Source organism: Bubalus bubalis, chromosome 11 (genome assembly GCF_019923935.1).
Source record: "Bubalus bubalis isolate 160015118507 breed Murrah chromosome 11, NDDB_SH_1, whole genome shotgun sequence".
Taxonomy (NCBI): domain Eukaryota; kingdom Metazoa; phylum Chordata; class Mammalia; order Artiodactyla; family Bovidae; genus Bubalus; species Bubalus bubalis.
The window spans coordinates 82,234,364-82,374,377 of NC_059167.1; the positions used below are offsets into that span (position 1 = coordinate 82,234,364).

Sequence of the window (140,014 nt, forward strand, 5' to 3'; positions counted from 1 at the left end):
GGTGGGGGCGGAGGGAAGGGCGGCGGGAGCCCGATCAGTCCCACCCCCGTTGCAACCCCTGGCAGGAAGAGATTGTCGCGGGAGCCGCCGCCGAAAGGCTCGGAGCTCCGGGGGAAGGGCGCCCGAGCCGCGGCGGGTGGGTGCGCTAGCCGGGGGTGGGGTGTGTGTGTCGGGGGGACCCAGGCCGAGGCGGGGGCGCGCCGCCCGGAGGAGGGGGCGTGGCCTAGGCGCCTCCGGCCCGGGGACGCCGGTGACACTGTCGGCTCCCTTCTTCCAGGGGCGGGCGGGGCAGCCATGCTCCTGTCCGGGGGCGACCCTCCGGCGCAGGAATGGTTCATGGTGCAGACCAAGTCGAAGCCCCGGGTGCAGCGGCAGCGGCAGCAAGTGCAGCGCATCTTCAGGGTCAAGCTGAACGCTTTCCAGAGCCGCCCGGACACCCCCTACTTCTGGCTGCAGCTCGAGGGACCTAGGGAGAACATGGGCAAAGCCAAGGTAAACAGCGTCTGGCCTCTTATCACTTCCAGCCAGACCTTTCTCCCTCCCTTCGCCCCACTTCCCTCCCCCCTCCCCACCAACCCGGGAGGCAAGGGTCCCCAGAGGCCCCCCGACCTGGACTGGGCAGTATGGCGGGCAGGTACTGGGCCATTCCCTGCCTCTCCACTTCTGCAGCCTTGGGTCCTTCCCTCTGGTTCCTTCTTTCTTTTCTGCCCCACCCCTCTCTTGCGTGTCACTTCAGTCCCTCAAGTGTGTTGAGAAAGGCTCTGCGTTGTGTGTCCCCCCCAGGAGCCCTCCCTGGCCAGGGGCCCGCATTTATAGCCTATTCCTCCATCGGGGGAGCAACTTAAGGTCTGGTATTTCTGTAGTCTGTGCAGCATATCTCTTTGTTCTCCACCCAGAGGCTGGAAGGCCCAGGTCTTTCTGCCTTCATGTAAGTCTCCTTAAATCCTGGGCTGCGCCTCGGAGCCTGAGTGCTGGGACTGGAGGGGCCATTAGAGACTCGGCTAGAGAAATGCTGGCATTTTACAGATGAGGTATTGGGGACTGGAGAGTGTCAGGGGCCTCCTGGAACACTTAGGGTAGGGTAGGTGGAGGTGGCAGGGGCTCTGGGCTCAGCGCCCCACACTCTTGATGCCCTAGGCGGCCTCTTGCAGGGGCTCAGGGGCAGGGGTGCAGCTGCTCTGGAAGGCAGCAGGCTTTGGAGATGGGTGGGAATCCTCTGGGAGGAGGGCTGTGGGCTTCAGATGAAAGGGCCTGCTGTGTGGGGCTGGATGCTGGGCAGGCCAGGTCACCGTGTGCCTCTCGCGCATTTGCTCTAGCTTCTCTCACCCGCTTCTCCTCCACTTGGGCCTCTCAGGTTCCCTCTGATCCCCCGTCATGGCCAAGGTCTCCCTCTTCCCCCAGATTCCTTTATCTTATCTTTTCCTGGTAGGAATACTACAGCCTTCCTCAGTCCCAGACCACCCTTCTCCCCCATGCACCCCACCCCACCCCAGCACACTCCCCTTCCCCAGCTAGGTCTCTACCAGTATCCTAATTGGTCAAGGCCATGGGTGGGGGAGGCCCAGAACACGCTGGCCAGTGGACAGGCAGGCTAGAAAGTTCCTGCCTCAGCCCCTCCGCTGAGCTGCTTCGTCAGCAGTTTGTCCAGTTCTGACAGAGGTGCTGGGGGAGGGGAGGGGTGCCTGCCCACATAGCAGATGTGCAGGAGCCCTGGAGATGCAGACTTTTCAGTAGCTGGGATAGGCGGGTTAGCCCAAGAAGCCTTCAGGTTCTTTGGAGGTCTTAATCTTTTTGTTAATTTGAAAGACACCCGCTCACCCTTTTGTGAGACTGGGATGTCTAGCTCCCCTGACTCCTACTTACATCCTTCATCAGCTTCTCCAGGCTCAGCTACTCCTGCTCCCACTGCTGCCTCAGGGTCCCTGGGGCCACTGACTTTCCCTCACACCCCAGGCCCTGCTAGTGCAGCCAGTGGCTTTCTCCAATCCCCCCCATCCCGCCCCATCCTTTCAGCTCTTTCCCACCTGTTTTCTTCTGGAGAAAAGCACAGTTTAAGATGGAAGCATCATGAGGGGTTTGGGTAACTCCCTTCCTTATTGTAAAGAATGAGCAGAAAGAAGAGAAGAGTAGAGCTTTGGAGCAGGAGGGCAGGGAACATGGGGAGGGTGAGGTTTTGTTCTAGAAATAGGAGATCTGGGCTCAATTTGCTGTCACCAAGTTAACTGCTGGGACAGAGGGGTGTGGTGGAAAGAGCTGGAGATTGGGGTTTGCTACCTTCTAACTGGCTGACCTGGGTCAAATCACTGACCTTCTCTTGAGCTTATTTCCTCATCTATAAAACAATGTAGTAATACTCACTTCATGAAAGAGTTGTTAAGAGTCAGCTGAAGTAATGCATGCTTACTTTTGCAAATGTGGAGAGTTATAGGGTAGAGATGTCAGTAAGTGTTGTGGTTAACAAGCTATATAACTTTGAATGAGTTCTTTTCCCTCTCTGAGTCTGTCTCCTTGTCTGTGAAGTGAGAGGCTTGGATGAAATGCTTTCTAAGGTTCAGAGATCTGATGCAGGAAAATTTCCCATGTATAAGGATGTCTTGAGCAGCTGATTGGTGGCTCAGTGGTAAAGAATCTGCTTGCAATTTGGAAGACATGGGTTCAATCCCTGGGTTGGGAAGATCCCCTGGAGGAGGAAATGGCAATCCATCCAAGTATTCTTGCCTGGAAAATTCCATGGACAGAGGAACCTGGCGGGTTACAGTCCATGGGGTCGTAAAGAGTTGGACATGACTGAGCACACAAGAACGATGTCTTGGAGTTTCCATGTAGAGGTGCTGTGGCTGACCCCAATCCCAGCTGTAAGGACACAGAACCATGCACCTTGATAGTGAGTTGATATACACAGCCAGCTGGCAGAGAGAGCTCAGTGAGACTGAAGCTTGTGGGATGGAGAAGGGGTGATGGATGTCCTGTCTTGAGGGAAGAAGGGGTCAAGAAGGGTACGGGCTTCTTTGGAGAAGAGCTCAGGTGTGTTTTTCTATTATATGCACTGGTTTTCTAGGAAATCTCTGTAGAACTCGAAAGTACCTTGAAGTAGTTTTCTTGTGGTGGGATTTAAAAAATAATGAAGGCATTGCTGGAAATCACATTTCCTAGGCAGCAAAAACAAGCCCTGGGGAGGTGTGGCCTTTCTGAGGTGAAAAAGTAGAAAGGAGAGTTCTTAGTTAATGATCAGAGTCTCTCAGAGACAAGCCCTGCTCAGCTTTTCTGTCCTCCTTGACAACGGTGTGAAGAAGGGTTGGGTGCTGAGAGAACAGGTGACCGTTCGAGATGATGGAATGAGGTGATGGGGAGCTCGAGATTGAGACGGGGAGCCGTGGGGCAGGGTGTGATCTGCTCACTCTGGGCTTGGCTCTCAGGTGCGAGTCTGCCTGTTCCTGCCCCACACTGACTGTGAGCGGTACCATGAAAGCTGGCAGTGGCCAGGGGTGTGCTGAAACTGGCTCCTGCTGACCCATTATTGCAAAGTCTTGGAAGTTTTTGAGCCAGTGGAGTCCTGTTCATAGTTTGAAATCAGCCAGGATGGGAGTAGTTACACCACGGAAACTGGAAAATGCTACAGATCAGGACTGCCCTCCTCACAACTGGCTCCCTACAACTTACCTGCACACATAATTGTGTTGTGAGCACCTGATCCTTTTCCTTTAATTACTTGTTTTTATTTATTTCTTAAAAGAGGTGCTTGCGCATATATTTATCTCTCTTCCTCTCGAGCTTCCCTCCCACGTCCTTCCCATTCAACCCTTCTGGGTCATCACAGAGCACAGAGCTAAGCTCCCTGTGCAGTACAGTAACTTCCCACTAGCGATCTATTCTACACATGGTAGTGTATATATGTCAATATACTCTCTCAGTTCCTCCCACCCTGCATACGTGTGGCTGATCCATGTTGTTGTACAGCAGAAATGACATTGTAAAGCAGTTACACTCCAATTTTAAAAAGAGGCTTATTTACATTTATTTTTATTTAGTTTTTGGCTTTGCGGCATGTGGGATCTTAGTTCCCTGGCCAGGGATTGAACCCGTGCCTCCTGTAATGGAAGCAAGGATTCTTAACCACTGAACTGCCAGGGAATCCCTCCTTTATTTTGAACTTAATTTTTCTTTATCAAAATAGTAAAAAGTCCAGTAATTTTTTAAAAGTCCACAGTATAATGCAGTGATTCCTTGCCTTGTCCTGCCAACTCCCTCTTCTGTGCTCTTCCCTGTAGAAAATATCTGTTCTGGAATTTATGCATCTCCACATTCCTAAAAAATATGTAGATCCTGTATCTTTGGATTAATTTTAGATACCTTTTTACTTCCTATTATTATAGGTGAGGGCTTCCCTGATAGCTCAGTTGGTAAAGAATCTGCCTGCAATGCAGAGACCCTGGTTCGATTCCTGGGTGGGGAAGAGCCCCTGGAGAAGGGATAGGCTACCCATTCCAGTATTCTTGGACTTCCCTTGTGGCTCAGTTGGTAAAAAAAATCTGCCTACAATGCAAGAGACCTGGGTTCGATCCCCGAGTTGGGAAGATCCCCTGGAGAAGGGAAAGGCTACCCACTCCTGTATTCTGGCCTGGAGAATTCCATGGACTGTATAGTCCGTGGATCGCAAAGAGTTGGACACGACTAAACGACTTCCACTTTCATTATAGGTGAGGATTTAGCTCCTTTATATTGCCATCCCTTTTTTCTTCCCAATACAACTATATTTCATTTTCTGTTAAATCTGTATTTATTATTCGCAACATTATGCCCATGCAAATATCACTCACGTCTAAACACCGAAGTGTACTATGATTAGATTTTCTATCTTACTTTTCAATTTTTCTGAGGTAAAGAGCTCACACCTTTCCTGTTTGTTTGTTTTCCTTTGAACCTATTGCTAATTCTTATATAACTTTCAGTAGCTGCTCACGACAATTTTCTGCAAGGATAAGATTTTGATTCAAGGTGGCCTGTTACAGATTTTTTCCTGGGGGCGCCCTTCTTTCTGTCTGGTCAGGCTTGCGTGGCTATCATCCTGAGACTCCTGTTTGCTGTCATTCTTGGCATCCTTTTGCCCTTTTCTTTGTTAAACGCCTTGTTTCCTGAACGCTGTGTCTTTGTCTTGGGTTGGTGGAGCACCTCTGTCAGTAGCGTCATTAAGTTAGAAAGATGGTGCTGTGCTAAAGATCATGCTGATAACTGAGGTCGGCCTTCCTGTTTCTGGAATTCCACTCTTCAACCTGAACTAGATGCCCTCTATGCCTCCCAGAACAATGCTTGATACATAGTAGATGCTCAGTAATGATTTCTTGAATGGATGAATACATTCTAAAATTTCTCTCCACAATCATTCTGGAGATTGTCTTTGCTTTTTTTCTGAGTTGGGTCTCCTTTCTTGGTTTTTCTTTTCTTGATTTGCTGGAAAATGCTCTTCAGTAGCTTCCTGAGAAAGGCTTTAGAGAAGGTAGATTCTTGGGGTTGCATATCTGAGTATCTCCATTGCATATCTGAAGGTCACTTGATCGACAGTTTGGCTGGTATCGAATTATACATGGAAGATTATTTCCCTTCAGAAGTGAGAAGGCATTAATCAATTGACTTCTTGCTTTGGGGACATCTGAAGCTGTTCTTGGTCCCTGGTCCTTTGATGTGAAGTGTTTTTTTCTCTCTGGAAGTTTGTAGTTTCCCCCTCTCTTCTGAGATGCCCCAGAGAGACCCTTTTGTGTGGGCATCTGTCTTCATCCATTGTTGGTTACTATGGCTGAATCTCTGAATGAGAAGAATGAGTTTCTCTGCACTCACTGCTCACCGTAGACCTCACTGTTGGCCTTCCTCTCTTTCTTCGTGATTTTGTATGGTACCCACACTCTCAAGTACACTGATCAGCTTCTGCAGAACAAACTTCATTGGGTAGGGTGGTAGTTGCTCAGCCTTTGTGTAGTGGAGTAGGTAGGCTCCCAGATCTAACTGCTCCTCAAACTACTTTATCTTAGTCCACCTTTTATTTAAATTTTTTTTTTTAATTTACTTGGCTGCACTGGTTCTTAGTTGCAGCTTGTGGGATCATCAGTCTTTAGTCGTGGGACGTGAACTCTTAGTTGAAGCATGTGGGATCTAGTTCCCTGACCAGGGATTGAACCCGGGCCCCCTGCATTGGGAGCATGGAGTCTTAGCCACTAGACCACCAGGGAAGTCCCCTGAGTCCACTTTTTAAAAAATGTTCTCCTTCACTCCTAATTCTGGAGTTTTTTGGATTCTCCTTCAGTCCTAATTCTGGAGTTTTTTGGTGCTGCCATTTTTTTTTTTTTTAACTTTTTGAGTATTCTACAGTGTAATTTGGTGTGCTTCTGGAAAGCAGACAATGAATGGTAACTGACTTATGAGAAAGAAGAATCCTAAGTCAGGACTGATAAAGTATACAGCAGTAGTAAGCTGTCTGGTGGTATTATTTTTATTTAACTTATTGACCGATGACTCACAGGACACTGGGCAATATATTTTAACAAATACACAACATTTTTCGGTGTGTACTTCGTTCCTGCCTCTTCTCTACTTCTCCTCTTGGAGAAAAAGGTCTGGGTAGGCTTAAAGCAGGAAAATTGCTCCAGATATTTTCTCGATATAAAGGTCTGGGTAGGCTTAAAGCAGGAAAATTGCTCCTGATTTTTCTGGATGTAAAGGTCTGGGTAGGCTTAAAGCAGGAAATTTTCTCCAGATAGTTTCTCGATGTAAACACCTTTTTCCTTATCTGTTTTTTCTCTAACGCGCCATTAGCTTCTTTAGTGGCTCCGTGGTAAAGAATCCACCTGCCAATGCAAGAGATACAAGAGACTCGGGTTCTCTCCCTGGGTCAGGGAGGTCCCCTGGAGTAGGAAATCACAAACCATTCTAGTACTCTTGTCTGGACAATTCCACGGACAGAGGAGCCTGATGGGCTACAGTCCATGGGGTCGCAAAGAGTTGGACACGACTAAGTGACTGAGAACACACGCGTATATAGACAGCATCGTGGTTAAGACCTCAGACTTTGGAGTCAGAGTGCCTGAGTGTCCCAGCCTCTGTGTGACCTCAGACATGTGTCCTTTCTTGCTCACCTAAAATGGGGAGGATAGTAATTTCCATATAGGTCTGAGAGAGGAATCAATGAGTTGATGTATGTAAAGAGCCTGGCACCTAGCAAGTACTCAGTAAATATCAGTTCAGATTTATTATTTTGAAAGTCACCTCATTTCCAATCTATATTTAAATTTTCTTTCTTTCCTTATTGGCTGCTCTGTGTGCAGGCTGTTCTCTGGTTGCGGTGGGTGGGGGCTAGTCTCTGTTTGTAGTGCGTGGGCTCCTCGTTGCAGTTGCTTCTCGTCTCTTGTTCGCACGGGCTCTGGGTGGGCCAGCTTCAGTAGCTGAGGTTCCTGGTCTCTAGGCCACCAGCTCAGTAGGTGTGGCACATGGGCTTAGTTGATCCATGGCATGTGGGATCTTCCCATGACCTGGGCCAGGTGGAAGAGGTAAGCTCAGACCTGAGCAACCTCGCTCACCCACCACCTGGCAAGGGTGAGTCTGACCAGGTGGAATAACTCTTACAAGTCTGAATACCGTGAACCCCATGTGGTCTTTGGGATGGCTGTTGGAGATCCAAAATGGAGCATTTGTTCCTTATGGATCTGTCAGGGGAAGGCAGGAAGAGGGATGAGATATCGCTGACACAGGGGTGAGGAGGCGCTTGAGGATGAATGCAGTCATCAGGGTTGGCCGATTAAGAGGGGATTCCCATGGTTCCTTGGAGCCCGTGGGGTCATGCTGGGGGAACTCAGTCAGAAAGTGGAAGAACCCAACCTCTTCCATCCCAATGCCCTCTAAAGACGGAGTGTGTGAGCCCTGGAAACATGAGGGTCTGGTGCCCAGACAGCCAGAGGCCACCCTTCCGGCTCAACCATTGTATATATCTGTGGGGATCCCTTGGATACCAGACCAGGGACTTATCTTCTCCTCTGTCCCGTCTGGGCAACAGAGTTACCATGGTTACAGTTACAGGTTGTGCCAGAGAGCTTCTGCAGGGGGATTAACCAGAATCTCACAGGATTACCCCGTAGTCACTGTGTAGTCAACCCGAGGAGGTGGAAAGAGCTCTGGTTTCAGACTCCGACAGATGGCAGCTGTGGTCTTCACCCAGTCACCGCTGACTGTGTGTCTCTGGGTCAGCGATATGGCCTTTCTGAGCCTGAAAAATGGGAATAGACTGTACCAGGCTCAAGCTAAGCACTTCTTTTGTATTAACTCACTGAAACTTCATGATAGCCTAATGAGGGGGAAACCATTATCCCCATTTTACAGATGAGGAAACCTAGGCAAAGGGAGAGTTAATAACTTGGAGGGTACTCAGTAATGTGCCGTCTCCCTCCCCTCAGCTATTTCACAATTCTAGAATGCCAGGGTAAGACTGGCCCTTGGGAGTGTCTCATTTAATCCAGCTTTTTACAGGTGAGGAGACTGAGCCCCTGAGAAGGTGATAGTTTTCACAGTACCCCTAACGTATTGAGGTCAGGTTGGAACTAGAACCAGAACCCTTGACTCCAAGCCCAGGTACTCCCCTCCCCCATTTGTCAAAGCTCCCTGGAAAAAGATGAGAGTGTGAGGAGGCAGGACCAGGGAGAGAGGGCTGGGTCCCAGGCAGGAGTTGGGGTAGGGGGATGGGTCATTTGGCTTATTAGTGAGCAGGGGGAGTGCACGTGCTTAGTGAGGGGAGTGAGCGCCAGTGACGGGCCCCTAACAGCTGCTTCCTTCGTGTTCTCCCCACCGGCTGCAGGAGTATCTGAAGGGCCTGTGCAACCCGGAGCTATGGAAGGAGGTCCGCTACCCAGCAGCTCTGCACTGCGCCTTCCTCGGGGCCCAGGGCCTCTTCCTGGACTGCCTGTGCTGGAGCACCCTGGCCTACCTGGTGCCCGGCCCCCCGGGCTCCCTAATGGTGGGCGGGCTGACTGAGTCTTTCGTCATGACCCAGAACTGGCTGGAGGAGCTGGTGGGGCGGCTGCGCTGGGGCCCGGCCCCTTTGCTCACTCCCCGTGGCATCTGGGAAGCCGAGGTGACCCGGGCCTTTGGGGCCCTGGTCTGGATCCGTGGTGACCAGTATGCTGGGGACCTGCTGCAGCTGCCCCCGGCGGTCCAGGAGCTGCTGCTGAGCCTGGTGCGGGATGCCGCTGGCAAGGAGGACATCATCCAGTGGCTCAGCCGCATTGGCACCTCCGACTCCCGCTCAGACTCTGAGCTCCTGATCTGTCCAACCCACCAGCAAAAGGAAGGTCCAACCATGGTGGCCATGGGAGACGGTCCTGGCCCCTTTGTGGAGATGGGGAGCCCAGAAAATTCAAAGAGATTAACCAGCCTGGGAGCCACAGGGGCCCTAATCTCGGGTACCCCAGGCCTGAACACCCAGCAGGAGACAGCAAACCAGCTGGTCCGGTAAGTTCTGGAGAATCAGTTTGGCTTCTCTCCTGTTTCTGCGCCCCAACCCCAGGGAAAGAGTTTGGGACCTAACTCACCTTCCCACCTTTCCAACAAACTTGGGTTTCCTCCAGGGTCACTTCCAACAACCAAGGTGGTGTGGACTGTGCTCGCGAGGAAGGGTCAGTGCAAGCTAGCAGCAGCCAGGACTCCGTGGATCACACCCAAGCCTCGTCCCAGCAGAGGCAAGTCCGAAGAGGGGAAGACAAGCTCCCCCTCCAGCCTCCAGTATCAGCCCTGAGTGTGTGCTCACCCTGGAAGGCCTGGACCCCAGGGCCAACCTTTGCACCCATGTGGCCAGGGGCTATTGCTGCTACCTTCTGGAGGATCAATGAACTGCACTCTCTTCACCTGGCCTGGCTCCTGTCTCAGGCATGCTTCAGTTTCCCTTTCTGGCAGAGGCCACTGGGCCCCATTCAGTTCAAGCTGCCAGGGCAGAATCCTTTGCCCTTAAATCTGGGATGGAAACAGAAGGAGCTGGTTCCCCTGCCCAGTGTGGAAAGCCCAGACTGTACACCAGACGGTGGGCCGGGAGGAGAGGCAGCCCTACAGAACTGCCCAAGGCCAGAGACCCCCAAAAAAGTCATGAGTTTACTGGTGGTCTCAGGAGGCTCAGGGGTAAAGGATAAGTCTATCCCAGGACTTCCACAGATAGGGCCACCTTTGACCTCTACACCCCAGCTCCAAGCCAGAAGTGAGCTGGGGGATCAAGGAAGTGTGCAGTGGGATTGTAAGGGGCCAGAAGAGGGGCCCGTTCCAGCGCCGCCCACTGGGCAAGGGGTGCCTGCTGCTCAAGGTAGGCTGACAGCTCCGTCGGGACCTGACTCTAAGACAGTGCCTGAAACTCTCAAAGTGCCCATGGCTGCTGCAATGCCCACAGCTCAAACCCCACCCACAAATCCAGTGCTGCCTGCAGCCCCCAAAGTGCCTGAAACCCAGATGATGGCGGCAGCCCACGAAGAACGTGCAGCCTCCGAAGTGCCTTCAGTTCCAACAAAGCCAGAAGCTCAAGTGGTGCCCACAGCACAAAAGGCCGCTGTGGGTGAACCAGCGCCTGCAGCTCCCCATACTCCCACAGCTCAGAAAAGGCAGGCAGCCAAAACATTATCTGCAGGTCCCCAGACATCCAGAGCCCAGACTGGGCCTGCCCCTAAAACCGGACCTACAGCTCCCAAAGCCCCTGCCGCCCCCCAAACTTCCAGAACTCTGAAAACGCCTGCGGCTCAGAAGGCGCCCGCAGGTCCGGGGTCCACCCTGGATGCAGGCAAACTCCTGAGTGAGAGCCAGCCTCTGTCAAGGGGCAGTGCTTCCTTCCTGAAGGGCCAGGGGCAGCCTGGAAGTCAGGGGCCACAGTGCAGTGGCACCTTGGCTCCCAGTAGCAAGCGCCAGCCTCAGGTGGAGGGACTCCTGGGGGCTGGGGAGGGGACCCCAAGGCAGCCGACTCGCCACCCACAGGCAAGCAACACAGTGACCAGTTTCCAGAGGTATCACGAGGCCCTGAATACACCCTTCGAGCTGGACCTGTCAGAAGAACCCGGGAACCCGGAGCTGCGGCGGGTGGTCATTGATGGCAGCAGCGTGGCCATGGTGTGAGTAGCCACGGGCCTGGGGTGGACTGGGACTGCCGGGGAGCTCAAACAGGCCGTCCCTGGGGGCACCCTGGGGTGCCATGGGGTTTGAGTGGGGGAAAGGGGAGGGACAGGCACGTGTTGAGCAGCTACTGCGTGCTGGGCGGTGCTCGCGGAATCGACATAGCAGCCTTCGAAGGTGGATTTCTGTTCTCCCTTAATAGAGACAGAAACAGGCTCAGAGAAGTGATGCATCTTGCCCAAGCTCCCAGAGCCAGTAAGGGGCCCCGCTGGCCTTTGGGTTCAGATCTGCCCAGGCCCAGAATCTTTCCCTTTCAGCCTGCCTCACATAGCAGGGGGCCTGTAAACCTGTTTTCAAATATTCAGTCCAACCCTTAAGGCCCAGCACTGATCTCAGTGAGGATTTTCCTCACCGTGCCAACCTGTAGAGATCAGCTCCCTGCACAGCACTTCCTGCTATATATGTATACGTCAGCATGAATACGTGCAAGGTGTCTTCATTTGCCCGCATCGTAGAATCTGTGCTGAGAACATTGCCAACACGCGGTCGTGGGCAGCAAATGTTTGCTTCCAGCCCTAAACTGAGCCCTTTGGTTGTAGAGGTTGCCCTCTTCCTTTTGCCCTGGAGGCCCCTACACACACATGCACACGTACACAGAGCAGGTGAGTGGACCCAGGAGGTGCTCACTATTTGAAGAGGGAGGGAAGGGAGAGAGCACGGTTGGTGCTGATGCTGGTGCCCTGGCATTTCTGATGCTCTGTGCTGTCCTGGGCTGGTTCTGAGGGAGGGTGGAGAGGCAGGGCCATTCCTAGGGCAGAAAATTGCTCCCTCATTGGTACCCCTAACCCCAACCCCACCTCCAGGCACGGTCTCCAGCACTTCTTCTCCTGCCGGGGCATTGCCATGGCGGTGCAGTATTTCTGGAACCGGGGACACCGAGAGGTCACCGTGTTTGTACCCACCTGGCAGCTGAAGAAGAACCGGAGGGTGAGAGGTGAGCTGTGCCCTGCCCCCCAGCCCCTCCGGTGTCACCACGCCTTCTTTTTCCTTGCCTTTCTGTTCCCATCATAGCCTTTTCCTCTTGGCGCTTCCTCTGACCCTCACTGTCTTCTGCCTTTCATTTCCAGAGAGCCACTTTCTGACAAAGCTACATTCCCTCAAGATGCTTTCAATCACCCCCTCCCAGCTCGAGAATGGCAAGAAGATCACCACCTACGACTACAGGTGTGTGGCTTTGCAGGCCTTCTCTTGTGGGGCCCCGGGCTTGGGCTTCACTGATGTGTGAGGCAGAGTCTTGCTTCATCTGCTCTGGGGAGGTGGAGGCGAACATGTCAGAGGGTCTTGTCAGAGAGGGAAGTGTGGTGCATTGGCCCTCTGTAGGCAGAGGGAGGAACACAGAGAGGAAAGGGCTCCAAGATGGTTCTATTCAAGCCCAGGGACTGTTCCTGAATTTGGGACTCTGCAGTCCCATTTCTCTGAGTTAATAGGCTTTCCTTTCCCATCAGCTATGGGCTGAAACCCTCTACTGTCTTTGGATGGGACTAGCCCAGGTGACTCCTGGTGCTTCAAGCAAGCTGCTTCCCCCAGCAGCTGATTTGGGTGCCAGTTTGGGTTGAAGCTGAGGTTTTCTCAAGGAATTGCTACAGTCTTTCCCTCCTACCGCCTTGGCTCTGGGAGGAGGTGTGTGTGTGGCTGGAGCCCTGGCTCTGAAAATGGAGTCAGACTGCCCCTGCCTCCTAGCTAAAGGCCGAATGACTCCCTGTTTGTCAATCCTGTAGCACGTGACTGCAGGTCCAATGTGCACATGGGATCCTGTGATGCTGCTTCTGTTGGGGGCAGAGAAGGCCCTCCCAGCTCACTGGCCCTGGGCTGGAGTCGATGCCCAGCAGGCACAGGTCTTGGCTTCACTTAGACACCTCCCATGCCAGGCAGGAAGAAGTTCGGTTCCTCCCTAAGACATGGTATCCACTCAGCCTTCAGGTTTGGGTGGGGTAGCTCAAGCATCCTTCCTTCAATAGCATAGACCCTAAGCATGCAGCTTAGATCCTACATAAGGTCGTGAAAGTGAAAGTGAAAGTGAAGTCGCTCAGTCGTGCCCGACTCTTTACGACCCCATGAACAGTAGCATGCACCAAGCTCCTCCGTCCATGGGATTTTCCAGGCAAGTGTACTGGAGTGGGTTGCCATTTTCTTCTCCAGGGAATCTTCCCGACCCAGAGATCGAACCCAGGTCTCCCGCATTGTAGACAGATGCTTTATCGTCTGAGCCACAAGGGAAGACTCTCAAGTGTTAGCTTAGCTGCTCAGTTGTGTCTGACTCTGTGTGATCCCATGGTCTGTCCATGGGGTTCTCCAGGCAAGAATTCTGGAGTGGGTAGCTATTCCCTTCTTCAGGGGATCTTCCCAACCCAGGGATCGAACCCAGGTCTCCTGCATTGCATACAGATTCTAATGCCTTTTAATTCAGGCCTGGGTTTGAGGGAAGATAGCTTTTCTGTGGGGCTTCCCAGGTGGCGCTATTGGTAAAGAACCTGCCTGCCAACACAAGAGACTTAAGAGACACGGGTTTGATCCCTGGGTCGGGAAGATCCCCTGGAAGAGACCATGGCAATCCACTCCCAGTATTCTTGCCTGGGAGATCCCATGGACAGAGGAGCCTGACTGGCCCCAGTCCATAGGGTTGCACAGTAGCGGACAAGACAAGCGACTTAGCATACACGGCTTTTCAGCAGAAGGGCCCTCTGCTGGGCACTTGTGGGATTGCATGGTCGGGGCTGCTGGAATTGCTTGCTGCCGCAAATGCTGAGAAGTAGGTAGCCTTTGCTTTCTTTCCTGGTCACAGCCCTCTTTCAAGGAGAAGTGATCCTTGGAAAAATGGATATGTTTACTCAGGTAGGTGTTTTTACATGTGTATAGATGCATACATATGTATGTCAGTGTGGCTTGGCATGTACATGAATGTTGTCAATTGGTGAAGAATAATCATGGAGTTTTGGATGTTAATATCTGCTGTGTAGCAGGCACTGAGCTAGACACTTAAGCACATTGTCTCATACAGTTTAATTCTCAAGGCAATGAAGGGTAGATCTTATGTTTGATCGACAGGTATGGAAACCGAAGCAATAAAGAGGTATGTGTGGATGTGGATAAGGCGTGGGTTTCTGTGTGTGTGTCTAAGCATGTGTATGTGAGTGCCTATGTGTAAAATAGGGGTCTTTGTTTGCACAGACAGCTGGGGGATGTGCATCTCAGGCTGCCTTTCCAGGGGCTCGTGGTTCTCCAGCTAGCTGCATAGACGAGGATGGGCCCTCAAGCCCTGGCTCCCTGACTATCAAGGGCAGGGTTTTTGTCCTGCACTTCTCAACAGGAAGCTACAAGTTCAGTTTCTCAGAGGACTGGGGAGGTGAGAGGCTGGGTACTGGGTCTATAGTGACCCCCCTCTCCCTGCAGGTTCATGGTCAAGCTGGCAGAAGAGACAGATGGCATCATCGTCACCAATGAGCAGCTCCACGTCCTGATGAATAATTCCAAGAAACTGATGGTCAAAGATCGGTGAGACGGCTTCCATGAGATTGGGCTGTTCCTTCCCTGTGGGTGCCAGATAGCCCCTGGCAGGGGACGGTTGGAGGCAGGGAGAGGGGCCTTGGACCAGTGCTCACCAGCACCTGCTGGGAGGATATATTGGTCTCAGCTCCAGCTGCCAACAGGGTGTGAGTGGTCAAGAGCTCCATAGTGACCTTTCTTCCTCTGTCCTGGGCCCAGCCTGCTGCCCTTCACCTTTGCGGGGAATCTCTTCATGGTGCCCGATGACCCCCTGGGCCGTGATGGCCCCACCCTGGATGAGTTTCTGAAGAAGCCAAACAGGTAATGGGCTGGACCTCCCCAACCCCCTGCCACCTCCCAGCTCCTCCTGGGACTGACCAGAAGCTTCCCCTTGGTGCTAGCCAACATTTGTTTAGTGCTTAATAGTGAGCAGAGTGATTTGACTTTTTTAGGTCTTTGTACTTCCACCCACATCTGCATCCATAAACTAATTACAGTATGGTTTTAGTTTACAATCTTGCACGCACGCTTGAGTACTGTACGTATCCTTCCACAGCTGGCATCTGTCCCCACGTTTGATTGTTTTTCCCAGGTGCACGCCATGTTAGTTCCTGTGGCTGGCTTTAACGTCCATTCTCTATTGCATTGCATGAATGCCCGACAGGTTTACGGGGTCTCTGATGGGAGGCCATTTGACAGTTTCCGTGTTATGCTGCGGGCACCCGTGCTGCAGTGAACCACCTCATTCTTGTTTCATTGCATGCAGGGGGAGCTATGTCTGGAGTATATACCAAGAGGAATTTTTTCCACGTGTCTTTCCCCCTTTGACCCTCAAAGCTTGAGTTAGATAGGTGTGACCACTATCCTTATTTTACAGATGAGGAATCTGAGACTCAAGTACTTTCCCCAGGTCACTGTGCTGGTGCCGGCAGAACTGATTTGCAGTAACTCAGTTCCTCTGGCTCCCACCCACTCTGAGCCTCCCAGTTCCCTGGGCCCAGCAGGGGACTGTGGTTGGCACCTTCTGGGCAGGGCACTGCTTCCTGGGTCAGGTCTCCCAGTCCCGTTTCCCCATTTTGAAGAAAAGTGCTGTGGCCGAGGCCTGTGTGCTGTGCCTCCTAAGCCCCTTGTCAGGCCTCCTTCCCTCTCTTGAGCTCCCCTGGCTTGCTCACCCTAGAGTCTGGTTGGAAAGACCAATCATCTAATTCTTATCAAACCATTGGCTTAAAAGTGCTTGGAAATGTCACTTGGTCAATGAGGTTTTGATTAAATAAGACTTCAAAGCCCAGATGAATATCTGACGTTGCGGTTTAGTGATGCTGGGGCTGGAGGGAGTATCTGGGCAGGTCGTGCTGTGTGGGAGGCTGACCTGGCCTCAGGGGCACTCAGCTGTTTGGTTTCGCCTCAGGTGGCCTCTCGGGCAGGCTGTCCCCAACCTCCTCCATCAGACCCTTCTGCTCTGCTGTTTTGCTGTAGGTTGGACACCGACATTGGCAACTTCCTGAAGGTGTGGAAGACCCTTCCTCCCAGCTCGGCCAGCATCTCTGAGCTGAGGGACGACACGGACCCTGGCCCCCCGGAGAGTCTGCAGAATGTGGAAGAAGTCAGGGAGGAGCAGGAGGAGGAGGAGCGACAGGACGAGGAGCAGAGAGAGGAGCAGGAGATGCAGAAGCCGGCTGAGGAGGAGGAGGAGGAGGACCTGGACTCTTCGCTGATGTCCGTGTTCAAGGCTGAGTGCCCTTCCCTCTCAGAGGAAATCCTCCGGTGCCTCAGCCTCCACGACCCCCAGGACGAGGCCCTGGACATCGATCTCCAGCCGGCAGTGGCCTCTCCCTCGCTGGGCATCCCCTGGGATGGAAAGGCTCCCTGCCAGCAGGTCCTTGCACAGCTGGCCCAGTTGACCATCCCCAGCAACTTCACCGCCCTCTCCTTCTTTATGGGGTTCACGGACTCCCACCGGGACGTCATCCCCGACTATGAAGCCCTTGTGGCGCCCTTGCACAGCCTGCTCAAGCAGAAGCCGGACTGGCGGTGGGAGCTGGACCATGAGAAGGCCTTCCTGGCCCTGAAGCGAGCCCTGGTGTCTGCCCTCTGCCTGTCGGTCCCCAACCCCCAGCTGCCCTTCCACCTGGAGGTGACGGTGAGCCAAGTGGCCCTGACGGCCGTTGTGTACCAGGAGCACTCGGGGAGGAAGCACCCTGTAGCCTATACCTCAAAACCCCTCCTCCCTGATGAGGACAGCGAGGGCCCGCAGTCAGGGGGAGACAGCCCCTACGCTGTGGCCTGGGCCCTCAAGCATTTCTCCCGCTACATTGGGGACACCCCCGTGGTCCTGGACCTTTTCTACGCCTCCCGGACCTCTGTGGACCCTGAGGCGTGGGACGGCCGCAGGGTTGCCAAAGCGTGGTTGATCAGATGGGCCCTCCTGGTACAGGACAAGGGCAAGAGAGCGCTGGAACTGACCCTTCTGCAGGGCCTGCTGGGGAAGAACCGGCTGCTGACCCCCACGGCTTCCATGCCTCGGTTTTTCCAGGTTCTGCCTCCTTTTTCCGACCTGTCCACTTTTGTCTGCATCCACATGTCGGGGTACTGCTTTTACCGGGAGGATGAGTGGTGTGCGGGCTTCGGTCTCTATGTGCTGTCTCCCACCAGCCCCCCTGTCTCCCTCTCCTTCTCTTGCTCTCCTTACACCCCGACCTATGCCCACCTGGCTGCCGTGGCCTGTGGCCTGGAGCGTTTTGGCCAGTCTCACATGCCCGTGGTTTTCCTCACGCACTGCAACTGGATCTTCAGCCTCCTCTGGGAGCTCCTGCCCCTTTGGAGGGCTCGGGGCTTCCTCTCCTCTGACGGGACCCCACTACCTCACCCAAGCCTGCTCTCCTACATCATAGACCTCACCTCTGGCCTCTCATCCCTCCCGTTCATCTATCGAACCTCCTACCGGGGCTCCCTGTTTGCTGTGACGGTGGACACCCTAGCCAAGGAGGGTGCCCAGGGGGGCGATCAGTGTTGGAATTTGCCAAACGACGTGCCGGCCCCCGTAGTGACTCCCCGTACTGTGTGCAAGAGGCCTGACTTGCTGGCGTTGCAGCGGAGCGACAGCACCCTGGCTGATATCATGGCCAAGCTGCAGGCCGGGCAGAAGGTATCCAACTCCTCACCCTTCAGTTCTGCCTTTAGCTCCCTCAGCCTCGACAAGGAGAGTGGCCTGCTTATGTTCAAGGGAGACAAGAGGCCCAGGGTCTGGGTGGTCCCGCGGCAGCTCCGGAGGGACCTGATGTTCGCTGTGCACGATGGCCCCATGGGGGCCCACCAGAGGCCCGAGGAGACCTATAGGAAGCTGCGGTTGCTGGGGTGGTGGCCAGGGATGCAGGAGCACGTGAGACATTACTGCAGGAGCTGCTTGTTCTGCATCCCCCGGAATCTCCTAGGCAGTGAGGTGAAGGTCATTGAGTCTCTGTGGCCCCTCAGGTCCACCGCCCCCTGGTCCAACCTGCAGATTGAGGTGGTGGGCCCGGTCACCGTCAGCGAGGAGGGCCACAAGCACGTGCTGATCGTGGCCGACCCCAACACCAGGTGGGTGGAGGCGTTCCCGCTGAAGCCTTACACGCACACGGCTGTGGCCCAGCTGCTGCTTCAGCATGTGTTCGCCAGGTGGGGCATTCCCGTGAGGCTGGAGGCTGCCCAGGGCCCCCAGTTTGCCCGCCATGTCCTGGTGAGCTGTGGGCTGGCCCTCGGAGTTCATGTGGCCTCCCCGAGCAGGGACCTCCAGTTCCCCTGCCTGACGAGCTCCGGGGCCTACTGGGAATTCAAGAGGGCCCTCAAGGAGTTCATCTTCTTGCATGGCAAGAAGTGGGCGGCTTCCCTGCCCTTGCTGCACCTGGCCTTCAGGGCCTCCTCCAGCCAGGCCTCGCCCTTCCATATCCTGACAGGGGCCGAGGAGAGGCTGACCGAGCCCCTGTGGTGGGAGATGAGCAGTGCGAACATTGAAGGGCTCAAGATGGATTTATTCCTGCTACAGCTCATGAGAGAGCTGCTGGAGCTCCACTGGAGGCTGGCTGAGAAGACAAGCGAAAAGGCTGAGAATAGGCGTTTCCAGCGTGAGAGGCAGGAGAAGGAGTGGAGCGTGGGGGACCAGGTCCTCGTGCTGTCCCTCCCCAGGAATGGCAGCAGTGCCAAGTGGGTGGGCCCCTTCTATATCGGGGACCGGCTAAGTCCGTCCCTCTACAGGGTCTGGGGCTTCCCCACCCCGGAGAAGCTTGGGTGCATCTATCCTAGCAGTCTGATGAAGCCCTTTGCCAAGAGCGTCACCCCGCTGTCCTTCAAGGTCTTGGAGCAGTGAGCTGGAGCGGTGGGGGAGCCCCCTCCCAGGGTCCTGGGCTGCTGCTGCTAGGTCTCCCCCTGCCCCCAGGCATGCTCGCACAGCCTCCCCACCCCTACTCCTGGGACTCTTCACTGTGCCTTTTGTAGAGAAGTTACTTCACAAAGCTTTGCTGAACTGCCTTGAACTGGGGACCAGCGTCCCTATGAAACATCCCCAGTATGGGGTACTGGGAGAATCTGCTGAAGGCTGTCAGATGTGGGCCTCTGGCAGTTCTACCCTGGGGAGCAGAGAGTTCCTTTCCCGAGGTAGACCGAGTTCAGTGTCTCTCCCTGAGTGAGAATGTACACGTACACACGCACAGCTCAGAATCTTACTCCTGGCTGTCCTTACCACGAAAAGGTGTGGCTCTGGACCTCAGAATTGAAACCACATTCCCCTGTCAAACAGAAACCCCGGATACGGGCTCCTCCCCCGTCTGTCCATTTGGGTAACCTTTGCCCTTGAAGCCGTAACAGCTGAGACAAATCCATGCAGGCTAAGGAGAGGCACCCATCCTCGGTCTCATGGACCGCTTTCTCAGGCCAGGCTAGGCCTGCCCATTGACCAAGGAAGGACTGGCAGTCCTGGGCCCCGAGGCTTAGAGCTGGGGTGGGAGGGTGGCCAGCCAGGTGGGCTCGTCCTGCCTGTCGGCTCCGGAAGGGCAAGGGGGAGCGAGTCAGCCTACCTCATTTGACTCCAGCCAATGGAGACACTCCCTGACCCTGGCTTTAAGGACATGGACCCTACAGGAGTCAAGGATCTCGATGCCAAGTGTGGCATCTCTACCTGAAGAGCTGCTTTGACTAGACCAAGGGGCCCAGGCCTCTGTTTCGGGTTGGCGGGGGGTCACTGAAATGAGCAGTCTGGCACAGTGTGGTGCTGGCGTGGCTCTTCATTCCAGCCCCACCCTGAAACCCACAGCCTCCTCCCACCGCCCCTGTGCGCTGCATCCCCAGACCCTACAGAGTGTGGCTGCTTTGTCTGGGTTCTCCCATCCCACCCCAGTCCCCTTGATTTGCCTTCTGTGTAGAGACAATCCTGGCCCTCCCCTGGCACCCCCCAGCCACTCTTTGCAAAAGATCAGTCACTGGGAGAGTGCATTTCCCACCGGTGTGTGTGCCTTCACTCACCCTCTGAATTGCTGCTGCTGCCAACAGAGAGGGTTCGAGGTGGAGGCCAGCACTGTGTCACTCTGGCTGAGCCTCTATGTCGTTTAATTTCTCTGAAGCTGAGCCGGTCTCCTTGCCTAGCTCATGTTGCCAAAACACTTGATATTGCTAGAGCCAGAGTAGAACTTGCCATCAGGTCCACTTTGCTTGTTTTACAGCCAAAGGAAAAGGCCCAGAAAGGGGACGTGACTTGCCCAAAATCACACAGAGTTGGTGGCTGAGCTGGGACCAGGATTAAGCTTCTTAGTTCTCTGTTCACCGTAGATAGGGGTTCAAGTGAGAGAAGCTCTTAAAATCCTATACCCATCTTCCATCCAACTCCCCATCTCCCAAATCTTGTAGACAAACTACTTAGGTGTTGCCCTTAAACCATTTCTAGCTGTTAATTCTGTCCAGGAAAGAACGATTGGGTGACAGCTGAGACACTGAAAGGTGAGCCGTGGGGTTTTTAGCAGATACCTCTTTCCCCTGCCTCCTCCCGCTGCATGTCCCCCTCCTCTTCCCTTCCTCGTCCTCCCTCTGATGGTCTGTTCAACCTCATTCTCCCTTCCCAGTGCTGTACCCATTCCCCCGTTAACCACATTTATAATACTATACCTGTTTGTGACCTTTTTTTTTTTCCATTTGATTTGTCAATAAATGGATCAAAATGGAGCTAATGTCCAGGTTTTTTGTTTATTTGTTTTAACTTTAGACTCAATTATGGGCTTTCTGGTGGCTCAGATGGTAAAGAATCCACTTGCAATGCAGGAGACCTGGGTGGAGAAGATCCCCTGGAGAAGGAAATGGCAACCCACTCCAGTGTTCTTGCCTGGAAAATTCCACGGACAGAGGAGCCTCGTGGGCTACAGTCCATGGGGTCACCAAGAGTCGGACACAACTGAGCAGGTGGGAATGAAGATGAATGAAGGCTGGTGTAAAAATGGCATCCATGCTAAAGCAACTTGACTGTGTTGGAAATACAATAGAACTAGGTTTGAATGCTGAATCCATGGCTGTGACCTATGTGGTCCTCTCCTGAAGTCTTGGTCTCCCCATCTGTCTAGTGCAGGCTAACAATTCCTAAATTTCGGATGGTGCAAGGATCTTATGAAATAATCCATTTAAAGAGGCTCCTGTGGGGATGGAGTAAGCCTTCATCACTGGGATGGACTGCATGTTTGCAGATTTATTTTGTCCCCTCAGATTTATAAGCTGAAATCTCAACCCTTAGTGGGATGGTATTAAGGTGTGGGGCTTTGAGGAGGTAATAAGGTTTAGATAAAGTAATGAGGGTGGAGTCCTCAAGATGAGATTAGTGTCCTTGTAAGAAGAGAGAGAAATTGGAGCTCCTCTCTCCACCACTTGAGGATACAATGAGCAGATGGTCATCTGCAAGTGAGGAAGTGGGCTCTTATTAGACACCTGATTTGCCAGCCCCTTGATCTTGAATGTCCAGCTTCCAGAGCTGTGAAAACTGAATTTCTGTTGTTTTTGTTATAGCAGCCACAACAGACAAAGGCAATCACACAGGTCATATTTCTCTTCCTGTCCTAGAACGCTGGCTGTTATTGCCCCTCAGGCTCAGAGATCTTCCTAACCCTGGCCAAGCTTCCACACTTCCGGTGTCTACTTCTTGCTGCTCTTCTCACTTGTCCATTCAGCACTGGTCGGGGAATGGAGGGGCAGGAAGGAACCCTCCTTCCTGAGAACTCCCCGGCTCACGTGGTTATGGTCACTTAGTGTTTACAGAGCATATCTTGTGTGCCAGGCCCTGTCTAGTGTGGAGTGGGTGGAGGTAATGGCAGTGGCATGGTCTCTGGTCCTTTGGGGCCCACTACCAGGTGAGGGAGGCATATCAACAAGCAAATGCAGTGCGGAGTGGTAAGGGAAGGAGCATGGCGTAGGAGCCCACAGCACAGGAGCCTGAAGCCTCTGCTCACACATAATCCAGAGAGGTCTTGTCTTCCCTGACCCCCTTCACTGAAAATAATGCATGTGCTCTTAGGACAGGGCAGTAAGTGAAAGGTTCATAACTCCTAAGAGGAAGTTGATCCAGGAGGGGCTTGGCAAAATCACTACTTTCTACTCAACAGAACTTTAAGCAATACTCCTGTTTTACACACACTGGCTTATGAGCCTCCTGTTGGTGAGATTTCTCTTCTTCACTGTTGAACAATTTACAAGAATCTGATTTGAGATTCCCCCTATTTTTAGAGGGGCAAATAAAGAAGATGGTTCCACAGTTGAGCACTGTGGGCATGGCAAACCACTAGTCCCTGCTTCTCTCCTTTATACCATCACAGTTTCCTTTTCTCATTTTGGGCACTGGCAGCTGAGTTTGCCAAGTCTCAACCAGAGAAATTACAAAGTCACAGACAGTCCCAGACATAAACAAAATATAGAGAACATTCTATACTGTATCTCATTCTCACATTAAAAAGTACTTAAATTACTAACATTGTAAATCAACTAAACTGCAATAAATTTTTTTAAGTACATAACTATCTGGTGAGCTGGGCACCCCCTAAGCCTTGATGTACGGTGTTTTCCTAGGGACTCTTTATGATATCCTGTGTTTCTGGGTAGAGGTGAACACATCTGAAAGAAAGAAGCATTATAACAGGTAAATGGCTACAATAAAACAATACAAAAATCCTACCCCCTTTAAAAGATTGTCCAAGAGTCCTTGGGACATGCATCAGTTTTGACTTGTTTCTTAGTTCCTATGGTAACAGTAACTTACATATATTAGATACTTGGTCTGTGCTTTCCAATCCTGTGGGATAGATACAATGTTTCCTCTATTTTGTAGAGGAAGATAATAAGGCAAGGGGAGGTTGAATACTTTGCTGAAGGTCATATGCAGCCTCTAAGTGAGAGGCTCCAATACTCACCACCTTCACCACATTTACTGTTTCTCACACAAGTATATTCACTTTGTTGCTAAAGTTACTTTCTCCCCACTAATCTATGGCCTCTCCATCTTTTGTTAATGTAGTCTATGATTTCTCCATTTCAGCATGATTTCTCCATTTATGTTTGGTCCAGATTAAGACAATTCATAAACTAAAACAGAGCTGGTCTACTTCAGTTGGGTCCAAGAACAATTCTCTTGGCCCTGATCAATTGACTCAAATGTCATGCCCTTGCTTTCTGAGCTATAATGAGAAAAAAGCTGTTTCGAGTTGCTGTTTAGGCATTTTACAGTATAATGACCCAGAGTCTGGACATTTGGATAATGACTTGAGTTTAAGATTCCTGCCCCAAATTACCACTTGCTTTTCCTGGGGCACCTTTGAAAACGACCATTGAGAGTTGAACCTGTATAAAGTTAGTGACCTGCACCCCAATCACCTTATACGTTAACACGCTCTTGCTAGCCTGTTCACATGTGAACTGGGTCAGAGCACTGCCCTTCTCCTTGCTTATTGCCTCCCTTTCCCTGCTCCTGGTTTCTGGGATCTCTAAGTAATAAGTCTTTCAATTTTACTTCCTTTGTGGATTGTACTGTACCTTCAATCAAAACGACTGCAGGTTTTTACTTCCCTAGCTGGGCAACCGAGGGAGTTACTTGCTGACCCCATGTGGTGGCTTGTGCCTCCTCATTTAGCAGATCATAATCTGTATATCCTTAATTTAATATACCAGCTACATGTCCCCCAACACATAAGGGGTGCCATTTTCCCTCGGCTAATAAATGGTGCTATTTTTTAAGTTTCTACACTCCTGTAGACGGCGAAAAATGAATCAAAGGAGATTGCAGTATCTGGATTGCAAAGGACCTAAAAAATCTCATTAAGGAATATGGATTTAATCCTAGACCCTCTCTTTCCCCAACAGTCCCCTAAAGGGCTTTAAGGCAGTGAAGCTCTTTTAACTAGATTACTATGGCAACCCCAGTGTGAAGAACAGACTCACCAAAGGCCAAGGGGCCAGTTGGGAAGCTTTCATAGAACTCTACCTGTGATGTCAGTAGTTTGAGCCAGGATGGGTGGGAAACAATGGATGGAACTGATGGATGTGAGTGACTGGATGGGGGTCGTGGGAGAGGGAGGCAGGATTGTGGCTGGTGTTTCCTTGGGGCAACAGGGATGGTCTATTTTTAGACACAGAGAATGAAGGAGGAAACAGATTAGGGATGAAAGACTAATTTTAGCAGGTTTACTTGAAGGTGGGATGGGCCGTGTACAAGTCTGAGATTTAGGAAGGAGGTTGTGGACAGAGATTAAAAAATGTGGAAGTTGTCAGCACACGGATTGAGACTCGTGCTTTTAAGAGTGTGTCAGGACAAAAGGAATTCTAAGACAGAACCTCAAGGGAAACTAACATTTAGGAGACGGGCCGGGGTACAGGAGCCTGAAAAAGGCCTCAGCAGAGAGTTGGAGGGAGAGCCCGGAGCATGCACAGTCAGGGAAGTGGGGGCAGGGAGTGCTTCTAGAAGGAGCGGGTGGCCAACAGGGTCAAATGTTAGGGAGAGCCTGAGTGACAGAGGACCAGACGAGAGTGACATCAGTGACGCGGGCGTCCTGTGTGACCAGCTGAGGGCAGTTCAGATAGAGCAGCAGACGCCACAGTTGACTTAAGGGTGTGAGCAACCTGTGCGCATAGATACATGGCTCAAAAGGGGAGGAGAGGTGACGCTCACTAGCATATAAAGCTGAGGGTAACTACATGTCTACCACTGTTTCCACATCCATCTCTTTCTGTTTTAGATTTAAGAGACTTGAGTCTATTTAACAGCTAAACAGAAGGAGGGAGTGGGGAAGGAGACATCGAACCTACAGGAGGGAGGAGAGGAAAAGAAAAGGCTATGTTTGCAGGAAACGGAATCCACGACTGGTGGATGAAGATAGCCACCTTGACAGAGAGAAGGACAAGACTTCTACTGAGCCAGATAGGAGGGAGAGATGAGGAGGACGGTGAGTTTCCGGATACGCTGGTGGAAGGGTGTCTCCTGGGGTTTCTGCTTTCTCAGTGAAGCAGAGTGAAGAGTCTGCTGCGGGCGGTGGGGGCAGAGTTGGAGGAGTAAGAGGTTTAAGGAGAGAACAGAAGTCTTCAGCTGGATTCTGGGGAGGATGAGAAAAGAAGCTGGCTAAGAAAACCACAGAAGAACTGCTGGGAGGATAGAGGACCAGGGGCAGCTAGAGACCATGGATTTAGAACCACAGCATATCCTTCAGCAGGACTTTTCTTTGTAGCAATCAGCTGCCAGGGCGTGGGTGTAGAGAAGGTGGACAGTTGGATTCTATTCTTAGGTTCCTTAAAGTCCTAGGAGATTTTTGTGCCTGGAGAGGAACACTAGCCACCATCTGTGCTTTATTTGTTGTCTAATTTATTTACTTCACAAAACTACTTATGCAAAAATTGTCTATATATTTAAACACTATTTATATAACCAAGTCAAAATCTACACATTTTGCAAATCAAATTATCTAAACATTGATCACAAATTTAAATCTTCCTACACATTTCAGTAGAATCATCATTATAATATGTCAGCTTCTCTACATGTTTCAAACATTTTGGTAAAACACATGTATCTTATAAGGATTATAAACTTTTTTACACTTATACTCGTTATAAAAATGGGTTTGTAAACCCAAGAGAAGGACATTATCTCAATTCAGACCAATTATTGAATTTAGATATCCAATAGAAGAATATTATCTCAGTGAGACGATGTTTTGAATTGTTAATCAAATTATTAATTATTATAATTAATTATGAATTCTTGGTTGGGACCTGGGAACTACTTGAACTTCTAAGATGATGAAAATATGAGCCAGTGTTTATGTTATACATTACTGGAACTTTTCAAGTCCACACTTTTCCCACGAATTAGTGTATTGTGACTGGATACTTTCTCTTTAAATTATTTCATCTTTAATGATTATAATATGCAAATGTCCCAAAACCCAAACCTCCTGCGTTTAACGGTAAAGGGACATTTTCTATGTAATTAAAGTTAAAGGTCTTAAAATAGAGAGATTTCCTGGATTATCTGTGTGGGCCCAATCTAATCATATGAGCCATTATAATTAGAGAATTTTTAAAGTCAGAGACATAACCTAAGGGTAGGTCAGAGAAGTACTGTGAGAAGTACTTGGCCTGACCTTGTTGGCCCAAAGATTGATGGGTAGGAAACTTAATCCTGCAACTATGAGGAACTGAATTCTAAACGAGCTTGGGAATGGATTCTTTCAGTTAAGTAAAGATGGCAGCCCTGCCTACATGACCTAATGAAACCCCGAGCAGAGAATCCAGTCATGCTTTGCTGGACTTCTGACCTATAGAAACTGTGAGATAATAAGTCAAAGTTGTGTTAAGACACTAACTTTGTGGTAGTTGTTACAGGGCAATAGAAAACTAATACAATAACTTTACTGACATCATTTATAAATTTATTTAGCTCAATTCACATTTTTACAAACTACCCCAATATTGTTGTTTTCCCCAATATCCAATTTCCCCTTCTTTCTTATTACATAACTCCTGACATTTAGCTGGACATGGCTGCCTGGAATAAGGACTTATTTTCTAGCCTTCCCACCCGTACCCAATGTAGACATATATGACAAAATTCTAGCCAATGAGATGCAATCAGAATTGTTGGATGAACCTCTCAGAAAGATTCTTTGAAAGGAAATGGGTGTGTCCTTCCTTCCTCCTTCCTGGGGACTGTAAGGCTGATGTAATGGCTGGAGCTCAAGGAGCCACCTTGGGTCAGAAGGTGAAATGCTAAAGGTGGTAGAACATTAAGAAAGGAAACTGGGCTGTGATGCTCATAAAACTACCATCCACTCCTGGACTCTTTATTTGCAGATTCTTCTATGTGAGACAGAAATAATCTACCATTTCATTTAAGCCAGTATTATTTTGGGTTTTATTGTTACTGTAATCTGATTATAATTAGGGCAGTATAGAGGCTTTCTTTCCCAAGAAATGAAGGATCATGTTTGAGCAGTGAGCAGTTATCCTTTGGATGTTTGACTAATTCATCATCATGTAACACACTGCTGGAATTTCTTCCTTCCTAGTTGTAATATATGACCAGATGGTGCCAATCAATCTCTTTCATTTTTGGTACAGTTCCAATTTTTTCTGGAATTACTCCGAGCTCTCTTGAGCCACCCATCCCTACTTATGCAGATAAGAAAAATAAATGTGCCTTATAATATCTGCTATATTTATATTCTTCTACTTATCAAAATTAACTAAAAATATCCTATTATGGTCATAGTTCTTCAACTCAGTATATTAACTACATTTTTGTACATTGTATAGTTGCTTTTTTTCTTTTTGAAATTCACAACAGAGTTGTGGATTTTAAAAATTCACCTTGTTCCAATTAACTATATTATTTTCCTTTTGATGATCAAATTGTCACAAATGTCACAAAAGTCAATTTGTGGAAGCCTATTAAAATTTGCTCCTCTGCCTTCATAGATCTACCCTATACATTAAAAAAAAAACAAACCTTTGCTTTTTGTCTTCACCAATATATTTGAGGCCTAGAGTTGTTCATGGCATGGAACTATTCTCTGAGGGAGCCTGAATCCCTTTAAAGGTGAATAATATTTGAGGCAAAGATCCAGGTGCTAAGAATGCACATCAGATTTTTCCCTGATGTTGTTTTATGCTACTTTAGTGATAAAGTTTGAAAAAGTAATTTCTTTTGAAAACCACAAATTCACATTGGTATTTCCTATTTAACTCAAGCACTACCAAATCCTTTTTTATTTGACTTTAACATACAATTTTACATTTATTGTCTCTGCAACATATCTCCTTGTATCCTGTAATCCCTGAACCTAGCTGTAACAGCATCTTCTCTCTTTAGTGATCCTATACGATCTCACTGACCATCATTCTCTAATTACTTTACTGATAGAGTCATCCATGCTGGGCCAATGGGACAGAGAGGTGAGACAAAGTTTATCATACTGGCAGGAGAGTGGTTGAAGGGATGCACCATGGAATCCAAGGTAACAGGAAGTCTGAGAAGGAGGATAAGATGCCATAAATCAGGAGAAAGAAGAGAGGTTATGGGATGTGTGAAATAGGTACAGTGAAGGTCAATGAGAGAGCTGGGAGGAGGGAGGTGGTGGTCAGAGCCTGAAGTGATCGAACTTCAGACTATAAAGGTGGAGCAGTTCTAGGAGGCAGCTACAGTCACTGATGTGTTCCATGCCTGCAGACCTACCACGGCCTGCGTGTGACCTACCTCTATCTCCAGCTGCCAAAAGAAGCTCTGTATACCTGCTCTCGGCCAAAGCAAACATACACACCCCATGTCTTGGGTGGAGAGGTGAGGGCCAGAGTCCATTTGGGATCTGCCACAAATAGATGCCTGGGTTCACCGTCTGCTGGCTGCCCCGCTGTACACGAAAAGTGTGTACTGTGTTCAGCCTGGGTGCATGCCCCCTTCCTGTTGCAGTCACGGGCTCTCGGCTGCCCTGCCGCCCTCCCTACACTTCTGCTAGTGGCTGAACCTCCCTCCTGCCCTGGCCCACACAGTGCTGGCTCAGCTTCTGACTGCAATGGCTGAGCTCTGTGATGCTGGCACTCCTCACAGGAAGGAGCCTGCTGGGTATGCTGAGGCTGGTCCATCTGGTCCCATGCAGGGGCCTGTCAGGCTCACCTGAACCACCTGTTCCCAAATAGCACCAAGCAGGAAGCAGGGTTGGGGGGGGGGGGGACAGAGAGAGCAGAGTCTGCAAAGTAGCACAGGTCTCCCTAGCTGCCAAACCCTGCCCTGATCTGAGGACTGCAGGCAGGAGATGCAGTGGGAGGCTGGGGGGGGGGGGGGTGCAATTGTGGGGGTGGAGTAAGAAGGGCAGGTCCTGAGACACCAGAGCTCTACTCTTCACCTTGGATGTCGGGCACAGGGTCCCATGCAAGCAAGTGGAATAAAAATGCAGCCAGAGGGCATCTCTCTCCTGCCTTAAAGACAATACTTCTGGGGCAGAGGGCAGAGGGCAAAGATCAGGGGCTAGGTTTCCATCCTTGAAAGGCTTGAGTCCTCAGAGTGGGAAAATGAGGAAGCCAGAGAAGCTTGAATATTTCCAACCACCCAGCAGGTTCCCTCGACGCAGGCGCAGAGATACCCGGTCTCCAGGGTCCAGGGGCAGTAGCACAGAGCTGGTGGCCGCCTCCCGGGTCACATCTGGATCGTTGGCAAAGGCCGAGACGACAGGCCATGTGTTCAGCATCAGACTCACCTGGGGAGGGGAATCCAGTTAGCACCTCTCCCTGGCCCTTGTCCCAGGAATCCCACTTCCCTCCTTTTCTCCAGCCCCAGAGAGATACTCTGGAAGCTGGGGCTCAGTGTGCCCTCCTGGATGACTGAGAGGTGGCCAGCATTGGACTCTGTGCCTCCTTCCCAATTTCTGCTAAGCAGGCCCTCCCCCACCCTTGCTCCTGGCCCCCCAGGATGTAGGTTAATGGAGGTCTGCCTGGGGGTCCCCTGCGCTCCCCTCCTCCCTCCCCATCCTGAGCCAGGGATGGGACAGGGCCTAGGGTTCAGGTCACCTGGACAGTTTGGCGGTTGTACACCTTCACCACATGGAACCGGAAGCTGTAGACGCCCCGTACAGGGGCCACGAAGGAGCCAGAGGTGCGGTCAAAGCCACCTCCCTCGTTCACTAGGACCTGTGGGAAGCAGACGCTGCTGAGTGGGGCTCAGGGATGCTTGGGGCTCCGAGAAGCCATGGCATTGGGGGAAGGGGCAGTGAGTAAGGATAGGAAGGGGTGGCAAGTAGACTAAACAGGAAGAATGGACAGATTTAAAAGAAATGATGAGAAAGGGAAGGAAGGTATGGTGGGAGTGAAGGGAAAGGAGACGGGCAGCGGGCCCCACAGCAGGGCCATTTCCTTAGCAGCAGAGTGGGTTTGGACAGTGATTCCAGGTCTTTGCAGGGTAGGGGGATTACCTGGTCGAAGTAGATGGCTCCACTGGTGCCATTGCCGATCTCCCCTGCTGGCTCGTGGTGGTGGCTGCGGACTGCAGCAAATGCCACTCTTCCAGGGGGCGCCTCTCCCAGGGCGGCTCCCCCTGGCCCTCCTGCAGCAGCTCTGCCGGGCTCACAGACCACCAGGCACTCGCCTTCCAGGAGGACAGGTTCTGTCCCCTCCTGGGCCCACCCGGCCCTCAAGGCCAGAAGTGTGAGGACCAAAGGCAACCCCAGGCTGAGTGAGGGACCTGGCGGCCAGTGTCGCTTTGTTCCCAGCATGGCTGAGTGGCTCTGTGACCCACAAACCTTCTCTTTCTGCTCCTTGGTTCTTCCTGCCTCTCCCCCAGGCTCTCACCACCCCTCAACCTGCTTCTCAGCTCTCTCTCTGGGACTCCTGGTCACCTGGTCTTGGCGTCTCTCTCTCCATCCCTCTCCAGGCCCCACGACTCTGTCCTGCCTCTCACTCCTGCTGTCACTGCAGTTCCCTCCTCCTTGGCAGGGCACAAAATGACAGCAGCTGGGCTTTGGGAGGGAGAGGAGAAGTGAGACAGCCAGACAGGAGGGCTACAACCAGAACCCCAGGGCAGCCCGTCCGGAGAGCACCGAAGGCTGGAACTGGGACCACTGGGTGTCTGTGTGAGATTGTGAGCGCACGTATGTGTATGTGAGTGTGTGCCGATGTGTGACAGCCCCTTCCTCTTCACTCCTCCCCTCTTCAAAAATCCTTCACAAGTCAGCAGCCCTCTTAGCAGTATCTTTTCCACTGTTGGAAGAAAGGGAATGTTCTTGTATTTTCCCCACAATTGTTTTGGTGGAAAGTGCTTGGGTCAAGGGTGTCACTATCCTGTGATCCTGGGCCAGTCTTTTTCTTTTCTTGGTCTTCTACATCATCATTCGAAGGGACTGGATTAGTCCCTTTAAGGCCCTCTTCACCTCCATCTCTCCCTGAACTGGTTCCTCATTCCAGAGAAACAACTGAAAACTCTGAAAAGCGAGGAGACCTGACCCGGCAGGCTTGGAGCCAGAGCGGGCGAGTGGGCGGGGCGGGGGCGGGCCGGCCGAGGGCGGAGCCGGGGGCGGGGCCCCGATTGGGCCAGGGCCGGGGCCGCGGCCGGGGCTCGGGCCGGGGGCGGGGAGCAGCTGGCGGCTGGCGGGGGCGGGGGCGCGCTTCGGGGCTCGGTGCTGGCCCAGCCCCGGGAGGGGCCCAGCTGACTCCGCCCCGGCCAGGAAGTGACTCAAAAAACTGTTTGTGATGTGGGGAAGAGAGGTCCCCGTTGGGTGAGGAATCGGAAAGGCCCGCCCCGACTCGGGCCCCCCGCCCTTCTTCCCTGGGCCGGGGGCGCGGGCGAAGCTGGGGCCGGCGGGCACCGAGCGGCGCCGGCGGGACCGAGGCCGCAGCGGGCGGCGAGGCGGGTAGGCGCGCTCTCCCCCGCGCCCGGGCTGCGGGAGCCAGAGGGCGCAGTGCCGAGCGCAGGCAGGGGGCGGCAGCCGCCAGCGGCTGTGGGCGGGGCCCGGCTCGGCCCCTCGGCCCAGCTTGGGGCGCGTGGCGCGACCGAGGGGGGCAGCAGGGGGAGGGGGAGGGGTGGGAGTGGCCAGAACCTTGGAAATGGCCGACGAGGGACCCCAGAGGAGAACCCAGTTCAAGCCCTGGTGAGGATTCATCTCTAAGAGGCCGTCTTGGACCCGGAGGTTGCAGAGACCCGGAGGAGAGGGACTCTTTCGTCACCTGTCCACTCCTTCTGGCCTCCAGACCCAGCTAGATCCTCCTCCCCGTTACTGCTCAGGGCTGTGGTCGTCATTTTCCAAAGGCCATACGGCCATCCCAGATAGACAGCCTTGTTTATCCGTGACTTCGTCTCCGGGGAGAAGGCCCCCGTGTCCAGATAATCTGACATTCCCTCCCTATTCCAACTGGACTGAAGTGCTGGTTACCTCCTGGGTTGTTTACAGGTTTCATAACTAGGTGCGACCTGTTGATAGCTGGTTAGGCTAGGAGACCAAGATTTGGGAGGGGACATCAAGGCTCTGAGCTGCTTTCCCTCTTCCCAGGGTCGGGCGGCCAAGCAGCCATGCCTACCTGGGGGGCCGGCTCCCCGTCCCCTGACCGCTTTGCGGTGTCTGCGGAGGCCGAGGACAAGGTGCGGGAGCAGCTGCCCCGCGTGGAGCGCATCTTCAGAGTGGGGATGAGCGTCCTTCCGAAGGACTGTCCTGAGAACCCTCACATCTGGCTGCAGCTGGAGGGCCCCAAAGAGAACGCCAGCAGAGCCAAGGTGAATGCCTCTCCTTGACCCTTCCGGGGAAGCGATGACTCCCTCCCCCGAGGAAGCAGGAGAGAGGAGGGGCTGGGGAGGATCTTCACTTCTTGCTTGTCTCACTGGCTCTGAGCTTTGACGAACTTGCACCTTCTCTGTCCAGAGTTTTGGTTTCATTTCTGCTGTAATGACCCAGGTTCTGCCAGGGTTTGGAAATAAGTGATTCAGGTCGAATCAGTTTGTACTCTTGGGGAGAACAGAGATAATCTGGTTGGGCAAGCAGGCCCCACCAAGGAATTCACTGAGTGGTGGAAGCCCACACTGCTTTCTCTGGAGTTAGTCAGGGCTTCCAGTAAGGCACCGCCACTGAATACTATCCTTGTAGTTCTAGTTTCAGTTTCCTTATCTTTAAAGTATGAATAATAACAGTATCCACCTCACTGAACTTACTGTGAGTGAGATAAAGCACGTAAGGCGTGATGCATGAGCTCTGTAAAGGTTAGTGTTGATGATCATTATGATGAAAATATGCAACATACATACACATAAATGTTTAGAAGAGACAGCCTTTTAACCAATTACGTACAACAATATCTTGAGTCGAGTTCTAAATGGAAATTTAGCCACAGGTTGTCAACTGAAAAGGGAAAGGAGTGAGTTTCTCCATCCTCTTTTAATCCCCACCTTTTTCAGGATCTATAGGGCTCCATTTCTCTGCCCAGGCATCCTGGAGCTCAGGAGACAGCAGTGGGCCTGAAGGGGCTATCAGACCACTTAAGACTCCAGCAACCTCCTTTTTCTTCCTACCTCCCTACCCTCCCTTTTCCCCCAGGAGTACCTGAAGGGTCTCTGTAGCCCGGAGCTACAGAATGAAATCCACTACCCACCCAAACTGCACTGCATCTTTCTGGGAGCCCAGGGCTTCTTCCTTGATTGCCTGACTTGGAGCACATCTGCCCACTTGGTGCCTGGAGTGCCCGGCTCGCTGATGGTCAGTGGCCTGACTGAGGCCTTCGTCATGGTCCAGAGTCGAGTGGAGGAGCTGGTGGAGCGGCTGAGCTGGGACTTTCGTCTGGGGCCATCCCCCGGAGCCTCTCAGTGTGCTGGAGTGCTGAGAGAGTTCTCTGCCCTGCTGCAGGCCCGGGGGGATGCCCACACAGAGGCCCTGCTGCAGCTGCCCCAGGCCATCCAGGAGGAGCTGCTGAGCCTGGTGCAGGAGGCATCCCGGGGGCAGGGGCCCCAAGCATTCCCGTCCTGGGGGTGGGGGGGCCCAGGTCCGTTGGGTGCTCAGCAGCAGGGAGTCAGGACTCCCCTGGGTGACGGTGGAGTGTCTTTGGACACGGGACCTACAGGGTGGCAAGAGTCAAGGGGAGAGAGACATGCCATGGAGAAGGAGGGAACAAAGGGTGGTGCCAGGGAGATGGATTTGGGGTGGAAGAAGTGGCCCGGGGAAGAGGCCTGGGAGAGACAAGTGGCCTTCAGGCCACAGTCGGGAGGAGAAGAGGCCTCGGGAGGAGGAGAGGCCGGGCAGGCAGGGCCTCCGAAAGGGAAGGCCCTGGGGAAGGAGGGAGTGCCCCAGGAAAGAGGAAGGCTTGGGGTCCAGGGCCAGCCTCCTGGTACCCAGGGCCCCTATCAGAGGGCATCTCAGCTCCGGGGAGCCTCCCTCCTCCAGCGGCTCCATAATGGGGAAGCCTCACCTCCAAGAGTGCCCAGCCCCCCACCTGCTCCTGAACCCCCGTGGCACTGTGGAGACCGAGGGGACAGGGGAGACCGAGCAGACAAGCAGCTGGTTGTGGCTCGAGGCCGAGGGTCTCCATGGAAACGAGGCACCCGGGGGGGCAACTTGGTGACTGGCACACAGCGTTTCCAGGAGGCTCTCCAAGACCCTTTTACCCTGTGCCTTGCTAACGTGCCAGGCAAGCCAGACCTCCGCCATATCGTCATCGATGGCAGCAACGTGGCCATGGTGTGAGTATCTGGTGGGGCTAAGGGTCCCAGGGAGGGGATGAGGTAGAGATGGGCAGTTGTGTTCACCTTGGGGACATGTGCCAAGCGGAGGGCAGTCTAGCCAGGCTGCCAGGTCTCCACTCTAGGGCCCTTGAGTGCTGACCCCTTACCACTGCAGGCACGGCCTCCAGCACTACTTCTCCAGCCGGGGCATCGCCATTGCCGTGCAGTACTTCTGGGACCGAGGCCACCGCGACATAACTGTCTTTGTGCCTCAGTGGCGTTTCAGTAAGGACTCCAAGGTCAGAGGTGAGTTGGGCCTGGTCTCTTGTGTCTGGGGATGGACCCCGTGTTCACCTCAGGGATAACCCCATTGTGCTCCTCTGTTTCTCCAGAGGGTCACTTCCTGCACAAGCTGTATTCCCTCAGCCTGCTCTCCCTCACACCCTCCCGGGTCTTAGATGGCAAGAGGATCTCCTCCTATGACGACAGGTACTTGCTTCTCTCTTGTCCACAGACTTGACATTCAGGGAGCCTGGTGGGAGACTGAGCGGGGACAGAAGCTCTGGCCCCTTCACACTAAGACTTGAGTCGTGGGAAAAGGGCCACTTCTCCGTGTGCCCCTATGATTGGGGAGGTAAACCGGCCCTGCAGACAGGATGAGATGGATGGTGAACAACTCTGTTTCATCCTTCACTTTTTCACTGATCAAACTAAAGGATGCTTCGTGTTTATATTAATAGTGCCTTACCATCTAGAAAACACTGGTTTAATGGAAGCATGGGAAAGCTGGTGATACAAATAGCTAGCTGACAAATGCCTCTTACAACCTAGATGTCCAAACACATAGAGAAATTCTCCAACCTTCTGGGAAAACCAGAGTAAATGATCCAAATAATGATACAAAGAATGGATTCCATGCATAATATGGCTGTACAAAACATGGTATTTAAAAAAAGATAAGTGAAAGATCAATGGTCTTAGAATTTGAAGGTCTGAATTTGAGCCTCAAGTCGCATAGTCATTGTGGGTTCTCTTAGTGGATTAACCTCTTTGTCTCAAGTTCCTCTTCCATTTATTCGTCCTCCTTGTGAATATCAAAAGAAGCTAAGGTATGTGCTTTCCTCACTCAAGGTGCTCTGCTGGAGGACAGTGATATTCTTTAGTTTTTCACAGACTCAGTCAAGTGCGGCAGTGCGTCTTATCTGCACTGTACAGAAATGGAGACAGAGGGTCAGAGTAGTTACTTCTCTTGGCAAAGGCTATGACGTGGCAAAGGAAGAACAAGAACGTAAAGCTGCTAGATGGTTTAATTGAGGAACACGACACATTTCCTCCCTGGTGTACACACTGTGGGAGACAGGTGGATCTTACTTATTATTTTTTAATAGGCTTTTCTCCCTCCCTTTGGCTGCATTGGATCTTTGTTGTGTCATGTGGGGTCTTAGTTCCCCCAACCAGGGACTGAACCCTCATTCCCTGCATTGGGTGGTGTATTCTTAACCACTGGACCACCAGGGAAGTCCCATGGGTGGATTTTAAAAGCTAACTAACCAATTTGAAAAAACTGCAGTGATAAGTTCTTTATTCTCTAGGATTCTCAGTTTTAAATTAAAAAAGAGTTCCCAAGCTGTACTGATTATATATTTTGTTTTTTCAAATATTTAGCTTTTACTCCCTAACAGGTAAATGGTATTCTACAAAAAAGACAATTCATGTTCTCCCAATGCAGGTCTGTTTTATGCCTAGATTTCACAGGTTATCTGGAATACAGAACCTTCTTTACATGCCAGTATTGACACAGAATTAAAACTGAAGGTTGTCACTTGTAATAAATTTTGAAGGCACGTGTCTGTACAGTTGTGTAGGTCCTGATAGGCAGAGGTACAATATAAATTTTGTATTTTGCCTAGTTACAGTGGCATGTGGCACAGACCTATTGAATACTGTGGAACAACATATGATCTAATGTGATGACAGTACAATTATCCTTAATTTGAAAATACCTTTTGTTACATGGTATGATACCATATATATTTATAATGTCATCTGTTTGTTTCCCAGACAGAAGCTCAGAGCCAGACATCTGTCATTCTGAATCCTGATTAATGGTCCCCTCTATACCACACTAGGGCTTCCCTGGTGGCTCAGACAGTAAAGAATCGCCTGAAATTTAGGGAACCCGAGTTCCATTCCTGGGTCAGGAAGATCCCCTGGAGAAGAGAATGGCTACCCACTCTAGTATTCTTGATGGGAGAATCCCATTGACAGGGAGTGTGGCGGGTTACAGTCCATGGGGTCACAAAGAATTGGACACGACTGAACGACCAAGGCTATACCACACTGGTTTCAGATACTGACTGCCTGTGTGGTACTAGGTGTCTGGCCTGCCAAAGGAGGCAGGAATCAGGGAAGACTGGATTCATGATTTCAAATAGCCCAAAGAAACTGTAAATCAAACACTATAGAACTAAGAGGAAAGGGAATCTCCCTTCTGGCTGGGGTCTTGTGGGAAGGGAAGGATTTGGGAGTTTTTGTTGATTGACAAGGATATCGGATGCACTGGATATCTTGGTTTCTAAATCTGTTAAGGACTTATCTCATGAGTTCTACCCCAGTCCTGCGGAATCAGAATTATTAAAATGGGGCCCAGGCATCTGTTTTTTTGATGTTCCCCTTATGATTCCTCTCATCAGTGAGGTCTGGTTTCCTTCCAGATGGAGGAAATAAAGGGAACAGTTTGAGAAACATGAAAGTTGGACAGCGCAGGGCATGTTTGAAGAACAGGGTGAAATCTGATCATTAGTTTTTGGCAGGAGCTATAAGTACATTAGGGAGGTTGGGGAGAGATAAGGCAGTAAGAGTGGCTTGGAGCTGGTTGCTAGGCCATAGCTGCCAAGCCTGGGATGTGGAAACATTTGGCAGATAAAGGGCAAGTTTGGAAGACTTTTGTGTAGGGGAAGAGCATGTTCTATCAGGGGAGGAGAGGCTGGAGGGTGGTAAATGGCTGGGGGCAGGAGACCCCCTTATCAGGAGGCTATGCAGTGGTACCTCAGTTGCATTGTCCAAGTAGCGCAGGCGGTAATGGCAGGAGTGGAAATGAAGGAAGCGGAGTGGAAGGCCTCAAGGGAGACGCATGAGGGATCTGTGACTGATTCAAGGGGCAGCGGGGAAGAAGCCAGAGCCAGAGCCAGGTCTTTCTGTCTCATACTGACAAGACACAAAGTGTTGTGGAGGGTTGTGGTGACTGGAGGGGTTGCTCTTGGGAGGCCATGAAAGGGTTCATCTTTGTTTCCTTTCTAACCCATGGCGCCTGTATCCAGTCAGTCATCTGGTGGCTGGTTCAAGGTGAGGGGCCAGATCTCCATCACTAGAAGTGCGTCACGGGAGTCGATAACGCGCTCCGGGGTTGGGACCTTGGAGAATCCCAATATGGCTGCTGTGGTTTTCGAGACAGGTTCATGGTGAAGCTGGCTGAAGAGACTGACGGGATCATTGTCTCCAACGACCAGTTCCGGGACCTGGCAGAGGAGTCTGAGAAGTGGATGGCAATCATCAGAGAGCGGTGAGGGAACCCTCCCCTGAGAACAGGGCACAGACTCAGACCTTTCTCTTAAGCCAGCTCTGCCCTGCCACCGGGTGAGGACTCTGGGAAGGGGCTGACACTGCTTTGAAGGATGGTAGCCGACAGCTTCTGATGGTGTTGGTCTTAGCTGTCCGGGCAGCGGGCAAGGGCCCCTCTGTGACCACACATTCTCTGTGCCCATCCAGCCTGCTGCCTTTCACCTTTGTGGGAAACCTCTTCATGGTGCCGGATGACCCCCTGGGGCGAAATGGCCCCACCCTGGATGAGTTCCTGAAGAAACCAGTCAGGTAATGCCCTGCACGCTCCTAGGCAGCCCTGCTCTTGCTCTGCAGGGGCCTAGCAGGCCTGGAGAGTCGGTGAAAAATGACTCAATCCAGGCCAGCTTTATTCTATAGTAATTCAGGTTGCCTGGGCTTTGGCCCAAGGAATCCTGACGCAGACCCTTCTGGCTGGGAAGGAAGCTCCTGCTTCCTGTTTTCCCTGATCAGTGTGTTGGACGGAGTTGTTTGGTAAATGGTTGCTTTTACTCATAGCTGGTTGCATTCAGTACGCCCTCTGCTGGACAGAAAGTAATTATTAGACTAAAGCTGGATTCACCATCCGGTTCCAAAGGAACCGTCCATCTTCCCTTCAGAAGTGAGTTGATACTGCCACTCGGTGGTCAGTTTCTAGAACTTCAGGCTCACTCACTCTAGGATGCTTATCAGCTCTTTCTGCTCTCTGCTTCTTCCCAGGGCACCGGGGTCTTCTAAGCCTCAGCATTCTGCCAGGGGCATCACAGAACACAGTAATCAGCAGCAGGGGAGAAAAGAAGAGGAAAAAGGCAATGGCGGCATTCGGAAGACGCGGGAGACAGAGCGGCTCCGGCGCCAACTGCTGGAGGTGTTTTGGGGCCAGGATCACAAGGTGGACTTCATCCTGCAGCGTGAGCCGTACTGCCGAGACATCAACCAGCTCTCTGAGGCCCTGCTTAGTCTCAACTTCTGAGCTTCACCTGGCTGAGTGGCTGCCCCTCCGCTCAGCTCCAGTCTCACCCAGTTCAGCTCATCCTGTGAGGGTCCCTCTGCTGCTCACACCCTGCCCCAGTCTCCCCCTGAGTTGGTGCTTTGTGTCAGGGAAGTTCTGAGGAAGAGCATTCGTATGTGAGGAATGCTCTGGTGTGGAGCACTTTGGGGACAGGTCCATGACGTGACCTGATCTCATCTTGAGTCAGGACCTCGACCAGCTCTCAGGAGGTTCTTCTCAGCCTTAACTTCTCAACCTTGCCTTTTGCAGGGTTTCTGTAGGGAGTGGGGGCTGCTGCAAGGGGTGGGTTCGGGAGATTGGGACTGCTGGCCCCTGCTCCACGCCGAGCTGGGGGTGGAGGCTAGGGTAGGTGGGAGGGGAATGGAGAACAGGTGGCCGGGAAGCTAAGCCTTTCCTCCTCATGGCTGCTGCTCTGAAGGCCAGAGGACAGGGACGCTTCCCAGGCCTGGCTGGGCTCCTGGGCGCACCAAAGGGAATGCTGGCCCCTGGAAAGGCTAGTGTTCCAGGGTCTGGGTCACAGTGGGGCAGCAGCGAGCTGGTGGAGAAGGCAGAGGGAGACTTGGCTTCTGGTCTCAGCTGTGCCTGCCTGTCACCTTGACTGATCTTGGTCTTTACTTTTGCCTACAAGTCGGGGGTAAAAATGCCTGTTGGGAGGAGAGATGAGAACGTGGAGGAAAAACCCTTTGGACGAAAGGTACTTGGACCAAGTCTCAGGTGTGTCTGTCTGTGGTTGCACAGGCTTCTTAACCAGAACCTCACTTTCAGAGAGCTGAGGGTCCTCTGTCCCCAGGGCCTGTGCCCTGGATTTTAACACTGCATCCTCAGTATAATGTGCCCTGTAATGGCTGCGTCCCTTTTGGGCAACCCTCCCCCCCAATCCACATTTACAGAACAGGTAATTAGGGTGACTGCATTACCAGTAAACTCTCAGGGTTTGTTCCTCTCAACGGCAGCTCTCCTGTTGCATCCAGGTGTTTGTTTACAGATGAACGAATGTGTCGGCTAGTCCCAGTCTCTGGTTAACGCACTTGCTCGAGCGCTGAGCAGTCACCAAACTGATGAAGCTATGTTCTGTGAGGACAACGATCATGTGACCAGACCCCAGCATTTTCTCTATAGAACAGCTATGTCGCATAAAGTGAATCCCACTTCTGCTCTGTGTGTGTGTATGCGGATGGGAAGGGTTTATAGAGCTTGTACCTAGAGGAACTAATCTGGAAAACGAAAATGGAAGAATCAGAGTCGGACCAACTGCTGTCACCTCAGGACTTTCTCTGTCCACCTTGGTTCCTACATGTCATTGTATCTGAAGTCCTCCCGTGCCAGGGAATCTACGAGCTCCGAGGCAGTACATTCATCTATAGACAGTACTAGTCAGTCCTTCCTTTAGTGCAGTCCTAAATATGCTTCTGTTACTTCTACCTTTGAGGCCAGTCATTCCCTCAGGAACAGTACAGAGCCAGGCAACTTCCTAGAGTCCAAGACCAGGTAAAGAAGTAGGACAGGTGCCTCTGGGTTCAGTGCTGTCTGAGCCCTGCAGCAAGTCCCTAGACAAGGCCCTCTTTTTAGGCTCTGACTTTCGCTGCCTGAGTGATAGAGGGAGCTGAAATCACCTGAGACCCTCATACCAGCAACTAGCATGTGGAGGTGATGATGGAGGAGGCCCTTGGGTCCCCGTGGTGCCACCCCTGCCCATGGCTGAGGCACACCCCACTGAGCAGGGCTGGGGGCAGTCGTACTGGGGAGAGACTAGTTGGGGCTGTGACAGTGATTCAAAGATAACCCACAGTCCCCTCAGAAGAAAAGAAATTGGTTAACATGGTCTGAATTGGGAGCTGAGGGAATTACTTCTAGTCAAACTATGGCAGAAATCAGGGTTGATAGAGGGAGATGGTCCTCGATGAATACTTGGGACTTTTTTCCCCCGAAATGTTCAAGTTTAGTTTTTGACAGGTTCCTTGTACTTTTCACTTTCAGTGCTGGTGGATATGCAGTGGGCTTGAGGTAACATCTGCCCTTTTGTGCTAGGGACTCTGGTTGAAGTGGCCTGAGATGAGAGGCAGGTCCTTAGCTACCGACAGTCCTAAGCTTTGCACAGCTTTGTCCTGCTGCAGCTTGATGAACGGGCCAGTGTGTGATTGTTTATCAGTTCACTGCTGCCCAGTGACCAGAGGCTGTCCTAGACTCTGGCCTGTTTTTACCTCTGCTGGTACCCTAACAGCATTGTGTGAACAAGTAAGTATGCAGGGTGACCACACAGCCCACCGGAAATGGATCACTGTTCCTCTTGTCTTCTCGCCTCTGCCTTTGTTATAACCTTGTGCCTCAAATTTGTTGCCAGCTCTTTTGGCAGTCAAGGGACAAAGAAGGGAGATGTTGCCCGTTACCATTTTCAAAACTCCACGTAAAGGAAAGGGTCATCTCGGATGACATTCCTTGAAATAAATTTCAGGAGAATCTAGAACAAAGAGATGAGCTGAAGCTAGTCAATTAATTTGTTTTTATTGCCTAAACTGCAAAACATTCTCTGAATACCAAGGAGAAATGGGGCAGGAACAGGACACACAAGGAGACCAAACTGAGATATATATCTATGAGGAGTTGAAGAAGGTCCCAACTTGATGTGACTGTAACCCTGAAATAGCGGAAACCTCTCAGTTAAATAAGATGGAGCAGTGGGACAGTGAGCAAGAAAGGGGGCTTAAGAACCAGATGGTTTTCAGTCTCTAGAGGAGAACCCGAGCTTATGCAGGCTCTCACCGGCAAGCCCCTGCTGAGGAACAGGCCTCAGGCCCTGCCTTGAGCCTCCCTGTTTAGGCTATGACTTCCTTCAAGGCAGCCCCCAGCTCTGGGAAAGAATACTGGTAGCCAGCAGCCAGTGTCCGCCGTGGGACCACCTTCTGGCCCTCCAGCAGCATGACGGCACGTTCTCGTCCAAAGACAGCTTGTACCACAGCACTGGGGAGAGGGATGAAGGCTGGGCGGCCCAGGGCTGTGCCCAAGGCCCGGGCAAACTCAGCATTGGTAGTGGAGGAGGCAGGAGCCACTCCGTTCAGGATCCCCTGGACATGGCTTGTTTCAAGGGCATGGGCCAGGATTCCCACCAGGTCTCTGATGTGAATCCAGGGGAAGAACTGGTGGCCTGATCCAATGGGGCCCCCCAGGCCCAGGCGGAAAGGCAACAGCATATGACCAATGGCACCGCCTCCACGACCCAGCACAACCCCTAGAGCAGGCAAGAAGGATGGTACAGGGAGGTCCCTCAACCTCCAGGCACCCCCACTGTTCCTCTCCACTTTCCCTTCATCACTCTTTACCTATACTGACTCTGCTCTGTGGCAGGTGAGGGCTGTGGCTCTCTTTGGGCTGTCCTGTCCACCCTCCTGCAGGTCAGCCAGAAGTGGTGGCATCTCCTGTGAGCTCAGCTTCCCTTATCCCCACCCCCTCCTGGTCCAGAGAAGACATTCCAACTCTGTCTGATACCCAGACCCCTTGTTCTCACCGGAGCGCACCACCACTTGGCGTGTAGAATCTCCAGGAAGCCTGGCTGCAGCTTCCCATTTGGTTACGAGGTTGGAAAAAAAGTCGAAATCCCCGCCTGGGCTGTCCTCATCGTACTCCGCAGTCAGGCTGGGCTGGTAGTAAGCTGCCGGAGGAATAGCACTGGTTTGCCCTGGGTGTCCTTTGTCCCATCTGGCCCTTTGCAGTCAAGGCTCCCCTTACCTCGCCCTCCTTGGCACCTTGGGAATCTCTCCATGGGTAGTCAGAGCCGTGGATATTTTCCCCTACAACTTCTCCATGAGCTGACCCGTTCCTGCCTTGGAGTCATTCTTATCTTTCATTAGAGGGCTAAGCTGAGACTGCTCGAGTGCAGAAGCTAAGAACAGACTTTGGTGCCAGGCTGCCTGAGTTTTAATCTCAGCTCCAAAATTATTTGTCACTTTAGGCAAATTACATAACCTCTCTGCAGAATTTTTACATCTTTAAAATAGGAATAATACCTATCACATCGATTTCTTGTGAGGATTATATGGAATATGTGCAAAGCACTTAGAATAGTGACTAGTGTATATGTATGTGTAGTGTATATAGTGTGTGCGTGTGTGTGTGTGTAGATATATATATCTACCCTGGTGGCTCACTGGTAAAGAATCTGCCTGTAATGCAAGAGACGTGGGTTCAATCCCTGGATCGGGAAGATGCCCTGGAGAAGGAAATGGCCACTCCAGTATTCTTGCCTGGAGAATCCCATGGATAGAGGAACCTGGGAGGCTACAGTCTGTGGGGTTACAAAGAGTGGGACACAACTAAGCAACTAAACGTGTGTGTATGTATGTGTGTGTGTGTATATATATATATATATATATATATATATATATAAAATTTGGTCCCAAAGGCAAAATACAAAAACTGACAATTCTGTTCCTAAAGCTCTGTGCTATGAGAAATAAGGGGCCTGGGAGTAGGTGGGGCTTTCTCAGGCACTGGGAGCAGTGCCACTCCTCTCACTTTCTCTGAGGTCCCCATTTCTCAGGGAAAGTACACAAAAGTCAGGAGAAATGTGCGTGGAATGAGGGCCTAGGTAGTTCCTGTGCCTGGAAAAGACCACCACTCTGGAGCCTGAGCTACCCCTCACTGTACTCCCTCCTTTCCCTGGCTAGTCTAAAGGCTGGTGACGTGCGGGGCATACCTACACCTGTGACTAAGACCCAGGCCTGGGGGGGTTGTGGGGCCTTGGCTATGGCTCTAGCCAGCGTTTGGGTGGTCTCCAGGCGGCTGCTGAGAACTTCTTTTTGAAAGGCTGCATTCCACCTGCAGGAGAAACATGCGTGCATGCATGCTCAGTCATAGGAGTAACACAGAGGGGAATAAAATACCACTAAATATACACACATACCCTTCCTTCCCTCTTTCCCTGGAGCCCATCTATATCCACGCCTAGTAAAGCCCTTATTGCGGCTTAGAGAAACGGCCCACCTCTCCTGTAGAGGGAAAAGGCACAGGTACTTGGGGGCATCCTGAATGGGGAGTAAGGTCCACTGACTGGGAAGAAGGGTAAGTGAGTGTGGAGGAGAGAGGGTGAGGGAACGAGAAGTTCGGAATATGGGTTGAGTTCTCCATCTGCCAGCCCCAATCTCCACAGCTCACAGGTTCCCATCAGAATCGGCCCTCTGCTCTGAAGAATGTCAGCTTCAGGGCCCGGCTGACCTGCGGAGAGGGTTGAGGATGTTCTCTCCCGCCAGGTTGACTGCAGCATCGCAGCGGGGCAACCCCGAAGTCGTAAGATCATCCTGTGGGAGAAAGCACACAGTGGCCTTGAGGCCTCGCTCAGCGCCACCCAACTAAGCCTTCTTTCCATGCCTCCAGAATACGGACATACCCACGTGATCCGATCTGGCCCTGGCTTTCGGGAGATTAACGTCACTTCGTGGCCCCTGGCCTTCAGCAGCTGTGTTAGGGCTGTCCCAATGAAGCCCGTCCCGCCACCTGATCAGAAAATACGAGGTGTTTATCCGCCCGGGGGGGGGGCGTTCCGTCCTCGCATGTGGCCCCCTTCTCTGGTGCCCTCCCATCTGACTTCAGCCTTCTCCCCTCCTTCTTGCTCCCTCCCCGCGATGCGTGCAGGGTGAAACACAGGGTTTAGGGAGATTCGGCCCCTAGGGCCTGGAGGCAAAGGCCAAGTAGCCTGTGCACGAGACGGTACCCTCTCTCAGAAACAGTCTCCTAAGCCCTCAATTTCTGGCTGTATCTTCTTTTTATAAACCTGCCCCCTCCCGCGCCCACCCCCTTGTGGCCCTCCCTCACCCACAAGAACCCGCATCGCGACCACGACCTAACGCGCCTGCGCAAGATTTAGAGTGTGTCTTCTCTAGGAGGCCGCTATAGCCTTTTGCGCATGCGTTTTTCCGGGAGGCGCGCTTCAGTTGTGGGGCGGGCCTGATTGAGGCTGGGAGTGGCCGTGCCTGGCGACCCGGAAGAATTCGTAGAGAAGGAGGTATTTTTCATTGCAAGGCGTGGCTGGGACCAGGCAAAGAGGCGGGGCCGGGGAGTAGACTGAGGGGACAAGCCAAAGACGAGAGGAGGTGGAGGAGGGAAGATTTTAGCGTAGAAAAAACCTTTGACCTAAAGCCCGAAGCTACTCAAACCGCCGAATTCTGGATGTCTGTTCGGTTAGATGGATCAGTAGTCCAAGAGAATCTGTCCAGAGGTAGAATGGATTTCTTTCTACCCAGCCTATTATTTTACCTTTTCTTCTGCCTGTTCCAGCTCCTTGCTGTCGGCATTTAAACGTCCTCAAGTTCTCGTCTACTTAAAATAATCCTTCTCCTGCACTGTTCTTCCTCTGCTAATGTCTTTATAATCAAACTTCTTTAAAGAGTGGGGTCCGTTTTCTACTTCTACTTCGCATCCGCTGGCTTTGCCTTTATCATTCTCTGCCTCTCTCGCCAAGATCACCAATTTCCAATGTGTCAGCAAAACTAATGCCTGGTTTTCGTTTTTCTTGACCTCTGCATCGCTGGACACTTGCTGACTCGTCCCTCCCTCTTTTGCTTATCTTTGTTCAGTCTCTGTTGCTTGCTCTACCTCCATGTCTTAAAATGTTGATATTCCTCGAAGCTGGGTCCTAGGATCTTCATCTCTTCCCATTCTGCGTTTTCTCCCAGGTATGTATCTCGGGGAACTCAGTTACCAATTTTTAAAAATAAGACTTCCCAAATCACCTGCGAACCATAGGAGAGCCTGAGAGCTACTGAGTTCTATAAAAACTTCCCATTAGATATCTCTTCTTGGATATCTAAAACTATGTTGACTTTCAGTTCAGTTCAGTTCAGTTCAGTCCCTCAATTCAATTCAGTCGCTCAGTCTTGTCCAACTCTTTGCGACCCCATGAACCGCAGCACGCCAGGCCTCCCTGTCCATCACCAACTCCCGGAGTCCACCTAAACCCATGTCCATTGAGTTGGTGATGCCATCCAACCATCTCATCCTCTGTCGTCCCGTTCTCCTCCTGCCCGCAATCTTTCCCAGCATCAGGGTCTTTTCCAGTGAGTCAGCTGGTGGCCAAAGTATTTGGAGTTCCAATATCAGGTGGCCAAAGTATTGGAGTTTCAGCTTCAACATCAGTCCTTCCAATGAACACCCAGGACTGATCTCCTTTAGGAAGGACTGGTTGGATCTCCTTGCAGTCCAAGGGACTCTCAAGAGTCTTCTCCAATACCACAGTTCAAAAGCATCAATTCTTCTGTGCTCAGCTGTCTTTATAGTCCAACTCTCACATCCATACATGACCACTGGAAAAACCATAGCCTTAACTAGACGGACCTTTGTTGACAAAGTAATGTCTCTGCTTTTCATGTCCGATTCTTTGCAACCCCATGGACTGCAGCCCTGCTGCTGCTGCTGCTAAGTCGCTTCAGTCGTGTCCGACTCTGTGCGACCCCATAGACGGCAGCCCATCAGGCTCCGCTGTCCCTGGGATTCTCCAGGCAAGAACACTGGAGTGGGTTGCCATTTCCTTCTCCAGTGCATGAAAGGGAAAAGTGAAAGTGAAGTCGCTCAGTTGTGTCTGACTCTTAGCAACCCCATGGACTGCAGCCTACCAGGCTCCTCTATCCATGGGATTTTCCAGGCAAGAGTACTGGAGTGGGGTGTCATTGCCTTCTCCGGACTGCAGCCCTAACCATCACCAACTCCTGGAGTCGACTCAAACTCATGTCCATTGAGTTGATGATGCCACCCAACCATCTCATCCTCTGTCGTCCCCTTCTCCTGCCCTCAATCTTTCCCAGCATCAGGGTCTTTTCAAATGAGTTAGCTCTTCGCATCAGGTGGCCAAACTATTGGAGTTTCAGCTTCGACATCAGTCCTTCCAATGAACACCCAGGACTGATTTCCTTTAGGATGGACTGGTTGGATCTCCTTGCAGTGCTAGGGACTCTCAAGAATCTTCTCCAAAACCACAGTTCAAAAGCATCAATTCTTCAGTGCTCAGCTTTCTTTATAGTCCAACTCTCACGTCCATACATGACTACTGGTAAAACCATAGCCTTGACTAGATGGACCTTTAAGTTAACCTTAAGTTAAATAAGCAGGGTGACAATATATAGCCTTGACTTACTCCTTTTCCTATTTGGAACCAGTCTGTTGTTCCATGTCCAGTTCTAACTGTTGCTTCCTGACCTGCATACAGATTTCTCAAGAAGCAGGTCAGGTGGTCTGGTATTCCCATTTCTTGAAGAATTTTCCACAGATTGTTGTGATCCACACAGTCTAAGGCTTTGGCATAGTCAATAAAGCAGAAATAGATGTTTTTCTGGAACTCTCTTGCTTTTTCGATGATCCATCAGATGTTGGCAATTTGATCTCTGGTTCCTCTGCCCTTTGTAAAACCAGCTTGAACATCTGGAAGTTCATGGTTCACGTACTGCTGAAGCCTGGCTTGGAGAATTTTGTGCATTACTTTACTAGCGTGTGAGATGAATGCATTTGTGTGTTAGTTTGAGCATTCTTTGGCATTGCTTTTCTTAGGGATTGGAATGAAAACTGACCTCTTCCAGTCCTGTGACCACTGCTGAGTTTTCCAAATTTGCTGGCATATTGAGTGCAGCACTTTCACGGCATCATCTTTCAGGATTTGAAATAGCTCAACTGGAATTCCATCACCTCCACTAGCTTTGTTTGTAGTGATGCTTCCTAAGGCCCACTTGACTTCACATTCCAGGATGTCTGGCTGTAGGTGAGTGATCACACCATCGTGATTATCTGGGTCGTGAAGCTCTTTTTTGTACAGTTCTGTGTATTCTTGCCACATCTTTTTAATATCTTCTGCTTGTGTTAAGTCCGTACAGTTTCTGTCCTTTATTGAGCTCATCTTTGCATGAAATGTTCCCTTGGTATCTCTAATTTTCTTGAAGAGATCTGTTGACTTTACTTACTAAATATCTTCTAGATCCATCTATTTCTATCTGTGCCACCATTACTCACCTTCAAGTTATTAATATTATCCTCTTTGATCCATTTTCTGCAATAGTTTCTTTAATAGATCTCTGTTTTTGCATGTTTTTTTCCTTTCCAAACTGTTCCACACACTGAAAAGCTGAGTGAGTTTTTAAAAATATGTGGGAGGAACACTGTGCGGCATAAATTTCCGTTACAGAGTTCCTGAATGTGTGGATAGACTTGAACTCATCTTCACTTTAATGCATTGTTGAGTTAGCTAGAAAATAAATCTCTAGAGACCAAAAACAAAGTGTGTTTTGGGACTGAGGCTACCTTGTGGGTTGCCAGACTATCTTTGTAACCCAAAGGCTTGGTTGCCAGACAGTGCCTGGGAAGGGGCAAGGGTGAGGAGCTGTGGGGAGAAGCGGAGGAGTGTTTGGTAATCAGGTACCTTTAGACCACAGATTCAGAAGGGTGGAGGTCCATCAATAGCCTCATGGAGGTGAGGTGGGAATCTCTTCCAGAGCTTTATGCCCTTTGTAAGAGGAGATTTACATACAGAGTGGGACAGCACTCTGATCCCAGCTACCATTCCTCCCCTAGGAGGCTGATAGAGAGCAGGCTCTTAATGCCTTAAAGGTGTTTTTGTTTGGGGTTCTAGGGATTGGTGGGTCAGCTTCTCCTTCCTCTTCTTGTCAAAGCCTCTGCTTTGACAACTGATGTAGTTAGAGTAAACGGTTCGCAGATCAATGTGTCCATCTGACACATTGGCAGTTAAAACGTTCAAATCTGAGCCAGATAACAAGACATGAGAAATTTCCATCTGCACATCTGGGTGGAAGGGCAGGTGCAGCTGGTGCCCTTCAGGAAGACAGGGGTCCCTCCTGAGTCTGTTGTAATCATAAGGACTTCATTCATTGAAATGAAACTGTTTCCCTCACAGTTGCTTCCTGAAACAGCAGAAGGAGCTGAGCACAGTCCCTCTGGGTGGTCAGGCCATCACTGTGGGGCAGGACAGGAAGCCAGGACTCAGGGAGGTACCCTTCCTTTGGCAGGGACTAAAGGGATGGGGTGTTTGCTGGTGACTCCGCACCTTCCCCTGTGCAAGCTCTGTGTGAATGCCCTCTTCATTTTGTTTGGGCAACTTCTCTCAGGCTCTGGGATGTGACTTGTTAAATTCTATTCACATCATCACTTTTTTTTTTTAATCTGCACTTTCTCTCAGGCTCTTGGATGTGACTTGCTAAATGCTGTTCACACCATCATTTCACGTAGTTTCTGATTAAAATATGATAGAACCAATCAACCAAAATCCTTACATGGAGACCCAACAGATAGAGGACCCTAGAACCCCTCTGGTCTCCCTTTTTAACAGTCTCAGACCCCAGAGTTTGTGGTGATAGAAACAATGTCCTCTGAGCCTTAACCTCTGTGCAGATGCCAACTCTTCTCCCAGGGCCATACCTCCTCTTCTCTTCCCTCCATGAAGATTTCTAGATGCCACCCTCTCCAGCCAGACCACTATCCAGACATCTGTTCCCAGTGGGGCGTTACTCTGGAGTTGATACTTTCTCACCTCTGGCATCAGCCCCATGTCTTTCTGCTCTTGCTCTGAATCTACCATGAAGACCAAGTGCCCTTGAGATCTGTCTTTTTCTTTCCAGATGCTCCTGTGTGTTTGAGTACTGGAGTGTGTGTGTGTGTGTGTGTGTGTGTGTGTGAGGGATTGACCTTTGGTCAGGCTGAAGGGAAATGTTTAGCATGAGTAGCTCTTGTTGCACCACCAGAGGTCTCAGTAGCCCAGAAATTACACTTCCTAGCCATTCAAACGGAGAAAGCAATGGCACCCCACTCCAGTACTCTTGCCTGGAAAATCCCATGGACGGAGGAGCCTGGTAGGCTGCAGTCCATGGGGTCGCTAAGAGTCGGACAGGACTGAGCGACTTCAGTTTCACTTTTCCCTTTCATGCATTGGAGAAGGAAATGGCAACCCACTCCAGTGTTCTTGCCTGGAGAATCCCAGGGACGGGGGAGCCTGGTGGGCTGCCGTCTATGGGGTCGCACAGAGTCGGACACGACTGAAGCGACTTAGCAGCAGTAGCAGTAGCAGCCATTCATAGGAAGGGCTATGTTGTGATCTGAGCGCAGGCTGGAAAAGAATTTCCAGACACGAGGAAGAATGAGAAACGAATAGAGTTTATCAGAGTGGGACAGGACATTTGAAGAGCGCGCCCGGTCAAGGGAGAACTGAGCCTTTTAAGGGTTAATAGCAAATTTTTATACCTCAAAACAGAAAATTCCTGCTGCATTGGTGGCATTAGGTCATTGGTTAGGGTGCTATAGGGTGGATATTTTTATCTACTATGGAGTCAGGGAGCTGGCCAGTTAAGATTAGGGGCAACTCATGCTATGGGGCTTGGTCAGTTCTGGAAATGACCTTGGTATAGAGCTCCACATCTGTGACCTTGGTAGAGGGCTCCACAGGCTACAGGCTGCAGATTGTTTTCAGGGTTCTGGCTCTGGGCTGTGAACGGCCATCAGGAGACTTTTCCTGGTTTTGCTTCTCCCTGACCGATAGTACAGCAAATAGACAAAGGCAGGAAAAGCCAAGCCAGGTGAGAGATATGGTCCTCCTAGTTCATTGCTGGATCGTGAATCTTTTTATTTCTTTTGTGATTTACTAAATTTTGCTGGATGAAACACAAGCTGAAATCACGATTGCTGGGAGAAATATCAATAACCTCAGATATGCAGATGACACCATCCTTATGGCAGAAAGCAAAGAAGAACTAAAGAACCTCTTGATGAAGTGAAAGAGGAGAGTGAAAAAGTTGGCTTAAAGCTTAACATTCAGAAAACTAGGATCATGGCATCTGGTCCCATCACTTCATGGGAAATAGATGGGGAAACAATGGAAACAGTGGCAGACTTTATTTTGGGGGTCTCCAAAGTCACTGCAGAAGGTGACTGAAGCCATGAAATTAAAAGATGCTTGCTCCTTGGAAGGAAAGTTATGACCAACCTAGCCAGCATATTAAAAAGCAGAGACATTACTTTGCCAACAAAGGTCCGTCTAATCAAAGCTATGGTTTTTCCAGGATATGAGAGTTGGACTATAAGGAAAGCTGAGTGCCGAAGAACTGATGCTTTTGAACTGTGGTGTTGGAGAAGACTCTTGAGAGTCCCTTGGACTGCAAGGAGATCCAACCAGTCCATCCTAAAGGAAATCAGTCCTGGGTGTTCATTGGAAGGACTGATGCTGAAGCTGAAACTCCAATACTTTGGCCACCTGATGTGAACAACTAACTCATTTGAAAAGACCCTGATGCTGGGAAAGATTGAAGGCGGGAGAAGGGGACGACAGAGGATGAGATGGTTGGATGGCCTCACCAACTCAATGGACATGAGTTTGAGTAAGCTCCGGGAATTGGTGATGGACAAGGAAGCCTGGAGTGCTGCAGTCCATGGGGTCACAGAGTCGGACACTACTGAGTGACTGAACTGAACTGAACTGAACTGTTACATCATAGTGCCTAGCACACGTCATTCACCCATAAACATTATGTTTATAAGAAGAATAGTACTTTCAGCATTATTCAGTCTCTAAGTGCTTGGCACCACATAAGCAAAAGAAAGTGGAAATCCATTCTATTTAATTATTATTATCGGAGAAGGCAATGGCGACCCACTCCAGTACTCTTGCCTGGAAAATCCCATGGACGGGGGAGCCTGGTGGGCTGCAGTCCATGGGGTTGCTAAGAGTCGGACACAACTGAGCGACTTCACTTTCACTTTTCACTTTCATGCATCGGAGAAGGAAATGGCAACCCACTCCAGTGTTCTTGCCTGGAGAATCCCAGGGACAGAGGAGCCTGGTGGGCTGCCGTCTATGGGGTTGCACAGAGTCGGACACGACTGAAGCGACTTAACAGCAGTAGCAAAGCACTTAAAGCTTGACCACCATTGTTGTTGTTCAGTCACCCAGTCGTGTCTGACTCTTTGCGACCCCATGGATTTCAGCACACCAGGCCTCTCTGTCCCTTACCATCTCCCAGAGTTTGCCTAAGTTCATGTCCGTTGCATTGGTGATGCCATCCAGCCATCTCATCCTCTGATGCCCCCTTCGTGTTCTGCCCTCAATCTTTCGCAGCATCAGGGACTTTTCCAGTGAGTCAGCTGTTCGTATAAGATGACCAAAATACTTAAGTTTCAGCTTCAACATCAGTCCTTCCAAGGGGAGTATTCAGGGTTGATTTCCCTTAAGATTGACTGGTTTGATCTCCTTGCTGGCCAATGGACTCGGAGGCGTCTTCTCCAGCACCACAGTTCCTTCATGGGTCCTACTGCCCGCCCCCTCCCCCCCCCCGCCCCATGGTCCTAAATAAATAATCTTCAGGGCGATGGTCCTTAATTCTAGGCATCCCAAACCCGAGCAAAAACCCACCCCCTGCGGCCTGGCAGCCCCGCCCCTGCGGCCAGAGCCGCGCCTGCGCACTGCACGGCAGGTGTTCCGCGAGCTCAGTTACCAGCCGCCGAGCAAGCGCTTGAGCCCAGCCGGCCCGCTAGCTGTGTGCTTGGTCGCGTGCCATGCTCTCGCTGGGCACCACGGCCTCGTCCTCTCCCTCCGCCACTCTAGTCCGCACACCCCGGCAGGCAGCCCACTTTCTGTATTTAAAGATGCAGCATTCACGCCTCCCTCCGCAGGCGGCCTTTCATTGGTGTCCGGGCCAGAGTTGCCCGGCCGCCCAGGAAAGGAACATGGCGAAGTGAGAGCAAGTCCTGAGCCTCGGAGCGGAGCCGCAGCAAGAGCTCAAATCCTGAGGAAACGCCCCGCCTCTCCGCCCGGGCTGCTGGGTGGGTCACGAATTAAAAACGGAGGTTTGAAACCCTCTGTGGCAAATGAACAGCATAAGAGCGCTTATCTGATTTACTGGGACAAAACTCCAGAGTAAAGGACATGGATAGGCATATAGGAGTGTAGTGGCCTTGTATGTGAGGAAGGCGTAGATGATCTTGAAGTGAAAACTTACTAAATGTCTGGGAGGAAATAACATTCTTATGTGATTCTCAAAATCACACTTGCTTGTAATGTCTGCTGATTGTGTGATACAATATAGTCTTAGAAGTTACTTTAGAAGACATATCATTGCCAGATGAATAAAACTTTATGTATTCATTGGCTTGCTAGAACTATTTGGTATCCTTTTTAGGAACTCTGGAATGAGTGGGTGAGGTAGTGAGGGGCAAAGTATACTTTTACGATTCAGGATGGATGGAAGAGGGAAATGGGAATGTGAAAAAGCGGACCACTCTGTATTGTGGGCCCCCTAACCAGACCGGAGAGTGCAAAGTGAGATAAGAGAAGCTGTTAATTTAATACAGACTGGACTATTTGAGGAAACAAAGGATGGAAAATGCCTTTTTAGGGTGGAAATTGGAGGTGATGTTTTTACACAAGACTTTAGGTTTTAGAAATAGACTGCAATATAAACCATACCAGGTAATGGTGTTTACACTCAGTTAAGTTGGAGAAGGGAGGTAACTGAGATACAATAGGAAGATTTGTTAGTGAAAAGTTGAAAGATACAATATCAAAAGGCAACAACCCACAAGAACCCTACAAATTAAGAAATAAGTTTCTGGGTTACTGTTTTCAGGTACTTAAATTTTCCTTGGTGATTAACCAGCCTAGTCAAAAACGCTGCTATAGGTAAAAATACCCCTTTTAAAAATATGGTGAAATTGGCTGGTTGGGGAAAAAGAGAAGTCACTGAATAGTAAGAATTAGATGGTAACGAGAAATAAGGCAACCAAAAAACTTGGACTCAAAACCGACTTAACAAAAAACCCTCCTAAACCTTTAATTACAGTCTAACACTGCCATAACTCAATGTGAACACATCCATGTAACCACCCCAGTCAGAACGAGCACATCCACACCAACCCCCCCTACCCCCCTGCAGAAGGTCCCATATTCTCCAACCTCGGCCACTGTCTTGAATCCTGCCTCGTTGATCTTCACCAAAGGTAGCTGTCTATTTTGACTTTTAATACCATAGATTAGTTTTGTTAGTTTCTAAGTTTTATAGAGATGGACTGACAATAGGTCTTCTTTTAAATCTGCCTCTTTTCCTCCCCTCAACATTATGTTTTTGAGATTCGTCCAGGTTATTGTACATACCAGTGGTTAATTTTTATTGATAGTATCCCATGTGATATTCAGTTCAGTTCAGTTGCTCAGTCGTCTCTGACTCTTTTCGACCCCATGAATAGCAGCATACCAGGCCTCCTTGTCCATCACCAACTCCTGGAGTTCACCCAGACTCATGTCCATCGAGTCGGTGATGCCATCCAGCCATCTCATCCTCTGTCATCCCCTTCTCCTCCTGCCCCCAATCCCTCCCAGCATCAGAGTCTTCCAGTGAGTCAACTCTTCACATGAGGTGGCCAAAGTACTGGAGTTTCAGCTTTAGCATCATTCCTTCCAAAGAAATCCCAGGGCTGATCTCCTTCAGAATGGACTGGTTGGATCTCCTTGCAGTCCAAGGGACTCTCAAGAGTCTTCTCCAACACCACAGTTCAAAAGCATCAATTCTTTGGTGCTCAGCTTTCTTCACAGTCCAACTCTCACATCCATACATGACCACTGGAAAAAACCATAGCCTTGACTAGACGGACCTTTGTTGGCAAAGTAATGTCTCTGCTTTTGAATATGCTATCTAGGTTGGTCATAACTTTCCTTTCAAGGAGTAAGTGTCTTTTAATATCATGGCTGCAATCACCATCTGCAGTGATTTTGGAGCCCCCCAAAATAAAGTCTGACACTGTTTCCACTGTTTCCCCATCTATTTCCCATGAAGTGATGGGACCAGATGCCATGATCTTCGTTTTCTGAATGTTGAGGTTTAAGCCAACTTTTTCACTCTCCTCTTTCACTTTCATCAAGAGGCTTTTTTGTTCCTCTTCACTTTCTGCCATAAGGGTGGTGTCATCTGCATATCTGAGGTTATTGATATTTCTCCCGGCAATCTTGATTCCAGCTTGTGCTTCTTTCAACCCAGAGTTTCTCATGATGTACTCTGTATAGAAGTTAAATAAGCAGGGTAACAATATACAGCCTTGACGTACTCCTTTCCCTATTTGGAACCAGTCTGTTGTTCCATGTCCTGTTCTAACTGTTGCTTCCTGACCCGCATACAGGTTTCTCAAGAGGCAGGTCAGGTGGTCTGGTATTCCCATCTCTCTCAAAATTTTCCACAGTTTATTGTGATGCACACAGTCAAAGGCTTTGGCATAGTCAATAAAGCAGAAATAGATGTTTTTCTGGAACTCTCTTGCTTTTTCGATGATCCAGTGGATGTTGGCAATTTGATCTCTGGTTCCTTTGCCTTTTCTAAAAAGACCATTCCACAATTGTATTTTTTCCTCCTACTGTTGATGGACTTTTGGGCTGCTTTCAAATACGCTGTTGTTTTGAGCGTGCTTGTTTATGTTTTATGATGCAGATATTTCTTTAGGGCACATTCCCAGTAGTGAAATTGTTAGGTGAGGGGATATGCAAGTTTTCAGTTTCCCAACTGAGGCTGTCAAAGTGGTTGACTCAGTTTACACTCCCTTCATCACTTGAAGAGTTCCTGTGGCTCTCCTTGCCTAGACTTGTATTATCAGTCTTTCTAAGCCATTCTGGTGATTGTGTAGTGGTAACGATTGTAGTTTAAATTTGTATTTTCCTGATTACTGATAAGATTGGGTGCTTTTCACATGCCCAGTGGCCTTTTGGATATATGATTTTGTGAATGTCCTGTTCCAAGTCTCTTGTCAGTGTTTCTTTAGGGTTGTTTGATTTTTTCTTATTGATTGATGGGCATTATCTATAAATTCTGCACATGAGCCCTTTGTTGACATATGTGGTATAGATCTTCCTCCGTGGGGTAGCTTGCCTGTTTACTCTTTTAAAGGTCTCTTTTGATGAGTGGAAGTCTTTCTTATAATCTGATTTATCAAATCATTTTCCCTTTAAGACAGTAGTTCTCAACTGCCAGTGAGTTTCAGATAAAGTACAGGACCCCTAGTTAAATCTGAATATTAGATAAGTAGTAAAAAAATTTATTGCCTAGGAAATTTTTGGGAAACACACTATTTTTGTTGTTGTTGTTGGAGCTGAGATTCAGTTGTACCTGGGTGTTCTGTCTGCCTCCCCAAACAGCAGCAGTTCCCTCCAGGGGCCATTTGGCAATGTCTTGGAGACATTTTTGGTTGTCTTGACTGGGGCTGTGACGGTGGGGCTTTTGGCATCAGTAAGTAGAGACCAGGGATGCCGTGAAACATCCTGTAATGCACAGGACACTCCCTACAACAAAAACTTATCCCATTCCAAATGTCAGTAGTGCATGGTTGGGAAACTTGCTTTAAGTTTAGTGATTTTTGTGTGCCTCGAAGAAATCTTTCTAAACCCCAGGGTAATAGAGATACTCCTGTCATGTTGTCTAAAAGTTTTATTATTATTTTACCTTTAATGTGTGGAACACCTGGTGTTGATTTTTGTGTGTGTGTGAGATGAGGGTCAAATTTCATTTTTCTCAATAGATAGTCACTCAGTCCAGCAATATGCACCGAAATGAGTGTCCTTTCCCACTGTCCTGCACTTCCTCCTTTGCCTAAACCAAGTATCCATGGATAAATGTGTCTTTTTGCTGGACTCTGTTTCATTGCTCTGATTGTCTGCATCAACATCATATTGTACTAATTACAGTAGATTTAATAAATCTTGATTTCGAGGGATATCTTAGATTGGGTTTTCCGAGGAACAGACAGTATACAAAGATTTGAGCGCAAGTAATTTATTTATGATGTGATTCCTGGAAGGGATGTGGCTTTAGGACTGTCAACCAAAAATATGAGAGACAGAAACAGGCCAAAGGACTCAATGGAAGTTTCTCTTAGGAACTGGGCACAGACAGGAAAAAGCTCTATTCTCCACTCAGCTCCTCAGATCCACCCTCCACCTTGCTCTGGGACCCATTTTTTGCCCTGCTTCTAAAGTCCTCCTTGGCCTTTGGTTTTCAATTTGGATGGGCAAGTGGGGACACTGACAGGAATTGGGGGGCAAGGGAAGAGTGAGATGGTGGAATTTTCCACTCAGCCCCTTTGTGCCAGACCACCGGTTGTGAATCTTTCTTCTACCAGAGCCCATGACTCCTGCGCTGCAGCCACAGCTGGAGCTAGTGGAGGCAGAGCTTCAACTTCCCTTCTGAAGTCCAGGAACCACCCCTCCCCCAAGTGCCCTCATGCCCAAGGGCGGTGGTGGCTTCTCACTCTTGCCAAGTCTGGGGTCCGTCACCACTTACTATTGCTTTCCTGTAACTCTGCTCCCTTTGCAAGTAGAGCCTCCATTAAACTTTTCCTAAATTATTCTGTGCGACTGTGCTGTTGGACAGACACACCTGACAGATACACCCTTTGAGGATAAAGGCCCAAAGAACAGGTTGATGTGGTTGTTCCACGGCCCAGAGGTGGAGTTAGTGATGGAAACATTCATTTGGTGTGGTGTGCTTTTCAGAGCCAGTAGCCCCAGCAACGGAGAAGGCAATGGCACCCCACTCCAGTACTCTTGCCTGGAAAATCCCATGGACGGAGGAGCCTGGTAGGCTGCAGTCCATGGGGTCGCTAAGAGTCAGATACGACTGAGTGACTTCACTTTCACTTTTCACTTTCATGCACTGGAGAAGGAAATGGCAACCCACTCCAGTGTTCTTGCCTGGAGAATCCCAGGGATGAGGGAGCCTGGTGGGCTGCCGTCTATGGGGTTGCACAGAGTCGGACACGACTGAAGCAACTTAGCAGCAGCAGCAGCAGCCCCAGCAAAGATAAGCTCATGTGTGAGATGAAAATCAGAGAAGATCTTCATCAGGAAAACCATTATGAAAACTAGCAAAGATCTTATCGTCCTGTCTACCCTTGCTAATGGCACAGTTATTGATGAGAAAAATGAACCTGAAATGAACCTGAACTCCTCTTCTGGGGAGCCGTGGTTTTGAATAGCCCTAAAGCCATGTAACAGAAACAAATTCCCCAAACTACAGAAATTTCCAAATAAACTGAAAGCACTGTAAAGGTTGAATAAGGACAGAAGCTGTCCATCATTTAATAAAAGACATATACTTAGTAATTAATAGCTCCAGCTGCAAACCATGTAATCTGGCCAGAGATCCATTGGCCTGGTGGACTGAGATGAGATGTTCAGTCACGTGAGAAGAGGAAAAGTCCAGGGTCTTCCCAGGAAAAACAAACCCTGCCTTAGAACCCCCATACTAACACGCATTTCCCCCACCCTTACTACATACACGGTGCTGGATCTTGGCACATAGTCAGAAACAAGCAGTTTTTTAAAAAGTTTTATTTATTTTGTGGCTGTGCCTCGCAGCCTGCAGTATCTTAGTTCCCTGACCAGGGATCAAACCGGTGCCCCTTGAGGTAGAAGTACAGAGTCTTAACCACTGGACCGCCAGGGAAGTTCCTAGCCTCCTGACTTCTGTCCCTGCCTTTTTGGTAGAACCCAGGGTAACTGGCTGCTTTGGACTCCGATTGTTAGGATTTGTCCTGGGTAGGTCCTGGGTTGTTCTTTTCCATGGCATGGGGAAATCCTCTTATATCTGAGCTAATTCTACTCTAGATGTAACATTTTCCCTCCTCTTATCAAACCCCAGCATCTGATATCCAGAGCAATGGCTTTCTCTGCATCTCTGAATCAAATCTACACTGGTTGATCTTGTTTTTTATGGGTAAACTAGTTGATCAGTGTGCCATTAACAGCTTTTTCCACACTCTCTGTCCAAGAAGAGCTTATTTTTTCTGGACTCATGGCCCTGCAGAGCAGCCCTGGAAGAGGCCAGAGAGCCGACCCATGGTCCTCACGGAACAGTTCTTGGATGGCGGTTTCCTGCGCAGGGGAAGTGGCCTTGGATGAGAGCAGCTCCTGGGGAGGGACTGCGAGCCCCCAACAGGCCACGCTTACCGTGACCTTGCAGGGCTCCTCAGCTGTGCAAGGCACACCTCTCTGAGCCTTCTTCCTAGGGTCACCAGGCCTGGTACTTGGAAAACTTTGTAATATCCTGAGCTTCCTCGTCTACTGGGGAGCTCCATGGTGTGTCCACATCTCTCTATGAGCAAGAAATGGAGGCTTTTGTTTCTAGAACTGTCACTAAGTAGTATACACGTACTGTTGACTTTAATTCTAGGAGGAGCATTAGCTGTTATCCCCATTTTATGGATGAGCAAACTGATATTCAGAAAGGTGAAATGAATGCTCAAGGTCAGGGTCAGGATGTACCCTAGGTCTGCCTGGTTCCTTCACTGCCCTGTGACTTTGCCTCTCACTGTCAGGCGAGTCTATGCTCCTCGGTTCTTTGTCTTGTCACATCAAAGATTTGGAGTGACGGACATTAAAGCCCCCTCGGCATGTCACAGCTCTTGGGTCTTGGACAGACCGTATTATAGCTCTCAGGTCTTGAACGGACCATGTTATAGCTCTTAGACAAATCAGTGTTACAGCTCAGTGTTACAGCTCTATTTTGCTTAGAAGATAGCAGGAAAATCCATGTTCAAGACACGAGGGCACCTCGATCCAAAGACGCGAAGAGAAGAGCGCCCCAACGCACGGGGGAGGGGGAGAGAGAGCTAGCTTTGGCTCCTCTTTTTATATGTTTTTCTCTCCCTGGGCCTGTCCTATGTAAATTGGGCCAGCCAGGAGTGTTGTTTGTTTTACCCGAGGTCCTCACTCCGGTCCTCAGACCTTCCTTTGTTCTATATTCGCAGGCTTTTCCCTTCCTTATCTTTTAGCCACCACCATTTTGGACTCCTTTTCCCTAGTCTACCTACCTAACATCACCATTCACCATTTTCTTATTAGCTGTGTCATCTTGAGCAGGTCGCTTAACCTCTTTTGGCCTCTGTTTTGAAAACGAATTCTAGTCTCTGTTGTGACTCCCTCCGAGGGTTGTTTTTGTCTGACTTCCAAGGAGACAAGACATAGTAGACCTTGTGCCTGGGCCTGTGACCGTACTTCTCTGACTCCCTGGGCCCAGCCAGCTTGCCCCCACCCCATGCTCCCCCTCATCCAGGCCCCTGGTAGCTCTCGGCCCCTGATCCAGAAGAGGAGGAGGAATGAGGAGGGGTGGGGTGGGGGAAGATCTCATCTCTGGCTGCTTGTGGTTTTCAAGATTGACTTGTCACCTTTGTAGTTTCTCTTAATGCTGGGAATTATGCAGGACTGCTGTGAATGATCATATGGTGTATGTGCTGGGGCTTTGCCAAGGAAGAAGTGGGGAGTTGAAATCCAGCCCACGCTGGGCACCTCTTGCTTGGCTCAGAGGCACCATCTGCCAAGAGGATGCATCTGCCCAGAGGGGACAGACTTTTAAAACTCTTACAAAGGCTACACAGAAGTTCGCTGTGGGCTTGGAATGTGTTGGTTTTGCAGGAGCCCAGGGCTTGCAGCTCAGCCCTCAGACCCTGGAATCCAGATGGAGAAGGGGAGTAAAAAGTAAACCCCAGATGCAGGGGGTTTATAGGTGCAGTTCCAGAAGCCACTGGGATCCCTCCCTGGGAACTGCCCAGCCTCCCAGATACATGCAGAGGGGTTCTCAAAGCCTTCGGCTCACTGCTCTCTGCAGACCTGTGCATGGAGGGCCCCATTCCAGACTGAACTCCCTAGAGCAACCACAGTCAGTCACAGTCTATATTTTTACTTGCTCCAGAGAAGTTACTTCCTTATTCATCTCTCCCTTCCCAGTCCTTTCTGTATGGGCTCCAGATTAACATGCCTCAAACCCATACTTCACTACATTCCTTCCTTCCCTGGCTCAGAAACATGTTGAGCATTCATTGCACATGATCACACACACACACACACACACACACACACACACTCACACACTGTCCTAATTTTAATTTCCCTTCGACCTACCACCTCCTGTCCCCAGGTCTCACCTTCAGACCTTTGCCTCATGGATCTGTATCCTCACCCACTCCTTTTCACACTCTAAATAGCAACTTCTGCTATGGGCGACACAGAGCCCCCTCATTCTGGGCAGAGGACCACTGATTTCAGGGGGTGCTGTAGGCCAGGTAAAGCAGCTCTGGGGTGCAGCTCGGTGCCTCAAGTGTGTTGAGGACTGGATGTGAAGCAGGTGCTCTGTGGGGCCTGTACCAGACGGCAGCTTCCTGTGTGATGGGGGCTCCCCGGGCGGGACTCTGGGGCCTGAGGGTGCCAGCAGCCTTGGTTAGGGAGCAACAGGAGGAAATAAACTACAAGTGGCAGACTTTTTCCCCTTCTCTGTTGACACCTGGTTCCTCCTGAACTTTTCTCAAACTTTGAGCTAACCAATGCAGTTTTTCTTATGGAAATGTTTTTCTTAAGTTATGTTAATGAAGCTATGTATTTGCTTTGGAATCTGCCTTCAAAACGGTTCCACCTAAGGCTAACTTTTTTCTTTCCTCAAACCTTGGGCTGATAATGGCTCAACAAACCAGTATTCATGTCAATTGTTCTATGGCCAGGGATGACACACCAGGTGCCCTTCTATCTCAAAAGTGCATGCTGTGGGAGAGGGGCCTGGTGAGACTCCCGCAGCCTTGAGGTGTCCCTCTTATCTGATTAGCAGCTCGCTAACAGACGTAAACAGACGGAAAACAGCCTTGCTAAAAACTAGCAAGTGGGCGTTCTTTTTGCCCTCTTTTGATGTCTATGTCAGAAGCTTTCTCTATCTCTATCTCTATATCATACTTTAATAAAACGTTGCTACACAAAAAGCTTCGAGTAGTCAAGCCTCATCTCTGGCCCCGGATCGAAATCCTCTCCTCTGGAGGTCATGAATCCCGGCGTAGCACACGGCTCACAACTGCAACCTTTCAGGCCCTTCTAGCTGTGAGTGGGCTCCAGGTCCCCCAGAGGCGCCCAGGACCCCCTGTATGGGAGGATCCAAGGTGGAGAACTTGCAGTTCCCGGGGTCCCTTGGCCCCTACTGTTATAGTATCCCCAGGAGACCCCAGCCTGTAAGCCAGATGGCACACTTCTAGAGTCCAGAAGGTGACAGGGGCCAGTGACTAAACATGCTGCGCCCCCATATGCTCCACTCACTGGCCACGTGTGGCTACTGAGCACTTGAAATGTGGCTCATCCCAGTTAAGATGTGTGGAAAGTGTACTATACTAGTCCATAATAATATTATGGATATATTGGGTTAGATAAATCTTTTCACTTTTTTTTTTTTTTTACAGTTTTAATGTGTCTGTGAAAATATTAGAAAATACACTTGTGTGTCACATTGTATTTCTGCTGGTCTGGGTGTAGAAAACATAGGAGAGGGCCTTGGATGGCTGTTCACACTGTGAAACAGGTGATGTTTAGGTACAGGTTAGAGGAAACAGGCAACACATGGAGCCTAGACCATCGCAGCTGCCAGGTGCTGGCCCCAGTGCTGCTCTGGGGCAGGAGGGCATGGCTGGTGCAGCTGCTTCCTGCTCTGGGTGCATCTCAGAGCTGAGCCTCTGCTGGTGGGAATGGCAGCATCCTGGGTGTCTGAGTGCGTGGTGTGTGCAGACGAAGATCTGTGAGTCTGGGGAGGAAGCAGACAGATCCTTTCCAGGAGGCTCTTGTTACCATTCTGAGAGGTGACTCATCCAGACCCTGCTTCCCTCGGGCCACCCTGCGTAAATGACCACCACTCACAGCAAATCACTCTGAACCACAGTGTGTGGGGGGACTAGGGGTTGGGAGGAGAGGATTCCCAGCCAAGAACTAGGTGTGAAGGAGGCCGTGATGCTCAGTGCATCCACCCACGGGGCTCTGGAGCTGTCAAGAGATGCTTTCAGGGGGACCCTGATGGTTCATCTGTCCTAAGCTAGTTGCCAGTTCCCAGCAAATCTGCAGCCAGAGTGAAAGGCTCAGGACCTCTGAGAACCAACACCAACACCAGATTCCTTCCCCCACCCTCTTCCAGTCCCCCAGAGTGTCTCTAGCCCAGAAGGCTAGGATTCTTCCCCTGCCATCCCTCCACCCTAGCCAGAGCACAGGGATTGCAGAGTGACTCCATGGGCAGGCAAGGTGCCTTCTCCCTGGGGCAGCCTGGCCTTCCAGTGGAGTCCTGGTTTGTGGAGGAGGTGCGCCCTCTGCAGGACTAACCTGCAGGCGCAGGTTCCACAGCAAGGAGGTGGTGGCTGGTTCTAGAGCCCATACCTTGCAGCTGTAGGAAGACACAGTCTTGAAAAGGCCTTTCCTCCTGTGGCTACTGCTTCTTGGGTTGAAGAATAAAGGATCATTGTTGTTTTTGTTCAGTCGCCAAGTCATGTCCGACTCTTCTCGACCTCGTGGACTGCAGCATGCTAGGCCTCCCTGTCCCCCACCATCTCCTGGAGTTTGCCCAAGTTCAGGTCCATTGTAATGCCAACCAACCATCTCATCCTGTGTCGGCCCCTTATCTTCCTGTCCTCAGTCTTCCCCAGTATCAGGGTCTTTTCCAGTGAGTCAGCTCTTCGAATCAGGTAGCGAAAGTATTGGAGCTTCAGCTTCAGCATCAGTCCTTCCAATGAGTATTCAGGGTTGATTTCCTTTAAGAGTGACTGGTTTGATCTCCTTGCTGACCAAGGGACTCTTAAGTCTTCTCTAGTACCACAGTTTAAAATCATCAGTTCTTTGGTGCTCTGCCTTCTTTATAATCCACCTCTTACAACCATATTTGACTACTGGAAAGACCATAGCCTTGACTAAATGGACCTTTATCAGCAAAGTGATGTCTTTGCTTTTTAATACACTGCCTAGGTTTGTCATAGCTTTCCTGCCAAGAAGCAGTCATCTAATTTCATGGCTGCAGTCGCCATCCTCAGTGGTTTCAGAGCTCAAGTAGAGGATATGTCACTGCTTCCACCTTTTCCCCTTCTACGTGCCATGAAGCAATGGGGCTGGATGCCATGATCGTGTTTTTTTTTTTTTTTTTAAAATAGCTTTAAGCCAGCTTTTTCACTCTCCTGTTTCACCCCCATCAAGAGGTTCTTTAGTTTCTCTTTGCTTTCTGCCGTTAGAGTGGTATCATCTGCATATCTGAGGTTGATATTTCTCCTGGTAATGTTGATTCTAGCTTGTAACTCATCCAGCTCGACATTGCTCATGATGTGCTTGGCATATAAATTAAATAAACAGGGTGACAATAAACAGCCTAGTCGTATTCCTTTATCAGTCCTGAACCAGTCAATTGTTCCATACAAGGTTCTAACTGTTGCTGCTTGACTCACATCCAGCTTTCTCAGGAGGCAGGTAAGGTGGTCTAGAATTCCCATATCTTTAAGAATTTTCTACAGTTTATGATCCACACAGTCAGAGGCTTTAACATAGCCAGTAAAACAGAGGTAGATGTTTTTCTGGCATTCTCTCACTTTTTCTGTGATCCAGCGAATGTTGGCAATTTGACCTTGGTTCCTCTGCCTTTTCTAAACCCAGCTTGGACATCTGGAAGTTCTTGGTTCACGTAATGCTGCAGCCCAGCATGCAGGATTTTGAGCGTGACCTTACTAGCATGGGAGATGAGTGCAATAGTCCAGTGGTTTAAGCATTCTTTGGTACTGCCCTTCTTGGGAATTGGGCTGAGGATTGACCTTTTCCAGTCTGTGGCCACTGCTGGGCGTAAATGATCATGGTGCACCTGAAGCCTGCAGTATCTGCCCAATAGCTGCCAGTTCTTTGAGTTGACATTTACTGGACTAAACACATTTATAGCCATTTGTGGTACAGTCTGTAAAGTAGGTCTTTTTGTTGCTAATTTATAGGTGAGAAAACAGAGATGCAAAGAAATTATGTGTGTTGTCCAGAGGGCCACACAACAGTTGTCTGGAGTCTGACTCCAGAGTTCACGGACTAAACCAGTTTACCCTGCAACCTGCTTAGGGTGTGGCCTCCCAGGAAGGAAATAGGGCAGACAGCTCTGGAGACTGTCATTGTGGTGGCCTAAATGAGGGGAGGCTGATGGAGAAGTGGAGGGGACATGGGCCCTGGGGTAGGAGTAACACCAGGCTGTTTCTGAGTTCTCCTGAGAAGAACGTGTCAGTCTCCCAAGCCCCAACTGCGTGTGATAAGTCCCCACGGCTTCCCTTCCCCTCACCAAGGCAGCTTCATTCTGCTGCACATGCTCTGTAGTCAGCCACAGGGTCCCTGTGGAAGAGAGAAAAACCCACCCATTGATTTGGTTTTCACATTTCCTCCCATTTCTCAGAGGGAGAAACTGAGACCCAGCTGTGGGTCACCTCACTGGTCGCTTGCAGCCCTCAGGCCTGCTCCTGTCAGTGAGCGGGACCGAGTATTGGAGCTGCGTCATTGCTGAGGAGAGAGAAGTCAGGAGTTGTCGCTGAGTTTTTTCTGGGTCTGTACTTGGGAGCCTCGCCCCTTCTCTCCCCATCACAGCAGACCTTGGGTGTCTTCTAAAGATTCCTTCCCTCCTTCCTCCTGCCTTTGTTCTGACAGGCTAACATCCTCCTCTACTGAACTTAGGAGTTTTGAGAACTCATCTTCCCCAGTTCCGCCTCGACACTTCTGTGCCACTTCGGCGTTGCTCTCACCTCGTGCTGCTCATGACAGTGACCTTCACCACGCTCACCTCTCCCCCTGCCTCTTACCTGCACCCCCAGCCTCTGCACGCACTGCCATCACCTGCCATTGCCTGCAGCATCGCACTGTCCTCCTCCTCCTGACTTCCATCAGTCTCCCCTCATCTCCATCCTTTCTGCCACAACCATTGTCAACATTACCTCTAGCATCCCCATGTCACCCATAGCATCACATCCCATATCACCCCCGTAGTTACCATCACCAGCGCCACCGCCACCGTCACCTCGGTCACGTTCACCATCACCTCTGTCACATTTCGGAGAAGGCAGTGGCACCCCACTCCAGTACTCTTGCCTGGAAAATCCCATGGATGGAGGAGGCTGGTGGGCTGTAGTCCATGGGGTCGCTGCGAGTCGGACACGACTGAGCGACTTCACTTTCACTTTTCACTTTCATGCATTGGAGAAGGAAATGGCAACCCACTCCAGTGTTCTTGCCTGGAGAATCCCAGGGACGGGGGAGCCTGGTGGGCTGCCATCTATGGGGTCGCACAGAGTCGGACACGACTGAAGCGACTTAGCGGCAGCAGCAGTCACATTTACCGTCACCTCCGTCACTTTTACCGTCACCTCCGTCACTTTTACCGTCATCTCCGTCACATTTACCGTCACTAGCGCCATGGCCACCATCTCCTCCAGGCCCATCTTCACCTGTCATCGTCACCGTTCCAGGAGCTTCACCCTCCCCGCCCCGCGTCATCTTCTCAGCCATCCCCAGCCCTGCCACGTCCACCATCATCTCTCCCATCACCTCCACCACCTCCACCACCCCTGCCAACACTACTCTTTCCCCCAGAGAGAATGACTGGCATTGCACCAGGGACCTGGGTAAGGAACCCTGGCAGGGAACAGCCTCCTGCCCGACAGATACTGGCTCCCAGATTTCTCAGAGAAGACCGCCAGCAAGTGGGTGTCAGAACAATCCTTCCTCTTGACCCTTCCACAGGATGCCTCTGACAGGAGACAGCTCAGCCCACTGTGTCAGCCATGGCTATACCTAAAGAGACAGCTGCTGTTTGGATGAGGGATCAAGGCCATTAATCTGGGACTGCCCTTGTTTGCATAATGATTGCATATATTTGCATCCTATTTGCTCTCAGCTTCTAAGCACAGCACCGTGGGTGTTTAGGTGCCATTTGCATATCACTGCAGGTGAGGCTCAGGCCTTTGAGATGCGGGCACTTATTAATTCCCCGTTCTTTTATGTGCTGGTTCAGAAAAGAACTTGAAATGCCTAATTCTAGAGTCATTCAGATGCACGGTTCTGAGGGTGGGGGAGTTGGGAAAGTCGTTAAAAGCCAGTGGGGAGAGGGCAACTGGAGCCTTTGGTGTGTCCAGGGTGGAACCGATGGTGGGGGGGTTGGCTGCAGAGACAAGCTCTGGTTCTTAGTATCAGTTCAGAATAGTGGCCTACACAGCCACTCCTGTCCTCCCCCGCTATGATCCCTTCACTGTGTGACCTTGGGAATGTCCCTCCCCCATCCTGTGTGGAAGGCATTAAGCCTCTAAACTCACTCCATCCACTGTCTGCTCTGAGTGCAGGGGTTCTCCTGACTGCATACTGGAGTTAACTGAGGAGCTTTTTAAAAATACTAGTGCCCTGGCACTGCCCCCTGAGATTCTGATTTCATCAGTGGGCCCTGGGTACGGGTTGTTAATAAAAGCTCCCTGGTAACTTTAATGTGCAGCCAAGATTAAAAGCTACTGCCTCTGGCTCTATCCTCCCACCCTCCCCCCTGCCCCCCACAGCCTCCCAAGACCCACCTCCCTCATTTCCAGTTGCTGCTAATCTTTCTCTCACTATAGGCTTACTTAGCCGCAGGGTCTGGCAGGACCATTTGGATGCTAGTGCTTCTGTTGGAGGCCTCAGAAATAAATCCCTTCCCCTGCCTCCCCCCGACCACGTGGCTGATGGCCCTCATGCGGCAGGATAGCACTTGGCAGCGGCTGGAAACTCCTGTCTCCACCTTGGCCTTGCCCAGTCTCGGCTCCCTCAATCTCATCACTCTGCCTGTGGCTGGTCCAGAGAGGGGTCTGCAGGGGCCAGGATGGAGTGGGGGGCTTCTTCAGTGCAGCTCTCCTCCCCACTCCTCTCCCAGACTCCTGCATCCAGCTCATCCCACCCACCCAGGCTTAGTTGTCACTGTTTCCCCACCCGGCAGGTAGCCCCTCTTGGCTCCTTACCCTCAGCCCTGTGCAGTGGTCTCCCTGTAACCCCAGAGCCCCAGCCCAGCCCCCTCTCCTCTCCCACCCCACGTCCCCATTCCCTGCCCCCAGACCCATTCTAGAGAAGGAATGTCCAGAGCAGCCTGAGCATTATTTCAGACCAAGTTGTAGTAGACATGGCTGTCATTTGGTCTTCCCCAAACTTGCTGGGCTCCTAACAGGCCTGTCCTGCACAGGGCAGGATGAGGGAAGTAGAATGGGGCCTTTGCACACCCCTCCACATCCCGGCCCACCTGTGGGTCCTCAGTTGCCAGGGGCCTGTGAGATGGAGGTCTGCCCACAGAGGACCAGACAGAACACCAGGCAGATGTGTGCCTCCGGCGAGATGGCAGACCTCGAGAGAGACTGTGGGCAGGTGAAGATGTGAACTCGGGGACCAAGGGTAGCAGCGTGGGCTATGGGGTTTGCTGTCAGTGCTCACATTCTGACTTTGCCATCACTGGCTGTGCAGTCCAGTGCCTTGGGCTCCTCACCAGTAAAAAAAGGTGTGATGCTGGCATCTGTCTTCTGAATTTGAGGATTATGGGAGAGGAAGCCTGTGATGTAGCATGGGGCTTGAAAGAAAAGTGAAAGTGTCAGTCGCTTAGTGGAGTCTGACTCTTTGCAACCCCATGGACTGTAGCCCACCACGCTTCTTGTGAAATTCTCCAGGCCAGAATCCTGGAGTGGATAGCCATTCCCTTCTCCAGGGGATCTTGCTGACCTAGGGATCAAACCCAGGTCTCCTGCATTGCAGGCAGATTCATTACCACCTGAGCTGGGCTTGGGACAGAGCAGTTGCTCAGTAAGTGCTGCTGTGATTATTGTGGTCTCCTTCCTGACCTCCCGGAGCTCCAGCCACTCCTTACGGCCACAGTCCCCTCTCCCTTGGGTTTTAGGCCCCTAAGCGGTTAGTGGGAAAGTGGGATTAGGGAAGACTTGTGCCCTTGCCCTTTGGGGTGGGCACTTCAGCTCCACCCTCTGGGGCCTGAGGCTTCTCATTGGGGTTGGGGGTGACAGTAGCAGGAGCACCAGAGCTGGGGCAGCCCCTGCCACCTACCAGGATGCAGCTCAGGTCCCAGAGTTCACGAGCGTTGTTCCTGCAGACCCTGGCCCGAGTCCACCCAGAGGGAGGAGGGTCTGGGCATGGTCAAGCCATATTCCCTCCCCAGCAGTGACAGAACTGAGTAACTGGTCTAAGTAGGTGTAAAGCTGGCGGAACTCGGTGATGGATTGCAGTGTGTACGTGTGCGTGCATGGAGGGGAGGTGGCACGTGCAGTAGGGAGGAGGAGTAGAGTTCCTTTAGTCTAAATGGACCTGAACATCCTTCTTCTGAAAGGTGGACGAAAAAGACATTTCCAACTTAGTTATATCTCGATCAGGTTGAACAAGAAAACCACCAGGGATACCCCGGGGCCGCAGTGTGGGTGTGTAGAGTGTGTGTGTGTGTGCATGTGTGTCTGTGCACACATGTGTATTGTGGCTGGGATGGGGCGGTGGCCTGGGAAGCACATCCGTGAGAAGCATCAGCCTCAAGACTCAGCGCACAAGTGCCATTTGTCACTTTGCCATGCTCTGCCAACACTAATGTGTCTGTTGATGGTCACTAGGATGATTGCTAGTTGAAAAAGAAACCTTACATTCCCTCCTATTTCACTGCCTCCCCCAGTGTTCTAGCACTTCTCTTTTTCTTTCCTTAAATTCCTGTTCATTCTCTTTCTTCCTCCTATGTCCCCTCGAGAAGCTAGTGTTACATCTTCAAGCCCGGTCACATCGGTGCAATTGAGTCCTGGGTAGCGGAGGCCCCACCCACCAGTGATGTCCTCTCCTCTGCAGCAGGTAGAGCCCTTACCCTCCAGGCAAAGGTCTGGGCTTCAGCACAGGACTGGGCTCTGCTGGCCACCACCCATTTCCTTTATCCCTCTCTGAGTCAAAAATATAGACTCTGGGGCCCAGCGAACTTGAGTTTACACATGCCACCTCTGTGAAGCCTTAGCTGGATAGAGAACCATTTTCCTGGTTTTAGGGTTGCTCAGGTTTGCTGGAGAAGGGAAAATGAATAACCTCCAGGAAAGAGGCTTAGAACAAGAATGAAAGGAGGAGGGGTGGGATGAGATCATAGAATGGATATAGCCAGTCCACGCTTTCACCTGAGGCTCAGGACCAAGTTTTAGAAAGCTTGGATAGGGCCGGGGTGCTTCCATTTACTTTATCTCTATGCTCATGACCACTATCGCTCTTTTAAAACATTATATTTAGGTCTTGCTCACTGGAAGTATGTAGACACTAGTCTTTCCAGAACGAATTTGTCCCTGTTTTCATCTCCACCATGACTGCCATTACCACCAATCCCATCACCAGTATCAGTACAGAAATGGCCATTGTAGACCGTTTTTGCTGACTGAATGAAAGCCAGCACTACCTCCACCACCCTGACATCTTCATCTCTTCCACTGCCAGAATCAAATCATCCCTACAGCCACCTCCGCTGTCATCAATTAATCACACTTTCTGCCACCCCCCACTCCCCACCACTGATAACAGCAATATAGCTAACGACCACCATTATCACCAACACCCCCACCATCATCACCCAAACTTATATTGCCACCTCTGCCTCCACTACTACACCAGTTTTGACATCAACTCTACCACCACCACCGTCATGGACATTACCACTGTGGTCCTTATTGACATCACGACTACAGCCATTCACCACCATCGTTACCAACACTGTAGCTCCTCCCACCCACTGTCCTCCTCATCACCATCGTGCCTGAATCACGGCCGTTGTCACCGGCCCCACCGGCACCACCACCCATTGCCATCTTCTCTCCTAGAACCATTTTCTTCCTTCAGAGCACAAAAGGAATATGCAGTTATATATTCTTCAAGGCAATTGTCTGGTCCCCACTCAACTGTGACTGCCATGGAAACAGGGATTGTGTCCTTCCTTTCCCCATGGTGGAATCCTCAGTGCCTGGACAGTGCCTTGCAGTACAGACTCCATAAATGTCTGTTGAATTAGCAAATTATTTAGACCCACACAATCTCTACACTGAAGGGAAATTAGTCTCTTGGATCTGAATGCTCCCCATAGTTCTACCTCAGGACTGGATTTTACTGGAGGGAAAAAAAACACGGGGTGATAAAAGTGATAAACTGAGAGAGGAGAAGTCTGTGCTGGCTCCGTGATGCACACGGTAACAGTGTGGAAGATCTTAATCTGCAGGCCACCAGCCAGGAGCACAGCAGGTGAGCTGAGAGATGTTCAGTCTTCTAAGATCTTCATTGCCATCACTGTATCACTTGGAATTTATCTGAACCTGGATCAGTTCAGCATCAAGACTCAATCCAACTCATCTTGAAGACAGACAGTGGTGTTCAGACATACTCCCAGTAAGTCAGAGCCTCCTTGGAGGTAACTTGGAGGAAATGATGAGCTTCAAAAAGGGGTCTGAGAGAGCGATCACAGGCAGGCAGGCTTCTGGACTTCCCAACCAAATTTCAACCACAGAACTCTTAGTGTAGATTTTGTAATAATGGAGCTCCAGTAATTTTAAAATCAGGTTTGAAAACCACTGGCCTAGAAGGCAAGTACTTGAATTGCTTAGTTGTGGAGTAGATGTTTGTCATTGATGTCCCAAGCAAAAATCATAAGCCAATTAATGCCACTAGGCCAAAAGAAGCATTAGAAGATGCACACGTGATATTTTTATGGACTCTTCCCAAGGCCACACTTAGCTCATCTTTTATTCTGGTTCTTTGTTGAAGTGGAAAACAGTTTTGTTCTTAGAGAACTGTATTCCACACAGGATCCTTATTTAGATAAATTGTCTTGGGAACAGAAGCTTGAGGAGGTGCACAGTATGTGAATTTACCCATGTACCCTCTTGCCCAGCAAATGCTGGCTTATTAACCTTGCAGAAAAGACCCTGGGGTGGGGGGGAAGCAGGACCCCACTCTTCCGAGTAACCCCCTCCAGCAGAGGCACAGCAGACAAGAGACTCAGAGCCAGCCATGGATGGGAGATTGTCACCTGAGGGGAAGAAGACCAGCCACTAGTTGGGGACATAGTGCCTTTCCAGTGATGGTCACTGAGAGTGACAGGTGGGAGTAGGAGCGTCACGATGACAGTCGTGCCTCACCCACAAGAGCCAGGTCCACAGCGAAACCGCAGACCCCTCCCGCCCATCCATCAGCCCCCTCTGAAAAAGTGTAGCCGCTGGGCAGGGCTCATGTATATGCATACACATGTACACAAACACAGCAGGTGTACACACTTGCCAAGCAGCTATAGAAGCAGCTGGCCAGACCCCCGTCTCTCTGCAGGTTCAGCTTTTTCTGGCCAGTCTTCACGTCTGCCCTCCGGGTCACCCTCGGAGCATGGGCAGGCTGGGTGCGGGGCTTGGGGCAGGTGCATGCTTTGGGGAGAGCAGGTGGCAGGAGCTTCTGCCCTCAGGGAGAGACTGCTCTGCCAGAGTCAGGGAAGAGATGCCACTATCTGGAGAGATTACGGCTGAAAAGGGGAGTTTAGTTTGAGGCGGCATTTCAGGCTGAGAAACAAGATGCAATTGTGAGGGGCTTTGAAACCAAGGAAGGAGCCTCTTGCTAGCCAGAGATTTGTGCTGTGTCTTTCCACAGGCTGCTGGGGAGGTTCTGGAAAAACAGTCATGTATGATTCGTGTGTGGGGAGTATAGAAGAGCCATGGGGTGGGAAGCCCTGGGCTCTTGCCCCTCTCCGGACCAGGGATTGAGCAAGCATGTTGGACATGTCCATCTCTTCCACAGGAGGCAGCCCACTCAGAGTCACTTATGCCCGCAACCCTTTGCTGCCTGGCGGACCACTGCAGCCTTGGAAAACCCGCAGCCCCTGAGGAGTCGCTGACCAGCACCGTCGCTTCCCAGTGTGTGCCCTTTCTAGCCCTCCCATCTCTCTTCTCATTAGACAATCCTGTCTCTACCCTCACTCCCCACCCCAGGAAAAACACTGCTCACCACAAACCATGACTCCAGAAGGCTGTTGTTACCACAGCTGTATACACCCGCACCGGAATGCCCCCTTGGACTTCATCCTGACCTCACAGCTGAAGTACCACCTCATCCTGTCCATGGAGGGCGTCTGTCCATTGTGAGCAGCCTCAGAGAAAGAAATCCTTTAACGACTGAGGAACCTGGGGGAGAGGAGGGTTCTTACAGGTAGGGGTGGACAGACATCGGTCTGTCGCTCTCATTCTTCAATTCGTTCAGCCAGTAACGTTTCCCTGAGCCCCTGGGTGCCCAGCCCTGTGCCCAGATCTGCCCGGATGGATGCAGGGTATGAGGGATGAGGGCTGCGTTCTCAGGAAGCCCAGTCTGCTCTGTGAAGCACGAGTTATGCATGCGAACAGTGAGAAGTCTGTGCAGAGCAACCCCCGTGGGTTGGCGGCGGAGAATATAGCACAAGCTATGTCTCTGAAGTTGAATACACCTGCCATGGACGGGGCTTGGGCGATCGGGGAAGGCCTCTTGGAGGAAGAAGGGAAGGAAGACAAATAATCAAAGCGACTTACATCCTTCTGGATGAGCTCAGCGTAAACTATGCAGGCAGCGGAGATCAGCTCGTTGGCATCGAGGTCAATGAGGTTGTTGCAGACCTGTGCCGGAAGAAGGTGGGTGGAAGCAGGTCTCCCTGGGCACAGGCTGGCACAGGCAGCGACCCGCTGCTTCAAGGGGATGAGGCCACTGCTCTTGGCAGTCACTTGGGGCCACCCAATCTCTTCTCAACTAGCTTGGCACAGTGCCTGAATTTTACCATTGGAATTTTATATATTGGAGAGATGGGGAATGCAGTTTTCATTCTTGGCACTAGAGGGTCCCCAGGGTTTCCCCAAGTGTTTCATGGGATTCTGGGAGGACTCATTTTATGATGGGGGTACCATCTAAGATGTTTTGGATCAAAGACTTCAGCTGCTTTTCAGAATTGTTGGAAAACTCTAAGTCTTTTGTCACAGGAGGACCCTAGGGCCGAAGAGTTAACTGTCAGTCAGTCCAGCCTCAAGGTTAAGAACTGTTCAGGGCCTCAGCTCCCCCCGCCACCCCCCGATGCTAAACAGGGGTACTGGCGATGATGATGGTTATCACGCCTCTGTGTCAGGCTTGTCTGGAGGTTTACATGAGCTGGTCTATACAAGCACTTGGCACAGTGTTTGGAGTATGTCAGTCTCCCTGGTATTGCCCAGGGGCAGCCAGGGCCCCTGAGTCTGTGTCAGGGGTCTCCAGGAGCCGGTGGGGCTGGACTGGGCTTTGCTGGAGGACGCTCTCACCAGGAGGATATCGTCGCCCGTCATGCTCTCCTGTAGCACCTGCTGGCGCACCATCTGCAGCATGCTGTAGGCCACTAGCACCTGGAAGTTCCTGCAGGGTTTCCCTGTGAGCAGCACCTGCAGGGGCCAGTGAACCTCAGTCTGGCCTGTGGTCTGAGACCGCAAATGCCCTTCGGATGGTGTGGTACCCACCAACCACGTGACCCGTCAGCCATGCCTGGGCCTTGCTGCCCATGTACTCATTCATTGACTCTCATTCATTCACTCTCATTCATTCATTCAACCTCTGGGGTTCTATGCATTGTGTTTGCTGTTGGGGGACTCAAGGAAAAAGGCTTTAGGGATTCATCAGCTAGAGAGGAGAGACAGAGAAAGAGAGAAGGAAGGGAAGGAGGAAGGGAGGGAGCAGGAAAGAAGAGAGACAGGGGGAGAGAATGCCAAGAATGACTGGTTAACTCTGTAGCTTTGAGTGGTGCTTTGGCAAAACAACAGTTGTGTCAGGGGTGTCACTAAAAGCCTGATGGTTGAGCATGGAGATCAACAGGCCAGGAGTGAGGAGTGAGGTAGGGGGAGTTGATCTGTGGGGCGCTGAATGCCAGGCTGAGCAGTGGGCCCAATCCTGCAGGCAGCAATGGCCATAGGGTAGGGCAGTGGGTGTGTTCCCTGGGGAGTGCATCTTGCCTTGGAGACTGGGGTCAAAGAAGTGCAGGTGTGACCTGTCCTTGGGGGGCCCCTCCTTCTCCAGGAGTCAGGGCTCAGAAGGTGTGGGCACTCAGGTGGAAGGGAAGGCCAAGGAAGAGGCGGCTGGGAAAGTGAGAGCAGAGTGAGGGCCCTTGGGCAGGCAGGGTGGCAGGGAAGCTGAACACAGACCAGCCTTCTGCTGCACGAGCCTCAAGGACCCTCCTGCCTGCACTGCCCTGAGAAGGTGCAGTGGAGGGATAAGATGAACAGAGGGATCAACTGATGTTCTCACATCTCCAACAGGGCAGGAGCAGGGTCATTGGCCCAATAAATCTCACTGAACTGTATCCAAAATGAAGTGAAGTGAAGTGAAAGTTGCTCAGTTGTGTCTGACTTTTTGCAACCCAATGGACCCATGGAATTCTCCAGGCCAAAATACTGGAGTGGGTAGCCTTTCCCTTCTCCAGGGGATCTTTTTTAACCCAGGGATCGAACCTATGTCTCCTGCATTGCAGGGGGATTCTTTACAAGCCGAGCCACCAGAGAAGCCCAAGAGTACTGGAGTGGGTAGCCTATCCCTTCTCCAGAGGATCGTCCCGATCCAGAGATCGAACCCATCCAAAGCTGGCAGTAAAGAGAAGCAAGGACAAGGGCCTTCCTGTTCCTCTGCCCCGGAGCAGCAGGCACCTCACCTCCCAGAGCCTCCAGACGTCATCGAAGGTCTTGAAGGCACGTTGAAAGCAGAGGCAGAACCAGGGGAAGAGGGATGGCACAGCCCCCGCACCCTTCCCTTCTGTGGGGAGAGAAGCCCAGGGGCCATGGTCAGGGGATGGGAGATAAAGCAGAAACACACATGGGCGAACAACTGAGCACGGAAACACACTTGGGAAATTAAAAAAAACCCAGGCTGTCACATTTCCATCTGCCCTTGGAGACTATTCAGGGTGGATTTTCAACTGTCCAGATCCTAACCCCATCCAGATGAACCCTCCTCCCGGGGCTGGAAGAAAAGACCAAATGATCTCACTTCCTCCCCCATGCTTGGGAGCTGCTGCCCTGGACCGGGTCCCGGCCCCCTCCCACGCCTTCCCTGGGGTTGAGGGAGGTGTATGGTAGCAGAGGGGGCCACTCACTTAAGTGCTCAGCGAACACGGGATCCAGGAAGTTGATCAGGGTGTTGAGCATGTCGAGGTTCTTCCCCACCCCGATGTTGATGACACAGCTGTGCTCCTGGGAGAGATGAGTGGGCAGGAGGGACCCCCTTGAAAGCACTAGATGAGTCAGCCTTGCTCCGTCAACTTCCCAATGCTGGAGGCCCTTTGTGTGTCTGGCTGGGCCTGGCCTGAGTCTCTGTATGTGTCTGGGTGTTGGAGCATCGGTGTTTATAAACACACATCTTGCCTGAGTGATGTGTGTGTGTAGTGGGGATGTAGAGATGGACAGGGTATGGCTCACAATGCAGTGAACTCAGATATTCTTCCGGACACATACCATGGGTCTGAACCAATCAGGTCAAGGAAAGAGCAGTGGCACGTTGTTTCAGGGATGGAGAAGGAGATGAGGGTGGGTTCTGGGCAGCCCCTCACAGATCATGAGGAAAGGGAGTAACAGGGAGCAGCACCTTTAAAGCTCTCAACCTCACAGTGTGGGAATACCGAGTCCCTGGAGGGCCTGGGTGCAGATCAAGTAGAAGTAGCAGTGAGAGACAAGAGTGAAGACAAGGCCTGGAGCGTTTGGCTGAGGTTTTGGGATTCTATTACGGAGCCCTGGAGGATTTGCAGGAGCAGAGCCATGTTTGGGGCAGGGCGAATGCTGGGGAAAGGTGCCCTCACTGGGCCTTTCCAAACCTTTCAAGGTCTGACAAGAGCTGGATCCAGTGCATTGCTATCCTCGTTTCTCAGTTCCAATGCTTCCACCCCGCACCCGGAACAAACCCCACCGGGGCTGGCATTGCCTTTTTCTGGGAGAAGCTCCTCTGGGACTCAGAGGGCTGTTTCAGGGCTGGAGGAAATGACTGGGACTGCCAGTGCCTGCCTAACCTCAAGGGGTCATTTGAGGAACACGGAGGTCCCTAAGCCAGGCCCAACTCTCACCGTTTTCTGTAGGAAGAACTGGAAAAGCCAGAAGGTCTCATGGTCGTGTTCTACCATCAGCTGGAAAATCATCACCATCTCATGGAAGCCCTGCTGGTACTCTGGAGTGGATGGGGGGCCAGTGAGGAGGGGCAGGGGCGGGGAATGGCGGGGGGGTTATGGCGGAGCCTGGGCTGGGGCAGGGCACTGTCCCAGGAAGGAGTTGAGAAAGGGGAGCTGAAGGGAGGCCCCGCCCTGTGGCACACCTGCTTGAGTGTTGCAGACATAACTCAGGAGCAGGATCTTCTCCAGCCTCTTCTTATCGAGGAGGACATTGCCCAGGGGGTCTTTGTCATAGAGTTTTTTAATGTCGCATGCTAGGTTGGGGGCAAGGGACAGGTGGGCGTCACCAGATCACGTCTAGCAGAATGTCCATGGGTGAGTTTATTACCCCCAATCCAAGAGGGTAGGACCCAGGACATCCTGGGAAGGGGGCTATGAAAAAATTTACATCGGGGACTTCCTTGGTGGTCCAGTGGTTGAGAATTCTGCCAACGCAGGGCACACAGGTTCTACCCCTGGTCTGGGACCTAAGATCCTACATGCTGCAGAGCAACTGAGCCTGAGTGCCACAACTACTGAGTCCAGACGCCCTAGAGCCCATGCTCCAGGACAAGATGAAGCCACTGGAATGAGAAGCCCATGCAGTGCAACAAGAGAAAGCCCATGCGCAGCAACCAAAAAAGAAATGAAAAAAGATACATCAGACCACCAAGCTTTACCCTTCACCACAACCTGAGCTGCCTGGAGTTTTTCCTGCCTCCAAATCTTTGACCAGTCTGTACCCTTTGCCAGGAACGTCCCTCCTTCCTGCAGTTCAAATCCAACCTGGTTCAAGGCCAAGAGGGGAAGAGATGTAGACAACCAGCGAAAGAGCATATGCCCAGGGACACACACTGGGCCACTTGGGGCAGCCGGTGGAGCCAGGCTGTTAGGGTAACCAAGATTGAGCCGGCAAAATCCGCAGCAATGTGTCAAGGCAGCACCCAGAAACCAGGGCACAGACATGACTAGGAGGAGCCAGGGAGGAGGGCTTCCAACCCTCCCCTCTGCCGGGCCCGGCCCACCCTCCTCGGCTCACTGATGCTGTTCCGAGTCTCTATGAAGTTCTGGTGCAGGTTTTCCAGAAGGGGCTGAATCTTCTGGTACATCTGGCATAAGGCCTCATAGTTCTTCCTGTGAGGACAGACCCAAGGCTGAAGGAGGCATCCTTCCCTCCAGGCCAGTCGGGGGAACTCCGAGCAGTGCCCTTACCCAGGCGGTGCGTGCTCCCAGTGCTGCCTCCCATCCCCCCAACTTGCCCAACCCTAACCATCCTCCGGTGGGCACCTGGAGTGCAGGGGAGGTTGCTCTGCAGTCTGACCCCTGCACCTGAATCCTGGATCCATAGTTTAAGAACTGGATGTCTGCCATTAGGGGATATCATGACTTGGGGATATCACTGGCCCTCCCTAAGCCTCCGTTTCCTTGTCTGTAGAGTGGGGCTAACACTAGCACCTGTGCCTCAGGATTGGAAGGACTGGATGAGGCGGAGTTTTGTGCCCATCATTGGAATGAGCTTAGGTGTGTGGTGGGCTGAATGGTGACCTCCAAAGATAGGTCCATGCCCTAACACCTGGAACTTGTGAATATGACTTTCTTTGGGAAAAGGGTCTTTGCAGGTGTACTTAATTAAGGATCTTGAGCTGAATTATCCGGGTGGCCCTACATCCCCCAACTGTCCTGGAGTGGTCTCTGGCTGGCCCCTGAGCATGTGGATATTCCCTACCTCAAGAAGGCTGCACAGGCCTAGGGATGGCTGGGCTGGGCAGGGTGGCGGGGCAGTGCGAGGAGGTGCTAGGGTCGAGCTCAAGTTGGCAGGGTGTGGACTGGTAATCGTGAGCAGGTGGGGCATGCAGGGTCCAGGGTGGGGGTGGGGGAGGTGCCTGTGCCCCCTGTGTGGGGGTCCTGAGTCAGGAGAGCCATGGGGGTTTTGCCTCTTGAAAAGAGAAGTCCATCTGAAGGAAGCAGCCTGACCCTAGCAGGCTGGGGTGGGCGCCCCCTCCCACCTACACTGTCGCCTCCCTCTTGAAAGGATCTGAAACGGTCTACCTCCTCATGCTGTCCACCATGAGCCGCTCGTCCCGGGAACTCTGCCATGAGTAGTAGCCCGTGAGGAACTTCCAGGCTTCTGTCCTCACTGTGGGGTGCAGGCCCTGGGTGGGGGCACAGGTGAGAGGTGGTGAGCCCCCTGAATGCCTGAAAGAGCCCCCTCCAATGCCATGCCTGCCCCGTTGCCCACCCACGCCCCCAGTCCAGGGTGAGGCCGAGGGTAGCTTAGGACTGTACCCTTTCCAGGATGTTAACACAAATGAAGTCTCGTGACTTGGCCAAGTGACCGTTCTCGTCAAAGAAGCCATCCCATTCCGTCTTGTCAATGGGCGGTTTTCTCTTCACCTGGCAAGGACAACCACGTCAGCCCTCGGTTAGGAACCTTTGGCTTTTCTTTAAGAGTGAGTTTTAAGTGATATAACTCTGGATTTTGCAACATGAATCAAAATTCACAGCCTCTGATTCACTTCTGAAAATTTAACCCCAGGAAATTACTGAAAACATATAGAAAAATGCTGTATGCACAATAATTTTCATTGCACACCACTTACTAGAATGAAAAAGGCAAGCACTCTCTAAATGTTGTGCAATAAGGGAATAGTTAAGTAAACTATGGTTTATATGCTCAATGGAATATTGTGAGGCATTTAAATCGATACTTACAAGGAATGAATAATCTGGGAAAATACAAATGTTAATGGAAAAAAGCAGAAAGCAAAGCTGTATATTCAGTCTGCATTCTGTCTATGTACATACTCCATATACATGTTACATATTGTAAAAACCACACCTTATATACTCTTAAAGTGAATTAACCACTATAAAAATCCTGTTTGAAAAAAGACTGAAAAAAAAAACCCTGAAAAAAACCACCTAAAAACAAAACAGTGATTATCTTTGAATGATAGGATTATAAGTAATTTTCCCTTTTTCTTGTATTTTCAAGCTTTTCTATAACTATAATGTATACTTGCCTTGATAATGGAAAAATAAAATAAGTACTAATTGAACACATCTATGAGATCCATTTTACCTTTTCTAGAAGAGTAAAATGGTACATCATAAGGAATGGTTTCTGCTTACATAAGGGGTGTGTGTGTGTGTGTGTGTGTGTGTGTGTGTGTGGGAAAGGTGACTGCAGTGTGTGCAAAATAATTTAAAATGCTCATAAGGCAATAATTAGGAGTTGAATTCCTGTTGGAATAGGGGAAGATGCCTAGAGGAGTCTTGCATTGAAGAGAATATCTTGAAATGCCACATCTCAGTCTTGAAAGTATGCTGATGGACAGAGCTTGGCAGGTGACTAGACATGTCTGATATATATATTCCCAACTTTCCATTGATAGATACCTGAATATGCATAGGTGTGACTCAAACTTAAATTTGCATACAAGTCACCTGAAGATCTTAAAATTCTGATGCTGACTCAAAATGTCTGGGGTGGAAGCCAAGATGACACATTTCTAACAAACTCCCAGGGCTTGCTGGGACCACAGGTGTAGAAAGGTGTTAGAGACAAAAACAGCACTGGAAATTAAGAATTAGAGCCTACAGGCCCAAATTTGGGGTAATTTCTGCTAACTCTGTTTGGTAGAGATGGATCGAGCAATATAGTTTAATAACTCATACATGCTCCATCTTCTAAACCAAAATAGAATATATGGGCCCAAGAAGGTACAAAAAATCTCGGCCTCGGCCTAACCTTGGGAAGCAGGGTCTGCCCTGATGCCACGTCCCAGTTGTATAGACATTGTCGTCTGAGCTGATCAGAGCCAGGCTTCTGCCCTCTGACAGGAGTCATGTTCTCACAACCTGTACTCGGAAACTGCAACACTTGGCAGGAAGTAGAAGGGAATAGGAAGAGCAGGGCTGTGTCCTGGGATCTTTCACTATAGAAGGGAATGACTGAACTTTAGGAATACATTTCCTTATGAATTTTAGTCAGTTGGTCAATTTCTAAAAAAAAAAAGGGAGCTGTGATTTTGATGGGAATTGCATTGAACCTATAGATCAATTTGTGGAGAATTGATAATGCTATTGAATCTTCTGACCCATAAAACATAGTATATTTCTCCATTTATTTAGGTCTTCTTTAATCTCTCTCAGCAATGTTTTGTGCATTTTGGCATGTAGGTTATTCATATATTTTATTTATTCACACATATTTCATATTTTGGATGCTGTTGTAAAAGGTGTCATTTTTAAACTTTCAACTTCCAACTCCTCATTGCTAGTATTTACAGATACAGCGGATTTTTATGTATTAATCTTGTATCCTACAACCTTGCTAACCTCACTTATTAGTCTTAGTAGCTTTTTTGGTGGGTCAATAGGATTTGTTATATAGGCCAGCAATCAGCAAACTATAACCCATGGGCCAAATCTGGCCTTCAATCCATTTTTGTTTTTGTTTTTTCAAATAAAGTTTTATTGGCACACAGTCATGCCTGTTCACTCATTTGTTGTCTGAAGCTGCTTTTATGCTACAATGGCAGAGTTTAGTAGTTACAACAGAGATGTATGGCACACACAGACTAAAGTACTTACTACTTTGACCCTTAACAGAAAAAGTTTGCCAACCCTGACATAGATGGGCATGTTATCTGTGAATAAAGGCAGTTTCAGTTCTTCTATTCCAAGCTGGATGTCTTTTATTTCTTTCTCATGTCTTATGCACTGACTAGAACTTCAAGGGCAATGTCAAATAAAAGTGGTGAGAACAGACATCTTAGCTTTGTTCCTAATCTTAAGGGGAAGGCATTTGGGCTTTTATGATTCGGTGTGATGTTAACTGCAGGCTTTTTGTAGATGCCCTTTATCAGGCTGGGAAGCTCCCTTCTGTTCCTAGTTTGGTGAGAGTTTTATCAGGGATGGATGTTCTTCATCAATGGAGATGATCATATGGTTTTTCATTTTTTAGTGTGTTAATATGGTAAATTACATTGAATTATTCTGAATGTTGTCATTCCTTGGATAAACCCTCGTGGTGATGTATTATCCTCTTTAGACATCATCGGATATTATTTGCTACAGTTTTATTTAGGATTTTTGCATCATTGTTCATGAGAGAGCTTGGTCTATAATCTTGTTTTCTTGTAATGTTTTTGATTTTGATGTCAGGGCAATGTTGGCCTCATGGAATAAGTAGGGACCTATTCCTGCTTTTCAATTTTTTTTAGAATAGTTTGTATAGAATTAGTATTATTTCTTTCTTCAGTATTTGGTGTAACTCACCAGTGAAGCCAGCTAGGTCTGGAGTGTTCTTTGTGGGAAGATTTTTAACTACAAATTCAATTTTTTATTAGATTGTAGGATAGTGTTAGAAGAAATTATTTTATTTTTGACTTTTTAAAATTAGAGATTTATCAGAATAGGGTATTTTCCTTCTAATTCACTTTAAAAAATAAACAATGCAGGAAACAGCAAGGAATGAATAAATGCATAAAGCATAAAAATGATTGAAACCCAAAGAAATTAATTATGGAAACAAATGCTTAAGTTTCCTTAATAGTCGTAAACATTTTAAAAGCACTGGTTTTATTTTAAGCACTTTATATTTACAACTGTTTAATCTTCACAACCACCCATGAGGCAGGTGAGGTTGTTACACTGCTTTACGTGTTAGGGAACCAGAGGTCTAGAGGGTTAATTAGTGTATCTGAAGTCACACAGTAAATATCAGAGGTGAGATTGAACCCAGAGTTGTTTGGTGCAAGAGTCAGGGTGCTTAACTCCAATGCCATGCCACCAGGGAGTATCAAAGGCAAGGATTTTCAGTTTAAATAAAAGATATACATCCTACTCGAGCTGTTAGGCTTTCCAGGTGGCTCAGTAGTAAAGAATCAGCTTGCCAATACAGGAGTCTCAGGAGACACGGGTTTGATTCCTGGGTCTGGAAGATCCCCTGGAGGAGGAAATGGCAACCCACTCCAGGATTCTTGCCTGGAAAATCCCATGAACAGAGGAGCCTGGTGGGCTACAGTCCATGGGGTCGCAAAGAGTTGGATATGATTGAGGGACTAAGCATGCATGAGAGCTGTTAACAAAAGGTATACGTTAAAATTAAATGCCATAGAAAGATTAAAAAATAAATGATGAACGAAGACATGAAAAAAGGGTTAAACATCATGAAAGTGGCAAACTAATCAAAGCAATATGCGCAGAACACTATAGTAAAAGATATGGCATCAACATAATAAGGCAGAGATGATTAGAAACATCACAAGAGGGCACCTGCTGAGTGCTCGGAGAATCTGCATCACTAAACCTCTACCTGCAACAGCTGGCCATCTGCCTACTTTGCCTTGGCTGAATTTGTTTTTTAAAAGCCACTGACTTCTTCCAGTAAACTCTGCTTCTCTCTGCCCAGCCTCTTCCCTGTATCTCCCTGGACCCAAGCAAACTACGGGGCACCCACAAGAACTTGTAAGACATTTGCTAGCAAGCCAAGGACAAGCTCAAAAAGCCTGACCACCTGCAGAGGCCTGCAGGTTGGTGCGGGGGTGGGGGGCAGAGGCAAGGTGGGTGGCGATAGGAATTTCCACAGGCAGTCCCCTCCCTCTCTTCACTAGTACATCAACACCGCCTGTCTATGCCAGAAAACAGAATCTGTATCTGGGGTTCTTCAAAATAATGGAGACGGTGACCTCAATGGCCACTCAAATCCACCTTCATCCTCCTATATTCCTCTATTCCTTGCTCCGCCAACCTGTTAACACCCTGCCCACAATCTGGGTACAAGGACCTGGTCATCCAGGAGGAGACTCTGGTAGTCCGTGTGGTGCTGGGTACTCTTCAGCTCTGCAATAACACCTTTCCTCGTCCCCTAGGAAGAGTACTGCTAGGCAAGGCAGGTATGGAAATCTCTTCCCGCCTTTGTGGTGTACCTCAGCAGGGTGAAACTCCCTACCGGCAAACCTGGGGAACGGTGGGCCACGCTTCCCCTGGAGAAGGGGGCCAGAGGTGGGAGCCTTAAATGGTTCAACCTCTTTAACAGCTGTTAGTGGCCCTTGCTGCAGGCATACATCTTTCCAGCTTCTTTCCCCCACTTCATCATTAGGTTAAGGATTTTCTCCAGTATTTTTTAGTAAAATAAGAAAGCCACTGGAGGATAAGAAAAATTTTCTTGAAGGGGTTTTTGATGCCAAGTTGCTCTGAATCCTTATAGCAACAGTTGTTGTTTAGTCTCTAAGTCGTGTCCGACTCTTTGCGACCCCATGGTCTGCAGCATGCAAGGCTCCTCTGTCCTTTACTATCTCCTGGAGTTTGCTTAGATTCATGTCCATTGAGTTGCTGATGCTATCTAATCATCTTATCCTCTGCCGCCCTCTTCTCCTTTAGCCGCCAATCTTTCCCAGCATCCGTGTCTTTTCTAATGAGTTGGGTCTTCGAATCAGGTGGCGAAAGTATTGGAGCTTCAGCTTCAGCAACAGTCCTTCCAATGAATATTCAGGGTTGATTTCCTTTAGGATTGACTGGTTTGAGCTCCCTTGCAATCCAAGGGACTCTCAAGAGTCTTCTCCAGCACCACAATTTGAAAGCATTGATTCTTCGGTGCTCAGCCTTCTTATGGTCCAACTCTCACATCCCGCGTAGCAACAGAGCCCCCAATAAAGCCTGAGTTCAACTGTGGACAAGACATACTCCCAACAGTAACCATAACCGTCTCAGAGATTCCTACCAAGGAAAGAGGGAGTGTCTCAAGGAGGGCAGGCATATTAAGAGTAGACAGTTTGAGGGAGGGATGTGTGTGACTTGAGAGAGTTATCTGGGTGATATTTATCAACCCAGGTGTGGAGTGTGTATCATCAGAGTAGTATAGTTATCTTTAAAAAATGGCTTAGGGACTTCCCTGGTGGTCCAGTGGTTAAGATTCCACCTTGCAATGCAGGGGATGCAGGTTTGATCCCTGGTTGGGAATTAAGATCCCATATGCCGCAGAGCAACTAGAGATTCGTGTGATGCAGTGAAGAAGTTAGGTGCACATCAGAATGACCCAGAGGTGAAACTATAGATTGATGGGCCCCTTGCCCAGAGTTTCTGGTTCAAAAGATCTGGGACTCAAGAATCTGCATTCCTTATTAGACCAAAGTTGATGCTGATGCTGCAGACTCAGTCACCATGCTTGGAGAATCACTGAGTAGGAGATGGACTCCACAGCTTGGTTTAAATACCCACTCTGCCACTGACTGGGCTTCCCAGGTGGCGTTAGTGGTAAAGAACCTGCCTGCCAATGTGGGAGGCATAAGAGATGCAGGTTCGATCCCTGGTTCAAGAAGATCCCTGGAGGAGGGCATGGCAACCCATTCCAGTGTTCTTCCTGGATGAATCCCATGGACAGAGGAGCCCGGTGGGCTGTGGTCCATGGGGTCACAAAGAGTTGGACATGACTGAAGCGACTGAGCACAGCACAGCTGCCATTTACTAGCAGTGGGTCTGTAGGAAGTTGCTTAGCCCCACGGGCTCAGTGTTCTCATTTATAAAGTGAATATAATAGCTTCATCAACCTCACAGAGTTATGATGAGACTGACTGTAAAGAAATCATTTACAACAGTCATTGTACATAATACATGCCATATGACAGTTTGTTATTTTATTATTATCCTTCTCTAAATTTAGAGAAATGAAGAGAGATATAGAGAAAATTCAAATCAAGGCCTGGTGATAACTTGCAATAAAGCAGTAACATTTAAAACTCAGGGAGAGAGGTACCCATTTTGCATTTCTGCTTTTCTATGTATCACTCTCTAAATCACAATGATTAATGAGACTTGAGATTGGTTAAGGTCATTATAATTAGTCACCATGATTTTGAAAAATATCCAGTGTGGAAAATTCTGACTGAGGCTGAATTCTAATGAATAGCTACTCTTATTAATTGGACGTGGAAACCACCTGCTAACAAAAGCATTACTGCCACCTGGTGGCAGCATACAAAATTGTTGGCAAAAACACCGAGGAAAATTCAGCATCTTTAAGACAACTTGCAAACCAGGAACTCGTTAAAGTTAGAATGTCACATATGGGAGAAAAGTAACACCGGATTAGATAGAAGGGTAAAGGAAGGACTTGTGTTTTTCAGTCCTGTTGTCGGTGATGACGGTGAGACCAAGGTTTGACCTACCCTGCTCCACCTTCTAGGCCAGCTCAGGCTTCCAGTCCTTCCCACCCAACAGGGGAAAATAGCCCTAACAGGGGAAAATAGCCCTACTGCAAACCAGAGATTGGGGAGGGAGGGACTCGGAGCTGACGAAGAACACCCACCAGGATGAAGGAGGCCGACTGCCTGGCAGAGAGACTGTTTTCGGGAGAGAGGGTGGTCATGGCCCCTTCTGGCTGTCTTCAAGCAGCTTCTGACTGGAGTTTACTTGGAGCCCTAAGTGATGCTTTAATTAAGCAGGGGAAGGTGGTCTTCCTTTGGGGGATGCGTTGCTTTCCCAGGAGGATCTGGGCCTCTGCTGACCTCCCATACTCGAACAGAGCCAGCCAATATGTCATAAAGCCCCTGGAATGCTCGTCACAATGGCCTTGGAACATGGGAGCACTCAACTTTAGAGGTAAGACACACCCAAGAACCCAGGGGACTAAACCTCCCAATCACCCAGAAAAATTGTAGTGCTCACAGGATGTGTAATGGGGGCTGGGATCAGAGGACATGTAGACCAGCGTGCTGGGCTGATCAGGGAGGGTTTCCTGGAAGAGGCCAACCAGGAAGTCTTTCCATCTCTGGCTCTCCCTCTTCTGGGCCCCCTTCACTTGTTATCCCACCAGACTAGTACATAAACCTGGAAAGCACCTAGAATAGGAGATTTAGGTCTCTTGAGTATAACTTTCAGAGATTCAGAATCAGAATGTCTGGGCTGGGGACACGGGGAACTGTATTTTGAAAAACTCCCTGGGTGACTCAGATTAGGTATTTGGATGGTAGCTTCAAGGGGTAGAGATCAGTTTCTTTTATCTTTATATCTAGAGCATTAAAGACAGTGCCCAAGTGACTGAACAAATAATTTAATTGAAGAGTAAATGAAGCCCTTAGATGTCCTCTTACTTTCCTCTCTGTATATATTACAGAGGTTTCTACACGTGCTGCATCCCCACTCCGTCCCTGAGTTCCTTTTGGCCAAGGTCAGTGTCTGACCCTTATGTTTCCCCCTCCCAGTGCCAGCCCCACCTCCTGGCACTTGGTGGGTGCTCAGTATTTGCTGAATGAACCTGAGGAGCTGGCTTCTCTTGGCTCCAGCATCAGTTCTCCACCTTAAGCATTGCTTGCATTCCTATTCAGGTCTCAACCGTTAAAGCCATCTGGCTCTAAAGCATCCTTAGTCATTAGGAATAAGTAATTAGACCGACCAAATTGTAATCAGGAGCTTAGAGCTGGAGTGTGGACTCTGACCTCAAATTTGGATGCTCCCCCCTCTTCTGAGCCACGGATCCCCCAGCCATGAAATCAGAATACAGTCAGCCTCTGGGTTGCACGTCCTTATTAGCATAATGAATCAGCATCCATGTGGAAGTCTTCAGTGGACACAATTCACTGTCTCATTTACTGTTACTGTTCTGCTCGCTTGCAGCACTGTAGGAGGCCTTTTAAATCAAAACGCTTTATTCTCTGCCTCTCTCCACTACTCCATCCCAACCTAGGAAAGCGTGACAGCCTCTTCCTCTTGATCTGTTGCCCCTAGGTCTTCAAGGAGCAGGAGGTGGGGCAGCTTTGAGTAGGGGAGTGGTGGAATAAGGACAGGGCAGCCTCTAACAGGATACCTTCCTTCTGCGCCTTTCGAAGCAAATGTCCAGAGCGGGAGGCATGGCGAGGGCATTACTCACCATTTGGGATTATCTATGCCTCTGTTCCTCCACATCAATGACATCGACAACTGAGAATTAACTATGATTTTTGCCTCGAGAAACTGAGAATCAGGCAGGGAGCTGGAAAATCTGAGTGCTAAATCCGATGTGGCTTCTAAAATGAACATGACGGGCATAGATCATCTACTGAACTTCCTTTCACCTCTGGCTCCTTATCTGCAAATTGCAGATAATAACCCTTCCCCAATTAGCCAGTATAGTTTGGTCATATCACAAAAGCCTCATAGCAACTGCATGGAGACTTAATATTCAAACAGGACCCTGTGCTGAAGTGAGGATTTTGATCTCGTTTTCCCCTCTTTCTGATTCTTATAAGGATTTACATGTGTCAATCTCATTTTCTCTAGGGCTGAATGGTCCTTCCCATGTCCATTTATTTGCATTTACCAGCTCAGCTGGTAAAGAATCCGCCTGCAATGTGGGAGACCTGGGTTTGACCCCTGGGTCAGGAAGATCCCCTGGAGAAGGGAACAGCTACCCACTCCAGTATTCTGGCCTGGAGAACTCCATGGAATATATGGGGTTGCAAAGAGCTGGATGCAACTGAGTGACTTTCACTTTCCAAATTCTGTAGATTCTCCTGCGTTACATTCCCCACGTCCCTGATGGGGGCCCACTTTTCTGCTTTAAATTCCTGTATGTGGGGATTCTTCAGGGCACAAGAATCCCAGGTTTTAAAATATTATTCTTGGTATTAGAGTGTGGGTAAAGGTTGGTGAGATAGAGCATTTGTTATTAGAGAAGTCCTGGGAGGGAGAAAACCTCCCAGTCCATCTTTGCTCTGAGGACTCTGATTGTCCAGGGGCTGCCGGGACAGTGGTGGGGAGGCAGACTCGGAAGAGAGACTGGCTATGGGAATTTCTTGGTTATAACTTACCCCCACCCCCACCAGAGCCTATAAATCTATGCCTGTTCCACACTGCATATTTATTTGCTGTTTGTAATGCCGATCTGGGTTTGATCCCTGAATTGGGAAGATTCCCTGGAGGAGGGCATGGCAACCCTCTCCAGTATTCTTGCATGGAGAATCCCATGGATGGAGGAGCCTGGCAGGCTACAGTTCACAGGATCGCAAAGAGTCGGACACGACTGAAGTGACTTAGCAGGCACACACGCAGTGCTGATCTGTGGTACAGTTTTTCTGAACTTCTTAAATAGAAGAAGCAGGCAAGGGAACCCCAATGATACTGAAACATGCCTCAGTTCCCTGTATGGAACTGGTGAGAGGTGCCTGGCGGAGTGACATACAGCGCTGGTGCAATGAGAAGCTCGTGGGCTCTGATGCCAGAAAAACCCAGGTTCAGATCCTGACCCTGCCGCCCAGCCCCGATGTGAACTTAGCCCAACTTGTTAGGAAAGACCATTTCATTTGTGCTGTCTTTCCGCCCCTGCTCAGCATGTAAGAGTGGGTCTTAGGCCCGGGGCGCTCCCTTGCCAAGAGATAGGGAGCCCTTGCAGGCTATGCTGGGCTGACCGCCTCGTGTGGGGTAGTTTTCCCTGTTTTAGATTTAGTGTGTGCTCCTTTGTTCTGCTTGAGTGTGTGCATCATACGGCACCTGGCCAATCCTGCTGCTGTATCTCCACCCGGCAGGGAGAGAAAGGGGTCTTTTTGGGGCCCCGGGGGACCGATGCCAGCTACTGAAGCGGATCCTGCTCTGTCGCCTCTCTGCGTGAGTAAAGCACTCTTCCCTCCAGTGCCTGTGGGAGTCGTGTCTTTCTTGGTGACCCTGACACACTTGCAGACCATGGAGCAGGTTGACATTCCGGGCTGCTGCTGGCAGGCATTGCTGTGCTCTTTGCTCTCCTCCATGCAGTGGGACTGCTCCCTCCCCACCCCAGAGGTGGTAACAGGTGTCATTTGCTTGACACCATCTCTTAACCTTTCTGAGTCTCAGCATCGTATGTCCTGGGGCGGGGAATGATAGCACCTCATGGAACAGGTGGGTATGAAGCAGCCTGTGTTGAGAGCTGAGCAGGGTCCAAGAGCCCAGGGCGCGGGCATAGTCAGAAACCTCAGCATCAACATTAGTATTACCAATGCCCAGGAAACGTCTGTGAAAATCTCTATGAACTAGACTTGAGTCAAGATGCCGCCGGCTTCCACCAGGGTTGCAAGAAAATCAGTGAAAAAGTTCAAAGAGCTTGTGAGCCCGACAGTTCCTGTTTCTCTGCCTTTTTCCAGGAACCCGAGGACCACGGTTGCTATGAAAGCGGGGTGAGGCCCGTATTAGAAACCAAGTTCCTTCCAGTTCCCTTCATGTCAATGCGACATGACACGACTCTGTGAAATGAGATGCGCCGGGTCCCTGGAACAGTTATCAGGTAGCCTCCTTCAAAGGATGCCTACCCGTGACTGTCTAGTCTGGGCCATGCTACCTCTTGGTATAAATCACATGCATTCGGATTTGATTTCACCGCGAAGTGCCAACAACCTTTTATGCTAAAGCAGTGCTTTTCTCTTTGCCCCTGTTTGTGGGGAACCGGGATAAGTTTAGGTTTTCGGCAGCAGGTTTTCTGCCCTCGCCCCCATGGAGTGCGGTATTTCTGACAATGCTGGAGACAGCCGCCCCTCATGTGTCACTAGCAGGAGGGGAACAGAGGGCTGGGGCTTGGGGGTGGAGACAGCTGTCTTCTGAGCGTGTGGTGTTGGAATTCCCCAGAGCAATAGCCTGCCCAGCCACCTGAAGTCCCTGGAGCCAGTTGGGGTGTCCTGGGTTATTTGCTGCACTGGGGGCCAACCTCATCATCTTGGGGAGCCCTCCCTTGCTCTATCCTTCCCCTTAGTTAGTTAAAGATGACAGCGCTTGTCACCTTCAATCCAGCTGTCATGCACGCCAGGAATAACTCATAGGAGCAACTCGAGGTAGAAACCACCACAGTCAGCAAAGAAGAGGTGCTTTCAGCCCTGGGCAGCAGTCCCCACAAGCTCGCCCCTGCTCTGAAGGTGGTCTTGCTCCTTAGAGGGTCCTCATCATGGTTCTTCCTGACTCTTGCCCTCCAAGCACAGGACTCCGATTCTCAGTGAGAGGCTGCCTCTTTCATGCTGCGCTGTCTACTGCTCATTCAGTGCCCAGAAGCCCCTGTCTTGTCCCTGGACATCCTGACCATGACTTCCTTTTAGAGGGCCCCCGCTATGTACCTCAGGGGAGGGGCTTTGTATATGTCATTGCCAACCTTGACCGCCTGGTGAGGGCAACAGAAGCTACTTGCTTGGGATCGACCAGCTAGTCAGTGGGGAGCCAGGAACCTCCATACTCTGCTTGGACTGGCTACCAGCCAGGCCAGCTCTGTGTCATGTTAAGCTGACCCCCTCATCCTATGAGCAGAAGTGGGCATCTATGAACCCCTTGCTGGCTCAGGGGACCATGATCCCAGAACCCAGGCGGGAGGAGGGAGCTTGCTCTAACTCCTCATCCAGGCTTTAAAATAGTTATTCCATCCAAATTCAGAGTGTGCAGTGTTGGGGGAGATAGTGGGGCAGTGTTACAACCTACATGTAAAGAGGATGGAAAAGAGTGAAATGGAGAGGAAAAAGGACAAGGAATTCCAGCAAACTCCAGGGACGGCTAATGGAGAGAAATAACATGGCTAATTACATCTCTGAAGGCTATCTGTTCCAAAATGAATTTTTAATGAAAAAATAATGCATTTCCCCTACAACTGAAATCCAAGAAAAAAAGGAATGGGCAGCGTCTCCCAGCACAGGCAGGAGCCACTGTGTGTCCAGTGGTGTCTCTGACCACTTGACCTGAGTCCCTTCCCAGCATCATTACCCCTAGGGTGATGCAAAGCAGGCATAAGAACCAGCAGCGGGAACCTTGTACACACAGGGCTCCAGGGACAGCAGTGTGGACTGAGATCTGTACATCAAGCTCCATCACCTGTCAGAGCTGAGAGGGAGTTCTCTCCAGTAGTTCCAGGGGCCTTTTCTAGGTGGTGGTGTTCAGTCGCTCTGTCGTGTCCGACTCTTTGCAATCCCATGAACTGCAGCATGCCATGCTTTCCCTGTCGTTCACCATCTCCCAGAGTTTGCTCAAACTCATGTCCATTGAGTTGGTGATGCCATCCAACCATCTCATCCTCAGTCGCCTCCTTCTCCTTCTGCCCTCAGTCTTTTTCAGCATCAGTGTCTTTTCCAATGAGTCAGTTCTTCGTATCAGGTGGCCAAAGTATTGGAGCTTCAGCAACAGTCCTTCCAATGAATATTCAAGACTGATTTCCTTTAGGACTGACTGGTTTGATTTCCTTGCAGTCCAAGGGACTCTCAAGAGTCTTCTCCAGCACAATTTGAAAGCATCAATTTTTTGGCACTCAGCCTTCTTAATGGTCCAACTCTCACATCTGTACATGACTAACAGGAAAAACCATAGCTTTGACTATATGGGCCTTTGTCAACAAAGTGATGTCTCTGCTTTTTATTTCCCCTGCCCACCCCCTCCTATTCTTCTCATCAGGAGTCATGGATCTTAAATCCATGGGTATAAAACTCCTTCTGTGAAATTAAGGTTTATCCATGGCTTTGTGAAGAAGTGAGCCCCATTCTCCCCTCTTTCTGGGACAATCTGTAAGTGGGAATAGGGAGAGACGAGCACAAATTTTAGAGTCAAACAGTCTTAGGTTCAGATCCGAGTCTTACAATCTCTTTACTGTGTGACCCAGGGAAAGTTATTTAATTTCTCAGGCTCAGTTTCCTCACCTGTAAAATGGAGAAATAGTAGCTACCTGATATACTATTGTGAGGTTTAAATAATGTCTGTATGGTGCTTAGCACAGTGTCCAGCACAGACTGAGCAGTTGTTTGTGTTATTATTTCTTCCAGGACACATCTAGGCTAACATTGAACCTCCCAAGAAACTCTCTCCTGGGACCCCAGAGAAAGTTATTTAATTTCCCAGTCTCAGTTCTCTTACCTGAAAAAGGGGGAAAAGTAGCTACTTGATATACCCCAGCCTCAGTCAGCCCCTACCTAGCATGGCCACCTGGGCCAGGTGTTAAGAACCACAGGGACAGCTAGGAGCACCGAGCTTGGTGCTGACTGTTGACCTCAGACAGGCTGTTTGGTCAGAGGCCCAGCTTGCCCTCTGGTGCAAGAAGATGCAGCAAGGCTAGAGTTTGCAGGAGGCTTCTCCACGAAAAAACGTGACCATGATGCTCCAAGGTCTACAGGTGCCCAGCCCACGTTACCCTCAGGGCAGACAGATCCCTATGTCAGTGCTCTATAGCCACATGCTCACCCCTCAGTGGGTTCACACCCCTGTCACTCATTCTACATGAGAGCTCCAAAATCATGCATAACACCCCTCAAGTTCAGGAATACACAAGTGCCCCTAAACTGCAGGACCACAGGCTTTAGTATCATTCTCCACATAGTCACACCCGAACAGCCCCATCAAAGTGTGTGCAAACACACATATATACTGCCCTGCCCCACAACACACACATCCACACATTTCCTAAAGCACAGCATGACGTCAATCCAGGGCACCTCACCTCTACGCCAAACTTGCCATCTAAAGTGTGTCCTGCAGATGATGGGATGGTAAAGCCTGCCATGAGCACGTGTGTTTCTGAAAGAGAGGTGGGAAAACAGGCTTTTTATCAGTTTTATAGAAACAGAGCTTCTTTAGAAGATCAAGTTCCCTCCCGAGTTAAAAGCCAAAATGAAACCAGAAGCCGGTTTGTTGAATTAATGAGCCTCCCCAGGTGACTTCCTCAGGTCTAGCACTGGTACTGCTCTTGTGTTTATCAGCCACGATTACCGATGTTCTTTGGTCTACAAGTGAAATGGAGACGAGACTGAAGGGAAACCGCATTGGCTTTAGGGATCTTCTGTGGTAACCAGGCTGGCTGCGGTAGGACGGGGGCCTGAAGTTCAGTGATGCCAGGGCTCTCGTGAAAAGAAATGTAGAGGGCTTTAGCTGGACGGAAAACATGGCGGCCAGCGATCCAGTGGTGGTCTTGTAGGAAGCAGAAAGAGACAGCATTTGAGAATGAACTTCCATGTGAAGCAAGGCCATGAAAGGAAAAGAAATTCTAAATTGGGGGTTCTCCAGTTTCACTCCATCTTAGTCTTCTTCATGCTGATCCTTTAGTAATATAGGTCGAGTTACCCATGGCTTCAAATTCAACATCGTGTACAAGAGGTTTTGCTACTAGAGATTAGAAAGACTAGAAAAGTAAGGCGGGAAAGAACCGTGTTATCATGGATACATACAAAATTAGGACTTTCAGGAAGGTATGCATGTGTGTCAAATTTGATAAAATCTCATTTTACATGTTTTTTATACTTTCATAAAGTGTGTACTACAGAGTACATGCACGAGTGTGTATGCGTGTGTACACAAACACACACCCACCCTCAGGTACACACAATGGGCAGGTGGCAGGGCTGGCACAGCTGGGCCTAACCAATCCTGGCAGCAGATCACAGGTGGTTCCCATTCCAGAGAGAGCCCGAGCTGCAGAGGCCAGTGAGGGGTGGTAGGCCAAGGGCTGACTCTGGGGACTTCCTGGAGGGCAAAACAAGAGGACCCCAGGCGTCCAGAGTGATGGGAGGGGGCATGCCATGCTGGGGCCTGGGGAGGTGAAGGAGGTTGCTGAAGACCGAGTCCTGGAGGCAGAGAGGAGATCCTGACACACATCAGCACCTCACAAAGCAGGGAGGTCGAAAGTATTCCTTTCCCACCTATTTTTTCCTTTTCTGGAACAGTTCTATCCTCCAGACCCTGGGAGACTGAGAGCACTGGCCCTGACCTCATGAGTAGGTCCGTGATTGTTCTAGGGACCAGACACAGGAAACCTATTACTGGGATTCTCAGAAGGAGGCGTCTGGCTGGTGCCTAAGCCATGTCAGTTCGTGGGTCCTGCTTGGAGGACCAGAACCCCTGCAGCCTTGGTCCTGTCTTTGGGGCCTGCTCTGCTGGGAGAAATATCAATAACCTCAGATATGCAGATGACACCACCCTTATGGCAGAAAGTGAAGAGGAACTAAAAAGCCTCTTGATGAAAGTGAAAGAGGAGAATGAAAAAGTTGGCTTAAAGCTCAACATTCAGAAAACGAAGATCATGGCATCTGGTCCCATCACTTCATGGGAAATAGATGGGGAAACTGTGGAAACAGTGTCAGACTTTATTTTTCTGGGCTCCAAAATCACTGCAGATGGTTACTGCAGCCGGGAAATTAAAAGGCGCTTACTTCTTGGAAGAAAAGCTATGACCAACCTAGATAGCATATTAAAAAGCGGAGACATTACTTTGCCAACAAAGGTCTGTCTAGTCAAGGCTTTGGTTTTTCCAGTGGTCATGTATGGATGTGAGCGGAGAAGGCGATGGCATCCCACTCCAGTACTCTTGCCTGGAAAATCCCATGGACGGAGGAGCCTGGTGGGCTGCAGTCCATGGGGTTGCGAAGAGTCGGACTCGACTGAAGTGACTTAGCAGCAGCAGCAGCAGCATGTATGGATGTGAGAGTTGGACTGTGAAGAAAGCTGAGTGCCGAAGAATTGATGCTTTTGAACTGTGGTGTTGGAGAAAACTCTTGAGAGTCCCTTGGACTGCAAGGAGATCCAACAAGTCCATTCTAAAGGAGTTCAGCCATGGGTGTTCTTTGGAAGGAATGATGCTAAAGCTGAAACTCCAGTACTTTGGCTTTGGCCACCTCATGCAAAGAGTTGACTCATTGGAAAAGACTCTGATGCTGGGAGGGATTGGGGGCAGGAGGAAAAGGGGACGACAGAGGATGAGATGGCTGGATGGCATCACCGACTTGATGGACGTGAGTTTGAGTGAACTCCGGGAGATGGTGATGGACAGGGAGGCCCGGCGTGCTGTGATTCATGGGGTCTCAAAGAGTCAGACACGACTGAGCGACTGAACTGAACTGAACTGGGGGGCAGGGGGTGGGGAAGAACAGGAGTAGAGAATCTTAATTCTTCTGTGTGTGCAACTGTTTCACTTGCCCAGCTGGGGAGGGGCTGTACCTGTGGGGGGTAAGCTGCTTACCAGCCCTAACCTAACTCACCAGTCTGGTGGGATTATAAGCATGCCACATGCGGAAGCAGAGGGTCCTAAGAGGTTCCTCCTCCCACCACCTACTCCTCCCCTGTCCTGTGCCCCCTTCTCTTCTTCCTCCAGCATTCCAGGGATACAGCCTGCAGACTTCTCTGCCTTCTGTAGTCCTCGAGCAGCTGCGGACAGCTGTTATAGGAATTGTTCCTCCCCTTCATGGGCAGAACCCATGGGCTCATCTTTCCAGTGATGGGATTATACAGAAAAACATTTGGCCAAGGACTTGGAGGCAATCAGAGTTATGAGGGCAGTTCTTCTGTGACAGGATCTGAGAAAGACGATTCTACCATCTGAACCTGAATGGAACCCTGGCCTGGGCACAGGCTGGTCTTGATCCCAGAGTTGTAAACTGAAAGCTGAAAAAACACTTACAGCAACTCTGCTTCATAGATAGAGAAATTAAGCTCCAGAGTGGGGAAGTAACTTGCTCAAGGTCACACAGCAAATCAAAGGCAGACTTGTAAGTAGAATCCAGTCTCCTGCCTCCTGTCTTCGTATCTTTAGATCTCAGAAAAATGTGATGTTTTAAAGCCAGGCTTTGAACAAAAGAAGGGGGATGTACAGGTGAGGAGGGACCCTGATGAAAGTTTAATGAAGGAGTCGAGGAAGCTCTCCCTTTCTGGGGTGTAGGCGTTTTTTTTCCTTCTCCTCCCCTCTGCGGTCGGGCTAGGTGAAGGGCAGAAAGTGCTAGGTTCCTCTCATCCTGGGGGGTGGATAAGGAGCTGAGGGGAGGCAGCAGCCCTGGGTCAGGCATCACCTGCTACTCTGGTCTCTCCTGGAGTAGCAGCGGCTGCAGAAGCACGTGGTGCCACCGCACAGAGAAGCTGAGATAAGAAGGAGGATTGATCTTTCTGCTGCTTCAAAGAGGATGGAAGCTGTCCCTGTCACGACTGTTGATCAAAGTCTCTGCAGAGGATGTTTTGCGTGCCCTCCCCTTCCCTGCTTCAGGCTGTTGGAGCAGAAGTCCCACTCCTTCTCGTCATGCTGAGGCCTTCCTCCAAGTCTCCCTGAAAACTAGAGAGACATCCTCCAGCTAGAATCTCATAGCAGCTACCAGGAGCCAGGCGTCCAAATTCTCCATTCAACCTTTTCTCCAGGCAGCTCAGCCCAAGGTCATGACCCAGTCTATGGGAACTGATATTAGCCTCATTGTACAGAGGACAAATTGAGGCATAGAGAGGTTAAGTGACTTGTCCAGAGCTACAGGCTAGTTAGCCCCATTATTATGGAGTTACATGGCCCTTGCCCTCAGAAAGTCCCCTGGCTGGTGGCAGAGCCATGTTCTTGCCTCTGGAGCCGGTTCACTTAGCATGTGTAGACTCCAGAAAGACTGTGAAAATAACCTCTGTGAAAAAGGAGGGATAAGCCTATTTCTAAACTGTCTTATTTCAGGCATCTGGAAACATCCAGATTCTTTACTTTTACTTTGCCTCTTTTGCAGGACAGAACACAGATTTTTCCTTCCCCAGCCCCACCATCCCCCAATCTATATCCAACTGCCTCTATCTGCAAATATGCGCCTTATGTATGAAAATCCTTAAATGCTTATCTATTAAATACAGTGCCAATTCCAAATTCCTTAGCCTAGCCTTCAAGGTTCTGAAGAACTTTGAGAGCCACATGGCCTGTGGTTAAGAACTAGCTTGCCGGCTCCTCAAACTCTGAGATTTTGACCCGTGTATTATTTAGCAAGCAGTGTGTTGCTTAATTTCTAGTGTTTGGGGGATTTTCCAGATGTTCTCATTTTTGTTTCTTTTCTTTTATTCCTTAAGTTCCAAGTTTTCTTCTGGTATCATTTCTTTCTTTCTTTATTTTGGGAGAGGGCCTTACCATCTGGCTTGTGTTCCTCACCAGGGACTAAACCTGGGTCACTGCAGTGGAGTGCTGAGTTCTAACCACTGGACTTCCAGGGAATTCCTTCATTTCTCTTTCTCTTAAAGAACTTCTTCTTACATTTCATTTAGAGCTGGCATGCTGGCAATTAATCTTCTTGGTTTTCCTTCAACTAAAAATGTCTTTATTTTGCCTTTGAAAAACATTTTCACTGAATATGGAATTCTGGGTTGACAGTTCTTTTGTTCCAGCACTTTAGAGATGGGGTTCCACTGTCTTCTGGCCTCCGTGTCTTCTGATAAGAAATCTGTGGTCATTTAATTATGTTCCCTTATGTGTAATGTATTGCTTTCCTCTGGTGTTTTCAAAAACATTTTCTTTTTCTTTGTTTTTTTTAGCAGTTTGATTAAGATGTATTTGAATCAGGTTTTCTTTGAATTTGTCTTTCTTTTGGGGTTTGCTGAGCTGTTTAGATCTATACATTTATGTCTTTTCACCAAATTTAGAAAATGTTCAATCATAATTTCTTCAATATTTTTCTGCACCAAGCCTTTGCTCCAATCTGTCTGAGACACCAAAGATAGGAATGTTAGAGATTTTGCTCTTATCCTATAAATCCCCAAAACTTTATTTTTTTTTCCAATTTTTTTTCTGTTTTTCAGGTTAGATAATTTCTACTAATCTATCTTCAAGTTCTTTGACCCTTTCCTCTTCATCTCCATTTTGCCATTGAGCTCATGGAGTGAATTTTTTATTTCAGTTATTGAATCTTCAGTTATAAAATTTTCTTTTGGTTCTTTTTTTATAGGTTTCATTTCCTTCTAAGAGTTTCTGTCTTTCCATTCATTTCAAGATCATTCCTCCTCACTTCATGAACTATAGTTGTAACATATATGATATGTTTTATATGATATATGCTATGTGATGTAACAGTCTTTATGTGATAGTGTTCCATAAACAGTCCTTATGTGATAATTCCAATTGATGGAATTGATAATTCCATCAATTCCATTTGATTCCCTGGATCATCTTGAGGCCAACATCTGCTAATTATCTTTTTCTTTGAGAGTAGCTGAGATTTTCCTAGTTCCTTGTATGTGGAGTTACTTGGGGCGTTTTGAATGTGATATAATATTGTATAATCAATCCTGTTTATTTTAGACCCCAAGTCCTGACCTGCCTTCTGCTTTGGCTCAGTTCTGTGAATGCACAACTCAAGAGTGAGTTCAAGACTTTATACACAGATTTAAGAGAGCTTTTTTTCCAGTTCTCCATGCCTGACTTCACCCTCTATGGCTCCTAGAAGCCCTTTTCCTGATCATTGGGCTAGAAACTGGGGCTTTTAGCCTCTTCATGTTGTCACACACTTCCCCTGACTGTGTTCACTTTCTGGGTAAAGCAAGATAAGAGAGAGAAAAAGTTAACAGAATCTCCCCCCTACTCCCCACAAGGGCTGCTTTACTCAGTGTCTCCAGCTAGAGAGAAGGGTTTCCTCTCAGAGTTTTAGTCCTGCGCCACCAACGCGGCAGGAGTATAACCTCAAGACCAGGGCTTTCCTCACATCACACTCTGGACAGTAAATGAGAAAAAGTGGAGATTCCGCAACCCCCACCCTTCTTGCCATCCTGCAGGGTCCCTCTCCCCAATCCTCTGGTAAGAAGAAAGAGGGTTTTTCTGGAGTTCTTTCTGTTTGTGGCCACTGCACAGTCTGGGGTTCATGCTTTCTAGAGTCTAAGCTGGGAAATAGTGGAGGAAAAAATACTTAAGAAACTTACTTCTGTATTGGTCATTCTTTGAGTGTTTATTTACCTCTCCAATCCACCTTCTATTATTTATTTTTCAGAGTCCTTAGGCAGTGTTGTATGTAGCTTTTCCAGGGTTTTTATTTATAATCAATGGGAGGGGGAAAAGAAGTATGCTTATTCTATCTTAGCTATAACAGAAGCCTGTAGACATGTAGTTTTACATTGAAAGGTATGGGAGACTTGAACGAATTTTGCAAAAGTACTGCAAAATTTAAAAGAATGCGAAAGTCACTGTATTTATAAATTTAATTTGTCAGACTCACAACAATTTTACGAGTACCAGATCCTTGTTCAATTAGACATTTAAGTTACTTAGGAAAATCAAATATTTTAAATGTTCCTATGTAGTTGAAATTGTTTAAGCAAATTTAATTAAGTTGTAAATGGCACTGATTGTTTAAGAGTTTAGTTTTTCCAACTTGAGTTAATCAAACTTTAATTGAAGAAAAAGTGAAGGTCTTGTGCTGATTACATTACATTTATAAATAGAATAAGATCAGTAAGTGGAACTTAATCCTGAAGAAAAGCTTTGCTTTCAAATGTGTGTCCTTAGTAAATTGAATATTAATTTTAAAAAGGCAACTATAAATAGTATTTTTGTGTGCACAACACCCCCTCTCGGTTCAGTTCAGTTCAATCGCTCAGTCGTGTTCGACTCTTTGCGACCCCATGGATGGCAGCACACCAGGCCTCCCTGTCCATCAGCTACTCCTGGAGCTCACTCAGACTCACGTTCATCAAGTCGGTGATGCCATCCAATCACCTCAGCCTCTGTCGTCCCCTTCTCCTCCCGCCTTCAATCTTTCCCAGCATCAAGGTCTTTTCCAAGGAGTCAGTTCTTAGCATCAGGTGGCCAAAGTATTGGAGTTTCAGCTTCAGCATCAGTCCTTCCAATGAATATTCAGGACTGATTTCCTTGAGGATTGACTGGTTTCATCTCCTTGCAGTCCAAGGGACTCTCAAGAGTCTTCTCCAACACCACAGTTCAAAAACATCAATTCTTCGGCATTCAGCTTTCTTCACAGTCCAACTCTCACTTCCATACATGACCGCTGGAAAAACCATAGCCTTGACTAGACAGACTTTTGTTGGCAAAGTAATGTCTCTGCTTTTTAATATGCTGTCTAGGTTGGTCATAACTTTTCTTACAAGGAGCAAGGGTCTTTTAATTTCATGACTGCAGTCACCATCTGCAGTGATTTTGGAGCCCCCCCCCCCAAAATAAAGTCTGTAACTGTTTCCATTGTTTCCCCATCTATTTTCCATGAAGTGATGGGACCAGATGTCATGATCTTCATTTTCTGAATGTTGAGCTTTGAGCCAACTTTTTCACTCTCCTCTTTCACTTTCATCAAGAGGCTTTTTAGTTCCTCTTAACTTTCTTCCATAAGGGTGGTGTCATCTGCATATCTGAGGTTATTGATATTTCTCTTGGCAATCTTGATTCCAGCTTGTGCTTCATCCAGTCCAGCGTTTCTCATGATGTACTCTGCATAGAAGTTAAAAAAGTAGGCTGATAATATACAGCCTTGACGTACTCCTTTCCTGATTTGGAACTAGTCTGTTGTTCCATGTCCAGTTCTAACTGTTGCTTCTTGACCTGCATACAGATTTCTCAGGAAGTAGGTCAGGTTGTCTGGTATTCCCATCTCTTGAAGAATTTTCCACAGTTTGTTGTGATCCACACAGTCACTCTGCACATACACTAAAAATCAGTGATGGGGGATCACCTCCTCCAGAGATGATGTCACTCTCAGAGCACTCTCACTGTTGGTAAAATGTCTTTCTTTTTCCCTGAAATCTTGGGGTAGTGTGGACTGAACAACTTTCAAAGATTGACTGGCATGTTACTTTACTTCTTGGAGACTCAGTTTTCTTATCTGCAAAATGGAAATAAAAAGAACCTACCTCTAAGGTTAGTTTTAAGATCCAATAAGATGGTGTATGTAAAGTGCTTGTGTGTGTATGTGTATGTAAAGTGCTCAGCATAGAAACTGTAGCAGTTGGAGTAGAAGCAAAAGTAATAGTAAAGCTATTACTATTGCTAATGTTGTGCTCTGAACCAGTTCCCAGAGGTGCCAGGCCCTGGCACTGGGAGAGGCAACGAGAAAACCAAACTGACATGGGGTTGGCAGGAGGACTCTCAGTCCTGCCCTACCTGCATGGCTGTTCCCTCCTTGACCCAGAGCTCCTGCCAGTGCAGGCAGCTGTCTGGTGTTGCCAGATAGTGGGTGAAAGATGCAGAGCTTGGCAGAGAGACCCATATTCAGACCCAGGCTTTGCCCGTCCCCCTAGGTGGTTTGGAAAAGATCCCCAGGCTCTAAAAAAACAAGCCTCTGTTCCTTCCCCTACCCATGGAGGTGAGGATCATGATCCCAGTGGGTAGCTCTGAGTCTTCAATGAGGCCCTGTGCAGCGTCCAGCTCAGTACCTAGCATGAGCACATATACAGGGCTTACCGTATATCTCCGCAGGGTGAATTTGATTCCAAAATGGATTCTTCTGCTCCTGGTAATCCAGTTATCTGCACTAACCCAAGTTATCTGGCTATCTTGTCTACACTGACCCAGCTTATCTGGTTAGTTTGTCTATGCTGACTCAGCTGAGGAGCAGAAGGCCAGGTCCTAGTCCTGGACCTCGATACAGGTCAAACCCCTTCTTCTCCCTGGGACTCAGATTTCCAATCTCTAGGTTGGGTATAATAATCCCCATTTTGGGGCCACTGGACCCACATAGCTCAAATGGCCTATGGATGTGGAGAGCTTAGTTCTGAGGGGCCGGTTTGCCCTGTCAGACCTAGGAGATCTGTGGGCAGAGCAGGATTCCCTGGCCCCTTCTCACTACGACCAGAAGTTGTGCTTCTTAGGGCTGATAGTCGGCTTCCATTATGATCAGGCCTGAGAGCAGAAGCAGGCAGCCACCTGCAGGCCTGTGTTCTGGGTCATTCATTCATCAGTCCAGTGCTCACTCCTTCACAGAAAAGGCAGAAGGGGAACTCCTGGGCACCAGTGCCATCCATCCTGCCTCTGCTCGAATCCCCCTGCAGCCACTGCTGGCTCCCCTGCAGCTGCACTCCTGTGTCTGGGGGTCTGTTCCTTAGCACTGCCATGGGTGGCCCCCCAAGGAGTTTTGTGTGCCTGCCTTTGAGTCTTGCAACCTCAATCAGCCATGCCCAGGCTCACTGCAGCAGCAGCCATGTCCTTCAAGGTCAACTCATGCCCTTCCCTTCTGCCAGGAAGCCCTCTTGGCTCATCTAGCCCATGCCACCCTGTCCATTCCTGGAGAGTCTGAGCCCCACCCTTTGTCTCCTGCTCATACTCTGTCCTGCCCTGGCCTCTCCCTGTTCTTTAGGAGGCTCTGTCACCTCATCAACACTTTATGTGGGAGCTTCAGAAGGGAATGCCCAGAACACCTTCTCTTCCTCCCTGACAGTCCTACTCTGGGGTGGGCCCAGAGGGGCTCTGAGGCTGTTGACTGGTTGGGTGGGGGGCTGGGGCCAGCTCTTGGCTGTGTTCCTCAAAGTATAGGCTGCAAAGAGGGTCTTAAGCCCCCACAGTGAGACCCAAAGCTCCCTGGGGAGCAATCTCTGGTCTTAATAATGAGAACATCTCCCATATATGTAGGGCTTCATGGATTCAGAAGGTCTTTTTCATCCCTGCAGCCGTTTGATAGAGTGAGTTTGATGACCTCTGCCTGCAAAACAGACATTCAGATATAGAAAAGAAAAGCTGGATCTCCCAAGGGTGCAGAGGTGCTAAGGCAGTTGCCCTGGCTAGAACCTCAGGTTTTGTTTGACTTTCAGCCTCTTAATCTCTGTCTCTGACTTGCATGAGGTGAGGTGGGAGGTGGTACAGAAGTGAGTGAGCGCCTGCCTGCAGCCTTTCTGTGCTTCCTTCAGTCTTCTCTGCTGGAGAGGGGGCAGACCAGGAAGGAGGTGGAGCAGAGAAGCAAAGCTGGGGACTCTGCATCGCATCAGCCCCCATCACAGTATCTGAAAGCCATGGGGGCGGGGTGGATGTGAGTATAGGCCTGGCGTCCCTCCACCCTGCTGTCCCAGCCCTGGACACGGGGACCCTGTGAATTCCCATCCCAGGCTCCTTCCTGGTATCCTGAGAGGCACAGATCTGAGTGTCTCTAGAATGAGCTGGAGGTGAGGTTGGAGAAAGCAATGATCTCAGCTAGAGACTGCGATCTAGCTCAGAGGCCCCTGCCTCCTCCCTTCCTGCACTGTATCCCAGGAAGATTTGCTGTCTGAAATCTCTCGTCCTTGTTTTCAATAAGCTGGCCTAGAAGGGTCTTCCCCTTTCTGGATAATTTTGCTCTGGTTCATTTTCTTCCTTTCTTTTCTTTTCACCTGACTCTAGCACAGCCTGTCAGCATTCCTTCCCACTGGCCCAGCAGAAGCTGCCAGGAGAGGAGCTTGAACGTGTGTGTGTGTCCGTATGTACACGTCCCTGTGTGTATTTCCTAAAGACAGGGCAGGACTCCCCTGTCAGACGGGCAGGGACCCGGACTTGCTCAGCAGAGCTTGCAGGAGAGATGACCCCCAGCACCAAGCTTACTGGCAGGCTCAGGAAGTGGAAGCTGCTGGCAGTCAAAAAAAGCCAGGCCAACTCAGTAGCCACCTTCCAAAGGTTTGGCTAGGGCTGCCGGCAGACGGGAAGATCTGATGCTGAACTTAGGGCCAGTGAGGAGTGGTGGAAGGAACCAGACCAGAGCTGGCAGCTAGAGGACTAGACACATGGGTGAATGTCATAGATGCTCAGCATTGGCAGGGAGTGTGGAGAAGGCTCAGCACAACCCCTCATTATCCATATGGGGAATCTGAGGCTCGGAGGGGTCAGGGCTTGGCCAGGTGTCACAGAGCAAGGTTGTTCAGTCGCCCAGTCGTGTTCACCTCTTTGTGACCCCAGGAACTGCCGTGTGCCAGGCCTCCCTGTCTCTCACCATCTCCCGGAGTGTGCCCAAGTTCATGTTCATTGTGTCAGTGATGCTGTCTGGCTATCTCATCCTCTGATGCCCTCTTCTCCTTCTGCCCTCGATCTTTCCCAGGATCAGGGACTTTTCCAATGAGTCATCTGTTTGCATCAGATGACCAAAATACTGGAGCTTCAGCTTCAGCATCAGTCCTTCCAGTGAATATTCAGGGTTGATCTCTCTTAAGACCGACTGGTTTGATCTCCTTGCTGAGGAGCAAGGTAAGCTCTGAAGATAGATCTTTGGGGTTTTTTTGGTTTTGTTTCTTAATTTTATTGAGGTATAGTTGATTTGCAATGTTGTGTTTAATTTCTGTTATACAACGAAGTGACTCAGTTATACATACACACACGTATTCTTTTTCATATTCTTTCGTTATGGTTTATCCCAAGATATTGAATACAGTTCCTTGTGCTGTATAGTAGCACCTTGTTGTTCATTCTGTATAGAATAGTTTACATTTGCTAATCGCAAACTCCCAACATGTCTCTCCTCCAGTCTCCACCCACTTGGCAACCACAGTTTGTTCTTTATATCTGGGTCTGGGTTTTTTCACAGGTATATTAATTTGTGTCATATTTTAGATTCCACATGTAAGTGATATCATATGGTATTTGTCTTTCTCTTACTGACTTGCTTCGTTTAGGCTGACAATCTCTGGGTCTATCCATGTTGCTGCAAATGGCCTTATTTCATTCTTTTTTAATGGCCAGGTAATATTCCATTGTATGTATATTTATACCACACCTCTATCTGTTCATCTGTTGATGGCCATTTAGGTTGCTTCTGTGTCTTGGCTATCGTGAGCAGTGGTGCTGTGAACACAGGGATGCGTGCATCTTTTTGAAATATAGTTCTGTCTTGATATATGCCCAGGAGTGGGATTGCTGGATCCTATGGCAACCCTGTTTTAGTTTTTTTTAGGAACCTGTATACTGTTTTCCATAGTGGCTGCACCAGTTTACATCCTCACCAACAGTGTAAGAAGGTTCACTTTTCTCCACACCCTTTCCAGCAATTATTATTTGTAGACTTTTTAATGATGGCCATTCTGACCAGTGTGAGGTGGTGTCTCATTGTTTGATTTGCATTTCTGTAATAATTAGCAGTGATGAGCAATTTTTCATGTGCCTCTTTGTCTATGTTTTTGTCTTCTTTGGACAAATGTCTTTTTAGGTCTTCTGCGCATTTGAAAATAGGTCTTTGGATTTCAGGTTTTTTTTTTTTCTTTACAATGCATCATGTCACGTTGTTTGAAAATCAAAAGCTGGAAAGTGTATTCATCTCTATTTGTTGCCCCCTTCCCAGGTGCTTCTTAGTATCAGAAACTCTGATGAGCCTCTGTGAGATCTAGGAGTCCTGGAGGCCTGCTCCCTCTGTGGCCGGGCAGGACCTACTTACTATTCAGAAACTAGCAGAGCTCCATGAGTTAATGACTGTGCCACAGTAAAGCTAAGGCAGACTACAGTGGGATGTGGGGAGGGGCAGAGAGGAAAAGGAGGGAATTTTACTCACTTACACCTTGTGTTGTTCCTAAAAGGTTTAAGGTGGCTAGGAGGCTGTGTATCCATAAAGGTCTCTAGAGTATGACCTGACCTCGAAGGAAAAACAGGATACAAAGAGGACAAGACAGAACAGGCATTCTAGGAGGAGGGAATAGGTTGTGCAGAGATATAGTACATGTGTGAGGCTTCACGAAGCTCAAGGTGGCTGGAAATGTGAGGGCAGTGGGAAATGCTGAAGGAAAGGGGGACTCTACTCAGACTCCCTAATAACCAGCCCACTGTGGGCACTATTATGGATAAACTCACATCTTCCTAGGCTGATCTCCTTAGCCTTAGTCACTGTATAGTCTCAATAATGCTGTGTAACAAACCCTTGGAATTCAGTGTTTTGAAATAATAAGCATTTAACTTACTATTCTGTGGGTCAGCAATTTAGGTTGGGCTCTGCTGAGTGGTTCTTCAGGTCTCAGTTGGGCTCATTCACATCTCTGGAGGTTGGCTGGTCACTGACTGCCCTAGACGAGCCTTGGCTGGGGTGACTATGATGAGTTGGCTCTGCTCCACGTTTCTCATCCTCCAGTAGGCTAGTGGGGGTGTGTTCTCATGGTGATGGCAGAGCACAAGAAGGCAGCCTCTGATGTCAAAGCACATTTCAAGCCTGCTGGCTTCCCATAGGCCCAGGCAAGTCATGGCTGTTCTCAGGGGCAGGGGAGGATAGGGAAGAGCAATGCAGAATCCCACAGTAAAGGGCATGGACACGGGGGCAATAAAGCACTGGGGCCATGAATGTGATCCACCACAGTCGTTTTCCGTCCAGCCTTGCTTGGTGCAAGTATCCGCACCTGCATCCTTGGACAGGAGCAGAGCAAGCCTTCAGGACCTAGTTCAAGTCCTGCCTTCTCAGGGGAACACTCCATGATGGCTTAGCTCTCAACTTCTTGGTCCTCTGAGGGCTCAGGTAGGGGTGTGTGTGTGTGTGTGTGTGTGTGTGTGTGTATTGTGTTGTCACCTCAGTGAGATGACTGGATCTAGTGAGTGGTTGCCTGCTGGTTTTTTTTTTTTTTTTAAATCATACCACCATGCTGGGCTGTGGAGCTCAGAGGTGAATTAGAGATATCCCCTGCCCTCCAGGATGCCCAGTTCTCTGAAGGAGACACTCCTTCCAGCAGTGACAACCCAGCAAGGACCAAGACACAAGATCATGGGGCACAAAGAGAGACCAGGGGTGTTACTGGGCCTAGCCTGGTGGCTAGGAAAGGCTTCCTGAAGAAGGTAGAACTTCATTGGCATCTAGAAGCAGAGTCGAGGACTAGAAGCGGACCAGTAGTTCTAGGCAGATCTGGGAGAATCTGTCCTGTGCAGAGGGCATAGCATGGGAGAGGGCAGGAGGGATCAGGTGGGTGTGTTTGGGGAATGGCCGTGGTTGTGTGAAGCTGAACCCAGGGAGGTATGTTGGGGAGCGTGTGGATGGGCCTGGAGAGGTTACACGGACCCTGTCACTGTATCGTGGGTGTTGGTGCAGGATGAGGGTGGTCATGAAGCTGAGCTGGAAAGCTGGCCCTGCAGTGGATGGGGAAGAACAGAGGCTGAACGAACATATAGACAGCAGTCCAGGGGTCACATGAGGAATGTCTGATCCGGGCAGAGGTAGTAGAACCAAAGAAGAGGGGGTGGTTTAGAATCTGCTGGGCTTGGTGGCCTGAGTCATCTTGGGCCCAGAATTCAGGCGCTGGGACCCCCTACAGCTCCAGAGACTGCCCGCTGGTTAGAAGTCGTTGGACCTAGGCTAGGGTGGCTCGGGACCCCCAGAGGTCAGGGCTCTAGCCTCCTGGGCTGGGCCTGGGCTGCTGACAGGTTTCAGGGCCTGACTCTGCACAGCACCCACCCAGGGGCCCCGGCCTTGCTCAGGAGCAGCCTGGCACAGCCCGTCTCCCCCGCCCCTGCTTCTTCACTGGGCACATCCTGACACGACAGCACTGCTGACCGAGAGCAGAGGGGCCTTGAAACAGCCACCAAAGAAAGGAGGTGTCCAAGCAACATCCCAGACCTGCTCCAGACACCTCACTCATGCCACAGGCCTGAGGGGACCGACTGATCACCAAGGAGGACCCAGGTTCCATGTCCACTCCGTGGGGAGCTTTCGAAGACAGCCCTGAACGGCCAACCTCCTGTTTTCCACCAGAAGTGGAAGTCTCAGCCCCCCGGGGAGCCTTTGGTGCCTTCTCCCCTTACCTTTAGCTGACATTGGCTCAAGGAGCACCCCTTCCTCCGCCACGGTGTCCTCTGGCCCCTGGGCTCCCTTTGAGAACTTGTCGAACTTGTCACTAACTGTGCCCCGCCGGCCCAGAGCAAGGGCTTCTCCACTTTGCCAGAGCCTGAGACTGGCTCATTGTGCAGGTGGCCCAGACTGCTCAGGGCAGTGACGCCCCTGAATCTCAAATTAAGAATCCCCTGGGGAAGAACCATGCTCTGCTGAAGTCTTTTCTTTCCTTCTTTTATTTATCAGCAGGAGCTGGGCTTTGGAATAAGCTCAGGCTGCAGAATCAGGAAGCCTGGGTTCCTATCATTTGACTTTGGGAAACTTCTTTCGGCTTCAGTTCCTGCAGCTCTAGAATGATGCTAATAAACCTCAGAGGCTGGTCTGTGAATCCCTTGGCACATCATAGGTGGTAATTTTTTAAATTCATTAATTCAATAATGTGCATAAGAAGTTATCACACACCCTCGATTCCTAATACATGGGGAAGCCCCAGAAGGGAGAGATCCTTGAGGGGAAGGACCTTGTAGAGTTCACAGGTGTATCCTGTTAAATGTTCCTGCCCCACACCCTGCATCAAAGGACACAGATCAGAATAAATCCAGCCAGCAGGTCCCAGAGTTGGAGACCTGGGACCAGGTCAGGCTTCTGAGGCTGGGGTTGGAGATGGTGGCATGGGCTGGGTGATCAGGAGGAAAGAAGTGAGCTGGGCCTAGCATTTTGAAAGGCAGAGAGGATAGAGATAAGACATCCTCATAAACCCAGTGTGGTACTGATCAGGGGCCCTTTAGGGGACCTTCTCCCCTGGAAGGAAGAGACTTTGATCTATGAATACTTGGTCTCTTGGTTGACAAGGGTCATGTCCTACTGGTCTGGCCAGGGAGATCAAGCAATCCTACATTGCAGGCCCTGGGCCAGGTCTACTCAGGCCCAGGATAGTGGGGCAGCATGGCCTTGCGCCTCTTGGGCATCCTGGAGCATTTTCTGCCACAGACCCACCTGGGCAATGCCAGGGGTTTTGCTGCTGGAATTGGAAGCCTGGAAGGGGAGGGGTCCTGGGATACAGAAACTGCACAAGGACCAGGAGGTGGCCCTCCGAAGATCTGGAGTTCCTGGGTGGAGGGAGTGTCTTAACCTCTGGTTAAGATGCAGAGGGGGTGGGGAGAACCGTAAAAAGGCAGAGCACACCCAGGGCTCCTCCAGAGCAGGAGACTGTGCCTCATTTTCTCCCTGGAGCACAGGGCCTGGTGCAGTAGCAGTGGGAGTGTTTGTCAAATTGGTTTGATAAGAAATGTAGAGTGAGATACAGTCACAGAGCGGGGAGACCGACAGACAGAGAAGCCAAGAGAGGGAAAGACATGCAGAGCCAGGTAGAAAAACCTAGAGAGATAATGGAAATGGAGAGAGGAGAGAGAGGAGAAATAAAACAGAGCAGAGATGGAGAAGGAGAGAGAGAGAAGATTGTGTCTTCACCAAGTCCCAAAATAGCAGCTGCTGGTGCCGGCAGCCTGCCCTGAGATGGCCCCTTAATTGGGGCTGAATTCAGCATTCTCTGAGCCCAGCACAGTGTCACTGAGGACGGCATGTGCTGGGCCAAGGTTGACAGAAAGGGCCCAGCTGGAGCTGGGATGTGCCTGGGGTCCGTGGCTTCCTGCCCCAGGCTTCCTACGCCCCCTCCAGCTCATGTTATGCACACTCAGCTCACGCAAGGATGCTGCTCTGAGAAGGTGGCTCAGCCTGGGGAGATCAGGGCCTCTTCTGCTCACCTGAGGAGGGGGGAGAGGGATTGGGCTGAGGGAGCAGGGAAACAGTGGAGGGGAACAGAGGCTCCTTGCATTTGGGAAGAGACAGTGGCTGGAAAATTGGATTCTTGGTGCTATTAGTTCAGTACAAGTTGTACTTTCACAAAACGATCTTAACAGGCTGATTTGTCTGCTCACCTGCTCTCAGCCAGCACCCAGCAGTGTGGCCCCAGCAGCCATAATCTCAGTACCACCCTCGCTCCAATCCATTTCCCTGCTGCATGGGAAAAAGGGCTGGTCCTGTGTCTTAAGGAAACACAGCCCCTGCTCCAGCCAGGTATAAAAGGAGGTCTGGCTGGATTCCATTTCCCCTTAGGGCAAAATGAAAATGCCTGCTATTCCTTGTGCTGTGAAGAATTTTTGTTGGATGCCAAGAATTTTCCAGCACCATAAAAATCAAGGCTAGCATATAAGGAGAGTTGAATTGATTGACCATCACCTACTCCCCTGCTCTGGCACATGGAAAATTTGAAACTTTTCCTGTAGACTTGTGCCACCCCGTGCTTGTGATGCTCAGTATTGGGTTAACAAAAATTTGTTAATAGGCGGTTATATGGAAACTGTCCCAGACCCAAAAGAAGAAGGAAAGGAAATTCATATTTGTTGAACACATTTTTATATGCCAGGCACTGTGCTAAACAGGTTTCCTTCTGTTGCATCATTTAACCCTCTTAACAGGCCTGTGATGTTTTTATTATAATTTCTGCTTATGACATGGGAATAGTGACTTGAAAAGATTAGGTAATGAGCCCAGGTTCACCTAGCTGGTCAGTGGAGTAGCTGAGACCCAAACCCCGATCTTCTTGCATTCAAAGCCCATTTGACTATGGCAGGTGACCCAGAGAACATCAGGGAAGGCCTGCTGCTAGAAGCAAGACTGAGGGCTGTCATTGAAAGTGGAGTGAGCAGTCTTTAGGAAATTGGGGGAAAAACTGATAGGCAAGGTGGCTCTCCTGGGCCTTGATGGGCCTGGGTCTGAGGTGTCAGATGGTGCAGGGGTATCAATAGGAAGCCTAATCCCATGGGGCCAAGATTTTAGTTTGTGTTCACCTGGAAGCATACTCTGAAATGATTAATATGCAGAAACTCTATTGGAGAATGGCCTCAGGGCCAGTGTTTGTGGGGGAGGAAAAGGAGCAGGACTGGGCAGAGGGAGAGGCTGAGTTGCAAGGCAGTCTCAGTGATAGTCTCAGCTGATTCTGCAGGAGCTCTGATGCTGGAATGATCCTTCAGAGTTGTCTTGAGTTGGGGTTAAGGAGCTGGGCCTTTATACTGTGTCATTGACCAGTAATTGGGTGTTGACTGCTTTGGGAAGGGAATGTGATCTTGGACAAGGACACTTTCTTCAGAGACAATTCCCATAGAGAGTGGAGAGATGAGAGCTGTCAGACAAGCACCTCCCAACAACTGTGAGAGTGAGTCCTGTAAGGGCCATCTGGGTGGGGCAGCACAGCCTCCATGGCAAGGTTTCTCACTGACGCCAATGGGAGAGGTGACTGGAGACAACACCCAGGCATAATAAAGACCATGGATGAGGATTTCATAGGGTCAGGTGTCCTACAGCCTATGGGAGAAAGAGAAGGAAACTGGACTGAGGAGTTCTGGCAGGCAGCTTAAAGTCTGAATATTTCCCCTCTACTCCCTGTACCAACAATGCCAGATAGAAGAGGTGCCCAGGATGGGACTGTGAAAGGAAAAAGCTGAGGACAAAGTCATCCTCTGGCTAATGGGTCATACAGAAAGAACCTGAGTGCCTAGCCCTGTGTGGATCTGCAATGAGTAGGAGGATAAGGAGAGAACAGAAGAGACAAGTGAAGGACAAGTTGGTCCTGTCTCAAGGCAGCACATTCTGGGTAGGGGTGCCGCTTCATGTGTGGGAGCAGGCAGAGAGCAGCACACGGTGTGCTCCCAGGCTGCTTTGGGTGGTTCTGTCAGATCTTGGGGTAAATTAATTCAGAGAAGGGAGCCAGCAAGGTGGGAAAGTCAAGGAGAGATTCTCAGAACAAGAGACTTAGGATGAGCCTTGAATAACAGAGAGAATTCAGGCAAGCAGAGATCCATGCTCCTGAAATGTCCTCCCACTTCCCTGCTCTGCAACCTTGAGTGAAGGGAGTCAGTATTCACCCAGGGCTGGTCCATCTCCAGTAAGAGGTGACCCAGAGACGCACCCAGTTCTTTCTTTTATCTTCATAAACCTTTGCTTTCTCAGGCACCCTGGATCTATCCGTGGTGCTGAATAACAGGGCGCTTGTCCTAGCCTCACCTGGGGAAGACCAAGTCTGCAGAGTTTCCGTTTCTCCTTCTGCCAGAAAGTAGCAAGATGAGCCTCTTCACAGAGGGTTTGTGTATGGGGCTGCAGCCAAGACCAGGAGATCTGCCCCTGGATACCCAGGCCTTAACTTCCCTTCACTGGGCAGAGCCGGACAGGATAAGTAGACTGTCCAATCTGCGAGCAGAGCATAGGGGCTGTCACGTCCTTGGTGCCTATGAGCAGAGTATAATGGGGGCCATTTAAGTTGTGCCCTCAAGGGAGCTTCTCTTTGGTAATAGAACCATTTTGTATCTTGATTGTAGCAGTGGTAATACAGATTTATTCATGCAATAAACTTACAGAACGAAGAATTGATGCTTTCAAACTGTGGTGCTGGAGAAGACTCTTGAGAGTCCCTTAGACTGCAAGGAGATAAAATCAGTCAATCCTAAATACTCAACTCTGGATATTCATTGGAAGGACTGATGCTGAAGCTGAAACTCCAATACTTTGGCTACCTGATATGAAGAGCTGACTCATTGGAAAAGGCCCTGATACTGAGAAAGATTGAAGGCAGGAAGAGAAGGGGGTGACAGAGGATGAGATGGTTGGATGATATCACTGAGTCAATGGACATGAGTTTGAGCAAACTCCAGGAGATAGTGAAGGACAGGGAAGCCTGGCATGCTGCAGTCCATGGGGTTGCAGAGTCAGACACGACTGAGCAGCTAAATAACAAACAACAACAACTACACATATACAAAAAGTGAATCCAGGCAAAAACTAGTAAAATCTGGGTAGGGTCTATAGTCTAGTTAATTGTATTGTGTTAACATCAATTTCTTGATTTTGAAATCACTATAATTGTCCCTATGTTCCCCCATACCATTGGGGTAGCTGAGTGACAGGTACTTAAGGACATTTTTATGTTATTTTTGCAACTTCTTGAAGTCTACAGTCATTTAAAAATTAAAAAAATACATCATGCCCAATGGCTGAGCTTGCTTAATATCCTCTTATCAGCCCCTCTTCTTCACCTATCTAGATCCTTTGAGGGCTGAGCTGAAGTCTTTTCTTCTCCAGGAAGCTTTCTGATTACCCGTGCCCACCTCTGGGTTCCTATAGTACTTATGCTGTGAACGCATAGCCAGGCCTCTGACCTCTGTGGTTTCATGTGTCTGCTTTACCTCCATAACCACGCTGAGAGTTTCCTGAGGGTGGGGATTTTATCTTCTGGGACTTTCATTTCCTTCTCAGATCCTGAGGATACACAACTGGTGCTCAATTATTACCTGGTGACAGACTGATAAATATCTGCTTCTCACAGAACCCGGACTTTCCCAAGCCTTTAATTGCCTCCTTCCTTCCAGCGCTCCTGTTAAGTACAGCTTTGTGGTAGCCTGTCTCCAACAAACATACGAGGAAATGAGAGAACACGGGGCTTGGAGCCGCAAGAGCCACTGAGCCATGAACCACTTACTGCACGTCCACGTCACGACAGCGCTGAATGTCCCGTGCCTCTGATCTAATCTTCGTAGGAATGCTGCAAATAGGGAGCTGCACCCCTACTTTACAATGAGGACAGACACACTGTAGGAGGGGGTCGCAGTAAAGAATCAAAACCCAAAGCTGTTTCCCAGATGTGCCACCTACACATTGTGTGAACTTGGGCCAGCTGCTTAACCTCTCTGCTCGTCAGTTTCCTCATCTGTAAAATGGGAAGAATAGTACCTCCATCATAGGGATTTTGTGAGAGGTAATGACATAACCTTCGTATCTTTTGCTATTCTGTGGACTCCTTAGAGGCAGGACCAGGCCTGAAGTGTGGTGGATGTTTACTATGTATTTGCTGAAGTAACTGGTGAATGACTTAATGATCGAAAAGAATGAACGAATGTTTATAAAATGCTCCCTCAGTTTTGAGCACAGGGTAGGAACTCTCTAAATGTTGTTGTTCAGTTGCTAAGTCATGTCTGACTCTTTGTGACCCCATGGACTGCAGCATGCCAGGCTTCCCTGTCTTTCACTATCTCTCTAAATGTTAGCTCATTCCTTCATTCCACCTCGGCCCTTTCTGGCATGAATTCCCATTCAAACAATGCCAGAATGGTGGAGAAGCTGCCAGTCCCTTCTGTTTCCAAAGGAAGGAAAATGCACCCCTTGCAGTTTGGGGGGTTTGAGCATGGGAAAGTGGCAAGTCCAGGCTGGCCCTCCCTCTGCCCCTGAACTCCTCTCAGGGCTAGCAGAATGCTGTGCGAACCGGTTACCTGGGAGTTGGCTGCTCCAGGGTCTTTTCCAGGGTGCCTAGAGAGTGAGCCTCAAGTGCCAGGCCTGCAGCCCCAGTGTTCTCCCACGAAGGAACCCTATGCAAATAGGTCAGGGGCTCCACGGAGGATTGTAAAACTGCCCCTCTGAGGAAAAGGCAACAGGGCCTTAGAGCATGTGTGTGTGTGTCCTTGACACAGAATCTTGGAATCCAAGCTTATGAGGGAACTTGTATATCATTAAAATCCCATGGACGGAGGAGCCTGGTAGGCTGCAGTCCATGGGGTCGCGAAGAGTCGGACACGACTGAACTACTTCACTTTCACTTTTCACTTTCATGCATTGGAGAAGGAAATGGCAACCCATTCCAGTGTTCTTGCCTGGAGAATCCCAGGGACGGGGGAGCCTGGTGGGCTGCCGTCTATGGGGTCGCACAGAGTCGGACACAACTGAAGCAACTTAGCAGCAGCAATGCACACTTCAGAAGGCAGATTTCTGTTCAAGGAACTGGTCCAAGGCTTGACACCGCTAAGGATGGGATCTTTCTACTTCCTGGGCATGTCCATTCACTGCTTATGCTTGTGAGAAGGGCAAGAAGGACCATTTGCTCATTTCTGCGATTCAGGGGTGACTGAACCGAGCTGAGAGAGCAGTGGCTGTGTAGTTGAAGGCTCCATGATTGATTCTTTTCACTGTGATACCTGGGACAGAATCTTGCATTTTCCTGGAGGGTTCAGGCTGACAGATTAACCCCTTAGGGAGGGGTAAAGTGGCTATAGAATTCACACTTAAGTGTAAATGATTGACAGGCTGGGTTCTTCCCTGTCTGATTAAGACCTGGCCTGCTGGTCCCAAACACGGAACTCTGAGGGGCCATTCCAGATAGTTATTGTCTCTAGGGATGTTTGACCAGATGGATAAGACAGCACATCTCTACTGGTCCCTCTCTTCTTGGTTCCAACATCCCATCCCTTTTGGCCCCAGGAGTCCACTTTGGTAGAGGATTATTGGATTTAATCAGTATGTCCTTAGCTTAACATAATTCTCCTCATTCTGGCTCAGTTGTGCAGGGTCCTTTCCTTTTGCCTGTTTCAATTTCAGGGCTGAAAAGAATTCCCGACGCTTTTAAGGTCCTTCTCATAAATCATCTCCCATGGTTAAACATGAATGGATTTATAGTTCTGTTCTGAAGATAAGGAAGCCAAGCCTGTGCAGGTGATGGTAAAGGGGCGTGCCTAATGTCACACTGGGAGACCCTGGCAAGGCTGAGTCTGAATCCCAGGGCTCCTAGTTTCTGCTCTTGCACTTGGCTCAGGGTTAGCGTTCCCACCAACTTTCCAGTCTGCCAGCAAAGGTACCAACTACAGTGGTTTTACCTTTTTTACAACTGCCAGCTAATGTCATCCTTTATTTCCAGTTCTTCCTGCTTAGACATGAGTGCCTGCTTTCAGGAAGAAATAGGGCTTTGTCCTCAGGAGGCTCATGTTTGGGTGGGCAGACAAGAGTGTGACTCAGGGAGCAAGGAGATGCAGCAAGGGGGTGCAGGCTGAAGGGGGTCAGTGCATGAACACCAAGGAGAGCTGGGAGATCACCGAGGTCTTCCCAGAAGAGAGCACTTGGGAGGGCTCGCAGCCCACTGCGGGCTCAGGGCAGCTTCTTGAGTGGAGTGTCAGCGAGGTGATGGGCTCCTTTTGGGAACAGAGGCTGGAGAGTTAGTGAGGATTCTGTTAAGTCCTCCCTACCTGTAGATATTTGCTTTTTTCCATCACACAGTCCCTTCCTTAGAAGAGCCCTCCATATGCCCAGAGTCCCTGGTCAAGCTTGCTTCCTTTTCCAGAGGCCAGATGCCCTTCCCAGGTCCACAAGCTGCCCTCATATCCACTTCTGAAGATGGGCCTCCAGAGGGAGCTTGGATCTTATCCTCACTTTTTCCCACCTCTCCCCACCCCCAGCTTGGAGCATATTCTAACAGAGCAGCAGTCTCCCTCAAAGACTTCCCCAGGGACTTCCCTGGCAGTGAGTCTAGTGGTTAAGAATCCCCGTTTCCAATACAGAGGGTGTGGGTTCTATCTCTTGTCAGGGAACTAAGATTACACTCACACATGCCCTGTGGTGTGACCAAAAAAACCCAATGTTTTTAAATTGAAAGAAAACTTAAAAAAAAAATCTAAAAATTTATTAAAAAAAAAAAGACTTCCTCAAAGTCCCCAGTGGCCTTGATGGACAGGAAAGGCTGGGCCATGGGGGCAGGGCTAGTTTGTGTCAGTCATACTGACACAGTCTCGTCTCTAGGGGTCAAGGTTTTTTTCTAAAGTGATCAGTAGAATGAAGGCTCAGGTTAGGCCCAAAATGAAGTCCTGTCTCTGGGCAGTCAGGGCTCAGTTGTAGGAGTCAGTGATGAGGTGTCCCAAACAGCGGCACAACATGGTCTTTGTCTTTTGTTTCAGAAAGCAGGAAAGGCCGTGCAGCCGCATGCACATGACTTCACTGTGCGTCCTTCTCAGAACCCCGCCCCAAGCCAGGTGCAAGGGGGAGGTGGAGGAGACAAACCCCCCTCAAGGAGCTCCCGGCTCCGGGGCCAGATCAGCCTTACTCAGAGAACAGTTCCCAAGCCTGTTCGTTTCTGAGGGCTGCCACGATAAAGTACCACAAACCTGGTGGCCTAAAACAACACAGTTAATTCTCTTACAGTTTTGGAGGTCAGATGTCTGGCGCAGGTTTCACTGGTTAAAGTCAAAGTGTTGACCGGACTGTGTTCCCTTCTGGAGGCTCTAGAGGAGAATCTATTTCCTTGCCTTTCCCAGCGTCTAGTATCTGTCCTCCTTCTTTGGCTCATGGCCCCTTCCTCCAGTCTTCAAAGCCAGAAATGCTGGTTGTGTCTTTCTAGTACAGCACTCTGACATGACTTGTTTGCCTCCTGCTTCTGCTTTTAAGGACCATCGTGATTGTATGCATGCATGCTCACTTGTATCTGACTCTTTGTGACCCTGCGGACTGTAGCCCACCAGGCTTGTCTGTCCATAGAATTTTCCAGATAAGAATACTAGAGTGGGTTGCCATTTCCTTCTTCAGGGGATCTCTTCTATCCAGGGATTGAACCTGAGTCTCCTGCATTGGCAGGTGGATCCTTTACCACTGAGCCACTAGGGAAGCCCCCTAGATAACTAAGGGACTCTAAAATATTAAGAACCACTCTTTAGGGCACTGTACTTACCTGCTTGGTTGTAGCTGAGTCAAGGGTATGTCTTGAGTATGGGCTTATGGGAAGGGAGGATAATGGAGCAAATGCCAAGGTTCCATGGCCCAGGCCTGGAAATCGTGTATACTGCATTCACTATTGGTGAGAATTTGCAACCAAATTGCACTTGGTTGCACAGAGGTTGGGAAATGTAGTCCCTAGCTGACAACCACATGGCCAACTACAACTTTATCATTATGGAAGGAGGAGAATGGATTTGGTATAGAACTAGCCGTCCTCGCTGTAATTCTTTAGTTCTCTGCCATCTCACAGGGACAGGAATGAAATCTGCCCAAATCACAGCTTCATCTGATAAATACCCCCTAGGGATGTGTCCTCATCTATTCCAACTCAGCCACAGCCTCAAGTCTCTGGGCATCCTGGTGACAATCACGATGCCAAGGTCATTGTCCAGTTCGGAGTGAGGGTGAGCCAAGAGGAGAAAATGGCTTTACGTTTTGGTCTGCCTAAGTTTGAGAAGGCAGTCAATCTTAAAGGAAATCAGCCCTGAATACTCATTGGAAGGACTGATGCTGAAGCTGAAATTCCAGTATTCTGGTCACCTGAGGCGAACAGTTGACTCATTGGAAAATTCCGTGATGCTGGGAAAGATTGGGGGCAGAAGGAGAAGAGGGTGTCAGAAGATGAGATGGTTGGATGGCATGACCGATGCAATGGACATGAACTTGGGCAAACTTCAGGAGATGGTGGGAGACGTGGAGGCCTGGAGTACTGCAGTCCGTGGCATCACAAAGTGTCAGTACAACTGGGAATAACAACAAGTTTGAGTAGACAGAAGTTGGGGTTAAGGGATCATATTTAGGATATTGGACATACTTACTTTGATTTGTCCCCTTGGAATCCATAAAACACCGGGGATTTTCAAGATATACCAAGGACAGCAGGATGGGGAACACACTGGTTCCTGCTCCTTCCCCTCTACCTATATCATCAGTGCCAACATTTACTGAGCATTCACTGTGTCTCAATTCCTGAGTTGTATGCTTAATGAGAAAGTGACACTGTTTGCTGAAGACTTGAGAAATGCTCAAAGTTACAGGTGGGGAAAATGGGGAAATAGCTGTCCATCCACTCCTCCCTCCCACCATATTGTTCCAGGAACTTCTTAGGGTAAGGTGAGAGGCCTCTTTCTTCATACTGGTCACAGCCTAGGGGTGGAGGATGGAGCTCCCGCCTTGCCTTGGGTTCAGAAGCCCAGGGAGTACGTCTTCTGGTTTTCTCTCAGTCGCACTGAGCTTCTCCATTCAGACTTTCTGACCATGGCATGAATGTTCTGGACGTTCACTCTCAGGTGGCCTGTGTTTTCTCCCCTCTGGCCAGCATTGGCTGAGCTTCCTGCAGAAACAGTGTCCTGAGCTGGACTGTCTGGAGCTTGGGGCCAGGCCATGACTTCTGCAGAGGAACTCTGAAGAATGTGCCTGCATTTTCTGTGGCTGTTGGGGAAGATGCTGCTTGTTGTGCAGCTCAATGTCCCCTCAGTGATGGCTCCCATGATAAATTTTGCTTAGAATTTAGTGCCAGAGATGTGTTTATGTCTCCTGAAAAACTGGCCTTTTGTTCTGGCAGGGAGAACACTATATCCTTTTGGTTCCACTTTGGTCTGAGCTGCCAGGAACCTTGGAGCTAAATTTAATGATTAATTGCAACAACCTCAATATTTTCAGCAGAGGATGTAGTTCTTGGTTCCTTTCCCATTCACCAGAGCTTCTCAAAGAAAGGGCTGTGGATGCCTGGAACAGAATCAACTTGCTAAAGTGCAGCTTACTGGTCCGATCTCAGACCTACTGGATAAGCATCTGGGTGAGGTGTGGGGTTGGGGAAGCATGTCTTCTGCATCCCAAGTCCATCCTTATGTAAACTGAAGACTCTCTGCTATGAGTAATATTGCTCTTTTATCTCAAACATCCTCCAGTAAGAGTATGTTCTCCTTCGTGTGTGCATGCTTAGTCGCTCACTTGTGTCTGACTCTTTGTGACCCCATGGACTGTAGCCCACCAGGTTCCTCTGTCCGTGAGATTCTCCAGGCAAGAATACTGGAGTGCGTTGCCATTCCCTTCTCCAGGGGATCTTCCCAACCCAGGGACTGAGCCCAGGTCTCCTGCATCGCAGGGAGAAACTTGACCCTTGAGCAACCAGGGAAGCTGCATGGTCTCCTTCAAACCACTTCAAAATGTTTTTGGATGTAGAAAGATTTTTGAATTACATAAAGTCAGCAATGGAATACTGTGTAGCTGTGAAAATGAATGAAGGGACTTTCTAAGAAATAAAAAGATCGAGATATTTCATTAGGTGAAATAAGAAAGGAGCAGAATAGGATAGAATACTATATAGGATATAGTATACTAACTTTGGTGAAAGTTAGTATAGGATACAATACTATATAGGATACTATAGGATATAGGATACCAACTTTGGTGGAAAATAGGGGAGAAATGTAAATATATATTTGGTTATGCTTATAACAGACATAAGGAAAGTCTGGAAGACTTCATAAGAAATTAGTAGCAGTTTGGAGGTGGGGGCATAGGAACTGGTTGAATCTTAGATGGGAATGAAAGGGAACCTTTCACTGTATAGCTTTAATGTATTTCCTTTCCAGGCTAGGTGAAGATATTTCAGATTCAAAAAAATTTTTTTAAATCTCTATATCTGATCAAAAGACAGTGCTGTTTCACAACCGTGTTACTTACCTGTTCTGTTAAGACGTGTGTTTGGAGCTATAACGTTTCCTCTGTGTGAACCCTTATCTCACACAACTCCATCCCAAGTCAACCTTCCCTGAAAGGGCCCTGGAGCTCATGGTTCTGGACAGAACCAGCTGAACCTAGAAAGAACGCAGTGGAGTGAGGAAATTAGAGTGAGCATGGTTCCTAGCTTCTAAGAATGTTCGATGTTCACCGCCCATGTTCAAGAATGTTTCTCCAACAAGTTTGCCTGTCCGACGGGGTTTCTTGCTAAGACAGGCTCCTCTGAGGCCCTTAAATGTCAATAAGACCAATCAGAATTTGGAGACTGAGGCTTTGGTTTGCATCTGGGTCAACACTGGGGCTCTTTGTGGTCTGGGAAAAGGTGGTTTGAAATAAGCAGTTTGTCGGAAGCAGGATGGCAAAGTTCAAGGCAGGCATAAATCAGATGAGAATGAAAAGAGAGACAAGAGTCAGAGAGAGAATAAGAGAGCAGAGGGAAAGAGGAGGGCAGAAACCAGCACTGAAGCCCCTGTAATTCCCTCCTGTAAAGAACAGCTCCCTTTGGGATCCTCCCAAGATAAGGGATGACAAAGCATTATCTTCACAGCCCCTGTGACGGTCCTTGACTTTAAATTCTCTCCAGAATGCTGGGAGGCCTACCTTTTGCTAGTTGTTGTCGTTCAGCCCCTAAGTCATGTCTGACTCTCTGTGACCCCATGGACTGCAGCACACGAGGCTCCTGTGTCCTCCACTATCTCCCAGAGTTTGCTCAAATTCATGTCCATTGGGTCAGTGATGCTATCTAACCATTTCATGAGCTGAGGTCTCTGGGACACATGCTTACCCAGTTCTTGGTGGGGGTGGGGTGGGGGGAAGCTTTAGAGTTCATCCAATCAGGCCCCTTCATTTTCCAGAGAAGGTAAGAGTGTGGAGAGTGAACTCTCCAAGGCCACACAGCTTGGACCTAGAGTTGCCATTGTTCCCTTGGAGTCATCAGGGGTGAAGTGGTGGGGTTTCCCTGAAATGCTGACATCCCCAGGGGATCCAGCAGGCAAAGGGACCTTATCTTCTTGTCATCATTCAGTTTGTACTTTGGGGACCTGTACCCTCAGATCAGAGGCAGGGACTGCCCCAAGGTAAGTTTGGGGGAGATAATGGAGAAAACACCCCTGAAAGACGTGATACACACGTCTTGGGTCATTAGGAATGGCTAGCTAGGAAGACAGAGATGTTTCAGAAAGACTGTCCTTAAGAAGGAGAGAGAATGGCATAAATTATGACTTAACACCCGCCCTCCCCCCAGTAAATCCTGACCTGGTATTTCAGTGTTCTAGCTGCAGGCATAAATGCTGGGCCTCTGACGGATGGATGGATGGTGTACTTGAAATGATGGAGCGCTCCTCCTGTGTCTCTCCAATCTCTTGGATGATGCCGGCCCTGTTTTATGCTCAGTATCTATAACAAGGATGTGTCCTATAATAAAAGATGGTTCAGGGATGGCAGGACCAACCTGTCTCCATTACATCCTCTTTGGCAATGGAGGACTGCTGGCTGGCCTTGGGGCCAGTGGAGTGCACAGTCCAGCTCCTAGTGGAAGGAGAATACATGGGGCGCTGGCCTCCTCTCCCGCCAGTATCTCACCACTGTGTGGCCATGGTGGGGGGCGGTTGACTTTGATCCTTCACGACTGGCACAGCAGAAGGGAGACATTTATTCCAGTCTCTGTGGTTTCATTTTCTGTGGCTTGGGGAATAGGTCAGGATTGGGGAACCTGTTGTGTAGACACAAGAGTAAGAGGCCTGAATCCTTGGCTGATTGGATCTCAAACTGACGTGGAGATGGATTCATCCATTTGGGGAAATGAATGCACCCCTGGGCACAAGCACTACTCACAGAGAAACATTTGATCCCATAGTGGCCTTGGACCTGCTGGGATCTCCTAGGAGTTCTGTGCACCCCACCCTGGACCTTAGTTCTGTGCTGAAGTTCAAATGAACTCTTTCTGAATATTCTTTCTCATCTCTATGCATTTACGTAGGCACTGAGCCAGCCAGGATGCATTCCGATCCTTTAATGTTTCAAGTCATTTTTTCTCGTCCTGCAAAGGTCAGGTTCAGGCCCTTCCTCATCCAAGAAGCCTGCACTGAGGACTCTGGCCTGCACTGAATTCCTCCTCCCCCAGCTCCTGAGCATTCATTCACCATGTGAACCACCTATCACTTTGGGTTACTACCTAAGTGACAAGTGACTTATATCTAATTACTAGGAATAGGTTTCCATTCCTAACAAACCTTGAACCTCTTAAGCTTCTCTCGCCCTGCCCACCTGGGCCTTGCAGGGAGTAGATGTTCAACAGATGGGAGCTCAATGACTGCCTTGAATTGGAGGACAAGTCTCTTCTCTCCCACCAGCCTGGGAGGTCACCAAGTGTAAAGAAGCTGCCTTTTCTGCCAGCCTGTTGCCCTGCAGAGAGCACTGGCAGAGGATGCAGGGAGAATGCGGGCCAATAAAGCTGGCCTGTGCAGTCCCACAAAGCAAAGGCTGAGCCGGCTCTCTCAGTAGTGGCTGGCAGAGCAAGCCTGCCCCAGATATCAGTGCTGAGCCCTTGTTCCTAGCATGAATCACCCCCTGGATCCCAGACACCCGGCCCTCCATGAGGGCCTAAACTCCCTCTCCTCCCAGGGCCCCTGGGCTTCTGTCCATCAGAGCCTCTGGAATGCCCAGGAGGAGACCTGCTGCTTCCTCTGGGTTCAGGAGTGGAATTCACACCGGCTGTGTTCCTAGTCTAACAAGGGGCAACACCAAAAGAGAAAAAGGGGTCACTCGGAGCTGTCAGACCCAAGCACGGTGACATCCTCCTCCATGGGGCCTGGCTGAGCTCCCACCCTCCCATTTCTGGCCTGCAGAAGGGCTCTGGGAGTTGCTGTACACTGAGCCCCCTTCCGTGTGTCCTCTTCCCAAATGTTATCTGTGTAGACTCCTCACTCGACTATCGAGCTGTTCTTATTCCTACAGATCTTGGAGAGGTCAGTTCGTCCAGGCCTCTGTGTCCAAGTCAGTCCAGGAGTGAAGTACATGTCCTTGTGGAAAGAAGATGATGTCACATTTATGCCAAAGTTTAGCCACCCGCTTCTCCAGGAAGTTCATCCTTGTATCCGACCCACATCTCTCTCGGTGCAGCCGCAGCCCAGCTTGCTCACTGTCCTCCACGGAGCTTGGCTCCTATCCTCAAGCTCCCGCCCTTGCCACCTCTTCTCTGGCTGTGTGGCCAAGATGGGATCATCCCGTGACCTCGCTTTAAATCTCAGAGCCTGGGGAACGGCTTTCATCATCCCCGCCGGTTGATTCCATCTGTCTTAATTACATTTTCGATTTTGTCACTTTACTGTCATTTCTTATTTCATTCAGCGGCTGAGCGTGGCCATGAGGACCCGGGTGGGGGTGGTCCCTACCTTTCCCGGCCACTCAGCGGTTCCCAGCTGTCACTCAGGACTGGCAAATTGCTGGCACCTGCCCTGGGGCTCGCTGCAGAGGAGGATGAATAAGTCGCCACCCTTACCCTCCACCTCAACTAAACAGCCTTGGCTCTGGCCCAAGGCTCTGATCCAGGACGTCCCTGCTGCCAACTCCTCCAGCCAGCTGCCTGCCTGCCTGCCTGCCGCCTGCCCGTGGGTTTCAGGGTGACCTGGGGCTTGTCTCCAAAGCACTGCAGGAAGCTGTGAGGGCACCAGACTGCCCTGGGCTGGGCACCTGCTCAGCTGGCCTCTTGCCTGGTTCTGTCTCTTTCTGAACTTGTTGTGAGAGGCGAGGCAGCTCATCTTACCCTGTACCTGTCTGCCCTCTTCTACCAGAGGGACAAAGGGTCTGTACTACAGTTTTGGGGAAGAGTAATGAGAGGGTTTTGAAAGTTACTGCTGCTACTGCTGCTAAGTCGCTTCAGTCGTGTCCAACTCTGTGCGACCCCACAGACAGCAGCCCACCAGGCTCCCCTGTCCCTGGGATTCTCCAGGCAAGAGTACTGGAGTGGGGTGCCATTGCCTTCTCCAATGCATGAAAGTGAAAAGTGAAAGTGAAGTCGCTCAGTCATGTCCGACTCTTGGTGACCCCATGGACTGCAGCCTACCAGGCTCCTCCATCCATGGGACTTTCCAGGCAAGAGTACTGGAGTGGGGTGCCATTGCCTTCTCCATTTGAAAGTTAAGAAAGATGTAAATGAAGATATTACACTTATACCCTGATAGCCTTTAATTATGGTTTATTATCTAGGAAGCTGATGAAGTTGAGCTTATACACAGGGGGTCAGTTAGTTCAACACTCTTTCCCCATCACAAACTAAGTCCAGGGGCTTCCCTGGTGGTCCATGACTGAGACTGTGAACACCCAGTGCAGGGGGCCTGGGTTCTACCCAGGGGTCAAGGAACTAGATCCCGCAAGCTGCAACTAAGAGTTAGCACACCTCTACCAGAGATCCTGCCTGCCACAACTGGGACCTGATGCAGCCAGATAAATAAATATTAAAAAAACAAAAAGACTAAGTCCATACTCCAGTTCCAGACTGAGCCCTGCCAGTGGTCCTAGTCACAAGCTAAGCTGTGACCTTGGCTCCAGGCCAAGCCCAACCCTAGTTCCCTGATTGGTCCCTGTGCCAGGCTGATTTCTGATCCTGGCCCTGGACTATGCCTCTATGCTGGACGTCCTGGCCTGGTCTCTAAATGAGCCCTGACCTAGGCCAGCTGGGTGTATCCTGCCTCTAAATACATACTCTTCCCACAGGGGGGTGAAGTGAGAATGACTGGTGGGCTGTGGCATTGCCCCAGTGCTTGGCATGAAGGTTCATCTGACCGTCCTTGTTCCCCAGGCTGCAGGCCCACTAAAGGGACCCCTGTTTGAAGAGTGAATGCTGTGTGCCTTCCTGAGGAGGAGCCGCAGGTGGGGAGGGGGCGAGTCAGAACCCAGCATCAGTTCATGACCTGGAGCCCATTGCTTGAGTGCATCCATCCCCATCCTGTCCTGTCTTCAGAGTCTAAATATCTCAGAGACACAGGGCTCTGTCTTTGCAGCCAGCCTTAGCCCCTCACCCTGCACACCTCCTGGGCCGCCATCTGGTTTCCATTCTGCTGCAGGTTGAAGGTCAGCCCCGCCTGGTGAGCCATAGGCACCACGGCACCACACCTCTCTCCCCCTGCCCCATGACAGCTTGCCGCTTGTACAGCCCCGGGAAAGGGACAATAAAGTGGCCTCCATTGGAAAGCCTTTTTCTTCCTCCCTATCTCCAGCTCTGCCTCCTCCAAGAAGTCTTCCACAACACCCCATCCCCTCCAAGCACTCCACAACTTCCCTCCGCGTAGCCGCAATGGCCCATGTTTGGCGCCAGCCATCCACAGCCCTGAATACTTCTTTCTCAGCTGATGGCATATTTATTGCCACACTCATAATGGCCAGGTTTGAATTGCTCCTCCAGTAGCGTCAACACCACACATTCTGGAAGCGATACCTCTGAGACCTCATTTCACACATCACGATGCTGTGTCAGGACACAGGCTCGGCTGCTGAAACGGAGGCTGAAGCAAGGTAGAAGTTTCTGTCTCATTCATGCAAAATCCCAGCCCCTCTGGCATCTCGGTGACCCCTGTTGTGATTCTCCGCCACCCTGGGATGTTACCTTCACCCTCCTGTTCTTATCTCAGCTGCCAGGAAGGGTGAGGGTGAATACTGTTAGCGTTCGGCTCCCCACCCCACCCCCTCCACCACGCTTTCACTTTATCACAGCGCCTGGAAACCTCCTTACTGAATTTCTCAGAGTCCTATGAGACTAGGACTCAGGTTATGAGTTCCAGCGCGTGTGCTCCACCCACATGCAATTTGGAAGGCAAAAAGAGGGCTGCGGCCATTCTTCCTTGGGCGATAGACATGGATGGTCTGTAGCCACTGGCTCATGGGAGTTTTGACAGTAGCTGGATCTTCAGTGCATTGTCTGGTCACCTTGTGTCTGTTGGTGGCTGTGACTTGGGAGCCGTTTCCTGGGGCATCCTGACCCCTGGTTTGTAGCTGCCATGATGTGATCAGAAATCCTAGCAGCATCCCACAACCTCCATACTTTCAGCCCTGCCAGTGACTTTGTAAGTGCCTACCCCTTTATCAGGGCTTTCCCAGATGGTACAGTAGTAAAGAATCCACCTGCCAATGCAGGAGACACAAGGGACGTGGGTTTGATCCTTGGGTTGAGAAGATCCTCTGGAGTAGGAAATGCCAATCCACTCCAGTATTCTTGCCTGGAGAATCCCATGGATAGAGGAGTCTGGTGGGCTACCGTCTCTTGGGTCTCAAAGAGTAGGACATGATTGAGCACAGCACAGCACCCCTTTATTAAATCTCATTTTACTTGGAAAACCTAGAATAGTTTCCTGTTCTGCACCCAGACTGATTCTGACTCTCAGATTATGTCCACGACAGCCAGGGAGGATGAGAAGGGTAGACTTTGCTCTGAGAGGCCATGTACCCAGTGAAAACACAGTCTATCTATTAATATTACCATAGGAAAGGGGAGCAAATGGATGTGGAGGAACACTAGCCATCTGCCTTGGGTACTATGATAAATCTGAGAACACAGGACAGGCCTCATGGGTGCTACTACCCCAGTTTATTAACTTTAAAGCTCCCCAAGACCACATAAGATTCCTGAACCCCATTCGTCAATCCAAATCCACTGACATAGCCAGTTTCTCTGCCACTGATGTTCTGACCAAGGTATGGAGATGAAGTGAGATGAATGGAGACAGTTCAGGCCGTGGGAAACTGTGTCAGCTGGGCTTCCTAAGGGCCTGGCCTTTTGCTCTGTGCTAAGGTTACATTAAATTCATTCATCCCATAAGCCCCGGGTGGAGTGAGTTGACCCCTCTCTGGACTCCTGCTCCTCTGGTGCTTATCTCCAACTAGGCACTGGCCCCAGTGGATTGTACTGGTCGGTCCATGGCTCTGCCTCTCCCGTAACATGGCGTGTGGGTCTGAGTTGGCAGGGGCCTGTCTGATCCTCCTCTGGATTCTCAGAGCCCCGTGCTGCCTTACCTATCCTCAATCCACATACAACCCCTGCCCTTCCCAAACATGTAGTACTTTCTTCTATCACAGGGACTTTAAAAGGGTGTTCCTTCCACTATGTCTTCTCAACCTTCCATCCCTGAGTCTTACCAGACAAGACCCACCAGGTACCACCTCCTCCAAGAAACTTTTCCTTCATCCCCAAAGATGGACCGAGTGCCTCCTCTAGGCTCCCACAGCGTCTAAGCTTCCCTCCATACCCTCCCTACTCAGAATGTGGTCCGGGACCAGTGGAGTTGGCATCTCTTGGACGCTTGTTGGAAATGAAGACTTTCAGGCCCCACCTTGAACCTCCTGAGCCAGAACAAGCAGTTTCGCAACATCCCCAGGTGACTCCTGTGCCCATTCAAGTGATTACAAGGATCGGGGTCATCTGTCTGGGGTCTTTCATCTCCAACCAGACGGTGAGCGTGTTCTAAGGGTAAGAAAGATTTCTTATTCTTTTTATCCTTTCCTTCCTTCCCCAGTAGGGTTGCCAGACTTAGCAAATAAAAATACAGGATGCCCAGTAAAATTTGAATTTCAGATGAACGATGAATAACGTTTCCTAGAAATACGTCCATTACAACATGGGGGGTACAGCTACACTACAAAACGACTCCTTGTTTACCTGAAATTCAAGTTTAATTGGGCATCCTGTATTTTATCTGCAACCCTACCCCGGCCCTCGCTCAGTGCTGACTTGCACAAAACAGGTGTTCAACCCACATTTGCCGAATGGGAGCTTAAAGGACGTGTGAATGTGAGCCTCATCTATAAACCAGAGAAGCTTGCCTGCCAGTCTCCTTCCCAGGGTTGCCACTAAAATAAAACTAGTGGAAGTGCTTTAGAAATGCTAAAGCTGTGTACAAATGTGTTATTATAGTCATCATCACCATTGCCGTCATCCAAACAGCCCCAAATACGCCTAAGCTAGGCTTTGCGAGCATTTGTGGATGTCAGTAATTCTTTTATATTGCTCAGATCAATCTGGAGTTAGCACATTAGGGCAGATGACATTATATTATAATCATGTTATTACTATTATTATTGCCACTATTGATATTGTTACAGTATGCTACTTTATGGATCACTGTGATTATTTTCCCTGCAGAGAATATTATGTTCTTGTCATTGACTTCGTTATAACAATGATACCTGAGACCTTCCCCAGGGCTCTGAGTGGCAGGTGCCTGGAAGCCCTGCCTCTCTCTCTCTCTCCCTCGGAAGCGGAAGTGTGTCGGCCTTGGATCCTTCAGGAGAACCAGAGATACAAGGTTAATTTCTGAGTCAAAATCTAGGTCAGCAGTTCTCACAGTGTGCTCCTTGGACCAGCAGCGTTGGCATCACCTGGTAGCTGGTTAGGAACACAGATTCTCGGATTCCACTCCAGATCTCCTGACTCAAAAACACCCAGGGACCCATGTTTTAACAGCCTTCCAGGGGATTTGATGCACCAAAAATATGAGAAACATTGGGACTTGGAGTTCTTGGGCCCCTTCCAACCCTACAACTATAATTCTACTGTGTTAAGCAGGGTTTGGGGAGACAGGGGCCAAGGGAATGAGGTGGGGGAAGCTTGGGTGCTGGGAGAAGGGATAATACTGTGGTCTTAGGCCGCATGGCCAGGGCCCTCCTTCTATTCACAGGCTTCCTAGGGAAGAAATGGATTTCCACAGGTGGGACAGGGGAGGATAGAGCACTCCAAGCAGAAGAAATGTCATGTGCAAAGGCCCTGAAACTTGGAAGAGAGGGGTGAGTTTGGCAACAAATGGATTTCCAGGTTCTCTGGCATCTGTGATATGAAGGAAGATCATTTAGAGAGCTGGAGTGTGGCAACCCTTGGATGCCATGGGATGCTTCAGATTTCCTCCCGTTGGTTTGTGAAGGCCTCTGGAGGCTTTTGAACATCAGCAGAGCTGTGCTTGTATATAATGGAGGAGGGAAGACAGGAAGCTGTGAACACAGCCAGGGAAATTCTGTCAGGGCTGACTCCAACAGTCAAGAAGGCAGGCCTGAGTTTGTACAACATGCCACCCATGGCCCTGGCTCCAAGAGTAAAGTCGGTGTCCTTCTCCACACAGCTATCATTTTTTTACTCACGGCATGAAAAAAAGTGAAAGACCAGTCCTGACTGGCCTTTCCTGCTCCGCTGACTAGGAGATGGCCATCTGGGATGGTGACAGCCAAGACAGGTCTGGCTCCCTCCGGCAGGCTTTGGGTCCCAATCCGGGCAGAGGCTTTGATCTGGCTGCAGCTGATGCCAGGGACTTTGGTGAGGGTTGTTGCCCTGCAGGAGCCTGGATGGGTCTGGGGACACACAGAGGGCATGATGACAGATGGACCCTGGCCCTGGCCCCTCCCTGCTGCCCTTGGATATGGCCTCATCAAGGTCTGGAGAGGGAGGAAGCAGGGTGGGGTGGGGCTGAAGGTGAAGGAGAAGGAAAGGACAAATAATTATGCTACTCCTGTTCCCTTTCTCTCGCAGCCTTCACCCTGCCCCTAAGCTGCCTCAAGGTACGGGAGAGGGGGGGGTCTCACCTCTTTCTTTGAGGAACATCAGAGAATATCATGCCTCTTGGCCTCTTGAGGACTAGCAGCATTGGGAGCACAGCCACACGAGCCTTTCTCATAAAAGGGATTGGCCATGGAGGCAGCCGTGGGGTCATCTCCTGTGGCTCTACAGGACGTGGGCATCACTGAGAGGGTCTCTGGCAGGAGAGCAGGGACATGGCCTACCCCCAACTGATGAGAGAAAATACTCATCCGAGTACAATGGACATACCCCATGGAGACTCCAGATATCACTATATGTGTTGGGGGGCATCTGTACATGGGGCTGGTCCTTGGATGTCAAGTCAGGCAGTTGCGGTGACCGTGCCTTCATTATAGGCTTCCCTGGTGGCTCAGATGGTTAAGAGTCTGCCTACAATGCAGGATACCCAGGTTCCATCCCTGGGTCAGGAAGATCCCCTGGAGGAGGAAATGGCAACCCACTCCAGTCTTCTTGCCTGGGAAATCCCATGGACAGAGGAGCCTGGCAGGCTATAGTCCCTGAGTCCCTGGTGGGCTCAGTTGGACATGACTGAGTGATTAACACTTTCACTTTTTTCTTTCTGCCTCTATTGTGCTCCTAGGTTGGGGAGCCAAGAATTACACGTGCAAAGTCCCTGGCATAATATTACCACCCAATAAATGCTCAAATTCCCTAAATTGTCTTGAGCAGTCAGTGTGACCTAGGTTCTTTTGTGACCCTGTGGGCCTCTCCCCCCAGTCCCTTGGAGACAGGGCCATTGATTCCTCCAAGTCATGAAATGTATCTTCTCTGCTTCCCATGGACATCTGGTCTCACCTTCTGATGGGGGGATTCCCAGGGATGCTTCACATATCTACTGGCTAAAGCCAAAATGTTAGATGTGAGGCTCTTCAAGGCTTTGTAACTAATGGCCCATTCACATGGTAGAGGTAGGAAAGGGGTCTAGTGGTGGAAAATTACTGGCCTCAAGTCACGAAGGGAGTCAGGGACACAGCATTAGAATCTGGGATGTCTGACTTTCACTTGCTCCACTGAGTCACGTTATCAGTCTTCGGTACCATCCCTGGAGGGGTGGAGGAGGGTTTGCCGCAAAGAGAGCCCTGACACCATGAGGCCAGTACTCCCCTTTCCCCCATCCTCCTGAGAAAGGACCTTAGGAAAATTACTCCTCACCCCTCTGGATGGTTCGGGCTCTTGAATCACATCACCCAGGCCTTTAGAGTAGTTGCCGGGCTTACTGATTACATATTGGGCAACTTAATGGTTAAGGGCACAGAGTCTGGAACCAGATTGACTGAGTTCATGTTCCTGTTTTGAACCTATTGCCTAGATTGACTTGGGCAAGAATCTCAACCTCCCTGTGTCTCAGTTTTCTTATCTCAAACTAGGGATACCAACAATACCTACCTTATAGGGTTGCTGAGGATGAAGTGTTGACCGTCTGGTGATGTCCATGTGTAGAGTCTTCTCTTGTGTTGTTGGAAGAGGGTGTTTGCTATGACTAGTGCATTCTCTTGGCAAAACTCTATTAGCCTTTGCCCTGCTTCATTCTGTACTCCAAGGCCAAATTTGCCTGTTACTCCAGGTGTTTCTTGACTTCCTACTTTTGCATTCCAGTCCCCTATAATGAAAAGGACATCTTTTTTGGGTGTTAGTTCTAAAAGGTCTTGTAGGTCTTCATAGAACTGTTCAACTTCAGCTTCTTCAGCATTACTGGTTGGGGCATAGGCTTGGATTACCGTGATATTGAATGGTTTGCCTTGGAAACAAACAGAGATCATTCTGTCGTTTTTGAGATTGCATCCAAGTACTGCATTTTGGACTCTTTTGTTGACCATGATGGCCTCTCCTAAGAGATTCTTCTAAGAGATTTTTGCCCACAATAGTAGATATAACGGTCATCTGAGTTAAATTCACCCATTCCAGTCCATTTTAGTTCACCGATTCCTAGAATGTCGATGTTCACTCTTGCCATCTCCTGTTTGACCACTTCCAATTTGCCTTGATTCATGGACCTAACATTCCAGGTTCCTATGCAATATTGCTCTTTACAGCATCGGACCTTGCTTCTATCACCAGTCACATCTACAAATGGGTATTGTTTTTTGCTTTGACTCCATCCCTTCATTCTTTCTGGAGTTATTTCTCCACTGATCTCCAGTAGCATATTGGGCACCTACTGACCTGGGGAGTTCCTCTCAGTATCCTATCATTTTGCCTTTTCACACTGTTCATGGGGTTCTCAAGGCAAGAATACTGAAGTGGTTTGCCATTCCCTTCTCCAGTGGACCACATTCTGTCAGACCTCTCCACCATGACCCATCCATCTTGGGTGACCCCACACGGCATGGCTTAGTTTCATTGAGTTAGACAAGGCTGTGATCCATGTGATCAGATTGGCTAGTTTTCTGTGATTATGGTTTCAGTGTGTCTGCCCTCTGATGCCCTCTCACAACACCTACCATCTTACTTGTGTTTCTCTTACCTTGAACATGGGGTATCTCTTCTCAGCTGCTCCAGCAAGGCAATACAGTCAGCAAAAACAAGACCGGGAGCTGACTGTGGCTCAGATCATGAATTCCTTATTGCAAAATTCAGACTTAAATTGCAGAAAATAGGGAAAACAATTCAAGTATGACCTAAATCAAATCCCTTATGATTATACAGTGGGAGTGAGAAATAGATTTAAGAGACTAGATCTGATAGACAAGAGTGCCTGATGAACTATGGACGGAGGTTCATGACATTGTACAGGAGACAGGGATCAAGACCATCCCCATGGAAAAGAAATGCAAAAAAGCAAAATGGCTGTCTGAGGAAGCCTTAAAAATAGCTGTGAAAAGAAGAGAAGCGAAAAGCAAAGGAGAAAAGGAAAGATATTCCCATTTGAATGCAGAGTTCCAAAGAATAGCAAGGAGAGAAAGAAAAGCTTTCCTCAGCGATCAATGCAAAGAAATAGAGGAAAACAACAGAATGGGAAAGACTAGAGATCTCTTGAAGGAAATTAGAGATACCAAGGGAACATTTCATGCAAAGATGGGCTTGATAAAAGACAGAAATGGTATGGACCTAACAGAAGCAGAAGATATTAAGAAGAGATGGCAAGAATACACAGAAGAACTGTACAAAAAAGATCTTCATGACCCAGATGATCATGATGGTGTGATCACTCACCTACAGCCAGACATCCTGGAATATGAAGTCAAGTGGGCCTTAGAAAGCATCACTAGGAACAAAGCTAGTGGAGGTGATGGAATTCCAGTTGAGCTATTTCAAATCCTGAAAGATAATGCTGTGAAAGTGCTGCACTCAATATGCCAGCAAATTTGGAAAACTCAGCAATGGCCACAGGACTGGAAAAGGTCAGTTTTCATTCCAATCCCTAAGAAAGGCAATGCCAAAGAATGCTCAAACTACTGCACAATTGCACTCATCTCACACGCTAGTAAAGTAATCCTCAAAATTCTCCAAGCCAGGCTTCAGCAGTACGTGAACCATGAAATTCCAGATGTTCAAGCTGGTTTTACAAAAGGCAGAGGAACCAGGGATCAAATTGCCAACATCTGCTGGATCATGGAAAAAGCAAGAGAGTTCCAGTAAAACATCTATTTCTGCTTTATTGACTATGCCAAAGCCTTTGACTGTGTGGATCACAATAAACTGTGGGAAATTCTGAAAGAGATGGGAATACCAGACCACCTGACCTGCCTCTTGAGAAACATGTATGCAGGTCAAGAAGCAACAGTGAGAACTGGACATGGAACAACAGACTGGTTCCAAATAGGAAAAGGAGTACGTCAAGGCTGTATATTGTCACCCTGCTTATTTAACTTATATGCAGAGTACATCATGAAAAACTCTGGGCTGGAAGAAGCACAAGCTGGAATCAAGATTGCCGGGAGAAATATCAATAACCTCAGATATGCAGATGACCCCACCCTTATGGCAGAAAATGAAGAGGAACTAAAAAGCCTCTTGATGAAAGTGAAAGAGGAGAGTGAAAAAGTTGGCTTAAAGCTCAACATTCAGAAAACTAAGATCATGACATCTGGTCCCATCACTTCACGGGAAATAGATGGGGAAACAGTGTCAGACTTTATTTTCTGGGGCTCCAAAATCACTGCAGATGGTGATTTCAGCCGTGAAATTAAAAGACGCTTACTCCTTGGAAGGAAAGTTATGATCAACCTAGATAGCATATTCAAAAGCAGAGACATTACTTTGCCAACAAAGGTCCATGTAGTCGAGGCTATGGTTTTTCCAGTAGTCATGTATGGATGTGAGAGTTGGACTGTGAAGAAAGCTGAGCGCTGAAGAATTGATGCTTTTGAACTGTGGTGTTGGAGAAGACTCTTGAGAGTCCCTTGGACTGCTAGGAGATCCAATCAGTCCATTATAAAGGAGATCAGTCCTGGGTGTTCATTGGAAGGACTGATGCTGAAGCTGAAACTCCAATACTCGGCCACCTCATGCGAAGAGTTGACTCATTGGAAAAGACTCTGATGCTGGGAGGGATTGGGGGCAGGAGGAGAAGGGGCCAACAGAGGATGAGATGGTTGGATGGCATCACCGACTTGATTGACACGAGTTTGCGTAAACTCTGGGAGTTGGTGATGGATAGGGAGGCCTGGTGTGCTGCGATTCATGGGGTTGCAAAGAGTTGGACATGACTGAGCAACTGAATTGAACTGAACTGAACTGAGGATGAAGCGAATTCCTCTTTTTAAGGGACTTAGAGCTGTGTCTGGCGTACTGTGAGAGCTCGACAAGAGTTTAATGCAACAACCTAAACTGTTATAATTTAGGTTTCCTGGAAATGGAGCCCAAGATAGAGATTCAGGTGCATAGGATTTATTGAGGGGTTCTGGCAGGAGAATGGGAGGGAGGGAGAGAGGGAAGGAAGACAGAAGAACATGGGGAAGATTTAAGTAAGGATGTGGTCTCAGCTGGGGTCTGGCTGCCCCACTGTGAAATAGCACCTGCTTCATAGAAGGAGTCTCAACCTGAGGTGAGGGGGGCACATGGTAAGGAAAAAGGATGCAGCTTTTTGCCTATACAATTCAGTTCTTGTCTATAGGATCCTCTGAGTGCAGTGAGAGTGGAAGTTTCCAAGAGAGGTGAATGCTATTTGCCAAAAGCAATTCTAGAGAAGAAGGAGCCTGAGAGCCATTGGCAGCTGACGTTTGCAGCAGCTGGGAGTGGATGCATGGGCCCAGCAAAAAGGGTCTGGGCGGGGCATCAGTGGTGCTAGCTAGCTTAGAGCACTGCTGCTGCTGCTGCAGCTGAGTCGCTTCCGTCGTGTCCGACTCTGTGCGACCCCATAGAGGGCAGCCCTCCAGGCTCCCCCGTCCCTGGGATTCACCAGGCAAGAACACTGGAGCGGGTTGCCATTTCCTTCTCCAATGCATGAAAGTGAAAAGTGAAAGTGAAGTTGCTCAGTCGTGTCCGACTCTCAGCGACCCCATGGACTGCAGCCTACCAGGCTCCTCCATCCATGGAATTTTCTAGGCAAAAGTACTGGAGTGGGGTGCCATTTGCACTAGGACCTCGCAAATTCACCTTCACTCAGCAGAAAGGAGGAAGCTTTCCTTGGTCCTGACTCTTCCATTCTAGCACCTCTTGTAGGCTGGACTTTCTCTCCTACTCTATCCCCAGCAAGAAATCAAAACTCTCACCAAGAGCTAGAGAAATTCAAGTGCATTCCCTAACTCCTGTACCACTTTATCAGATCCCACCAGCATCCTCCCAGCAGAGCGCTTTCCCAAGCTTTTCTAAGCTCAGGAGGTTCTGACTCCTGGCACTCATGCAGGATCCAGCTCTTCTGGCGATAGCTTGGTCTCAGTGCCTCCTCCCACCCCTGGGTCCCTGTGGTGGGTTCTTAACCATGCAGGAATTTCTATCACACCATGAACACCTTGGAGGAAAATTGGCAAAATTAATTGGAAATTAAAGTCACCAAATGAGCACTGAATTAAGAAACCATTAACTCCAAATGACTGCTGGAAGGGAGCGGAAGTTAATTACAAAGGCTGCCTGGTTATTTTGTGTGTTTTCAGCATCACAGTTATCACCTTAGATCCTGATGTCGGAGTCTGATTAACATTCTTGGCTCTCAATACTGCTTTCGGTGTGATGTGCAACCCTCCCCAGGCATCCATGGACCAACTCAGGCATTGAGGAAGCCTCCCCCTCCCTGCCTGATGCACAGCCACTTCTTCCCATATCTGCCCCCTGCCTCAGTATCCTCTAAGGGAAGCCATTGCCGCTGGCATCCCAGGGAGTCCTTGCCCACACATTATCATTGCATAACGGGCACCACCATCCACCTCATTAGGCTCTGCTGGGGATCAGGATTAAATGGGATAAAATGGAAGAAACCCATAGCTTATTAGCCAAGGGGGCTGTGGGAAAGAGTTGTGAGGAGGAGCTGACTGTTTGAGAAAGAGCTGCCCAGCTGTACCACTCTAAAAGGCAACTCTGGGCCAGCTCTATTCTCTCCCTGGGAGCAATCTGAAGCAATAGAGATGACTATAGGATGGCTGCTTCATGAAGGCAGGGGTTTTTGTTATTTTGTTCACAGTTCTAGCCCCATGGCCTAGACCTATACCTAGAACAATAACTGTTGTTGAATGAATGAGCGAACTGGAACTCCCAAGAAACCTCCACTTGCTCATTTGCTGAGGGAAAGTTGCTGTTTGCGATGGCAAATCAACTGCTGGGAGCCAGGGTATCTCACCTGCGGGATGTGGTCGAGGCTGTTATGATCTATCACCGGTGCTGTGACAGAGCTGGCCCCTCTATCTGACCTTGCATCCCCATCCCCTCCCCCATTTTCTATATTCCATCCCAGAGTGATTGTTCCAAAGTCTCTATCCAAGGGTGCTTGCATTCGTGCTCAGTTGCTAAGTCGTGTTCACTCTTTGTGACCCCATGGACTGTAGCCCGCCAGGCTCCTCTGTCCATGGGGTTTTCCAGGCAAGAATAATGGAATGGGTTGCCATTTTCTTCTCCAGGGGATCTTTCCAATCCGGGAATTGAACCGTAGGCTCCTGCCGCATCTCCTGCACTGGCGGATGGCTTCTTTACTGCTGAGCCACCAGGGAAGCCCTATCTAATGATGCCCCTCCCCAATTCAATATGCTTCAGTGACTCTTTGCTGCCTACAGAGTAAACTATAACAATGTAAAAGTCCCCAGCCTGGAATTGGAAACCCTCAGAGATTTATAATCCCCAAAGCTTCCCTCCCAGAATGTTCCTCCTCCAGGAAGCCCTTCCCAACCACCTGGGCCCACTGTGAGCCTGAGTTCTCTCTTCTGTGACCTTCTTTGTTTTGCATTTAGCACATAACCAGGCACTTTCCAATATTTGATCCTCTCTAGTGCCCTATGCAGAGAAGGCAATGGCACCCCACTCCAGTACTCTTGCCTGGAAAATCCCATGGACGGAGGAGCCTGATAGGCTGCAGTCCATGGGGTCTCGAAGAGTCGGACACGACTGAGCGACTTCACTTTCACTTTTCTCTTTCATGCACTGGAGAAGGCAATGGAACCCACTCCAGTGTTCTTGCCTGGAGAATCCCAGGGATGGGGGAGCCTGGTGGGCTGCCGTCTATGGGGTCGCACAGAGTCAGACACGACTGAAGCAACTTAACAGCAGTAGCAGCAGCAGCAGTGCCCTATGAGTGGTTTCTGTCCTTCTCCATATTGATTATAATCTCCTTGAGCAAATGGATTAGTATATCCTTGGGCCTCCCACGGAAAATGCAGGGAAGGGCTGAGAACATAGAGATCTCATTACGAAGGACATTGGTTGCTCGATCAATGAGTTCCTCGGCTTCCCATTGTTGCATTCCCCACCACATTCAGCATATCTCTGCTCCGCAATTCTCACACCATCTTGTAAGCATTGATTTTCACATCTGGCTTCATCTTCTTGGCTGTGGGATCTTAGAGAATAGGGGATGAATGCCCTTTCTTCCTGTTTTCCTAGCAATTGGCACAATGCCTGGCACCCTCAGTAAACAAGAGATGATAAAAATGATACCTCCCTGGCTCTATGTTCTTATCCCATACTCTGAGAGAACCTTATCTATACCTTCCATAGCATTCCTTTCATCTCTTGCTCATTTATTCATTTATTTTTTAGGCAACTGTTTATTAAGCATCGATTATGTGTCAGGTATGAGGCTAGGTATTGGAGGCAGGGTGATGAATGATGAAAAGACAAGCAGTCTAGACATTTTCATCTCTATATCATACATTGAATTGCTTGAGGTTGGGAACATGCCTGAATCAACTCCATGGTTCCATTGCTTAGTGCGGGACTTGGCACTTGAAGTATTCACTAAGTGAATTCACTACTGAATTAATCAGAAATGTGTCTAATTGACTTTAGTCCCCTTTAAGCTTGTGGTCACCCATTAATTCTATTTTTTAGAGGGACTGGAATTGCTATAAGGCTGGAGTTGGAGAAGTCACACAAAGGCCAATGTATTGGGAAGATGTTTTCATTCAACAAACAGTTCTTGAAAATGTCCCTGCCCTCAAAGAGCCCATAATCTAAAGGAAAAGACCAAGAGTAAACAAAGAGAAATAAACCTTGTGGGATAAGTGCAGGATCAGAGGGAGAGTGGATGTTGGTATAAGACTAGCAGAGATGAGGGAATCCTTTCTTCTGCCCCGGGGTGGGGAGCAGACTTCCCAGAGAAGAGAATTTTTGATCTGGGCAGTGACATGAAGACAAAATGAGAAAGGCAGAGGGAACAGAGTGTGCAAAGACACAGTGAAGACCTGGGGCATTAGGGGAATTTCTGGTGAGAGCTCAACGCTGCTAGAGATTATAAGATAAAAGAGTGGTGAGGCAGGCGAGAGGGAGACCATGTGGTAGCCTAAAGCCTAAGAAGTGCAGGCTTCAGTTACATAAGCTGGGAGAGACTCAGACTTTGCTATAGCCTCTTGAAAAGACATCAGAGAAAGAGAAAATGGAAATCCATATGGGAGAAATAATAAGAACCCAGCAGGTGGGGTGAGAGGTTTATTTGTAGTCCTTGCTCATCTACCTAAGTCTATCTAAGTATCCATCCAGTGGGGTTACCTACCCAACATCCACCCCACCACATAGCCCACAGCTGGCCAGCCACAATATTCTACTCCCCGGGCCACTGGTTGGCTTAGAGTTGATCGTGTGACCCCATCCAAGCCACTGAGACTCAGTTCTGGGCTGTTTTGTTAGGATGAAGGGGATAGCTCTTCTGCAGAGGACGTTGAGAGGATATGAGAAACTGAAGCTATTTGCAGCCCTCTGCCCACCATGTGGTATAGGCGGGCCTGAATGAAGCCAGTTTTGAGGGCTGCGGAGCCAAGAGATGAGGTGCAGCTAAGTTCTGGTTTCATCACCTGACTGCTGGAAGCAGTGAGTTGTATTTCTGGATTTTTCAGAGAATTTTAAAAAAAATTTGACCATTTAAAAAAAATTGGACCATTAGGCATCTGTTATTTGCAACTTGAAAATTTCTAACACACTGAGAAAGATTAAAAAGGAAATGTAAGTTTCCTAGGGGTGAATACCAGGTCAACTGCTGGCATTGTCTGGACTTGCTAGACAATGGATTAATATATTCTTGGACCTCCCACAGAAAATGCAGGGAAGGACTGAGAACATAGAGATCTCATTACGAAGGACGTTGGTTGCTCGATCAATGAATTTCTTGGCTCAGGGAAGATAAGCATAAGGCTGTGTGCCTAAAATGGATAAGTTGGGAAAGACCTGTAGGAAAAAGCCAGAGAACACCACTGAGTTAGTATTTGAGGAGAGTAGTGGGAATTTAAAGAAATGAGATAGACCTAGGACTCACATAGGTAGGGAAGTCTGTTTATCCAGGAA

General features: G+C 49.5%; 5 protein-coding genes and 1 long non-coding RNA gene across 8 annotated transcripts; 3 read left to right on the forward strand and 3 right to left on the reverse strand.

Annotated features, from left to right (window-relative positions):
* The first annotated feature begins 294 nt into the window (after window positions 1-294).
* NYNRIN (NYN domain and retroviral integrase containing) lies at window positions 295-20,847 on the forward strand. The gene is made up of 8 exons (XM_006061438.4): window positions 295-492; window positions 8,834-9,486; window positions 9,603-11,117; window positions 11,982-12,112; window positions 12,246-12,342; window positions 14,569-14,670; window positions 14,881-14,982; window positions 16,138-20,847. The coding sequence occupies exons 1-8, from the start codon at window positions 295-297 to the stop codon at window positions 19,001-19,003; spliced, it is 5,664 nt and encodes a 1,887-aa protein (XP_006061500.2). The 3' UTR covers window positions 19,004-20,847.
* A 2,053-nt stretch (window positions 20,848-22,900) lies between these two features.
* Window positions 22,901-40,091, forward strand: KHNYN (KH and NYN domain containing). Its single transcript, XM_006061435.4, has 8 exons — window positions 22,901-25,094; window positions 32,178-32,398; window positions 33,213-34,348; window positions 34,506-34,636; window positions 34,723-34,819; window positions 37,785-37,892; window positions 38,099-38,200; window positions 38,648-40,091. The coding sequence occupies exons 1-8, from the start codon at window positions 24,986-24,988 to the stop codon at window positions 38,898-38,900; spliced, it is 2,157 nt and encodes a 718-aa protein (XP_006061497.2). The 5' UTR covers window positions 22,901-24,985; the 3' UTR covers window positions 38,901-40,091.
* On the reverse strand, window positions 25,499-31,171 carry CBLN3 (cerebellin 3 precursor). Of its 2 annotated transcripts, XM_025296170.3 has the most exons (4): window positions 30,108-31,171; window positions 29,707-29,826; window positions 29,283-29,396; window positions 25,499-28,172 (listed from the first exon to the last, which is right to left on the reverse strand). In XM_025296170.3, exons 1-4 carry the CDS (start codon window positions 30,405-30,407, stop codon window positions 28,041-28,043), a joined length of 666 nt encoding a protein of 221 aa, XP_025151955.2. In that variant the 5' UTR covers window positions 30,408-31,171; the 3' UTR covers window positions 25,499-28,040. The 2 variants fall into 2 exon arrangements, with proteins under 2 accessions (XP_025151955.2, XP_044781279.1); XM_044925344.2 differs by having other exon boundaries at window positions 25,499-29,396; window positions 30,108-31,164.
* Window positions 40,092-41,422: 1,331 nt separating the features above from the next.
* On the reverse strand, window positions 41,423-44,872 carry SDR39U1 (short chain dehydrogenase/reductase family 39U member 1). Of its 2 annotated transcripts, XM_006061437.3 has the most exons (6): window positions 44,745-44,872; window positions 44,320-44,426; window positions 44,148-44,230; window positions 43,630-43,751; window positions 42,442-42,585; window positions 41,423-42,165 (listed from the first exon to the last, which is right to left on the reverse strand). In XM_006061437.3, exons 1-6 carry the CDS (start codon window positions 44,758-44,760, stop codon window positions 41,753-41,755), a joined length of 885 nt encoding a protein of 294 aa, XP_006061499.1. In that variant the 5' UTR covers window positions 44,761-44,872; the 3' UTR covers window positions 41,423-41,752. The 2 variants fall into 2 exon arrangements, with proteins under 2 accessions (XP_006061499.1, XP_045018055.1); XM_045162120.1 differs by lacking the exons at window positions 43,630-43,751; window positions 44,148-44,230; window positions 44,320-44,426; window positions 44,745-44,872 and adding an exon at window positions 42,663-43,068.
* LOC123328174 lies at window positions 44,499-75,070 on the forward strand. Its single transcript, XR_006542957.2, has 2 exons — window positions 44,499-45,604; window positions 72,529-75,070. It is a non-coding gene; the product is annotated as an uncharacterized LOC123328174 (long non-coding RNA).
* TBC1D21 (TBC1 domain family member 21) lies at window positions 72,752-86,468 on the reverse strand. Its single transcript, XM_006061433.4, has 11 exons — window positions 86,211-86,468; window positions 79,184-79,291; window positions 78,947-79,050; window positions 77,937-78,031; window positions 77,062-77,172; window positions 76,817-76,917; window positions 75,857-75,953; window positions 75,416-75,516; window positions 74,043-74,159; window positions 73,290-73,373; window positions 72,752-72,911 (listed from the first exon to the last, which is right to left on the reverse strand). The coding sequence occupies exons 1-11, from the start codon at window positions 86,268-86,270 to the stop codon at window positions 72,879-72,881; spliced, it is 1,011 nt and encodes a 336-aa protein (XP_006061495.3). The 5' UTR covers window positions 86,271-86,468; the 3' UTR covers window positions 72,752-72,878.
* Between the last annotated feature and the right edge of the window lie 53,546 nt (window positions 86,469-140,014).

What these genes read in the sequence shown, in the direction of transcription:
- NYNRIN (XM_006061438.4), top strand. Translation starts at nt 295, where the DNA reads ATGCTCCTGTCCGGGGGCGACCCTCCGGCGCAGGAATGGTTCATGGTG. An exon ending in ACAGCAAACCAGCTGGTCCG is followed by an intron (nt 9,487 to 9,602) that starts GTAAGTTCTGGA and finishes GGTTTCCTCCAG; the next exon opens with GGTCACTTCCAACAACCAAG. An exon ending in AAACTGATGGTCAAAGATCG is followed by an intron (nt 14,671 to 14,880) that starts GTGAGACGGCTT and finishes TCCTGGGCCCAG; the next exon opens with CCTGCTGCCCTTCACCTTTG.
- KHNYN (XM_006061435.4), top strand. Translation starts at nt 24,986, where the DNA reads ATGTTTGCAGGAAACGGAATCCACGACTGGTGGATGAAGATAGCCACC. An exon ending in AGGGAGAGATGAGGAGGACG is followed by an intron (nt 25,095 to 32,177) that starts GTGAGTTTCCGG and finishes CCCTCTTCCCAG; the next exon opens with GGTCGGGCGGCCAAGCAGCC. An exon ending in AGAACGCCAGCAGAGCCAAG is followed by an intron (nt 32,399 to 33,212) that starts GTGAATGCCTCT and finishes CTTTTCCCCCAG; the next exon opens with GAGTACCTGAAGGGTCTCTG.
- CBLN3 (XM_025296170.3), bottom strand. Translation starts at nt 30,407, where the DNA reads ATGCTGGGAACAAAGCGACACTGGCCGCCAGGTCCCTCACTCAGCCTG. An exon ending in ACAACCGCCAAACTGTCCAG is followed by an intron (nt 29,397 to 29,706) that starts GTGACCTGAACC and finishes TCCCCTCCCCAG; the next exon opens with GTGAGTCTGATGCTGAACAC. An exon ending in CCCTGGACCCTGGAGACCGG is followed by an intron (nt 28,173 to 29,282) that starts GTATCTCTGCGC and finishes CCTCCTTCTCAG; the next exon opens with ACTTCCTGTTACCTTGGATT.
- SDR39U1 (XM_006061437.3), bottom strand. An exon ending in GGCCAGATCGGATCACGTGG is followed by an intron (nt 44,231 to 44,319) that starts GTATGTCCGTAT and finishes TTTCTCCCACAG; the next exon opens with GATGATCTTACGACTTCGGG. An exon ending in ATCCTCAACCCTCTCCGCAG is followed by an intron (nt 43,752 to 44,147) that starts GTCAGCCGGGCC and finishes TTTCTCCTGCAG; the next exon opens with GTGGAATGCAGCCTTTCAAA.
- TBC1D21 (XM_006061433.4), bottom strand. Translation starts at nt 86,270, where the DNA reads ATGACCACCCTCTCTCCCGAAAACAGTCTCTCTGCCAGGCAGTCGGCC. An exon ending in AGTTCTTCCTACAGAAAACG is followed by an intron (nt 75,954 to 76,816) that starts GTGAGAGTTGGG and finishes CATCTCTCCCAG; the next exon opens with GAGCACAGCTGTGTCATCAA. An exon ending in CTGAGCTCATCCAGAAGGAT is followed by an intron (nt 72,912 to 73,289) that starts GTAAGTCGCTTT and finishes CCTCTCCCCCAG; the next exon opens with GTTCCTCAGTCGTTAAAGGA.